The following is a 144,179-nucleotide window of genomic DNA, read 5'->3' as shown; positions in this document are numbered from 1 at the left end:
CTGACTGGTTTCAGGGTTGGAGATCCCTATTTCAAAGTAAAGGAATCAGAGAATAGGATTAATTCCTTGACTTTACTGGACGTACCAAATGAACTTTCCAGATTGTACATCTCAGGAAATGGAGAGCCCTGAGACTGGCAAGAAATAGTAGAAGAACCTAGCAGCACCTACTGTTTATTTCTTTTTCTGTGGATCACAGGGGCTATGGGGAAGCAATGTGGACCGTCTTTACATTTTTTTAGGGCCAAGGCTGATGAAGCCACAACTGTCTTCCCATTAATTCTTAGCGTACTCAGCCATCTCCCTTGACTCTGCACAACTCAAGCTCTTTAAATAACACTTAACAGGATAAACATTTTCCTCCCTGTGGTAGAGTGTGGTGAGGAATAATAGTAATTTACAATACTCGAATCCAAGCAATTAACCGTAGCATTTCATTAAAATGCAAGTATTCTATGAGTGGGAACTCTGGGACCATGGGTAGGTTTTGTGGACTTGCACATGCTCCTGTCTTAGGAGGAGAAAGAGCATTTCCTTTTGCTCTATACCCTCAGTCTGGTACACAGAACAGCCTGGACTAGACCTGACTGCATTTAGCAGCCTGGGTTAGACAGGACTCTGAGCATTTAGCTTTGGATATTTAGAGGTGTCAGGCAAAGTTTACACTTAGATGGACAGCTGATCTTTTTTTGTTTTCAATTATGTGCAAGAGTTTCTGAAAAGGAAATGTATATTGTTCTTTCAGAAGACTCTGTTTTATTTCCAAATCTTCAGCTTCCTTGCTGAAGTTAAATCCACATATGCATGTATGTCTGCACATGCACACTAGTGTTGTATGCACACACACACACACACACACACACACACACACACACACATACTCACACACTCACACCAGAACTGTTGGGCCTGGAGAATGTCATTAATAATATAACCAAGTCTGGGCGCTTTTTAAAAGTCTATTTCTTGCTTATAAATAAATGGTAATTTGTTTAAAAGCATCATTACACACAGTGTTCAGTCAGATCCCATGCATTCGATTATTTTAAATAAATGGACCATAAATGGAACAAGTTCTTTCTAATTTACAAATGATAGGAAACATTTTTCAAGAAAAAAAAAAGGAAAAAGTGTAAAATTTGTTCTTAACTACATCTCATTAATGTGGAACTGTTCAATGACCTGTAAAGATTAAAGAATTAGTGAATTGGTAGAATTATCAGAATGAAAAATCTGTATAATTTTGGTTTCAATTTAAAAATCTACTAAACAGTCTAGCGACTTTGGTCTTGGATATTACTTTTTAATATCTGCTCCTATAAATGTGGTGGCATCAGGGGTTACAAATGAATGGAATGGGGAACAACAAATAGTGTGTTTAAATTCCCAGCACAACAGAGGAGCTAAGTGGGAAGGAGGGATCCTGGGGGTGGAGAGATGGTTATTTTTTCTCTAATAAAACAACTGAAGACATTTAATTAAGTGACCACTCTGCTAAGTAGAGCAAAAATTAATATACATAAATGCATTTACGTCCAGGAAATGGTGCAGAATTAAGAAGTCAGAGTCAAATGGAGAACCAGAGACAGAGCTATTTAACCAGAATTGCCAGAACATCTTAAAATTTTTCCAGTGGCCATACACAGAAGAAAGGCCTGCAGGAAGGCAGCGGGGAAAGTATGACCCATTAAACATGGTTCTAAAAATATGACTATCCTACTGATGAGGGTATTCTCACATGACAAAGGACCATATAATGGATAGCTTTCTATCTCTATAACAAAATATCTGAGGAAATCAGCTTAAAGGAAGAAAAGTTTATTTTGTGTCATCATTGTAAGGTATTCAAGTCCATTATCACACAACCTCATTTCTGTGGGCTTTTGGTGAGTGAGAAGATCATAGCAGGGAAGACATGGGGGAACAAAACTGTTCACATCATGGCATTCAAGAAGCAAAGGCAGGGAGAATGAAAGGTCCAGAATCACATACACTTCCTAAGAATGATGCCTTCGAGTACCCATTTCCTTCAAGTTAATCCCACTTCCTGTGTTTCTATCTCTTCCCAATAGCTCATCAAATTATGAACCCACCAGTTGATTTCATTTCTCTTTTAGACTGGATCAATCTTGTGTAGCCTAGAGTGGCCTTGAACTCACAGAGATCTGTCTGCCTCTGCCTCCCAAGTGCTGGGATTAATGCTGTGTACCACTACCTGGCCTCTATGGCTAACTAGTGGCTAGCTCTGCACGCTGATCTTCAGGCAAGCTTTATTTGTTAAAGCACAAACAAGATATCACCAGAGAGAGGAGAGACAGAGAGGAGAGGGAGAGAGAGAGAGAGAAGAGAGAGAGAGGGAGAGAGAGGGAAAGAGGGAGAGAGAGAGAGAAAATGTACTTGCCATATACGTGTGGAATGTGTAGAGGTATGTCTGTGTGGAATGATGGAGGCCAGAAATTGATCTCAGTGTCTTCCTCCACCTCTTCTCTACTTTGTTTTTGAGACATGTTTTCTCATTGAACATTGAACTTACTGATTTATCCAGGCTGTGTAATAGCTGCACTCCTATCATGTCCTCCTGCCATGTCCTCCTGTCTCTACCTGATAGCACTGGGACTATAGCACATGTTATCATGCCTGGCTTTTACAGGGGTGTTGGGATCCAAATTCAAATCCTTATGCTTTGCACTTCACTGACTGAACTACTTTCAGAGTTCTGGAAGCAGAGTTGTCTAATTTAAAATTCTAGACACACTTGGTTATAGTTGAAACTTTTCTACCTGTCTAGAAGGAAAATCCCTCTCTTTGCATGGTCTCTAGACAACTTGCCTATGCAAGGATGATGGGCTTGCCTGGGACTAGATGTAAGACTCTAGGCCATACTATAGAGCAAATCTGCCTTGTGTAAGGACATGGAAGAATACAGGACCTTTTTAGCTTGAGGGTGACTCTAGGAATTCTTCTAACACATGGCTGTCACGTGGGGCAGACCAGCAAAGCCAGGGATCATAGTTCCATTTTTCTATGGTAAATTCCCATGAATATCATCAGGGACTACACTAGGCTTTAGAGATAATATTGGGTATCAACTAGACATAATTTAGAATCATCTAGGAGATAAGCCTCTGATCATACCTACTCTGCCTTACAGTCTTGTTGTTGTACTTTCCACAGACTGTGCTCAAACTGCTAACTCTTTGCCTCCAGATAATCCTTTTGGTAATTCCTCTTCACTCTTACAACCCTTGGCTCTGGTTAAGAGGGTTATCTATTCCCTCAACATACTCATTAGGTCTTAAAGGAACAATTCTCTAGATTTTGTCTTTTATGGTGCCATGAAATCAAGTTAGTTAATGGCACATACCATGAGAAGATCCACAGGTCTTGGTCTCCATGGAGATGGACTTCCATGGGTAATACTGACTGTCAGCTTTATGAAATTTAGAATCACCTGTGAGATGCTCCTCTGGGCATGTCTGTGAGAGCTTTTCTACAGAGCTTTTCCTGTAGTTAGAAACTCACTCCAAATGCATGTGGTATCATTCCGTAGACTGGGGTCCTGGACTGAATAACAAGGAGAATGTGAGTTGAGTACCCGCTTTCATCTTTCTCTGCTTCCTGACTGCAGATGCAACGTGATCAGGTGTCTCTTGGTGCTACCTCCATTCCTTCCCTAGTGCAATAGACTGTATCCTTAAGGCATAAGCCAAAATAAACCTTCCCTCCCTCAAACAGCTTCTTGTTGGGTATTTTCTCACACCAAAGAGAAAAGAGACTAATAAGGCCTCAAATATAAATAGAACAAACTAAGTTTTCCTCTTTTTTTTCTTCTGTTTAAAACTGTAACAAATTGTTTGATTGAAGTGTTTTAATATGTAAATGATATTACTATATCTAAAAATAAAGTATGGTCCAAACAAACAAGCAAACAAACAAACAAAGCAGAAACTGAAAACCCTGATTAGTGAGTGTGCTGTGTATACTTAAGGGATCAGAAGAGATTCATGGGAGTGTATTCTGGGATTGTTCTGTAAGCTTCCAGGTCTCAGGGTATTTGGGTGCAAAGTTTTTCTTAAGAGAAACCAAAATCAGTCTCCTCAGTACTGGAGTGTAAGAAGCAGAATCAACTGTGAGGCCTGAGTAATGAGACCGTGAGACACTAATGTCAGTGCTACCCAGATATTCAAAGTTCAGAGTCAAGAGCAACCTGTTGTCTCTTCTGCCAACCTTGGCCTCTATGTACTAGTTCTTCGTTCATCTTCAAAAGGTGAGAGAGAATAGATTGTGGGGGGATGCTTCCCTACACTCACAGTCTAGATCTGCTTCTCTGTGACAGCTGCAGGGGATACTGGAGACCTTTGCAGCAAAGTGTCTTTCTGCAGACAACCCTCACCCCCAGGATTCTGAGCAGGAGTGGCCCACATTTTGTTTCTGGAAATGTAGAAACTTGGTGCTCAAGATTACAGAAGTTATTTGCATCCATCATTCCAGTCAGGTTGCATCAGAGCAGCAGAGGCCACTAAGGTAATATTGTCTAGGACCAAAGGGCCAAGAGTGTTCACGGAGAAACAAGTGGCAAAAGGAAGTCCTCCATGGTCACTCTCTTTTCAACATGTTTAGTGACAGAAAACTGAAGAAATCACAAAGCAGAAAGGCTGAGAGTCTTGGCTGGCAAAACTTTTATTTGGATGGGCTGTTTGGAAGTGGGGAGACGCTTTCCAGTTGGGCATCAGGTATGTTTAGAAGTTTTGTCCCACATCAGAAAAGTCAAAAGTCAAAAGCCTTTCAAAGGAGGCTGGATTGTGCAATCAGGAGTGGAGTTTTGTCTAGAATAAGGTGTTGGTAGGGACTTCTTGTGAGCAAACAGTTACACTGGTTTTTATGGGAAGGGAGAATAGACATAGAAGTCAATTTTCTACCACATGGGAGTTTTCTGTCACTTCCTGGCCCTTTTTGCAAGCAACTGCTCCTTTCTTTAATATTTGTGCAAGCTTTTTGAACTTGTGGAAGGTGACAGCAGCCCTCTGTCTCCCTGCCACATTCCATAGAAAGGGCCTGCTTCTTAACTGATTATTCCCTTGATGAGGCCAGGTGGTGCTGTAAGAATTTAAGTAGGTCATCATTTAAAGCATGTGCAAATTCTTGTAAATGAATGTGGCTTAAAAGATATTTGATGGCTTGGACTCTATCAATAAAAGGATTCCATTTTTATTATTTATGGGGTATGTGGTTCATACACACAAGTGAGTGTTTATGTACATGTGAAGGCCAGTATAGTATTCTGTCACTCTCCACGCTATTCCCTTGAGACAGAATCTCTCACTGAATCTGGAAGTAGGCTGGTAGACAGAAATCTGCCTGAGCCCCTGGGGGTTATACATATACATGTCCATGTCCAGATTATTTTACAAAGGTCTGGGGATGTGAAGTTATGTACTCATGCTTGCAAGTGGTCTTACCAATTGGGCCATTTCCCAAACCCCAAGAAAGACAATTTTTAAGACAGACATGGAGACACTAAGGAAATGGAGAATAACTCCCTCTACCTGACTGAGTCTTTCCACGTAGCCACTCTGTGACTGGTTAGGAACTCACTAAGTAGGTCAGACTGATCTTACACTCAGAAATATTCCTGCCTCTGCCCCTGAGTGCTGGGATTAAAGGCCAAGAAATTACATAAAATACTATAGGAAGCAGCAAGCACAAGGGTTGAAAGACTAAGTATTGGAGTCAGGTTGAAGTCAACACTTGACTTCAGATTTCTTATTTCCCTTGATGGTCTTTGGAAATTTATTTTAACATTTCTAAGTTTTGTTTTCCTATTTTGAGCAGTAGAGATCATAATCATATTAACTTCTCAATGTTGCTAGGAATAGCAATATCACTGCTATGAAATGAGTTTAGCTTGCCTTGGAGGTGGTGACAGTTACCATTGGGCAGAGAGATACTTGAGCATCCAAGATACAAAGGTAATGGTGAGTCCACACATTACTAAATTAAAGTGGGAGCATGGGGGACTGGTGCAGTTGCCTACTATGTAATTTGGTTCCAGGAGTGGGGAGAGCTGATAAAGTTTACTGAAGCATAAGTGAAGCTGGGGACATCAAAAGGCTGTGTGGTCATAACTGGCTGGGAAATTTGAGTGGCTCCCAGTGGACATTGGGGCCATTTGGGTGGTTCAGGAGCCAAAGCAATCGATGGGTGATTGCAATGACAAAGAGGCATAGCAGGTAATCTGAACTCTTGTGTGCCAAAACTTTTGCATGAAGATTGTAGAACAACTTTATCAGTGTCTGTGAGGATCTGGAAGACTACCCAGCTCAGACTTGCCCTGGCCTCACAGACTTGTGAAATGGAAGGAAGGCAAAACTGAATTCTAAAGGTGCAGGGAACAGTTTTCATACCTCCTTCCAAAAACAAAAGCGGTTCTTTGGAGGAACTCTCACAATGGATACACAATATGTTAGGAATGGTCCATAATTATGCCCAGTAGATCCAAGTGCTTGGAATGGGTTGGCCTGGAGGATGGCATGGATGAAGGTCACAGCAGAGGAGTTGTAGACAAATATATTATTTCCCTCCAAGTGTGCAAGGACTTTCGGCATCCTTTGATATCAGTTGGCAGTCTTTCTGCAATAATTGATGTACTCTGCCCTCTAATCAGGGACCAGAGTCTAATGCCAATTGTTTCTTTTACTTTTTAATGGATTCGAACTCTATACCCAAGCCTAGAAAATCAAAGCACTTCTGGAAGATATTTATTAGCGGCCAAATTATAAAAACACACAGCAAACCTTTAGTTTGCATTATAAGTGTTAATATATGCAGAGCCCCGTGAATAGCTCGTCTTTCTGCCTCTCTTGTATCTTAAATTTTTCATTACAAATTTCTAGGGCTTCAAAGTAGACTCTCACAGCCGGCGCCTTTTTTCTCCCTTGCATGACAAAGAGCTGTCAAAAACGGTTCCTGGGCCTGTGAGTTTCTTCTCCTTTTTTCTCTCATCTAAATGTCAAACAACTTAGCTTAAATAAAGCCCAGCATTCTTCGTCTGGTGCTCCGCAAAAGAAAAACACCACCACAGAAGGCATCTACAAAGGCCCTAATTAATGTTTCTCATTGATTTGGTTTTAGTGTGATGTATTTTATGAAAAAAATATGAATCCAGAGGCACTCTCATTAAAATCATTAGCGGGTCCACACTAGCTGCAAACAGCCTGGTGCATGGTAGGGCTTCACAACCCAGACTTACATAAACATGCAGACGCCGAGCTTCCATGCACACTGTGCGTGCACATCGCATACTTTGCAGATCACGCTCAACACACCTGTGCACACACATGGGCTCCTGTGCAGGGGGGGGGGCGCAGAAAACCTCCCACATACACGAATCACTGATATACACATAAGCACAAGGATGATTATTTGCATATTCTACATGTAAGCATATCAACATGTATGGATCTGATATTCCATGGTTTTGCAGGCATACATATCTGCTTTCTCCTACAGTCACTGGATAAACTCCAGTCCTTATCCTCAACCATAGGGCAGGTGTAGCTGGAGGCAGCTGGAGGTAGTTCTATAGCTGCCTGGTCACCAGGGTACCTTCTGGGACATTGCACTTCATTGTCCCCCTCATTCTGCCAAACACCAGCCACTGGGCATTACTGCCCTCTGCTCATAGTTTTAGGGACTTTGAGCAGGGGAAGGTTAGCCTGTGCTGCCTCACACTTATAAGAGAATGACTTGTTTTCCATCTGTTAGAGAGGGAGGAGAAAGGACTGTCTCAAGTCTCTTACCCATGGGGTAAAGAGATCTAGAAATACAAAAGCCATTGGTTTTCTACATCAGCACATGACTCCTTTTTCTCAAGGAGGTTCTCATGCTACAGGCCAAGGCTGTCAGGACATGTGGGGGACATGCCACTGTCCCCTTTTCTGCTGAGCCCCTTTGGATGGGTGGATTGTTTCGAGGAACACTTTATCCTGGTTGGTCTTTTGGCTCATCATCATGAGGATGGAAATGGAGAGAAGAATTACAAATCTTGACAGGGCAGTGAGAAGAATAGCATGACCTGGGACTACTGAAGGTGACAGATATGCTCTCTGGATGGCAGCTGCTATTGGAGGTGGTGTGAGAGTGGGAAAGAGCCTCTTTGTCACATGTACATCATATCCTGCTTCCGTTTGTCAGCTCCTGCCTTATCTGCCTACTTCTGGGTCATTTTAAGCACCTCTGTCATTTTCCAGGGTGGCAGTCTTGATTTGACTGACATGCAGAGGGACACGGAGGATGGTGCTCTAACCTCAGCTTCCCCTTGTCTGCTCTCACTGTAAACTCCATACAGCCGCCCTTGCCATTGGGCTGTCAGCAGGAGCCTGTAGCCCACAGTAATTATACTTGGCAGGGCAAAGGTTTCTTGAGGTGGAAGCAGGAACATGAGGGAATGGATCACCTATTTCCCAGGCAACTGAAACTTTAGGGTTCAGCACCAGGGATCGGGGCCATAGCCCCTAATACTGAAAAATGAACTTACTTTCTTTCAGAGGCATTGTGTTCCTTGATATACATGTGTTTATTTCAGAACTTCGCTGGGAGTCAGTGCTGGGTTTATATATTCTGAGAGAGCATATGACAAGGTTTTGTCTTTTTCCCATTGATCTACAGAACTTGTAATGGGTAGTAGGGAGTTGTTCTGAAAGTCCTTTGGAATAAAGAGAAATTCAACTTTTCACCTCCCAGGGGTTTTTCTTAGTCCCACGGGAAATAGAGGATTTCCTTTTAAGAGCCTTCTGCCTTCCTCCACCTGGGGTTCTGGAGAGATCCTAGTGCTCCCCTCTACCTTCTTTACAAAGATGATGTTTGCCTGAGTGCAGAAACTTTCCCATACTCCTGTGGAAAGGGCCTCTGGGTTCAAGTTCAGAGCTCACTGCAAATGCTCTTCTGAGCCTGGTTAGACCTTAGCCATGCCTCTCTTTGACTTCCCTAACACACAGAAGACTGGGGACCCATGGTGTTTTAAATTTGGAAGGAAGAAGTCAGTCTGTACTGCCTTAATCTTACCAAATTTGGAGAGTGTGGCTATTCATAGGCCATTAAAATAAAACTGATGTAGTGTTTTCCGCTTGGTACATGGTCAGAGCACACCATTCTTAAGAACCCTAGAAGAGCGCAGGAGTGAGGGGATTTTCAAACTCACAGCATCTGCAGACACGACACTCAGTGGTGACCTATGGAGGAAAACAAGTAGCGGTTACTTTAAGCCTGGGAGAGAGGGTAGGCAGGGGGAGTTATGCGCCAAAGCTCTCCGAGTAATTAAAGTGCAGTCTTCATGTCTTGCCATTTGTCAGAACAAAGTAAATATTGGAATCTTAGTGCTTGCATCCTCTCGGCTAAATATCCTTCTGTGGCTATTGCTCAAATATTGAAAATCCTCATCGAAGTTCTAGTGTGAAACTGTCACTGAAGTAATTGATGTGGAGACATAACCTGCTGCCTCCCTGAACTCATGCATCTACTATCACAGCTCATATCAATTTTGCTTTGGTCCCCATTAGCAATGTTGTCAAGAAAAATTCACAGAAAAATAATGACATTGCAAGCCAAGAAATTTAGATCCGGATATGAGCCATAAATCTGTATTAATTTAATAGTTAAAGTGCGTTAATGCTTTGTAATATTTTTTCTTTATAGAGAACACAATAGTGAGGTCATCTGTAATAAAGATGTTAGTTCTGAAACACCTGCTAGTTTGTTTTGCCTCTTGGGGCAAGAGGACATTAATGGATGAAATATGGCCTGGAGCTCCTTAAAATGCTGTTTTCTGGCAACCTCTATGCAGGGCTATAAAACACTCACCCTGAGTGATAAAGAGTCTGGAGAAGGGATATATGCTCTCCATCATGCCTGATCTGACGTTCGCTTTGTTAACCTATCACTCATCTGCTGACACCCACTGAGCAGCATGGGAAGGCCAGGGGCAGCCCTAGGGCTTAGTGAATAGAGTGGTCTGCCATTCTGGACCAGAGTCTGGGGCTTGACTCCAAGGACAGTGCCCATTCTGGAATGTATATCTACTTTTTCTCCTGGCATTGTGGTTCAGGAAAAAGGCCCCCTGCCTATCGCTGTATTTGTGGGCAAGTTTCAACACATGCACAAAACAAAACAGTCAAACCTGTCATTTCTATAAATAATTACTTTTCCATATTGGGGAAAACATCTTTTGCTTCAATTTCATTTATTCTTTCCACAATAAAAGCCCTAAGTCCCATATAGAGTCTTCATATTCCTTTTCAATGTTTAATTTTTTCTTTTGATTGGAATCAGAAATATCCGACGACCCATATAGATTGCATCAATCTCAGGTGGGAAACTTCTGCAAACTCCATGGGATTTATAAAATTAGAGGTCTACAATTGACTTTGGGAATCCAAGGGTCTTACATCCTCTTCACTAAATAGCCTTCCATGGTTATTGCTTGAATAATTGAAAATACCTGTATAAATTCTGGTAAAAATTGTCATCGGTGCTAGCAGTACATCCAAGCAATGACCCAAGATGCAATGACTCATACACATGACCGAGGGTTCAGGTTGGTGGAGCTGAAGGAAAGGCAAAGCTGTCCAGATGGCAAGTGTCAATAGATTCTCAGAGGGTTTGATCCATAGAGTAGCTCCTTAGGAAATGCGAGGTAGCAGGGCAGAGGTAGAGGAAGTATATACAAGGACTTCCAGATGGAAAACAAGCCATTCTCTTTTAAGTGTGAGGCAAGCACAGGCTAACCTTCCCCTGCTCAAAGTCCCTAAAACTGAGAGCAGAGGGTAGTAATGCACAGTGGCTGGTGTCCTGGCAGAATGAGGGGGACAATGAAGTGCAATGTCCTAGAAGGTACCGATAGCTTGAGGTACCGTGGTGACCAGACAGCTATAGAACTGCCTCCAGCTGCCTCCAGCTATACCTGCTCTATGGTTGAGAATAAGGACTGGAGTTTATCCAGTGATTGTAGGAGAAAGCAGATACAGATGCCTTTGGAACACCCCAGCTGCTCAGGAATGACACAGGCCATATGTGTCGTCACAGTCCCTCTCAGTGGAAGAAAGACTGGACCTTGCCACAAGGCCAACTCACTGGATAGCAAAGCTTAGCACTCTTCACTTCAGATTTCAGTTCTACTATCCGTTTAGTTGGTGAATACTCCTAAATGAGTCTCAGCAGAGACATCTGGAACACAGGCTTTCTTTTCAGCTTAGCCGCCACATATTATTCAGTGACTTGCCAAGTCATCAGCTATGATCTAGTTAATCTTGAGAATGATACTTTGAGCCCATCCCTATTGTCGTTCTGCTTTTTTCAGTGGAGAGCTTAAAGGAGAAGGTTAATGAAGTTGTCTGTGATCACAGGCTAAATCAGTGGCAAAGTCAGGGCTATGTTCTGGGATCCCCTGCTCCCCAAACAAGGGCTAGATGCACTTGTTTTGGCAAAACAACATCAGCACCTTATGTTCAATAGTTAAAATTAGGATAAATAGATATCTTTGGAGGCCTAGGTTTATAAATAGAGGCGTTATGTAGTCTCTAATCTATAACCAGGCTTGGATGATGGAGGCAAAGGCAATCTCCCACAGTGCCCTATGGCTTTAGTCAGATCGCAGCTGAACAATGTGTTTTGTTGGATAAAATAGTACTGGTGACAGACTGTCAGTACTGACAGTTCTCTCCCAGAATTCATAGGTCATTATGTCAGACAGATTTCCATTTCCTTGTCTGTCTCCCATCCCCCAGTACTATACTCCTATGCACACCAGCTTCGAGGAAGAGTGGAGGGCCAGAAGACCTGAAGCAGAGATATTACTTTTCTGTAGTCTTTTGACTGCAACCTCTGGTAGCAGCTGATGACATATTCACTTTTTTTTTTTTTTTTTTGGTTTTTACGAGACAGGGTTTCTCTGTATTGTTTTGGAGGCTATCGGTCCAGCCCAGCCTCAAACTCACAGAGATCCGCCTGCCTCCGCCTCCCGAGTGCTGGGATTAAAGACGTGCGCCACCACCGCCCGGCTTGACATATTCACTTCTAAGTCACATCTCTGCTGTCAGGCTGAGGAAGGTGGTATATTGTGATGTGACCTTTCCTCGCCATTTTGTCAAAAGCCAAGGAATCACGGGCACACTTCAGTATCTAGGGGATCTACCATGATCCAAGCAACCAAATGAAGACTGATGCTTGGTGTTCTGCTGAACTGCGGGGATAGTACTATGAAAACAAACACTTAAGGATCACCACTGTGTACCAAGTACTGAGCTGTTAGCTTGGACTGAATCTTAAGCCAATGATGTGATTTTACCAAGCCTGATTCATGATCAGGAATGTGAAGTTCAGAGAGGTTTGTCACACATCCATGATTGCTCATAGCAAGCTGAAAGCAGAATTTTTTGAATTTGGGTTGACCCTCAAGCACAAAGATTTACATCTACTGTGTAGGGAAATTTGCAATGAGCAAAAAAGATGCCTGGATGAAGGTGGTGTTAAACTCTCTACTGTTTGAGCACAATCTTGGAGTTAATCTGATTTTAGCTTTCCATTGTTTCCTTCTTGAGCTGTTTCACAGTGTAAGTTGTATATAAGTGAGGGCCATGCAAAACAATTCTTGTCTATAGAAATGCAAATTAATTCTGTCCAGTCCAAGCTTAATTGACTCTCTCCTATTCCCTCAGCAAAAACAAAAACAAAATACCAGTTTTGCATCCATCTATAAATTCATGTTAGAATCCTTGATTTCCCCTTTGAGCAGGTTATAGCATCATTTCCAATTCTTTCGTTAACAGATGTTCATTTTATGCTTTGAATTCACTTAAATATCTGAGTCAAAATTTTGCCTTTTCTTAGAAAGTTGCCTTTTGCCTTTCAACAACCATGTAGCCAAAAACCAGGCTGGCTACCAGCATGGCCATTTTAGGTGCAGTCTCAAGCAGAAATGTAGGTAGACCCACACAACTGGGATGTTGAGATGAGTAGGCCTTTGCCTCCATCATCCAAGCCTGGTTATTGATTAAAGGGACCACGTACCCCTGCTATTTATAAACCTAGGGCTCCAAAGAGGGTGTTTGTTTTTACTGCTTTTAATTATTGAACATGAGATGCCAGTGTTGTTTTGCCAACAGCAGCACAATAGGTCCCTAATGAAACTCACTGAGCTACTAATAATTAAACCAGCAAGCAGAAGTAACCAGAGCTGTGAGATATCAATTAACATTCTTCAATAGTCACCCTTTTGTTTTGATTGTTTTATGGAAAGCTGATTTTGATGTTATTTCTTTAAACGCATCACAAAGAATGTCCACCTCTGAGGAAACTATTGTAAGGTTTGAACTCCAAAGTTGCCTAGTTCCTGGTTCATATCATTGTCTTGCTAATAGCATCTAGATGACTCTGGGTGTCTCAGAGTACTTTCCTGAGCCTGAATCCTTAAATGTGTAAGGAGAAAGATTTGGGAGAATTATCCCGAGGAGAAAAATAGGAATGAGAGACTAGGAATAAATTCAAGAACTAAACATAGACTCAACACCAGATTCAATGTATCTTCGTTTTATTTGATCTCCCTCTTTGCCTCCACTTCCTACCTTATACTCAGCAAACTTGTCATGTCCTTAAAGATGTCTGCAATATTTCAAACTGTGTGCCCATATCTTCATCTTTGCATCAAAACCTGGACTACAGCACTGCTAAAGTGTTGTATCTAGACATCATGGCATGGTACCAGAGAGTAATGGGGGTTTGGCTCAGTGGTAGTCAATTCAGAAAGAGTATCAAGCCTATCAGGGTTGCTACTGGGAGCTAAAGAAATTTAGTTAGTTTCCCTTCTCAGTTGACTCCCTTAAGTTCGTGACAGAGAGGGTTCAGGGTCTCTGAAGTGATGAAGATTTGTATTTTAGATCTGTTTCTCACTACACAGCAACAAGACACAGTGATTTCTCTAGGCTTCCACTTCCCCCATTGTAGGAAATTGGCTTAGCCACAGTAGAGAGTCCTTGTATCTCTTATCAAGTTGATGTAGAAACAGCAGAAGGACCTTGATCCTTAAAAGTGATACTGATGCTAAGGGTTTTCAAGTACTTAATTAAGAATTTTTATGCATTTTTCTCATTTAGCATTGATCTAGGATGTTCTGTTACTTCCCTGTGTGTCTACTGCTGACCACTCCCAGCTCTGAGTCTATCATACAGCCTCACTTCTCAGACCTAATTTCTTCTGAACACTTTGCTTGCTTCATTAAAACATTATGAAGTCAAACAACTGAGATACTAGACGGCCAGCCTTCAGCTCCCAACTCAAATAGCTACAACACACGTAGTATATAATTCTAAAGAACTAGTGTCTTTATGGGTTACCATAAGCAGGAATTGGGGCTTTAAGAGGATATTATTAAAATATTTGTATTATTACCTTAATAATGAGAAAATCATAACAATAACTATGAAGATATCTCAAGTATAGCAAAAGTACATCAATTTTTGGATCATAGATTTTGGTCTGTAATAAGATACATGGGGTCTCTTTTGTTTTATGCGTCTAGTTTAGCACATCATAACTAGTAACTTCATCTTAGTTTTAGGATTTTTATTGCTTCATATTTAGAGATGATTCAACTAAGGTTGGTAAATTTGTTGACTTAGAGAAAGTCATCCAGTCTTTTCTGTCATGGTAGATCTGTTCTCTGGGTGTGCTGGAAACTTCACACCAAACAGTTTTCATAGCTCCACATATAGGTTGACTCCTCTTCTCCATATTACTGCATTTCCTACAGCTCAAGATGAGGATTGGGGAATGAAGAACTTAGAGCCAGCCATCTTTGATTCTAACCTAATTATTAAAAATTTATGACAGGTGAATTCAAGGGGATAAGAATGAAACATGAAAGACCAACTCAGAATCTGTTGATAAAATTCAACTAAAAAATTATGAACTGACTCAAAACTCCAGGTACAATGAGAAGAAGGGCAATTTCATGATCCTTATCTGAATAATCAATGGTGCTGGACTAATAAATAAATGTGAAAATGAATAGAGGAGGTATGTACTATGACTGAGTCCCATATATTTGCCTTTATGATAGAGTAGACTGTGAGTATCAATTCATTAATGTGTGGAACACAGAAGAATGCTGCTCAAATTGGCTCTTCTTTTTCTTCTCCAAGGATTCTATTCCTTGGCATGTATTTGAGAGTTATGTGTGATACCTCTGCTTCTGAACCACCCATCCACAACCATTTTTCTTTCCATAGGTTTTCTACAGCTCCTCTAGAGTCTACTGGTACCACCATACCATTCTTTCCCTTGTTGATCAGATGTCTATCTTAAATGGAACACTTGGTTCCTGCATGGGTGAAGAAGACTAGGCAACACTTCCCTGCCTGTCACAGATCCTTGATTCTGCATATCAGACCCACACACTGCTATGGGGGTTATTTCATATTTTTACAAGAATTCTACTTGATATAAAAGAAATCAATGAGAACAATTATAAAGTGTCAAAATTCACAGGACTGACCATATAGCCACCAAATGGGGTTGGTTCTTCTGTTTCAACATCATTGATTTGTCCCTGTTTCCTGTTCATTTCTGACCCAAGTATAACCGTATAAAAATGAAAGTCCTTCATGGAGTATCCCTTCATGGGCACATCTGACTTGTTCACCTGCTCTGTGAAGGTGCCTTCTTCTTGTTTAAACCCTTTCAGTGTGAGTAACTATTCCTTAGCTTCAACTAAAACTCTTCCCTTTCCCCCAGCAGATGACACTTGACACACAGTGAGCCTAAACGGCATTTCTTCTCTATATTAACTCTTTAGATTAAGACCCAGGGAGTTTAATCAGGACAATCCAAGATGGACTCTGTCAACTTGAAGTTGAAAATAAAAAAAAAACTTGTTACAATTATTTAGTAGGTTTATATGGCCTTGGAGTCAGATCATTTTCAAAAGAATGGCATTGGTGCCCAGAGGAAAATGTCTAGAGCCATGTTAATTAGGGAAAACAATTTCTTAAATGAAAAAGTCTGTACTCACCCCTAAGAGAACATGAGTTGTACTGTGCCAGGCAATGTAAGCAGACCCTCTTGTCTTTTGTTTACAAAATGTCATTGGGGATCCTTGCATGTATGAACTAAAACTCTTTCTATGTACCATGATTTCATATGGTACACAAATGAATCACTTAAGCTGTGATGTCTTCTTTTTTAAGTGAAATAAATGAGGTATAAGAGGTAAACTGTCTTATCCAAGATACACACACCTAGCAAGTGGCACGGGTAAGAAGTAGAAATAGTCACTCTGCCCTCTGGAACACTACACTGATTCTACAAGTCTCTTTATAATGAGCCTCCCACTTTAAGAACATTCAGTTTCTATATAGATGCTTTAAAATGTTGATTCCACATGTCATACCAAACCACATTTCTTTTTCTTTTTTTCTTTTTTTTTTTTTTTTTTTTTTTTTGGTTTTTCAAGACAGGGTTTCTCTGTATTGTTTTGGAGGCTGTCCTTGAACTCACTCTGTAGACCAGGCTACAGAGATCTGCCTGCCTCTATCTCCCAAGTGCTGGGATTAAAGGCGTGTGCCACCAACACCCGGCTCCAAACCACATTTCTTAGCAATCCTCCGCACCTACACCCTCCCTGTTGTTTGTGGAAGAGAAGACACTTAAAATGTTGATTGTTCTTGTAAGAAATTGTTGTGTGACACTATTCCTGGGGAGATGTGAATGAATGACTACTCACTCCAGGTAGGGAACTGATGACAGACCAAAATACCAATTCTACCAAAATCCATTGATAAACCAATGTATTTTATCAGGACTACTTACAGGAATATGGATAAAGGTTTATTTACAGAAGCAGAAATGACTCAAAGTAGATGCATTACCAGAAGCCCACCCCAGCATTGGTGAAAGCTAAGAAAACTAGAAACCTGGAGCACACTACAATCTGCAAACAAGTCAATAGGTTGGATGGTGTCCTTTCCAGGTAGTTCAGTTGAGCTGAGCCTCTTCCATGCAGCTTGACTGGTCTCTACTTCTTCTAGATGGCTTGATTGTTGTCTTAGTTACTTTACTATTGCCATGAAGAGACACCATGATCAAGGCAACTTAAAAAAGACAGTATTTAATTGGGGGGTTTGCTTATAGCATCAGAAGGTGAGTCCATGACTGTCATGGTAGGGAGTATTGCAGCAGACAGGCAGACATGGCTCTGGAGCAGTAACTGAGAGCTTATATTGTATCAGCAAGTTGGAGGCAGAGCGAGTGAGCTGATGCTTTTTAAATCTCAAATCTCACACCTAGTAACACATACCTTCTCACAAGGTCATATGTCCTAATCTTTCCCAAACAACTCCACCAACTGTGTACCCAGCATTCAAATATATGAGTCAATGGGAGCCATTCTCAGTCAAACCAGCACAGCTGGTTTGAGTCTCCTCTAGGTAGTTCATCTTGTCTGAGCTTGTCTCTCGGCAGTTCTTACTACTTATATGCTTGTTCATGGAGGGAAGCTAGTGAATCTGGTCAGTTTCAGGAACTTCCCAAAGTTTTGATTTGCTTGTTTGCTAAGCTTAAAGAGCCTTCCTGCAGGGTGGAATGTTTCTCCTCGTTTTAGGACAGCCAGTGTCTTAAGAGCCTTTATGATGAAGATTGTATCTCAGAGGAAATTGTTACATAACAAAAATCTCAGTATTGTGGTGGGAGGGGTGAGAATGTGGCGTTGATTTTTTCTGTTTAATGGTGGAAGCACTGGCTTGAGGACCTCAATTCTGAATGCAGTATAAGGGGTCCGAAGCTTGCTTGGTAAACACATTAAGCATGAGGTCAGTGGAGTGTTTTAGAAGGAGGTTATGCTTGGCAGAGAAGCCAGCAATGTGGATGAAGTGACCATGAGAAAGATAGCCCTAGTCAGCTGTCAGTATTAACACCAACCAGCTCAGCATATCTGAGTTGGTGTGATGCCTGATTCCATTGTCAACTTGACTGGTGTTTGTAAAGAAATTTAAAGGAAAAGGAGAAACCCACCCTGAGAGATTGGGGCGATACCTCATCGGCTTTGGTCCTCCACTGAATAAAAAGGAGGGAAGACAAGGTCAGCACCAGCATTTGCTTTTCTCTGCTTTATGACTGTGGATGCAATGTTACCAGGTCCTTTACCTTCCCCCTGTCATACCTTACTCACCATGATGGACTATACAGTGGTTCTAATTGTCCTTCTGAACCCTTATGGCAAACATCTATCTCCAAAAATATTTACATCACTATTTATAACCGTAGCAAAATTACAGTTATGAAATAGCAATGAAAATATTTTTATGATTGTGCATCACCACAACCTGAAGAACTGTATTAAAGGGTCAGTTGCAGGATTAGGGAGGTTGAGATCCACTGCATTATACCCTTACATTGTGAACCATATAAGCCTATCCGTTTTTAAAACTAAGATTATTTTTATTTTTGTTTGTGTCTTTACTTGTTTTCATGTGTATGTGTGTGCCTGCATCAGTTTATGAGTGTGTGATGCCAGAAACCAGAGGGAGGAGGGTATTAGTATAGCAGGTCCTGGGAATCAAACCACTATCTAGTGTTCTTAGCCATTACGCAATTTCTGGAGCCTGGATGCTTTTCTTTCTTTAAGTGCTTTTATCCAGTATGGTGTAGAAACAACTATAAAAATTTAACTACCGCCACTGGCTGAAGGCCACTATCTGAAAAACTATCCGAGGGTCTGAGGCCCACAGTCTTGCACCGTTGGACAAATGTTGAGGACCCCAGTCTTGGTTTAAACATATTCTGCTCCGGTTCAACCAAAGCTTTGGTATGGGCTTTGCCGTTGGGAGCTGGGAAGAGAGGTTTTCAAGTCACCACCGGGTTGCCCACCAGCCATTTTTCTGCACATAGCTCTGAGCTTTCTCGGGAAATCAGCTAACAGCTTTTGCTTGGGCTGCTAATGTAATAGCGCTTATTTCAGGGATCTTTGTGAAGCCGAAGAAAGCATCAGGGTTTCATTGTAAATCCATTATGTCTTCTTCGGTTAGAAATTATCCCTGACAAGCAGTCCCACAGCAAAGAAAAGTCGGTATTTCCTTTCTCTTTTTTTCCCCCTCTCAGAATAAAAAGGAGGATTGGCCTCTTCTTCTATTATTTTTTTATTATGACTGTCCTCCTTTTGGTTGTGACATTCGATGTATTATTTAGCGTAAGTGCTTGATTAAGGACAAACCAGTGGGGGCGGAGTAGGAAGAGGAAGGGAGAAATCACAGGCGCTCAGGGGTTCCTCCCATTCCTAACTCAGCAGCTGGGATGAAAATCAAGTGGCAGGACCCTTTGGGGATCCTAACTTGTTACCCTGGGCACAGGAGAGCACATTCTGGATGAGGCACCTTCTGGCCGTTTCTGGGTCAGCAGAACCTTGGTTGCTTTATTTCTCATATCAGAACCCTTGTGCCTTTATTAAATATTAATTTGCTGTCAATAATTAAATGCTGATTATTTGATCTCTAATGGGGTCAGGATTCCCACAGTCCCATATTAATGTAATAATGCAAAAGTAAAAATTGCCTTTCACATGGAAAAAATGTACTTATTATTCTTTCTTTGTTCAGAGTAAAATGGTTTGTCTTAAATTAAAAATTAAAAGCAGGATTTTCTTTAATCTTCGAATTAAATTAGTGCTAATTAGTTCTATTTTCTGTACAACATTCACATGCTAAAATCTCGGCCATTCCTTCAGTGTGTTAATGGTGCCCTTTGGCTGTAATCAAGATTGTCTTACATTAAAAATGATACAGTTAACTCAATTATATTAAGATTCATTGTTCTCAAATCACAGGGTTATGACTAGAAGCTGTTGGAGCTGTTGGGAGGGCTGAGATTGCCAGGGTGCAGAAAGAAGTCAGTCATCATTTCCATTTTAAAATCCCAGTTGCTACAGCAAGGTTCACAAAGCTCCCAGTGCTCCAGGTTCCTTGTGGGTAAGTGGTAGGCACCGGGATTGGGTGCAGATTCCCTGGCAACATGGCAATAACCATCTCTATCTCTGAAAGAGGAGGGAAAAAGAGACCCTAAGGGAGTCTGCCTTCTGTGTTGTCACCACATGTAAGGGCGTCTTTCTCCACTTTATCTTCATTCTTTCAGGATGCAGAGCTTGGGTTCTGGGTCAGGCAGCATCCACAGCAGCAGTGATAACAGAATCTGTTGTGAAAACTGGGAAGTTCTGGACACTGCTTAAGCAGTAGGCCTGTAGAGTTGGTGTGCTAGCCTCATTCCACACTTGGCCAAGGCTCCAAGGGTTGAATGGTTGTCCCAACAGTACACTGATATGGGACATCATTAGCATTTTTATACAGATGTGATGGATTTCAGATCTCTTACCTTCATCTGGTAATATGTTTTACTGCAGCAGTTCAAGAAGTATTTTGGTTTTTGTAATCACAAAGATGCTGTCGGTGTCTATGTGTACCTTTTTTTCCTAAGAATTATTTTCTTTAAAAACAATTCTTATTGTTTTCTTATTATTTTATGTGTATGGATGTTTTGCCTGCATACATGCATGTGCACCACATGCATGCCAGGTGCCTGTGAGGTTCAGAATAGGGTCTTGGATCCCTTGTAACTGGAGTTATAGATGGTTGTGAGCTACCATATGGGTGCTGGGAATTGAACCTGGCTCCTCTGAAAGAGTAATCAGTAGTCTTAATTGTGAGTGCTGAGATAGCCTGATGTGTATATTTTGATAGAGAAATGAAAGAGAATAATTCTAGAACTTTCTAGGAGGAAGTATAGGGACTGACAAGCCTGTGACTGAACAATGTTCCTTCTCTTCTAACAGGGACATCATCTTTGTGTGAAGTTGTTTGGGAAGGAGGTAGATGGTTTCCCTTCTGAAAGCTCTACATGGTCTTTCTGATGTGGTACCCACTAGACTATCCTAGCAGGACCTGCAGAGGACTCTTGCTGCCACTTCAGAGGCTGCCACATAACCCAGGCTCAACCTGTAGCCTCACCTTAGTTACTAGGCTACTCTATACATAAGGACCTATGGGTGCTGCTGTTTATATGCAGTGAACCGCAGTTTCCTGGCCACACAGTATAGTCTAGGATCAACAGTAGCTCTGATCTTGGAGAGCGAGCAAATTCTCCAGATGTTGACCCTGGATTTATTTAGGCTCCTGAAACCAGTGATTAAGTTCCATGCATAACTCAATCTGGTTCAGTTCTCAAATGACTATGTGAGGTAAGGCCTGCTCATTTCATAAGTAAGAAACTACTGTGAGAGAAGAAACAAACACCTTATAGTTCACCTTACTTCAAATTCTCTTTTCTGTTGCAATGCCAGGTACCTCATCCTGGCAACTGGATATGTATTCTAGTTAGCATGTAGAGTAAACAAAAGTCTAAGATGGAACCTGTGTGTCTTGCCTGGGGTTCTGTTTCCAACTAGAGGTGTTGACCTTGGACAGCATTTTCTCAATTAATTATGCCTTGGGTCTGAGAGAGAAAGTGGACGAGAAGACAGACTATAAAAGCTAGAGATGGATATATAACAGGGGGAGAAACAGAGACAAAGAGACACAGAGAGAAAGACACAGACACAGACATAGGCACACACACTCACATACACACATGACAGAGAGAGATAGAGAAAGAGAAAGAGAGAGGATATTCTGCTAGATAACAAATAAGAGAATGAATAAAGAGAAGAGCCTCTAATTTCCTTATATCACAATAAGCAGCAGTATGAATGTACATTAAATGCTCATTTAAGTAGATTTCTGAATATTTCTTACATAAACCACTTCCATGGTATGCAAGTTTTGATTTTCAGATAAGTAGCTCCACAATGCAATGAACTATGCTTTCACACAATCTGAAAAGGGAATTTTTTTTCTGTTTAACTTTCCAGATGTATTATTGTCATCCCGTTTGCTGCCAATTCAATAGCAATGTATATTTATGGCAATTCGCTGCAAATTTTCATAAAAGTAAGATTTTCTATTCTTGTGTTTGTAAGATGGTAAGATTTTTGTTATTGTTGTCCATCTTTCAAAGCAGGTAGAATTGGTGCAAAAAGATCTGGGCCTAACAGAGTGAGAGGAGAGCAGGGCTGAGCTCTGAGGTGGCCTCCTGGGTTGCAAGAAGTGAGGATGTGAATGGAATCAGTCACTATTTCTCAGAGGACCAGAGGCTACCTCAGTCCAGCAAGCCAGCTCAGTGGTGGTCATGACAGCTTTGACACACGAGGTCTGGCTGGCTGGAGTCCTGGTTGGAGGTCTGGGTAGCTCTTTTCAATGTGACATATCACATTTTTGTCACAGTTGCCACAGTGGTGCTCCAGGCTCTCATCTGTCACCACACTCTTTTTTTCTCTTCCATCCAAGCTTTCATTTACCTGCGCTTCAAAGCAGAAGCTCACTTCCTGTTAGAACAGGCTCAGAAACTCGTCACCGACTGTCCTATTTTCAAATCCTAAATTATTTACGAAATATTTTAATGGCTGAAAAATATTAAAGAAAAAGTCTGCTTCTAGAAACTAGAACGTGGCATCCTTGGTTTTGAGTAGCATTAATTTTGTGGACTGTGGCTATGGCCAAACTGAAGGGGATCATCAAAGTCTGCCCTGCCATGTCCCCTTGAGGTAGTGGCATGATACCTTAGAGGAGAGCACTAAGGCACTTTGGCGCGTCTTCATTTAGAATGCTCGTGAAGTTTGATCTGAAGTCACACGTGGCTTCCACATACAGGAAGCTGCTATGTTTTAGGGCTTCTTTTAGTTCAAAGCCAGGAGTCAGAAGGGACCAGAAATATCCACCAATCTAAAAAGAAGTCACAGCACGGGTAGGTGGCTCTGCAGTACCTTCTAGTGCAAAGGCACAAATGTGCGTGAACATCCCTCCCTGGGGCACGCCGAAGCTGTGTTCTTACTGCTTGAGTTTTGTTGTTGTTTCTGTAAAGAAATAACCAAGGGTTCTGGTGGCTCATAGAGCTTCAGGTGCAAATTCTGCCAGCCTCATTCAGTAATGACCTCCTTGTAGGTAGAATCCAGAAGTGATAAGGGCATCATATTGCAATAAACAAGTAGTATGGCATACAGGCTTGTGTTTGTCTGATCTTCCCCCCTCTGCTCATAAAATCAGTAGGATTGAATCATAAGGACTTAACCTACTGATCTTATCTATCCCTAATCACCCCCCCCCACAAAGGCCCACTATTTTAGTCCCATTTAGCTATATTTCTGTCATATCTAGATGGTGTCACCTGCCCTAAGTCTCTTGGGCTGTTGCATCAAGTCATGCAAAGCTCCACCTACTAGACCTGCATGTTACACTTTGTGGAGAAAGTTCTGATCAATGCAGATGGATGGTGAGGCAGTCAAAGGGATTATTTTCAACCTTCTCCTTTGATGGCTATCTGGTCATGAAATGCTTTCACCATTCAAAAGTAGGAACACAAAAATAAACAAAGGGATCTAGCACATATAAGTAAAACAAACTATAAGCTCATAGCACTAGATAGTAGTAGATAGAAAGCAGAAATGGAAGCAAACGTTTCACTCTTTGTGTTTTAGGTTCTTCATAAAATACAATATGATAAAACACAAGTCAGAAAGGCTAACACGGCTGTTCGAAAGGAGGAAAACTAAAGGGGAATTAGATAGGGCAAAGAACGTGGGAAGGGACATGGCAAAGTATCTATTGTATTAGGAGCTTAAAAAAACAAAATAAACACAGAAAATTTAATGAGTGATTTAGAAAACAAGTTGGAGTTTCCTCTGAAGTATGAAATACGAAGAGATTAAAACGATACATCTCAAATTGGTAGGTATGGATGGCAAAGAATAAAATCTGAAGAATAGATGTTTGAGGTTTCTGTATAGAGACAAAGTTGTATGCAGGGGATAGGGAGCTGAAGAGAAATACAGGCAAAATTAAATTTGGACATGGTAAATGTGTTTGCCTCGTTCCATAGTCAGCTAAGCTGTCATTTACTCCAGGACAACATAATTCTCAGATACTTATTTGTATGAATCCTAATCAATGGTCTTCAATTATTCTTTACCTGTCAGCCATCTAACACAATCTGTGCAAAATATCATTACATTCTTTAACTTATCCTTAAGATTTTTCATCAAAACTAATAATAGTTTCAAAAGATAAGGCAAATATTTTCTTTTTAGAAGTCAGCGTACAAAGAACTAAATATCTAGCTAGCATGGAGTAAACTTTTGTCTTACATATGCAATCTACAGGGTTTTGAAAAATGCAGGAAGTTGTATAATCACCTCCTCCGTAAAGATGTAGAGACTTTCATTACCCCAGGTAGGCCCATCAGGCACTTTGTAGTCAACTTCTCTTTCTAGTTCATCTTCTGGCAACTGTTGATATGCTTTCTCTTTTTATAGTGCATCTTTTCCAGAATGGCATATAAATAGATGATTGTAGCAAATATTTGTTAGGGCCTGGCTTCTTCTACTCTGCACAAAGCATTTGAAACTACCTGTCTTGTTACATGCCTGAAGAATTCATTCTTTTTATTGATAAGTAGTATTGCATTACATGATTATATCATAACTTCTATTCATGTTTTGAGGACTCTTACTCCCTAGCTTTGACAATCAAAAAATTGTATGGAGTGTAGGTCTTTATATGAACAAGTTTTCTTTTGTTTGGATAAATACTAAGGAGAGAAGTAGATGGGCATCTTGGGGAATGGCAGCCCAGACCTTGGGCTGGAGAAGTTTAGGGTAGGGGTGGGAAATACCAACCATACCTTGTAGCAGGTAGGATCTGAGGGATGTTGGCAGAACCTGGGAGCCAGGTCTTCTTTGATATGTTAATAGGCACCTCAGTTAACCATTTGTTCCAGGTTTGAGGCCTAAGGGTTTCTATATCAGCTCTCCCCTTTACTCTTTAAAATGCACCCTGTGGAATAGAAAAATCCCTGGATTTTGCAGCTCACTCTAATTTAGGACTACATAATAAACATGTTCTTTACTATAACTTTGGTCTTATCTACTTCCTTGTTTTCTGTGTTCATCCTACTTCACCCCAGAATTATACTCTAATATTAATATAGCCCCATACTTGGAAGTCTTTAATTTATTCCCTTATCATTTTTTAAAAGAATTATATAATTATTAACTTGAAAATTAATTTTAAAATTATCTTACAAAGTAACAGGTTTGTATGTGCTGTTCTTATACATATCTCATTTTCCCTTTTTTCCTCTCCCATGATTCACCCTCCTCTCCCTGGCTCCTTTACCCTTACCACACCTTTTAATCCCAGAATTCCCCATCCACTATGTTTCATTGTTACCCCTCCGCTCAAGTCCCCAAGTGTTCAACGTGTCTCACGTAATTGTGCAATCATCATCTCAATCAAAGTATCAGAGGAATGCAAATTAAAACTACTTTGAGATACCATTTCACCACAATCAGAATGGCCACCATCAAGAAAGTAGACGACAAAAAAATGCCCTCTGTGATGAGTGTCACAGCTCTGGTGTAGGCCTGAATATTCAGCTTCCTCAGTGGTTGACTGTTGATTTGGTCCACAGCTTCCAGGTTTGGAGTGTCAGAACATCTTTAGAAGCAGCTAGTGTTACAGCTTCCAGGACTAGGCTGTCTGGGACTCTTGAGTATTAAAGCCCAGCAGCATTCTGCAGATTCTCTTCTTTAGTTCTTTGCAATCTCTTTCCATTGAGGCTCTCACCAGGCTTGACTCTGCTTAGCTTTTGAGATCAGATGAGGTCAGGTATATTCAAGGTGGTATGATTGTAGCCTTTACAGCCTCCAGTCTCATCTCTCCATCTCAGCCCATCCTCTGTCTTCTCACTCCTTATGTATTTTTCCTAGCTGTACTGCACAACTTTTCAGATACTTTGCCTTGTGATGGTCACTGTCCTGGTCACTGTCCCAGGGTTGCCCTTCCCGCTCCCACTGGTGCCATCAGTAGTGTTTCCTCTTGCTGCACCACTGCCATTTGCTACTGTTGCTGCTGCATGTAAGGCTCCTGCAGCTCTGAAGTTTCCACAAATGTCTCTGAAGTTGGCTGCCAACACTCTACTGATGCTGCTTCTCTCTTTGTATCAGCTCAGTCTCTTCTGCTGCTGATGGATGTTAAAGGTAGGCAAGAAAAGACAGCTCAAGATGAGCCTTTCATTAAGCCTAAGGTTGCTAGACTATGGAGGCAGCATAGGAGGGTGTCTTCTGGCAGGCAGGAAGATTATTTGCCTGCTTATGGAGCTGGGAAGGAGATATTTCCATCAATCACAGCAGACCATCATGCAAAAGAAGGGTTGTGTTTACACACAATCACTGCATTGTCTGCATCGTGCTAGTCACAGTCAGTAGTCTTTTGGTTACTAACAGGACAGATGCTCTGGTCTGGGTAGAGGAGACTGCAGATCATTTGGAGTTCTTCAAGGCTTGTGATGACAAGATGCCTGACAGGAACTATTTGACTCATAGCTGCAACTGAACTTCAGGGGAGGACTTGTGGTCTAAGTTTCAGCAGCAAGCATCTGCAATTGATATGACCCTTCCTCAAGGCATATGCAGAGTTTTAAATTGTATAAGAATAGTTTGACTTGCTGTTGATGGACAGTCTTTATTCAAAAGCCAGGGAGCTAGGGATAAGACAAAGGGCTGACAAAGATTCCTACCCTCAAAAATCTATGCTTATATATAGGAAAATAAACACCAGAAGGTGCATAATGACTTATTGTTACTATCAATAGTTACTTTAACCACATTAAGTAGCCCTTTATAATGTTCAACACTTGTTCAGCACCCCAAGGTGAGGTGAATTCTCATCATTTGTGTAGAATTTTAAAAGAGCCGATTAGGATGAGTAGGAAAAAACAAAACAACCCCCCAACTACTTTCCCATCACAGCAATAAAACTGAGAATCATGGGGTGAGAGATGGCTCAGTGAGTAGATAACTTGTTACATCAGCGTGAGAACCTGAGCTAGAACCCCCCAGAACTCACATGGGCATGTTAGCACACATGTGATGTACATGCTTCTGTAGTGAGATGGGAGGCACACAGAAGGGTCTCTGGAAACTCAGGCAAGCAACCCAGGAATGTGTTTTGTGAATGAGATACCCTGCCTAAAACAAGGTAGAAGTCAGACTGACAGTAGGTGTGTTCTCATAACTTCATGCATTCTGTGGCATGTACACACACACACACAGATATATATATATATATATATATATATATATATATATATATAGAGAGAGAGAGAGAGAGAGAGAGCAACAACTGAGGGCTATCAAAATTAAGGGGGAAGATTTAAAAAGCATTCAGAACAAAAAGACATCTGTTTTTATTTGCTTTCTATTGCTGTGATAAAGAACATTCTGGGAAGCCAAGATAGGAACTGAAGCAGAGGCCATGGAAGAATGAAGAAACAGTGCTTGCTGGCCTGCTTGCTCATAGCTTTCTCAGCTTGCTATTGTACAACCCATGTCTACTTTTCCAGGAATTGCATTGCCCATAGTAAGAAGAGCCCTTCAACATCTACTACTAATCAATATAATGCTGCACAGACTTGCCTACAAGCCAATCTGATGGAGGCAACTCGCATTTAGATCCTCTCTTCCCAGATATGTCTAAGTTTGTGTCAAGTTGACAAAAACCAACCAGCACAATATCAAAGGCAAATAAATGCTGTTTGAATATTAATACTTTCAATTGAAAAAATGAAGACTGTTTTCAAAACATGGAGGAAATTATGCATCAACATAACATTCTAGAAACATTTAAACTGCTATTCAAAATGAGGACAATATGCAAATACCCCGAGGGAAATTAAAGTATATTTTTTATCCTCACTTACTAATAGGCACTCTTAATGTTGGCTCTAATGAGGACCAGTATGGTAGTTTGAAGGAAAATGACCCCATAGGCTCATAGAGAATAGCACTATAAGGAGGTATGCCTTTGTTGGAGTAGGTACAGCCTTGTTGGAGGAAGAGTGTCACTGGAGGTAAGCTTTGAGGTCTCAAATACTCAAGCCAGGCCTACTGTGACAGTTTCTTCCTGTTATCTGTGGATCAAGATATAGAGCTCTCAGCTCCTTCTCCAGAACAATGTCTGCTTCTTATCGTGATGATAATGGACTAAACCTCTGAACTGGAAGCCAGTCTCATTAAATGTTTTTCTTTTTAAGAGTTGTTTTCATAGTGTCTCTTCACAACAAAGAAACCCTAACTAAGATATCTAGTAAGATGACTTAGTGAGCAAATGGTGCCTGATGATAAGACCACTAGCCTGAGTTCGATTCTGGGGACTCACTTGATAGAAGGAAAGAACTGATTTTCTCAAGTGGTTCTCTGATCTCCATTCATGTCTCATGCTATGACACACCCCAGCTATTCACAAAATAAGTAAATATTAAACACTGTTCACAATGAACAAATGAAGAATGAACTCTAGGAATAAGGAAATACAGATGAAAAGAAGTATGTAATAACGATAATTTCTTTTACTGAAAGACATCGAAATTTTAACCAAAAAGGAAAGGTGAGAATCAGAATAAATGGTATCTCATCATATCACCAAGGCAGGTACAGTGCTATTTTGGGCTGGGGGTCAACCCTAGCACAGTTATCTGAGCCTGGGCACCTTATAACTCCACTGGTGTCAAGGTTTTGACATCTCTAGTTATCTCTATGTTATGTCAAGTTTTCAGGATCTTTCAGTTAATTTTCTTAAGCCATGATGTCCTTAGCTTTATATTAGAAATGCATCTATCATTTCTATATTTGTATAATATTTATATGTATATAATTTATTTATGTTACTCATATTACTAGGGACTTGAAATACTGACATGAACAAATCGAGATTTCAGCTTTTCAACATGCAATTAAATTCTGTGTCATTTAGAAAAAATTATTTCAGAAATTATTTGGAGAATTAAAACACATGTGTTATAGAAGCCACACTAGGGATCTATTTTCTGCTAGTCCTCATCATGGAACCTTGGTCCACCAGATGACCAACTTTTCAGCTTCTTTCTGAGAAGACTGATGGGTTTTTGTATCATGGAGCTTTTGGTTGATTTGGCCATTTGACAGGAGAAAAGCAATATTTTGGCTTTTTCACACATTATTTTTCTTATGAGGTGGATATTTTCTTCAGATATAGGTGGACTGAATATTTTTCATGGAGATTACACAACATACCAAAAGCCATAATTAATAACTACAAATCATAAAATCTGAACTGGATAAGTGAAGAAACCTCCTGATTTAGGATGTGTGATAGCTTGAATGTAATTGGCCCCCATAATCTCATAGGGAGTGACACTATTAAGATGTGTGGCTTTGTAGGAGTGAGTATGACCCTGTGGGAGGAAGTATGTCACTGTGGGGATGAACTTTGAGGTTTCCTATGCTCAGGAAACTGCCCAGTGTCTCAGGAGACTTTCTGTTGCCTGAAAGATATAGGACTTTCAGCTACAGCTACAGCACTATATCTGCCTGCATGCTGCCATTTTCCCTGCCATGAGGATAATGGCCTGAACTTCTGGACTGTAATTCACCCCAATTAAATGTTTTTATTTATAAGAGTTGCTGTGACCATAGTGTGTCTTCACAGCAATAGAAACCCTAACTAAGACAGGATGTGAGTGGCTTTTGTCCTCACCTATGACTTATCTTGTGACCTGTAACTTTCTTTGAGATCTAGTTTACCAACATAGTCTTCCATTTGATTATGTTTCTTACAGGAAAAGCTTATTTTAAAAAATCACAGCTTTTTCTCTTCCATCTCCATTTTTCTAACCCAAGCGTCTTTGTGCTACTAAAGCATCCCATCAGTCTCCCTAGACAATACTGGCATTTTCCACCTCAGAATCATCTCTAGATCATCTACCATCCTACCTTAGAATCTTCTCTAGATCATTTACCATCCTCCTACCTCAGAGTCACTCTAGATAATCTACCATCCTACCTCAGAATCATCTCTAGATCATGGACCATCCTACCTCAGAATCATCTCTAAATCATTGAGCACCCTACCTCAGAATCATCTCTAGATCATGGACCATCTTACCTCAGAATCATCTCTACATTATCTACTATTCTACCTCAGAATCATCTCTAGATCATCTACCATGTTCCCTTAGAATCATCTCCATCTAAATGGAAAGTTAGGCTGGGATTTTGGACAGAAAAACTCAGAAACAGAGATCCCTGATAGTTTCAGGATACTGATAGACCTATCATGTTTTTCTTTGTACTTTAGCATTTTCCTCTAACATCTAAACTTATTTTAAGATCTTGACCCATCATTTTCATAGATATTCTCTGGATTCCTGTGGGCTGCATAATTTTTATCAACATGACTCAAGCTAGAGTTATCTGGGAAGAGGAAATGCCTCCATCAGACTATCTGCAGGCAAGTTTATGGGAGTATTTTCTTGACTAATGACTGATGTGCAAAGGTCCTGATTTATCTAAGAAGGCAAGTTGAGCAAATACTGGGGAACAAACCAGTAAACAGTAGTCTTTCATGGCTTCTGCTTCAATTTCTACGTCCAGGTTCCTGTCCTGACTTCCCTCAGTAATGCACTATAATGTAGAAGTGTAAGCCAAATAACCTTCCCTCTCCTTCCCCAGTTACTTTTGGACATGATATTGATCTCATCAATAAAAAACAAAATGATGCATCCCCAAAACCTGACTATCCTGACCACTACTGTCACCTTCCTTCAACTGAAGCTTCAGGAAGGAAGAACCTTTGGAACTAAGATTTCACGTCCTCTCTCTGATCTGCTCAGATCAACCAGCCATCGAGATCCAATCTCCATTCATTTCTTAAATTCAGTCTCTACCTGGGATGCTTTCCAGCATCCGAATGGTTTCTCCAGATCTTTCCTGCCATCCTATCTCCATCTTTACCCTTCCCTTGACTTCTCATCACTTCCCTGTGGTTGATGTCTAGTGCATCAACATCCCCCATAGTAAACTCATTGAACACATGCTGTGCCCAGGATCATAGACGGATATGAAGAGTGTAGAAAGGCGGCACAACACATCCATCATTTCTCCTTGGCAACTGCCACGTGGATCTACCATGAGACCTGTTCAGTTTGCCAAGTCTTGCTACCCAATGTCAGTTGCCTCTGGAACATGCTATCTACTTTTGCCTAAGTACTACTGTCAATGGGCTACAGCCTTTTAAAGTCAGAATTAGATAGTGACCTCGAGTTATAGTACTGATAGTTTTTAATGAAAAATTATTTTAATATTCTTTCATTTTCTGCTTTGAATATCTATTTCCTATAGAAAATGACTTTGTGTATATAGCATTTTAATATTGATACAGTTCTACTTATAATTATCGTTTTACATTATTCAAATATATTCTCACACATTGAGAATTTAATTCATGCATATAATGTGTTTTGATCAAGTCTACCCCCTTTCCCTCCTCTCTGACTCTCCCATCACTGTTTCCTCCCAATTTCCCATGCTATTTAAGTTCAGGTTGTGTTTCCAGTGTGTGTGTGGATGTGGATTTTTAATATTGTCAGAAAGTTGAGTTGAAAGTATGTTGTCTTAGCAGTGTATGTGTGTGTGTGTGTGTATGTACACACAAATATGTGTCTCCAATTTTCTAAATATGTGGGGCCTCAATTAAATGATTTAACTTTTCTGAGGCCTCCTCTTTTTTCTGAAAAGAGCAATGAATGCATCTTCTTATTGCTCTAGATTTAAAGGACAGTGTCTAGGAGAACATCAATCTTAGCATAGTTAGTGCTAAGTAAATGAGTGGTTGCAATTCCAGAGTTTTCTTGGATATTTGCCTCCTGTGTTTATGTTCTATGCAGTTCAATCATTATTTGGTGACTGTCTGTGTAAGGTAACGAAGATGAGTGACACTTTATCTCTAGTGTCAGTTACATGTCAATTTGGAAGGATGTAGATTAGGAGAGCTTAGCTAATTGCGGTGGCTTTAAGCTGTGCTAACTGGCTAGGCTGAGTTACGTTACCTAGGATTCTTTTTTCATGTAGGTTTACAATTAGGGTGGTCTACAGAGGACATCACTGTGCATAACCAGCATTTCATAACTTATATTCATTGGCATTTATCTTCTAGTCACCTATTCACATGTCAATCATTGCTCTATCTGGATTTTCCTTTGTTTTGTTTGACCTTTAGACCAATGGGTATGTTTTTCCCCTTGATAAAAGGTGTGTGGATCAGCAGGGACTCCACAAGATGAGAGGTCATAAGAACTGGGGAGGTTATGGGCTGACCTCATGAGTCCTAGCTCATTCTGTGCCTTCTGGTTGGTCTTTCACTCCCCTATGTTATATCACCTTCTGTTTCATATGGATTGTTCTGGAGTCTTCCAGTTCTGGTATCCCACATGCAGCCAGAAGCATTGGAGAGAATGCCTAGCCAGCTTATCAGGCTCCATGTCTACTGAACCTCCTTAGACTTACAGCTTAGGAGGAAGATTGGGGAAGGTTAATCAGAGAGGTACCAAGGACAGCCAAGAGCCTCCAGATCAATGTTCTGTCCACAGTGAGCTCATGTTCAAGCCTCACTGGAGACTCAGGAGTAAAAGGATATTAGTCATGAGCCTTCTGATATTTTATAACCTTAAGTTTTAACTTTATTTTAGTTGTAGATTGCTTTATTGGATTAAGGCAAGTGCTCTATATGATAGGTAAGTTATAAGGGATTGAATTGTGTCTTCTAAAACCATACTTTCAAGTCTAAATCTATAGAACCTGAAATTAGGTCTTATTTGGAAACAGAGTCCTGAATAGAGATTAGATGGGTTTGGATCAGAAAGGTCCAAGACATGAAAAAAAAACAACATATAGTAAAGACAACCATATGGAAGTCTCTGTAAGGTGACAATTTGAGGTTTACTGACAAACACCAAATACTGAAGAGGGCAGTGAGCAGATTTTTCCCTCAGAACCTTTGGGAGGAATCATCTCAGCAGTCATCTTTATTTGGAACTTTGGGATCCCATAACTGAAAGAGAATGATTTTCTAGTATTTTAAAGTCAGTGGACTATTGCTCTTTCTTGTAGCCAGCCTTGGAAACTAAAGCACAGGCCAAGTATGAGCCTACTCTCCTATAACCAACTGGCTCTCCTCTACTTCCTAAAAGCCAGAAGTCTGTGGAAAGTCTGCAGTTCCCCAGGAAGCTTGAAACTCCTATTTGACAGCCTTCTGTTCGAGGATGTGTGTGGTGGCACGTGTTTATGATCCCAGTTACTTAGGCAGGAGAATTATAGTGAGTTCAAAGTCAACCTTTGCTACACAGCAACTCTGAGGCAAAACAGATACATACCAACAGAAATTCACAAGTTTTCTGGTTATCAGCCCCCACTCTGAGGGCTACATCTGAGCCCATCACAGTAGCAGGACTAGGTAGGCCTGCCCATCCAGCCTATCCCTGCCCTACCAAGCAAGTCAAATCAAGTCTGTATTTCTATAAAGTGGGGCAGTGTTTTGGGCAGCCTTGGGTAGGCCTGAGAATCCCAGAGTTAATCAGCCCTCTGTAGACCCCAGCCCAGCTGTTCCCCAGGCCTGGTTAGCACCCCAAAGGCGTGATTATCTGATGGTTCTAACACAGCCAGCACCAGAGCCTTTTGCTTAATTAATCACAGAAATGTTCCTGCTTAACTTCAGACAACAAGATAATGAGCAGGCCTGTGAGTGGTTCAAAGACTACAGAAAAACAAGCTTTCCCTGAGGAAAGGGCCCATTGGAGCAAGGAGGTCAGGAAAGTCACTGTGTTCCACTGACGATGCCGGGTACATTTGGTTGTAACCCCTTTACTAGTCACATAATGACACTGTAAATGTGTGGATATAGGATTAACACATAGATCATTCAGGTTTTAGAGCTGGGAGATCTGAAGAGGCAGAAGGGACTCCTCAGGTTGGTCTGCTTTTTTATCAGTGAAGACAATGAAGTCCATGATAGTTTCATCATGTGCCAGAACCATGAGATTGGAGCATGACACAACCATACTGGTGCCTGGAATCTGTAGAAGTGAGAATGGAAGCTATTGGAAATAGAGGCTGCTTGAAGCTATAAAGAAAAAAAAGCCAGGAAAATCAGCAAGGGAGAGAAGAGATTAGAAGTTAAGGGATTTGGAAGACAGACTGGAGAAAAGAATATGTGGGAAGGTGTAGGTTATGAGATTCTAGGTACTGTAAGTATAATTAGATGGGAAATTTACTTTTAGGGAGCTTGAGACAGTTGTGAAATTTACTTTTAGGGAGCTTGAGACAGTTCAAGTGTTAAGAAGGATGCCAGAAAGGACTGGGTAAGTATTCCTGGAGTAAATGATGAGGTTGCAGAGAAGTGGAGAGGTGTCTTTGTGGGTTTTCTATTGCCATGGCAAAACTCCATGACCAAGGCAACATTTTAGGAAGTTTTCAATTGAATAGTTAGAGGGCCATAGTCCCATTGTGGTGGAGCAAAGGCAAGAGCTGAGAGCTCACATATTTATCCACAACCACCATAGAGAGAGAGAGAGAGAGAGAGAGAGAGAGAGAGAGAGAGAGAGAGAGAGAGAGAGAGAGAGAGGGAGAGAGGGAGAGGGAGGGAGGGAGGAGAGAGAATCACACTGGGAATCAGAAACAAATTTGGAAACATAAAAACAAGCAAAAATAAAGCCAATCCCTAGTGACACACATGTCCTCCAACAGACCATATCCCCTAACCCTTCCCAAATAGTTCCACAAACTTCAGATAAAGCATATAAATTATACAAGACTTTGGGGGCCATCCTCATTCAAACCACCATAGGGAAAACATTTCCTGTCTCAGTTTCAAGGCAGAGTGGCAATGACACTGAGGATATCAGTATATCTGAAGGAAGAGGTATGGTTGTATCAAGCCTCAGAGATACTTGGGCAATATTTGAATGGGGACATCCTAGAGAGATGGAAAGGCTGAGAAATTCAGATCAACTCGGGAAGAAGGCACATGAAGAGACCAAGTAGGTAAAGACAGTTGAGGAGGGCTTCACAAGGATTTTGTTTAGATGGGAGCAAAGACCACTAACAAGAACCACCACACATTATTTTAGAGCTGTAATGCATAAGGGTTTTGTTGTCACATGACCATCCTGTACATCATACATATACCTTAATGAGAGCCTGTAAGAGGCAGCAGAGATTCAGGATCAACTTGCTGAGTTCTACAGCAGCAACAGAGAGCTGCTCCCTACACCCACTCTCAGTGGTTCCCAAGGCAGAACACACAGACACTAACACACTGAGTCTGAGCCACACTGGCCCTTTCTAGTTCTGCAGTTTCTTCCTAACTGAAGTATTTCCTCTAGAAGGGGAGATGGGGCTCATGACTCTCCTGAGGTAAGCAAAGCACATGTCTGGAAAGTGGAAACTTACCAGACTCTTTAATACCCCTCCCCCTCCCAAGCATAAACAAACAACTGTGGGGATCAGTGGGAGTGGGTGAGGGTGGGTGGTGGCCAGCTATGAGCAGCTGAGTTGCAGGGAGGGGATTTCTCAGGTCTGTGGAACTGCCTGAGAGTTATACACACCACTCAAGGCATGTAGCTTCCTTCCATGAGCTGTTTTCCGTGTTTGGGAGGGATTTTCAGTGATGCAGCTGCCATGGAGTCATCCTTGCTCCTGTAAGTAGCCTTTCTCCCATACTGTAAGTAATCCACTAAAACCTCACTGATTCACAAAGGTGGACTTTGGTGCAGCTGTTACTAGGGTTTGTTGTTGGATCCAATTCTAGGATGAGGTAGGTGTGTGTGTGTGTCACGTGCGTGTGTGTGTGCGTGTTGTCTCCTCAGGAAATGTCTTTCACTTAACACCATTTTCTATAAGTTCCTTGATGTTTCTTCTCAGTGTCTGAGACCTGTCTGTCATGTTCCTGGGAGGGAAGATTAGTGGTCCATAAGGCCCAAGATGTCTACCTGCTTATAGAGGAGTATGTGAGAAGATATCTCCCATTTTGCATTAGACAGAATACTAAAATCATTATTTGTAGGTATCTGGTTACATAGTAGTTGGTTTTGAGGACATTATCACTAAACATCTACATCTTACTCAATAGCCTATAAAACCCAAGGACTAGAACAAAATAATTGATTTTAATTAATTATCAGAATATTGGGACATGAGTTATATCTCTGGCCCTTGAAGGGACTTGGTATCCTGATTTGCCTACATGGATACTAATGGATAACTATTTAAACCTCACTCCAGAAAATCCAACTCCTAAAATATTGTTATTTGTCTGGAGGTATTCTAATGAAGGATAAAGGCATCCCATTGCCCTCTGTTGCGTGAGTTGGTCCAAATACAGACAGGACTAAGTCAGAAGAACTTTAGGGAGTAAGTTAAGACCTGCCTAGAATGTGGATTAGGGCAGTGATCTTGGACATTGTCCACTCTTACCCCCTGGAGAGTGGGCTTTTCCTCTACTTTGACACAAACTCTCCATGGCTAGGGGTGTGGACCAGCTTGCCTAGCATGGTGAAGTCCTGGGTTCTATCACCAGTACCTCATAAACGAGGTGTCATGGTATACACCTATAATCCTAGCTGTGGGGAAGTGGAGGTGAGGAGATCAGAGGTTCAAGGACGTCCTTGACTACATAGCTGGTTTGAGGCCGGAACTGGGCTAAATGGGATCCTATAATGTTTTCAAACAATTACATTACTAAGTGTAATGACTATTTAAACGAGGAGCAAGGCGTTGTTCACCATTATGTGTCTAGTGCTCAGGGACTCAATAAGTAGATGCTGAGTGGATGCGGGAATGCAGACATCACAGTCAGGCTTTGCCAACATTGTACTGACAGCTGAAGCTCACTCTTTGCTACCATGGATCAGGAATAGACTCCACGATTCCTGCTGTCTGACCTACTGAGAGGCAGCAGCTGCGACACATAGTGATGACTATCCTAGGCTTCACTGAGAACATGAGTGGCAGTTCTCTTAGATAGATCAAAGTGTGATCCAAGATTGGAAGAAGAGGATGTGGATGTGTCTCTGTGGTTCCTCTGACCTCAAGACACTTTGAGATCTGGCAAACCTCTTCAGCAGAGACTTCTTAAAGCAACCCCCACCCCCAGGAGCTGGGTTGGCTGGCCAGCCTGCCCCGTGAACTTCTTCAGACACCTTCTTTGCCAGTGAGGAACAATGGAGCCCCTGTGCCTCCCACTCCCAGATGCCTTCCAAGGAAAACCTTGGGCATGGGTTTGCAGCTCTATGGGAGTGAGGAGAAAGAAAAGGATTCCCAGAGCAGGCATCAGTTACCTGATCCTGACCCCTCAGAAAAGGGATTTTGTTTTGTTTTGTTTTGCAGCCTGTCTTTCATTTCTGTCTAGGAATGTGGGAGAGAAGGAGCCAGGACTGGCTGCTAAAGGACTATACTCAGGCAGTGGGTTCAAGGGAAACCCAGGGAAAGGCCTGTGAAGTGATTCAAGGGAAACCCAGGGAAAGGCCTGTGAAGTGATTCAAGGGAAACCCAGGGAAAGGCCTGTGAAGTGATTCAAGGGAAACCCAGGGAAAGGCCTGTGAAGTGATTCAAGGGAAACCCAGGGAAAGGCCTGTGAAGAGATAATGGCTTTCTCACAGATGGTGAGGAAGCTGGACATAGCCTGAGCCTCTGTCACGGCTTTAACAGAGATATTTCTTCATGTATTCCTCTGCCTCTTCCACACTCAGAAGACATCTCATGGTTGTCTGAGAAAATACTGGACAACTTTGTCTCTCTGTGGACCCCTGCAAAGCAGCTTTCACTTAATCAAGGTTATGTATATATATTATTATTATATATGTACATATATAGTAATATATACATGATACAATATATAACAAAAATTTGTTGCTGTGAAGGATATGTAGGTGGCACATTTTTTAAAAATAATATTGATCAATAATATTGATCTTTACCAAAACCTCTCAGTTGTTGACCAGACAAATACATGCTTAGAAGTCCAGGTAGAATGACACCTGTAATGAAGATGGTCAAGTCACACCATATAACACTTTGTTATACTATGGTGGTTAGTTTTCATTGCCAACTAAGAATCTAAATTGAGTGATTGTCTAGATTAGGTTGAACTGTGGACATATCTGTGGGGGATAGTCTTGAATGCCTTAATTGATGTGGGGAGACCTAGTCCGCTGTAGGTAGCATCATTCCCTAGGCCTAGGATCCGGACAGATAGTTCTCAAAGTATAGGCATAAACCTGTTGTGAGTGAGGGATAATACAGGAGTTGTGGAGCTGAGCAAGGGACGATGTTTCACAACTAAACCAGGGCCAACTCGACTGTAAAGGGAGAACTGGTGGGCACAGAGCCTGTGAGTCTGTGGGAGCCTTTCCCTAAGTCCTGTAAGCAGCATGGACTGAGGAAGCTAATGGTACTGAGAGGACATGTGTGAGCAGCTGGACCTGAGAGCATCAGCCAAGCCACTAAGTCCTGCCAGGAAGGAAAGTGTGGAAACAGGAAACATCTCAGTACTGAAAGGGAGGATTACCATACAGACACGGGGTGTAGGCAGAGAGGGCCATTTCCAAATTCTAGAATTTGGCATGGGATCATTTTTAAAAATAAAGCACTAATTGATTTTTTAAAGACAAGTAAGTCTTCCTAGAGAAGTTCAAATGCTGTTCTGTGTGGAGGAGGATGTGTCTGTTTTCTATGTGTAGTTCATGTGAGGTTTTGCTGCAGAAAGGAAGATTGAAGATAGCAGGATGGAGACAGAGGATCTGGGATTCTCTGGAGGAAGAATACTACATGCAGATGAAACCTCAGATGTTCAAGGAACAGCAAAGATGCCAGTGCTGCTGAAACAGAATACCAGGGAGAAGTGGGGCCAGAGAGGCCTCAGGAGGTGTGATGAAGATAGACTTCGACTCTGCCAAAGCTGCTTGAGTGGCTGGGCATAGAGGTGACTGTGTAACAAGGCTTTCCCAGGACCATCTCTCCCCATCGCTACCCCATTTCAGCAGGAATGTAGATCAACAGCCATTGGAATGTATGATATACCAATATAGTTTCCAGACTCCTCAAGCTTTTAAGCCTGAATGCTTGCTTGATCTTGGTTCACATACTAAGTGATTCTGCATCTTTGATTCTGTCGTATATCCCAGGAGATTACACTGAAGATTGTGTGTGTGTGTGTGTGTGTGTGTGTGTATTATGTATGTGTGATAGTGTATCTATGAGATTGCACATGGGGCTCAGATGTGTGAGAGACTCTCCCTACTTTATCTTTTAAGACAGGGTCTATCACTGAACTGAGCACTCACTGACTGGCTAGAGTGATCAGTGTGATCTGGGTCTCCACATAGTTCTGTGTCTCCATGTTTCCCTGCCACAGTGCTAGGATTATAGCAGTGTGCCACCACTCTGGGGATCCAAATCCAGATCCATATGCCCATGTAGCAAGCCCTTTACTTACTGAGCTACCTTCTCATTCCTCAACTGAAGAGTCTTTAAGAACACTTGGAGGAACCCAGAAAGGGGAAAAATGAAAAGGACAAAAATTGTTTCGTGGCCTGTAGTAGGTTCAATGGCAATGCATTTACATGCCTTTTATTCCCCATAATGTTCCTTCAAGATAGGAACAATTAGCATGGTGAGTAGCCAAAGAAAGGAATCTCAGAAATGTAGGAACTTGCTGGTTATGCAGCATTAAATCAAAACCTAGTGTCTACACTCCACAAGGAAACTTCCATAGTTCAGAGAGTTAGTGTTTGCTTGTGAACTCTCAGCAAAGAAAGCTGAAATTCAAACCCACATGCAAATCTGAAGTCTTTGTGCCTTCCTAAAACACAGAATACATGTCTCCCTACATCAGCATCTTCTGGTAAAAAGGGAAGGCGTGCTATTAGAAACAAACCTGCTCTATTTTCATCCCCGAATCTATAATAAAATACTCAGAGTAACTTAGGGAGAACGGAGTGTGTATCATTTTACAGGGCTTGAGGCATTAAGGGAAGTCAAGGCAGAAACTGAAGCAGGGATTTGAAGAAGAAACAATGGAGGACCATTGCTTGCTGGCTTGCTCCAACTCATTCTTAGATTTCTTTTTTTGTCCAAGACAGAGTTTCCCTGTGTAGCTTTGGAGGCTGTCCTGGCTCTGTAGACCAGGCTGGCCTTGAATTCACAGAGATCTGCCTGCCTTGCTGCCTGAGTGCTGGGAATAAAGGTGTGCGCCAACATCACCCAGGCTATATAGCTTTCCTATGCAACATAGGACCACTTGCCCAGATTGGTGCTGCCCACAGTGAGTGGACACCTCATATATCAATGAAATATAAGGATAATCTCCCACAGACACGTTTCTCTTTTATAGGTTTCCCTCTCCAATATTTCTAGGCTGTGTCAAGTTGACAATGAAATCTAAGTAGCACAGACTCTTGTTTCTTTCTCCTTTTCCATATGAAGATACAACATACCCCCCTCCTCCAGAGCACAGAAAGAAGACACCATATCAGATGTGAAACAAATGATGGCTTATCTATCTTGACCCTTCCATTCCCCAAAAAGTATTAGGCATATATTTCTGTTCATACATTTTCCAGTCTCAAGCCTTTTGTTACAGTGGTAAAAATAGACAAGAGATACAAGTGACTTGGCCTCAGATCTTTTAAGTTCTCAGGAGATCAAAGGACCACTGAGCAATGAGTCACTCTTTGACTTTTCTTCAAAGTATCATGCCCGTTCTACATGAAGTCCTTCCTTTTCACCATGAGCATCTGGCTGTCCTGTGTGGCAACTTCCCATGTCTTCTGAGTCTGTCTCCCACATGCCTCTCTCTTACTATGTCTAGAGGTGCTCTCTGCATTTTAGCCTCACTATATGTGTCTGATGTTGTGAGTGTCTTTGAAAATAAGACCTTAATTGATATTAAAAAATTAAAACTTTGGGAGAAGGGTGGAGTTAATTTACCCAGGACAGCATATTCAAATATGAACACATAATTACTGTTTTAAAATAGGGTGTCAGGAAGCAAGATTGATTTGAAACTGACATCTGTTTACACACAGTGAGCTGTCATCAGATGCACAAGCAGGATCAGAAGAACTACATTCTGTCGCCATGATGGCCTAGCTTTGGCTTCCTTGCTTCTACAAGGAGAGAGCAAAATGCCTTCTAAACATGGACTGTGCCTCTCTCTCACTACTGCTAATGTTGATGTCCCTACTGTGGGTTTTGTGCTGTCCTAAGCATATGCAATGGAGCAGGAATTTGGGGGTCCACAAAACAGAATGGCAGAGATCAGATGAAGTTCTTACATGAGTTTTGGAAAGTAGTCTATCAACAGTCCATGACAAAGGCAGGGATAGTGGTATGAGAGGATGAGTAATCCCTTGTTTTTTGAGACTATGCCAGGAGTCCAAAATATAAACTATGAACTTTGGAATTATAAAGATTCTGAAGTCCATCTCTGTCACCTCTTATCCAACAAGTTACTTCAAACAGGAATGCCCTGTTTTTTGACATTGAGATATGATGTCATCTATAAAATTCACACTCAAGAACTCAAGGCAATTGTGTTTAGAACTACAAAACCAAAACAACAGCATAAAAGCAACCTCTTGTTTTAAGTAGTGTATTATAGGCTGCGCTCATAGTGGCCACATGTGTTCTATAGGCTGTGGGGTGGGCACGGGTTTATATCTCAAGTTCCTTTACATAAAGCTGAGATAATAACCACGCTTCCCTCAGAGAGAGCTCTTGGGTATGAATTCAGGGCACTAGGCCAAAGCCAGGGCAAGACAGAGGCATGGCAAATGGTGGCAATGGTTATTTTTAATGTTGGGCAAAGAGTCGTGACCCCATCCCTCTTGGGATTATATTAAGGAAGGAAGATTCAATTAGCAAATAACCTGCTGGATGCTGGTTAGCATCCCATACTATAAGTCCAGAGGAGAGGAGATCAGCTCTGTGGGAGAAAGAAGTCATGGCTCTCATCCATGCATTAAAGAAATGGAGCTCATGCTATTGGGAATCTGCTTGGAAGACACGTGTCTGTCATGTGCTTCCCTGTGCCCTCTGTGTGAGTCCTTGGGAGCTTTCCTGTCTTCCTTACTCACAGCATGTAACTCCTTCTGCATCAGCATTCAATCACCTCTAGTGCTTCTGTATTGAGATATCCTTACTATTTATTTACGTGTTATCTCTCCATGTTTATGTGTGCATGCTTGTGTGTATGAGCACAGGTGTGTACATGCCATAGTAGACATGTGGGGGTCAGAGACTGACCTCTGTGTCAGCTCTGGCTTTCCACTTTGAGACAGTCTCTCGTTTCCCTTTGCTTACACCAGGTAAGCTGTCCTACAAGATTCCAAGGATTCTCTTACTTCTGTTCCCATCTCACTGTAGCAGCGCTGGGATTACAAATGCTTAGTGTAGTACCAAGCTTTCACATGAGTTTTGAGGCTCTGAACTTAGATGCTCAGGTCTGTGCCCATGGCAGGCAGTACTTTATCCGTTGAGCTGCCTGCCCAGCACAATATAATTGATTCCCCCTTTTTGCTGATGCAGAGTCTCATGCAGCCCACGGTGGCTTTCAGCTGACTGTGGCCTTGAAGTCCTTTTCTTCCTGTCTCTACCTTTGAAAGGTTGTGATCACAGGTTTATACCCCACATAAGACTTAAAATCAATTTCCTTTAATTCTACAGTTATTTTCTTTTCTTAATATATATGTGTGTGTGTAATATTATAGATTACATATGTATATGATTTACATGCATACATTTTCACTTTCACTGGCCTTGAAGTCCTTTATCTTCCTGCCTGTACCTTTGAAGTGTCGGGATCGCAGGTCTTACTCCACACAGGACTTATAACCAATTTCCTTAATACAGATACTTTCTTAAGTGTGTGTGTGTGTGTGTGTGTGTATAATACTATATATTATATTCATATATGATTAACATGAATACATTTTGAAAAGCAACTTGTGTCTACCACGTATATTATTTAAAACAGCTTTTCTCATCCTTTTACCTAAGTCCCTTTTTAGGAGCAAACCTTACCTGTCTCTGAAAATCATAGCTGCACTGTTTGCTCTTGAATTGTTGGCTTTGTTCCTGTTCTTCACTTTTCTTCCACTGTGCAGAGGTGGAGTTTAGCTTTCTTCCTTTCTAAACCCCTCCACTATACATTTGTGTATTTGGTGTGTTCACTAACCTTCCAGTATAACATGCCATTACTATGGTTAGCTGAATATTAGGACATCCTTATATGATTATAAACCATGTCTAATTTTAAATTTTAAACTGAATTTCACATGCAAACCTGCACAGGAACCCAGACGTTTCATCAAATGCCAGTCTAGTTGTCTCTGTGAAGCCATTTTTTGTGAATGAAATTAACATTTTAATCAGTGGACTTTGAGTAAAATAGATTACCCATTGTGTGAGTGGATCTCATTCAATCAGCTGAAGGCCTCCACAGATGAAAGATACTGAGATCTTCCCCAGAGGGATTCTGCCTCTAGACCACCCTCAGACTTCAGCTGTCATACTCACTGATCTCTGGTACTCCAACCTGTTGGGTCAGCTCTGCATCTTTTGAACTTGCTAGTGTATGAGCTAAGTCTTTGAAACAACCTTTTTCCATAGGCATGTAGCTAGTTCTGTGTCTCCTGAAGCCAGCTAACAGACTTGGCAAATAGTATTCAAGCTGAGTCATCAAAAGTAACAAGTCCTGGTCTTTATCCTTCTGTACTCAACTTCCTTTTATCACAGCAAGTAGTAGTATTGTTTTATTGTGCTGCTGATGTTTGCTTAGTTTTCTATTTACTCCTGCCTAATTCAATCCTAATCTTAGCTCATTGGATCTCTCTCAACAGGCAGGTGCATGGTGCACTCTCTGGGTTTCCTCTTCCTAAAGTAGGCCTGTATTCAAGGAGGGTGAGCGCATGGACAATTCTGCAAACCCAGTCCTTGGGTTAATGCTGTGTTGTCTTGGTGTTTACATACTTCAAAAGTCATTAATAAAGAATCCTCATTTTCATTTAGCAATAACTTCCAAATTATGCAGTCACCCCTCACTATCAAAAACTTTCCAGTTAGTTCTAATCTAGATAGGTGTGCAAAAGCCATCTCTCCTCCCCTGTGGTGGTTCTCCTGTTCCTCCAGCAAAAGAAAAGTTCTTGAAATCAAACCATACTTTCTTATTGCATTTCTCAATCCTACTTAGCAGAAAGTACCAAACACAGGGGTGGGGAAGCGGGGAGAGAGAGGGATAGAGCTGAGGGAGGGAAGGAGAGAGGGAGGGAGGGGATGAGATATTGAAGTACATGGAATAGGAAGAGAAATGTGGTAAGATACTCTAGGAAGGAGGAAAGAGCAAATGGAGAAAATATGAAGCAATCTGGGAGGCGGAAGGACGTCGTTGATAGGTGAGAAACACTGAGGAAAGTGGTGTCTGTGTCAGGAAGGTTACTATGGACTCAGGGAGAAGCATTTTTGGGACTTCCTTGGGTTCTAATTGCAGAGGGTCTCGGGTGTCAGACTAGGAATTTTCTACAGACTTGGAGGCCCCAGTGGACTTATTTCCCCATCTGACGGCATGTGATATGTGTAGTTAGAGAAACTCCAGCTGGGCAGAATTTCACACTCCCCTGTTCTTGGCACAGAAGTAGGTGACCAGTGGAGGAAGCGCGGCAGAGAGAGCCTAGCAACTAAAAACAGGGAGTCTTGGAGAAGGTTTCCTGTGAATTTTAAAGCCCAGTCTAATCCAGAAGCAGAAGTGAGACAATTAGGACTCTGGCTGGTAGCCAGGGAGGGCTGCTGGGGTTCCATTCAGGCAGAGCAGACCCAGAGCTGTGGCTGGGATAACACCAAGTTCACATGATTACAGAAAGGCAATCATAGTACCTCTTGTATATGTAGGTGCTTTCTGGCACTCAATAGCACTAATATCTGCCTTGCCTTCTGGACATCTTTATGAGCATTTCCTGTAAGGACAGAGACGAATGGGCAACTGGAACCTCCCAGGCCCAAACTTTAGCTACTACCTGTGTGGTAGAAACTTTTGAGTTTTCTCCACATGCATGGATAAATAAAAATACATTCCAGAATCATTGCCGACAGTGCTCCAGAATGTTCATCAGCATCTTAGAAAAGACTTTGAAAAGAACATGTGATATCTAACAGGTACATATGTTTTCCAGACCCAAAGGGGTGCTGAGGAGATGGCTCTATGGGCAGGAGTGCTTGCAGTACATGCAGAAGGGACTGTGCTGAATTCCCAGCAACCATGTAGAAGTCAGGCAAGGATGCACGTGCTATAAACCCAGTGTTAGCAGGTGGAGACAGGGAAACCACAGGCACTTACTGGCCAGCTTCATGTTCCCAGGGAGGCCCTGTTTCAAGGGAATAAGACAGAGAGTGATAGAAGACAGTTGATTTTCTTCTCTGGTCTCCACACATATACGCACCTGCATATGCACATACATGTATATGCATACCCACTTTTATTTTATTTTTTATTATTATTTATTACCTTTTATAAAATTTGAAACAAACTTGCTTCATATGTCAATCCCAGCACAATTCATAATACGCTTATCATATCGTGACATTCCACATGGTTGTTAAAATCTGAACTTACATCCACAGTATATTATCAGTAAACTGAATTGTCACTGTGGCATTGTTCAAAACATGGGGTGGATGTAAAATTAAAGGGAAAAACGACATCAACATGTGATAGTGTAAGTGAATCCCACTAACAACAGAGACCAAAGGGCACACACTGTGGTTCCACTCACGTAAAGGGGAGCGAAGTGATTTTAGGATCTTTAAGTTGTTCAGGAACAATAGCTAGACAGTGTCCTGAGAGACCACCTGTAGAATGCTGCTAATGTTCAAGGTTTTTATTTTAGCCAATAATTCACATCGGTGTGCTTATTTTGCAGTGATACATTAAATAAAAGGCACGGACAAACTAAGAGTGGAAAGATAGATTGTGCCTTTCAAAGAGCAAGTACTAGAAAGCTACTCAGCATGCCAGACTTATCATCAGACCAACTAGACTTCAACTTAAGTAATCTCTCTTGACAGTTACAAGTTACATCTATAATTACATGGCTACCCATCTTACTTTTGTATACATTTCTCCTCTACATCTCTTTTCTATACAGCCCCATCTTCCTTGCCTCTACACAGTCACCAATCTCCATGCAGCCAGAGCTATACAACAGCTCTTTCACATAGCTCTCTCATACATTCACATACGCATACTTCTTCTATATCATTCATTCATTCATTGACTCACTCTCGCTCATTCATTCTCTCACTTCTCTCATTCATGCTTTTTTTTCTTTTCATCTCTCACATCTCTCTCTCCCACAGCAGCTTTCTCTTGCATACCTCTGCCTCCTCTGTCACAACCAAACTCTGGGCAATTACATTTTCAAGGCCCAAACATTCTCAAAACCCAAGTCACATGGTTTCTCTTAGGCTAGGAATGTCACAATGACTGCCGGTGGGCAACCATGGCCTTGCATATAGCTCTAAGTTGATGAGGGTTCCCAGACAGTAAACTATAGACTAAACCTTCAGGTTGGGGATTATGTGCAGAAAGGTTCATTGTTGCAGGGAGTTATGTCTAAAGTTGCTTCAAACTCTGACCCTGAATCAGCAATTAAACAGTACGTAGGAAAATGACCTTGTATGTTTGTCTCTAGGGAAAACCAGATATTGTCTTCAGGAGCAGAAGCCTATTTTGAATCTGCTTTGAAAACTAAAGTTAGTTGTCTGTGTAAAGGGCTGTTATTGTGACTGAGAATCCTATCAGTCTGAGTAATGTAAAATATCATAGTATTACTTCTTTTCGTCAAGATTATACAGATAGTAGAAACCATCCTTCTGTTCATCCATAGCTATAATTGTGCCCAATCGATAAGAATGTTTACACAAGATTAACATACAAGCAGTGAGGATACATCCAAAGTTGCTGTTAGGGAAGTAATGAGGTTCTTAGGGAAGAAATGAAGTGACTCATGAGAAAAATTACAAACAGAAGCAACTGGTCTCCAAAGCCAGGGACCCCACAGCCTTGCCAAGTGGGGCTCCCCACCAGGGAATCATGCATCTGATGGGTTGGCCTGCTGAACACTAATTGTCACCTGCGGTATACTCCCATGGCAGCTCTCAGCAATAGGTGAAGCAGTGCTTGGGGAAAAATGCATTCCTTTGAATTCTTATACCAGGAAAATGAGGGTTTCAAATCAATGCTAAAATGATGAAGTACATTAAATTGGGAGGAAATCGAATACTATATTAAAATTAAAACAGTAGTCTGGGTCTCCTGGTTATAGATTCCTGATTGGGTAAGAGCTAAAACCTTCAGGTCTGCAGCGTCCTGGGGAAAGTGACAGCCATGTGCTCTTCATTAACTTCTCAGGGGTTTTTGTACATATGCTGATCATGTTGCTAGCAGACCCGTTCTCACTTTTCCTTCCATCTCTTCCTCCCTCCCTCCCTTCCCCCTGCATAAAGTTTAATCAAATTCCCAGGAAAAAAAAACCACAGTGTAATTCAGAACCTTAAGTCAATGGTAAGATTCACTGCACAGTGTATAGTTGCCAATTTAGGTTTTCTAAGAGAAAGAACAGAAATTATTAAAGAATTGCCCAGCTTTGTTGAGACCCAGGCAATTAGTTCCTTGAATGCCTCAGAACCATTTAAAGCACCCATTCCTTATTTGCTGAATTAAAAAGCTTTGGCTATTATTTCTTGTTTAACAAACTTTGACCACACTCAGACTGGGGAGTTCCATACAAAAGATGTACAGGCCTGAGAAAAAAAATTTTTTAAAGAAACTGATTAAATTTTAACCAGCTGCTGGGCAGATAGTTTGCCTGAGGCACATTTGTCAGTTTCAAAGGGTCTTTTTATTAATTTTGCATTTTGTATTTTGTTAGTGGAAAGAGCTCTCTCTTTGGGGACTGCCAAAAGCTATAGGCTGCGAATCTCGAAGAAGCCCAAGGACGCGCCTGAGAATGCCAAGTAGATTTGGGTTCCCGAGCACTCCCCATTACATGGGCTTTCTTGGTCCTAAAATATATTAACTTTGGGGGTGAGTTATTTGAATTAGCTTCATGGAATCCCTGCTGACTTTGCTTTGGGTAATGTAAATCCTGATGTTTATCTGTGAGACAACATCTGACCTTGCTCTGTGAACTTGAACAGTTTATTTGACCTCCCTGAGACTCAGGGTTCTCTTACACGAACTAATAGAGCAAGGGCTGTCTTCAGGCTTTCTTCATCCTGGCTTATCTGTTTTAGGACTGCTTGGCAAATTCTGAACAGATAAGTTCCCATGTGTTATTCTTTCTTATGAGTGAGATATGGTAATCGGGTCAATTGCAAGACATACTGGTGATGGTGGTAATGGTTATATTGTTAACAGTTAAACTGACTGGTATGTGTGTATGCCGGGTTCCACATGCACTTCAAATGCGTATTTACTTATTTTCCGTGCATGCATGTGTGCCTGCTTGTGTGTATGTGTGCAGGAGTCCTTGGAGGTTGGAAGAAGCATTGGATCCCTGGAACTGGCATTAGAAGTGTCTGTGAGCCACCATGTGGGTGCTGGGAAACAAAACCTGGTCCTCTACAAGAGCAGCAAGTGCTGCTCTTAGCAACTGAGTCATCTCCAGCCTACTACATGCGTCTTAATATCCACTTTTCTCAGAGTAAACTTCTGATGCAGGGACCATTATCCTTGCCTTACTATAAATCAGGCTACTGAGAATGAAAGAGGCTAACAAATGTGACCAGAGTTAAACCAGAAGTAGCTAAGGCAGGGTTTGAAAACAAGTCTCCTTGACTCTGTTCACAGGTATATTTCTTTCCTCTGGCTACAAAATCAGCTCTTATTTATGGGCTGGAAATGTATCATTGCTTCACATGAATATTCCACAATTTCAGATCTGTCTTGGCCTAGTGAAAATATTGATACTGAACCCAACAGTGTCCTGGAAGAGACATACAGGCTTCTCTGGGCTCAGACAGCTCCAGGCTGGAGGGGCCGCCTGCAGGGAAGAGACAGGTTACAGAGAAGAGTCACAACTCAGGGGTTAAATGGAAAATACAAACCTCTTCTGTGATGCTGGGATTTCATAAGTTCCACTCAGGCATCTTCAAACAGCATTAAATACAAAGTGAAAAAGTCTTCCCTCAGGCTAGAATTTGTAGAAGATTTACCTGCAGGAGAATATGGCTAAATTTCTGCCTGAAGACAAAGAATCAGGGCATACATTTACAAAGCAGATGTGAGCAGGATATATATATATATATATATATATATATATATATATATATATGTATGTAATATATATGCATTTTCTGGCTGTATATTCCTTTTTGTATTGCAACATAAATATATCATTTCACTCTTGGAACTTTTTATGCTAAATCAATAACCCAACTGACTGACTTCTGCATTATTTAATGTCCTCACACATCGGGAGGGACAGGATGCCATCCTCTTCAATGTGATCTTTAGATACCTGTGGAGGGTTCTTTCACCTCACCTCCAAGGGAAATTCACCAGAGTATGTTGCTTGATCATGAGTGTGCTTTATTTTTCTGATGGTGTTGGGAGATGAATCCCAGAGTCTCACAAAGCTAAGTTCCATCACTGAAGTACACTCTATATGCATGTGTGTTAGTTTTGTTTGTGGGTTTGTTGTTCATCGGGTTTGAGTTCTTCAATTATTGGTTACTCTATTAGTTAAAAATAAGAGGGAGAACTAAATTGTACCTTTTGTTGCATCATACTTAGGTGGAGACTTGGGCAATGTCTCAAGAGGTTTATGTGGTTCTTCTGTGAAACAAACTCTCCTGACTTTTCGTCATCATACCCATAGTAATAGCAATATGGCACATCTTGGTGCTGGTTCGAGAACCCTAAAGAATGTCTATACCATGTTAGTACCATTAAAGAGAAACATACCCCCTTAGCTAACATTGAAAAGTAGGCTCATTTGACAAATATTTCTAGACTTAAAATAACTTAGAAAGACACAGGAATAAACTATTTTGGAGACTCACTTCAGCATTAGTTGTGCCACAGGGATGTAGGAATTTCACAACTGACTTTCAGGTACATCGTTTTAGATTGAGAATCATGAAGTTCTTGTGAATCCTTGAGTAGGCACTGCACAGCAGCCTTGAGGTATGAGACAATCAACAGGCTATACATGCATGATATTAAGGAGAAGTTATATACAACTGGTCTTTAGCACAGTGACCAGCATGTGAGTTGGCTATAAGCCAAGTGCACCAGAACTTCTCCATCGAGTCTGATAGAGTCTATTGATAGTGGTAGTCATTACCGAATGCCAACTTGTCAGTATCTAGAATCGCAGGAGACAAGTACCTGTGCATTGCTATGATGGATATCAAGACTAGGTTTATTGGGATTGAAAGACCTACTTCAGATGCAGGTGATAACATTTCCTGGGCTGAGACCCAGAACTTAATAAAAAGGACACTGTTAGCTAACTACCAATGTTGATCTTGCTTAGCTTCCTGATAGTAGATTCAATGTGTCCAGCTCCCTTAAGCTCCTAAGGCCATACCTTCTCTGTGTCTGTGGGATAAACCCCCAAACAAGCCATTTCTCCCTTAAGTTGCTTTTGTCAGACATTCTTGTCATAGTAAGAGAAGTAATCAATAGACTGATATTCATTGTCTCTGCTAATTATTCATTTATGATGGTTTATTTTCCCCTAATGGTTGATGATCTTTTATCAAAAACTTTCATTTGCATGATTTTAATTTTGGGGAATGGCTTGTGGTTTGAATTAAGGATGCTTTACATGTATTACTTCTGGGAACCCAGGACCTCTCTAAGCTTTAGTCTGACTTCTAGTTGACTGTATCTAAGATAAAGATCATGCCTCTGAGCTGGCCCTCAGTCACTAGGATGAGGTTACTATCAGTCTTTCCCAAGCAAATCTGGAAGTCTGGATTTGCTTACTTGTCACACTCATCCTTTTGAATTTACTTTTGAATGGGAGAATGGCTGCTTGGAAAGCGCCACCGTCTAAGAACCCAACAGTGCACTTGGGACTACATTTGCTCCAGCACAGCATGCATTGTGTCTGGAAGCAGACACCGTTTCTGGTTCTTTTTAGGAACAGGAAAAGAGAAAAGCTGCCCTGGCCAGAAGGGAATTTCTAGAGATGGTGGGGGAAAGCTCTGATTTTTTTAATCCTTCACTGATATATTAAATCCTGACCCCAGTTTCCCCCCCCCACTCCTCCCATTTCCTCCAACTCTCCTCTCCCCAAGATTCACGCCCATATTTCCCTTCAGAAGAGAGCAGACACCCCAAGGATATCAACTAAGAAGAGCATAACAAGTTACAATAAGACTAGGCACATCCCTTCACATCAAGGCTAAATGAGGCAACCTAGTAGGAAGAAAAAAGTCTCAAAAGCATGCAAAGGAGTCAGAGACAGAGATCCCACTCCCACTGTTAAGAATCCCACAAGAACATCAAGCTACACAATCATACCATATATGTAGAGGACCTCGCTCAGGCCCGCACAGGCTCTCTGGCTGTCAGATAGCTCAGATTTCATTCTAGAGGTTTATATAGGCCCATGTGTTCTTAGGCCTCCAATACACCATGTAATTCCCCTTGCTTCCAAACTGCAAGACAATTACCAAGGCTTCCTTGGAGGCATTGAGTCCAGAATGGCCACAGAAAAAGAATGATCAAAACCCATCATCCAAGTTTCCTGAGAGCTGTGGCCTAGTACCTGCTGTGACATTAGCTATGCTTGACACCCCTCTCTGCAGGCTGAGCTGTGGAGCAGGTGTGTTTTCAAGTAGTGATGACCATAGGTGTGAGTGACACAGGCAGACAAGTGTGAGACATGAAAAGTACAGGCTTCAGCAGTATGGCCAGGTGTATCAGGAGCACATCTGGCCAAAGAACCCCAGGGGATGCTCTCCTAATGCTAGAAATGGAGTTGAGTGTGCAGGACTCCCAGGGGCAGAGTAGAAACCCTGTGGAGATGAAACGCTGAGACAGTGAGACCCAAGGGGGGTGTGCCTGATTCTCCCACCCAAGTGGGCACTGAAATTGGAAGAAACTGAGACCTGGCTGAATGTCCGGGGATAGAAGCATGATATGCAGTTCTGGACAAGAGAGGTTTTCAACGCAGAGTGACCACTATGAGGTAAAACACTGGGGCCTACAGAGAAGGGTAACCAGTCTTCAGGCAGTGCTTGCTCCTGGAAACATCAGCCTTTGTTTGTACCAGGTGCTTTGGTCTAGGACAACAGCCCACCTTTAAATAGCAACCAACACCAAACAAGTCTCTTGGCTTTCAGCTCCATTGCATTCAGGATACTGAAGGAGAGCTTCCCAAGGCTGTAACTGGCTTTCACACCTTTTTGACATCTGCTATTTTCACTTTGTAACAAAAAGAAGATAAAGATGGCAAGCAAAAACGTCTGCTTTAGGATTCATGACATTGTTTGACTTTTGTTGAATTTGCTTTTTAACTTTCTTAAAAATTACAATTATTAGCACATTTTAGTAGTACAAATGAATATCTTTGGGGTGACTTATAAACATGAATACATCAGGCTGTGCTCACGTCTATACCCTCTCTTCTCTGCTTGTCCCCATTCTTCCCATCACCTCCCCTAATAACTCCAATTCTACATTCGGTTCATTATGTTGCATTTATTTTTGAGACACAATTTCATATAGCCCAGGCTACCCTCAGACTTTCTATGTTGTAAAGGGAAGCCTTCCCGCCAGCCTGATTCCAGAGCTGCATCAGTCCCAAATAAACACACAGGAGGCTATATTAATTATGAAGCTGTTGGCCTTGCTTGTTTCTTACTGGCTAGCTCTGACTTAAGTAATTACCCCATAATTGTTAATCTAAGTATTTCTCTTACCAGAGAGGTTTCCGGGCTTCCTACCCCATGGCATTACATCTTGACTTTCTGTGTTTCTCCTACCCAGAATCCTCCTGGACTCCTAGTCCCACCTATCTTGCTTCCCTATTGGCCAACAGTGCTTTATTGACATATACAATACTATGTACCACAGGCTGGCCTTGAACTTTTGAACCTTCCTTGTCCACCACCAAAGTGCTGAGATTACAGTTATGCATCTCCATACCTAGCTTTGTATTTCATACTTAGTGCTATATGAGAGAAAATTCTTATCTTTTTGTATATGTTTGATATCACTTGGTTTCTTTGAGTTTAGTTAAGTGATCTAATGTATCTATAGTAAATTAAACAACATACAATGAACATGCATATATACCCATATATAGTACATACATATGTACATACATATATACATGTGGTCATATCTACAGAATCTCATAGTTTTTGGTAATTGGAACATGAACATCTTTTATCAGTGAGGGATTCACGTGTGTGTATGTACTATTGTATATTCCAAATAGATCAACTTAAGGAAAAATATTTAATAAAAAGATGTATAGGTTACTGTTAGATATGGCACAATCAGGTAGGTTGCGGAGATGTCATCATCATTACCAGACAATGGGAAACACATATCCAGTACTGTCCTGCGTTTGTGGCTCAAGCTGAGGAGAATGGGACAGAGAGGCTGTTACCTTCTTAAGGTCGCATCTCACATTAGCATCAAAACAAGAGGCACAACCCAAGTCCTCCAACAGTATTTGCAGCTGTCACTGTCCACAATTCTAAGTGGCTCCTTAAGCTTGGACACTATAGGATAGCAAAGCCAAAGCCAAAAGCAAAGCCTGTCCTCATCAAACTAAGTGCCAGTAAACTAGAACAGTACAACAGTGTGCTTTAAGATGTCAAGCAATGCCTGTTCTCCTGCTGTCAATCTGGTCCTTTCCCTTTGTTCTGCCCTAGTTAGCAAAGGAAGCCATTCCTTAGCCCTGCTTTCATAAAGGGATGTGAGGGACCTCTGTTCACAAACATCTGTGTTCTTAGAAGACAGGTGAGGCTACCCATCTAGCAAAAGCCTAGGCGATGTGAAGAAAAGGCATCTCTCTCCCTCCTGCCCATCTCTAACTTGAAACGATAATCTTTGTTTTGGGATATGAAGGATGGGCATGAAACTATGTGAGTGCAAGTGACAATGACAGCTGGGGAAGTAACTCTAGACTGACTTCCCACAAAGATTCCTGCTGAGCTCAGAATTCCAGATAAGCCTGAGGGGTCTGGAAACAGAGGGCTAGCTTCTCTGGCAGAGTGTTGGGGAAGAAGAATGGCTGCAAAGATGGAGTAGCCGATTAATACGTCTGCAGAACAAGGCTGAGGATCATATCAGAGAGACTGAGGGACTCCTGTGGCACCAAAGTAAAAGGGCACTCAGTGACACCGGTGACCATGTATGAATAAGGATAGCAACCAGCCAGAAGAGCTTGCTGAGGACAAATAAACATGGAGATCTCCAAAGAGAGCTGGATCATAAGAAGACTTGCCCTTCTCAGCAGATTCCGCAGGCTGAAATTCCTGTTTCACTTAAGTAGGAAGAAGGTCTTGTACGAGCTCAGAGGAAAAACGATTGGTATTTGGATCTGTGAAATACCTGGGGCAAGCCTTGGAGGCAGGATGATAGGCTGCAGGGATAGGAAGTTGATAAAAATGTCACCAGTGGAGGGATGTTTGTTTGTGAAGAAATAAGCTTCCCAAGAAAAGCTCAAAAACAAAAGCAAAAGCAGGAAGGCAGAGGGATAAATGCCGGAGTCTCCTGGAGTGTTGGTGAGGACCTGGGCTCAAATGATGGTGGTGCTATTCAGATGTGGACAGGTGTGCAGAGCACATTGTCTGAGAGGCAGGTTCCCAAATGCTCCAGTTGTACCTGGCCTGGGGGTGAGGGTGGGGGTGGGGGGATGACCTGATGTCCCAGCTTCTACCCCATTCTGTGACTAAGCTAGAGAAAAGCCTGGTGTGGTAGTGCAGGCCTGTGACTCCAGCTCTTGGGAGACAGAGGCAGGAGGATCCTCAGGTCCACAGTGAGTCTGAGGCATCATAGACTACCTCAGAAAATTTTAAAATAAACTAAAAAGTAAAAGTTTGGGGACATTGATCAGAGAGTAGACTAATGAAGTCGCAAGGTAAAGGGCTTCAGAGGTTAACAAGCCAGGTTTCAAAGCGGTAATGTCTGGAAGCTCAGCTTTTCTGTCTAGCGGTGCACCTATGTTGGAGGGAAGGATTAGATAATAATAACCCTGTACCTGGGAACCAGTGTCCATATTGAGTAAGGTCTTGGCTGCAGCTGGACTTTCTCCATTCCTCTCTGAAGGAAGAAACGTTTTTGTTATCTCACTATCTATCGCCCTGCCTAATGACACACAGAGGGTGCTGAAGAATCTTTTCCTTTGACCTGCTCCGACTCAAAGAACAAGTAGTCCAGGCAAACAGATAGTGCAAACAGCACTGGTGAGAGTGCCTGGCTGTGAGACGCACAGATCAGAGCAAGTTTTCCATTAAACAGTGCAGTCTCTGTCTCTGGCTGTCGGGCAGCACAAAGATAATCCCAGGAATCAAGGCACTGGAAAGTGCATTTCTGACTGGAGCGATCATAGCAGCCTGACATCATACAGCTGCTACTTTCCATAATCAATGTTGGAGCGGAGTTTATTCACCTCCTGAGTCCCTCATGAGATCCAAAACCCGGAACCTGGACGGTAACATTTCCCCTAATTGATGTACGTTTGCTCAGGGAATTACATCCTGTTTGATTAATTTTGGGTTTGATTTTCCTCCTCCTGCTATGATTTCCATGGACGGAGTGGTTCTTTTGATGCGTTGCATGTGGTAGAGGGAGATGAATCTCAGGGCATGGATTTGGGTCCTAATGCTAGCCTCCTGGTTTGGGGAAAACTTTTCTATGGAAAGAGACCTTGATATGACTGCTCTACAGTGTCTCCAAGTAATTGTTCCACTTCCTTTTGGGAATGGAAGAATTGCACAGCGCCCCAGACACTGGACTAGAGCATTTATATACAGAATTGCATCACTATTATAAGACCTGTGATTAACAAAGAAGCAAAAACACACACTCAGTAAAAGTGAAGCTTTTAAAGCAATGCTGCTTTTCCTCCACCACTCTCAGACTAAGTAAACCAGAATAGGTCCATAGAGAGCTCTGGCTTTAAAAGGCGTGCATGCATACATGCGTGCATGCGTGCATGTATGCTTCCTCATGCATACACATGACATTCCTGTGCAATGGCACTCCTATGGAAGTCAGAGGACAACTTTTCAGAATCAGTTCTTTCTTCCATCCTGTGATCCTGGGGATCTAACACAGGTTTCCAGAACGATGGTAAGTGCCTGTATCTGCTGAGCCATTTCATTGGTCCTAAAAAGCAGTGTTTTAAGGCAATAAAATAACTGTTGCTCTTTCTCGCCACTCTTGGTCTTAGCTGTGTTTCCTTGCTGTGGTGTTCACTTATGTACATTTTTAGGTAAAACTGAAATCACGTATTCTTGAGTAAGTATTGCCTTAGAAATAGCCCTACCAGACTCTCAGGCTTCTCCATTTATTTATTTTGTTTTTAAAAAATATTTATGTTTTATGTGTATAGGTATTTTTCACTCATGTATGTTTGTGCACCACACGTGTGTCCAGTGCCTGTAAAGACCAGAAGAGAGCACTGGATCACCTGGGACTAGAGTTACAGATGATTGTGAGCTGCTATGTGGGTGATGGGAATTGAACCTGGGTCCTCTACAAGAGTAACTAGTGCTCTTAACTGCTAAGCCATCTTTCCGTCTCCAATAATTTCCATTTACTGAGCTCCCTTTGGGTATATAGGTCCTAGGAGACCCTGGAAAGTTCTTGGTTATGATGGCTTCAGGATATAGGATATGCCCCACAGTGAAACTCTCCTGCCATGTTGTTCTGTCAGAGTCTCAAATGGAAAGTCCTGTGTGACCTACTCCCTGGGTTCTTGAGCATCCCACCCCGTGTGATGCCATATTTTGTGTATCCGGGTGTCACTGAAAATTTCAGTCTCCTTTTGGCAAGTTCTCCCTTTTCCTGCAGTGTAGCAGACAGTCTTATGATTCCAGAGCTAAAACTTCAAATTGCTTAGCTTCTGCTTCTCCCATAACAACCAAAAGGGTCAACAGCTTCCTCAGGGGGCTGGCTAAGCAAACAGTACGATAATGAGGGAGTTGTGTCTACCTCCATGTCTGGTGATGTCACTGAAGAAATGCTGAATGCTCATTCCAGCTTTCCTAAAGGCTCAGGGACCCAGGGAACAAAGATCTTCTCCAACGACTGTGGTAACTTCTCCCACGAAGCAGATATTCTTATTGTGAGGATAGAGGGTAAAGAGAGAGTTGAGGAGTATTCTATGGAAATGCAGCACAGTGTGATTTCCAAGTCTCCTGATGAGATGACCAGGATGGTACTGCTGGGGCTGAGAAGCCAAGAGGGTCTTTAAATCTCCTGCATTTTCAAAGACTCCAGAATCCAGGTGTAGATAGTTTATCATTGTGTGGGAGAGAAGAGGACTGTGATGTGACAGAGAAGATGGCACTGATAATGCTATGCAAAGAAGAGCAGGAGTTGTACAATAACCACAGGGCTCCAAGGACTTCTTGGCTCATGCAGACAAGGTCTCTGATATTTACTCACCAAACCCTCAGAACTGTCTGATTTCCACAATCACTTCTCACTATTAGTACTTCAGACAGATCCATCTTGGTACTTGGGGATCCAAGTCTTCTACCTATGGTAGCACTTTGGAGCTGCCAGGCTTCCCTGGCTGTAGGCAGGCTTCTTAAGGTGGAACGTATCTCAAGTTAGCCAAGAACTGAGTAGCAGAGACTCAAGGGTGACTGAGAGTGGATGGCATTCATGCTTCATTCAGGGATAAGTGGAATTGAGTTTGCAGCCACTCCCATGTATCTGCAGAATAGTAGAGGCCACATGAAAGGATATTCAGGGAGACCCAACTTTATCCAGAACGAAGACTGGGGGTGATGCTGAAAGGGTGGAGAAGAGCAGGGAGCTGTCTGATTCTGTCTGCAGAGAGATATCTCTACAATCTGAGAAGCCAATATTAGGTGTGTTACCTGCCCAGAGTAGTTCCCATTTATGCTTCTTATCCCTGCTTGCTTCCACTCTGAAAGCTTCCTCCATTCATAAAATAAACTGATAGGCAACTGGCAGCAGTAGTTAAAGCCGTGTACAAATGAATAGATGAAAGAAGATAAGAATACAAAGGATTTGAGACAAAGATGTCAAGCTTCTATTTGGGGACTCTCAGGATGCCTGGAGGAAGACTTTCAGCATCTTTGTCACTCAGGTTAGTGGTTGGGGCTTATGTGCCATTTAACCAATGGGACTTGACTTTGGCTGATATGACCTCATGCAGATGATACCAAGTGGCACTGGTGATGAGCCCTGGAGATGAAGGTTCTGACTCACTGGCCTTCTATCTTTGTATACACTTAGACCTAAACAATTCCACTAGCCAGTACAAGGGATTGCCCTAATGCGCTTGGCATGTTGTCCTTTCTTTACATCTTTAAGTAGTTAACTAGAATAAGACAATATGGGATGGAGTTGCAAGTGGAAAATGAGAGAGAGAGATGAGGGATGGCATATGTGTAGAGCCATTGCCTCTATTGAGCTGAACTTAGGTTCTTCTCCTCAGAGCTCAGGTAATTTTCATTATTTATTTGCCCAAGACATTGAGGACAGTGAGAGATTCCATGAAGTAAGCATCATTTCACTTGGTGTAAATTGAAAGTTCCCAGGGGAGCAAACTTGAATGAAATTAGAAAGGTCAATTTTGGTTTTTTTTTTTTAGACAGAGCACGGGAAATAAAGCTGTAAATCATATCTCTGCAAGGCAGATATGAAGAACCATCATAGGACAACAAAAGAATCAAGGCCATCAATGCCTTCCATAATGTCCTTCTATCCAAGTAATCATTCCTCTTAATCAATTGACCAGACAGCCTATCTCTAAATACACATGTGAGGACCTACTATGGGTCAATCTCTAAGATGAATAGAAATGACACCCAAGTCCTGCCAGTGCTTAGGGACTGCCACTGCATCTTCCGCCCCAGAGGCAGGAGCCAAAGCACCCTAGTCTCCTGTTCCACCCATAGGTCCAGGTAAACCAGGGCCCATTTCCGGGCCACCTGCCTGTGATTGGGGACTGCCACTGCGACTTCCATGCCGACTGCAGGAGCTAAGGCACTATACCCAGGCATCCTAGTCTCCTGCTCAACCCACCTGACTAAGACTATCAGGGCCTGTCTCCAGGCCACACTCCTGTGCCTGGGGTCTACTACTGGGGCTCCTATCCTCCCAGTGGGATCCAAATCACCCCAGCATCCTAGTCCATTTCTCCACCCATGAGACCAGGAAGTGGAAAGCTACCATAACATTGGATTTGGCTACACCCACCAGAAGGGAACCCTGGTCCCACACCCACCAGGAGAGGAAGAGGAACCTTCTGGATTCCACTGAAAGAATGGATGGGAAGGAGACAATATAAAAACACAAGGTGCAACAGAAAAACCAATATGACACCACCAGAGTCCAGAGACTCTACACCACCAAGGCTGGAACACCCCAACACAAATGAACCAGAAGAGAATGAGATTAAAAACAACTTCATGAAAATGATAGAGGCCCTCAAAGAGGATATGAGAAAATCCCTTAAAGAGATGGAAAAAAGAACAATTCAAAAAATGCAAGAAGTGTAAGAAAAGACAAAGCAAAAATTGCTATAAACAATTCAAACAGTGCAAGGGCTGAAATCTGAAATAGAAACAATTAAAAAACACAGTCTGAAGGAATGCTGGAAATAGAAAAGCTGGGAAAACAGCCAGGTACTACAGATGCAAGCATAACCAACAGAATACAAGAGATGGAAGAGAGAATCTCAGGTGTTGAAGATACACTAGGAGAATTAGATTCATCGACCAAATAAAAATTTAAGTCCAGGAAATCTTTAACACAAAATATCCAGGAAATATGTGACTCTTTGAAAAGACCAAACTTAAGAATAATAGGTATAGAAGAAGGTGAAGAAACCTACCTCAAAGGGCCAGAAAACATATTCAACAAAGTAATAGAAGAAAACTTTCCCAACATAAAGAAAGACATGCCAATGAAGGTGCAAGAAGCTTACAGAACACCAAATAGAATGAACAAAAAAAAATCCCCAAGCCACATAATAATCAAGACTCCAAACATACAGAATAAAGAAAGAATATTAAGAGCAGCTAGGAAAAAGGGCCAAGCAACATATAAAGGTAAACCTATCAGAATTACACCTGACTTCTCCATGGAAACTATGAAAGCCAGAAGGTCCTGGATAGATATTCTACCAACATTAAGAGATCATGGATGCCATCCAAGACTACTTTACCTAGCAAAGATTTCAATCAATAATAATAATAATAATAATAATAATAATCTATAATGGAGAAAACAAGGTATTTCATGACAAAACCAGATTTAAACAATATATTCTCCCAGCCCTACAGAAAATTCTGGAAGGAAAACTCCAACCCAAGGAAGTTAACTACAGAAAAACATAGGCAATAGTTAAAACCAGTTAAAACCAGAAAAAACATAATCCCACTTTATCAACAGGCAACAGGCAAAAGAAAAAGTGGTGGATATCCACATACAAAACCACCAATAGCAACCATTCCAACAAGAATGAGCTATCAATGATCATTAGTTTCCCTCAATATTAATGGTCTTAACTCGCCCATAAAAAGACACAGGTTAACAGAATGGATTCGAAGACAGAATCCATCCTTCTGCTGCATATAAGAAACACACCTTAACTTCAAAGACAGATGTTATTTTAGAGTTAAGGGTTGGGAAAAGATTTTCCAATCAAATGGACCTAAGAAACAAGTGGGGGTAGCAATCCTAATATCTAACAAATTAGACTTTAAACTAAAATCAATCAAAAGAGATGAAGGAGGTGGTCACATCATACTCATCACAGGAGAAATCAACCAAGATGAAGTTTCAATTCTGAACATCTATGCCCCAAATACAAAGCTATCCACGTTTGTAAAAGAAACATTACTAAAACTCAAAGCACATATAACACCTCACACACTTGTAGTGGGAGACTTCAACACCCCACTCTCACCACTAGACTGAACCACAAGACAGAAACTTAACAAGGATACAAAGGACCTAATAGAAGTTATGACCCAATTGGGTTTAACAGACATCTACAGAACACTCCATCCAAGCACAAAAGAATATACCTTCTTGTCAGCTCCACACAGAACCTTCTCAAAAATCAACCACATACTTGGCAACATGTCAAACCTCAACAGGTACAAAAAATTGGAATAATTCCTTGTATCTTATCAGACCATTATGCCTTAAAGTTATAATTCAACAATCACAGAAACCCTGCAAGCTCATGGAAATTGAATGATACACAATTGCACCACTCCTGGGTCAAAGAAGAAATAAAAAACATTAAAGACTTCCTAGAATTCAATGAGAATGAAGACACAATATACCCAAACTTATGGGACACTTTGAAAGCAGTGTTAAGAGGAAAGTTCATAGCACTAAGTGCCCACATGAAGAAACTGGACAATAGTCACACTAGAAAGTTAACAGCACAACTGAAAGCTCTAGAACAAAAGGAAGCAAACTCACCCAGGAGGAGTAGATGCCAGGAAATAATTAAATTGAGAGCTGAAATCAATAAAGTAGAAATGAGGAGATCGATACAAAAATCAAAGTAACAAAGAGTTGGTTCTTCGAGAAAAATCCACAAGCTAGACAAACCTTTATCCAAACTCACCAAACCACAGAGTATGAACATGCAAATTTACAAAATCAGAAATGAAAAGGGAGACATAACAATGGACAGTGAGGAAATCCAGAGAATCATCAGGTCATATTTTGAAAAGCTGTACTCCACAAAATTTGAAAATTTAAGGGAAATGAACAATTTTCTGGATAAATATCATTTACCAAAATTAAATAAAAAGCAGATAAACAATGTAAATATTACTATAACACCTAAGGAAATAGAAGCAGCCATCAAAAGTCTCCCAACCAAAAAAAGCCCAGGGCCAGATGGTGTCAGTGCAGAATTTTACCAGAAATTCAAAGAACAGATTATACCAATTCTCCTCAAAGTATTCCATGCAATAGAAGCAGAATGGTCTTTGCCAAACTCTTTCTATGAGGCTTCAATAACCTTGATCTCCAAGCCACACAAAGACGCAACTAAGAAAAAGAATTTTAGACCACTATCCCTCATGAACATTGATGCAAAAATACTCAATAAAATACTGTCAAATTGGATCCAAGAGCACATCAGAAAACTCATTCACCATGATCAAGTAGGATTCATTCCAGGGATGCAGGGATGGTTCAACATTCGAAAATCCATTAATGTAATTCACCATATAAACAAGCTGAGAAACAAAAATCACATGATCATCTCACTAGATGCTGAAAAAGCCTTTAACAAAATCCAACACCCCTTCATGAGAAGGTCTTGGAGAGATCTGGGATAACAGGAATATACGTAAATATCATAAAAGCTATATACAGCAAACCAACAGCCAACATCAAACTGAATGGAGAGGAACTCAAGGCAATTCCTCTAAAATCAGGAACAAGGCAAGGCTGTCCCCTCTCCCCATACCTCTTCAATATTGAACTCGAAGTTCTAGCTAGACCAATAAGAAAACAAAAGGATCCAGGGGATACAAATTGGAAAGGAAGAGGTCAAACTTTCACTATTTGCAGATGATATGATAGTTTACACAAGTGACCAAAACAATTCTACCAGGGAACTCTTACAGCTGATAAACACCTTCAGCAAAATGGCAGGATACAAGATAAACTCAAGAAAATCAGTAGCCCTACTATATACAGACCATAACAGGGCCAAGAAAGAAATCAGAAAAAAAAATCACCCTTTACAACTGCCACAAACAACATAAAATACCTTGGGGGTAATGCTAACCAAACAAGTGAAAGACCTGTATCACAAGAACTTTGTGTCTTTAAAGAAAGAAATTAAAGAAGACACCAGAAAATGGAATGATCTCCCATGCTCTTGCATAGGTAGGATCAATGTAGTAAAAATGGCAATCCTGCCAAAAGCAATCGACAGACTCAATGCAATCCCCATCAAAATCCCAACAGAATTCTTCACAGACCTTGAAAGAACAATTCTCAACTTTATAAGGAAAAACAAAAAAACCCAGGATAGCAAAGACAACCCTGCTCAACAAAGCAATATCTGGAGGCATCGCCATTCCTGACTTCAAACTCTATTATAGAGCTATAGTTCTGAAAACAGTTTGGTATTGGCACAAAAATAGACAGGTAGACCAATGGAATAGAATTGAAAACCCTGAGATTAATCCACAAACCTATGAACACATGATTTTTAACAAAGAAGCTAAAACATCTTCAACAAATGGTGCTGGCATAACTGGGTATTGGCATGTAGAAGACTACAGATACATCCATGTCTATCGCCATGCATAAAACTTAAGTCTAAATGGATCAAAGACCTCAACATAAATCCAGCCACACGTAGCCTCTTAGAAGAGAAAGTGGGAGGTACCCTTGAACGAATTGTTACAGGAGATGGCTTCCTGAACATAACACCAGTAGCACAAACACTAAGATCGACACTTACTAAATGGGACCTCCTGAAACTGAGTAGCTTCTGTAAGGCAAAGGACGTAGTCAGCAAGACAAAAAAGCACCCCAAAGAATGGGAAAAGATATTCACTAACCCCACATCTGACAGAGGGCTGATCTCCAAAATTTACAAAGAACTCAAGAAGCAAGTCTCCAAACACCAAAGGATCCAATTAAAAAGTGGGGGACTGAACTAAATAGAGAATTCTCAATAGAGGATAAAATGGCTGAGAGACACTTAAGAAAGTGCTCAACATCCTTAGCCATTAGGGAAATGCAAATCAAAACAATCTGAGATATCATCTTACTCCTGTCAGAATGGCTAAAATCAAAAACACCAATGACAGTTTATGCTGGAGAGGATGTAGAGAAAGGGGAACACTCCTCCACTGCTGGTGGGAGTGCCAACTTGTATAGCCACTTTGGAAATCAGTATGGAGATTCCTTAGGAAAATGGAACTCAGTCTCCCACAAGATGCAGCAATTCCACTCTTAGGCATATACCCAAAAGATGCCCATTCATACAACAAAAATGTCTGTTCCTCTATGTTCATAGCAGCATTATATGTAATAGCTAGATCCTGGAAGCAACCTAGATGCCCCACAATTGAAGAGTGTGGTACATTTACACAATGGAGTACCATTCAGTGGAAAAAATAATGGAATGTTGAAATTTGCAGGCAAATGGATGGAACTAAAGGAAACCATCCTGAGTGAGGTAACCCAGTCACAAAAAGACAAATATGGTATATACTCACTCATATATGGATTTTAGACATGGATCAGGGGAGTGTCAGCCTACAATCCCAGTGTTAGTGAGTATGGGAAACAGGGTGGTTCCCAAGAGAGTTGCATGATGCCCCAGAGAAGTATAATGAGCCAAGATCTCCTGAGGAGATTGGGAACATAGGGGGAGGGGAGAAGGAACCAGGAAAAAGATAGGGGATAAGAGGAGGGGAGAAGAAGACATGGGAAGCAAGAAAGTTGAGTCGAGGTAAAAATAGAGGAGAGCAGGATGAGAGATACCATAATAGATCGAGTCATTATAGGCTTGAGGAGAGAGCTGACACTTGTGTGATGGGGGAAGTCCTATGTATATGTCAATAAAGCACTGTTGGCCAATAGGGAAGCAAGATAGGTGGGACTAGGAGTCCAGGAGGATTCTGGGTAGGAGAAACACAGGGAGTCACGATGTAGCCCACCAGAGAAATAAGATGTCCAGAACTTTGCTCCGGTAAGAGAAATACTTAGACTAACAATTATGGGATAAATACTTAAGTCAGAGCTAGCCAGTAAGAAACAAGCAAGGCCAACAGCTTCATAATTAATATAGCCTCTTGTGTGTTTATTTGGGACTGATGCAGCTCTGGAACCAGGCTGGCAGGAAGGCTTCTCTTTACACTTGTGAGATCTCCAGAGATCTACAAGGATAACACCAACTGGCAAACTAAGCAATACTGGAGAGACTGCATTAATAGCCCCTCCTTGATGATAGGGTTGATGACTACCTTATGCCATCCTAGAACCTTCATCCAGTGACTGATGGAAGCAGAGACAGATACCCACAGCTAAACACTGAACTGAACTCCTGGAACCCAGTGACAGAGATGGAGGAGTGATGAGCAAAGGGGTCAAGACTGTGCTGGTGAAACCCACAAAGACAGCTGACCAGACAACAGGGAGCTCTTGAACCCCAGACTAATGGCTGAGAGGCCAACAGGGGACTGATCCAGACTCCATGAATGTAGTGTCAGTGAGGAGGCCTCAGAAATCTCTGGGAACTTGGGTAGTAGATCAGTGTTAACCATGGTGTATGAATGAACTTTGGGAGCCCATTCCAAATAGAGGGATGCTCTCTCTCAACCTGGACACATGGGGAAGGGCCTAGGTCCTTACCTGGATAAAATGACAGACTCTGGAGATTCCCCCAAGGAAGGCCTCACCCACCCTGGGGAATGATATAGGGATTGTTTTGGGGGTGTTGGAGGGATGCTGGTGGAGGGACAAGGGAGGAGGGGTGGGAGAGGGAGCTGGGATTGACATGTGAAGCATTCGTGTTTCTAATTTAAATAAAAACATATATTGAGGAAAAAAAAGAAATGACACCCAAATACCAGCCCCTCTCATTAGCAAGATCACTTTCCACATGGAGATGAATAGATTATGATAGTATTTGTCTTCTCCAGACACAACCATGGCCAGCTCCTGGTCCAGTCCTCACTGGGTAGGCCAAATGGCATAAGACACAACCCTTCTAGTAAGCAGTGAAGGACATTAGGTGTGTACCCAGCAGTCTGTGCACTAGTGAGCTTGGGGCTTACTCCAGACCTCTGCTTAATCTTTAATTGAAGGTGGCTACAAACCTCTGCTCAGACACAGCTTAGACTAGTTCTGGTTTAAGATCTGCTGAGATGGTATGACCTAAAGGAAAATAAATGTGGGGACTTTGGAGTTTAGTGGTCCTTGTTAAAATCTTACCTCTGCCCCTTACTATCTGTCTGAACCAGTTACCATTTTCTGAAAAACAAAAAGGAATGGGGATATCAGTATACGACTTGAAAGTCATTACAAAGAATTGATGAGATGATTGGTTTTAAAGCCTTATAGACGTAAGAGATCCATCCATTGCTATTGTTAGTAGCAATCATGGGTGATGCCAGAATAATTCTGATTATTTGCCCCAGTGAATGAAGCCTGTTACCAGGTTCTTGCATTACCTGACTTCTTCCCATGTAGTCACATAAGTCTTCTGAGGCCAGAACTTGATGTCTTCTCCAAGCGGGCCAAACAGAACATTGGTACATCTCCTACACAGGCCCAGCACTGACCCACAACCAATGCTTAACTCGCTGAACATCCACAGACATTTTCTTCATGGTTCTTGGATAACCTATCAGAGTCTTAGCCTCACAGTTGATGTAGTTATCCTAAAATAGCCCTACTTGGCTCTTGATTTAGTCCCACTTTCACATTCCCATTGTCAACATCTTTCCTTCTCTATGGGTTTAGGACAAATGATTTCAGGAAGTGGTGCCAACCATCAGCCAGTGGAATCTTTCACTAGAATCCCCAAAACGTTGGAGATGCCAGAGCCATGGAACACCCTCTGAGAAAAGCTGCTAACAGGGAGTGGCACCAGCCTGAGAGGAGAAGTGTGTTTCAGTCAACAAAGCTGAAAGGAGTTGGAGATCTGAAGAGTGTTTTGATATCAGACATGGAGATGCAGAGTTTGGAGTTTGCACATCTGGTTTTCAGTCTTGGTTTGGTCCAGTATTTTCTCACTATGCTCCCTTTCTTAAGTTTTGGAATGGTAATGTATATCCTGTGCCATTATATATTATATATCATTGTCTATGTGATTTGCAAAGTTCATCACAGCAACAGCCCCACTTCTAGTCTATCACTTTCTGTCCTAATTTCATTTCCATTGTGGTAACAATCTCCTGGCCAAAACCAACAAAAACAAACAAAAAAAACCTTTGGAAATAAATAGTTGTCTAACAATCTCAGATTATAGTCTCATATTGTAGAGAGGTCCAGGCAGGACTACATATCTACAGTCAAAAATAGAGCAAGAATAAACATATGGATCCTTGTTTGCCTTCTCTCTTGGTGGTCACCTAGCATTCTCCACTCTTATACAGTCCAGAATCCAGTCTGTGAAATGTGTGGGTAGGGGGGTTGGTTCTTGACTCAATTAACAGTCATATAATCCCCTATAGACATGCCCTCAGCCCTCAGTAATCAACCTGATCCCTCATAAAGACCCTATCCCCAAATGATTCTAGGTTTTCTCAAGATGATAGTTTAAATTAATCAATACATCTTGTTTTACAGCCAGTTAGAAGGAGTTGTGGCAACTTGTTATTTGTGATATCTAAAACTGGTGTCAGCTTTTTGATGCTGAGGCTCAGATGTGAACTTGTTTTTATTTTTTAAGATTTGTTTATTTACTACATATACAGTGTTCTGCCTACATGCCAGAAGAGGGCACCAGACTGAATTGTAGATGATTGTGAGCCACCATGTGGTTGCTGGGAATTGAACTCAGGACCCCTGGAAGAGCAGTCAGTGTTCTTAACCTCTGAGCCATCTCTCCAGCCCCTCAGATGTGAACTTGTGAGACCTGAAACTTTCTTCAGGTAGTATCCAAAGTACTGTGAAATAGTGACCACTTGGTCTGAGGCAGAAAAGTCAGTCACAGAAGATGAAAATTGGATTTTGCCTTTGCTTTTCATAAAGAAATGTGATCCTTTGCCTTACCCAATTTGGTAAGTTCCATAGTTTTGCCTCATTAACTTTGTAGGCATATATCATGACCATATTTCAAGTGATTAGAATGATTAAGTCTTTTTGGTTATTTCAAGGAAGATTTTCTTTAACTTTATAAATATATGGCTTTTTCAGTAAATTAGAGGACTGGATATACTGCAATGTAAGGCTATTTTGAGTTAAAGGATCTTTAAACCACAGATCCTGGATCTTTATCCCTTATTTCAAGACCAGATGGCAAGCAGAAGGTTGAACTTGCCTCTGAAGTAACCCATAATGTCTGGTCCCAAATCAGAACCACCAAGTATAAATGAAAGATACTATTTTACCTCTCATATTTCTTTATATATATTAACTTGCATATGATATCAAAGCCCTCTGGAAAATCTTCCCTGGAAGGCATGTGTACAGTGCATAAATCTCTGAACAGCTTTGTTTTCTCCCTTCCGGAGAAATGCTGGAGTCCTTTGATAATGTCCTCTGTGGTCCTTCTCACCCTCATGCTTACTCTTGGACCAAGAAATATTATATATGATTTGGTCTCAACTGATAGCCATTACTTAATATCAGATCAATTTATCTCATTTTTGTTATTCATGATTGCTCTGCATCTCAGCACCTCTCTATTGAAGGAACATTTGGGATGTAAGTACTGACTGGGAACAACTTTCTTTTTCCACCACAGAAGATACATAGGAATGGTGTGGAGACTACATTCTCATCATCCTTTCATGTAGTAATCTACAGTTGCAGGCAATAGTCAGTTTGACCCTGGAGTCCCCACAAGTCTAATCACAAATCAAATCAGGACGGTTTCCCACAGAGAAATTAAAATTCAAGATATCCTCTCATAATGAATCAAAATTCCATGTCTTCCCATTTCCTCTGACTTATTCAGATTATAAAATATAACAATGCTTGATGGTGGCAAGAGGTCAAGTAAATGGCAGGGAAAGGGTGTTTACATTTGCATAAACTTTCTGAGTAATTTGGTAAAATGCATGGAACAACTTAAAAATGTTTATATCCTTTGAATTGGTGGTTCCATTTCTAAAAATAAATCCTAAGGACATAATAATGCAAATGTGAAGAGACTGAGCCACAATAATGTTCATCATGCTATTAAAATAGAAGAAAATTGGATAAATCTAAATTTCCAGCAGAAAGAGATTAGTGAAATAAATTTTGGTATAGCTGTACCACAGAAATTCTTTCTGGCTATTAAAACAGTTCATTATAGAGGAATATTTATTGGTAAGGAGGAATGATCATCAGATGATCATTACATTTTAAGGTAATTCAACAGATTCTTGCATAATATACACACTATGATTTGTGTATGTTTAAGTGTGTGTGTGCGTGTATGAGAGGGGGGAATCTTGAAGAGAAGTATACAAAATATTCATAATATTTGTCTTTAAAAGAGCATTATTTCTTGTGCTTTTATTTTTCTTATACACATTTCTAATCTCTTTGTGGAATTTGTATCAGTGTTGTAGAGGAAACAAGCCCTGTTTTAGTCTGCCAGATATAAGATAATCTGCCCATTCTTATCTGCCATTGGTTGTCGTGGGTATAAACTTTCTAATGTCTCACCCAACATGCCTACTTTAGCATCTGTAAGCAGAAGCTCCCAGAGGAACTCCTACAGTAAGGACACAGAGATGAAAGAGGATTCCAGAACTCTTGTCATGTAACTGGGGTCTGTTTCTCAGAGATGTCTCCTGAAATAATGAATTATCTGCTCAAGGTCTCTTTAGCTGGTGGTGTTCAAAGTGTGCTTTCCAAACTTAGGTGACAGGGAGATGCCTCAGGAGCTGTGGGGACCAAGCCAGAACTGAGTGGAGCCCTGACAATGTTGACTAGAGAGCTGCACCAAAAGTAGATACATCTGTGGGGACATATTGTTTCAATTGTGGACTGGCACAGTGTTCCTTAATGTCCATTAGTTCAAACTGTATTACTCATTATACTTTGGTTTGAAACAATGACACATCTAATTCAAGCTGACTTACAAGATCGGACTTCATTTGCTTTCATTATTATAAAGTCAGATGTAAAGCAAGGCTGTGGCATGTGTACATCAGGCCTTCAATTTGGTTTCTGTAAAATATTCTTGGCTCCACCTCCATTTGACAGCTTCTCTTTGATCCTGGCTTGCAGAATGATTGCTTTAGCAGTTAAGTATAAAGAGAAGACCTACCGTCACCTCAGATCCTAACTCATTCTCGTTAAACTACCCCAGAACCCTCTTGTGGGCAGAATGAGTTAGTATAGTTCCTGAATACCATGCAACATTTGGTTCAGACAAAATTGTGAAAAATGGTGGGGATAAAATTAACTAATTGAGGCCAATACAGGCCCAGTTTGTCCTCTTGCTTGTACTTTTAAATACAGTTGAGTTGGGACACAAGCAGAGGCTTACTTATTGCCTATGATTCTTTCTTTCTTGATCCAGCAGCTAAGCAGATACAATCACCTGACTTACAACATGGAAAGTATGTCTTACTCAGCCTTTTGTGGGAAAGTTTCCTGACCCTTGAAGTAGGCCTCACTCTTAGAGTTGAAGAAGTTTTTCTTATCCAAATTTTAAGCCACTCTAGTAAGGTGTGGTGGGACAAACTGCTCTTCTATATTTTAAAACCATTTAGAGAAGTTGTGGTCAGTCTCATCTAGAAGAATCCCAAGTCACCCTGTAATGCCTTTGCTCACCATTACCTAGAGCACTATATTCCAAAGATCTCTATGGCCACAAGCTGTGTGGTTAATTTATGCCTTAATAAGTCCAGTCCTGCTCCACTCTGTCCCACACATATCCCAGTGTGGGCCTTTTCTTCTCTGGGTTTTCTGCTACTCTGGGCTTCTCTGGTCAGTTGTTCTCAACCTATTGGTTACAGGCCCTTTGGGGGTCAAATAACCCTTTCACAGGCGTCACATCTCAGATATCCTGCATATAAGATATTTACATTATGATTCATAACAGTATCAAAATTACAGGCATGAAGTAGCAATGAAATAATTTTATGGTTGGGGGTCACCACAACACGAGGAACTGTATTAAAGGGTTGCTGCATTAGGAAGGTTGAGAACTACTGAGCTTGAGGCTCAGATTCTGGAATGTCCTTGCTAAAATCAAATACCTCTGGGGTCGTCCAGGCCTCCCCAAGACGGATGGTTGTGCAGATACTCCCTTCTACACATGCTCAGCTAAGCCTGCTGTATCCACCTCCACTTTGTACTCGTGTCATATAGGGTATCACTGTGCTTGCTTGATTTCTGGAGGTGACTGTAATGACAACCACTTGTTGTATGGAAAGCTAAGATATATATTAATGGATTATCTTTTAAGGTTCACAAATCTCTACAATGTCTTAATCATAGGCACCCACTTTGAAAGTGGAGACATTCAGACTTAGCTGGGTTCAATTACATTGTCGCGGCTTAGTACAGGGTGGAACAGAACGTTTGTACCCATATCTGACTAAATATACAGTGTCACAGATTTAAGCTCTGTACTACATTGCCTTGTCTGGTTTCTATCACAAAATCAACCATCTCCAGACATTCATCTGGATCCTGTTTATTCTCTTGTTATTCCCTCAAGGAACCTGGCAGACGAGGCTCAGCCAATCCACCCGCTGCTATTGAGTTCAATCTAACCTTGTCTTCCCAACCAAGTTCGAGGGATTTTCAGGCTAGAAGTTCATATCCCTAACTGGGACTGGCCTATGTCTCTGGAGGCTTTGATCTATGGACAACTCAATGAAAGAGCTATAGGCTTAAGGCAGCTAACAACAGGTCCTCAGGATGTTTGGCTCTTCACATCTCAGTACCATCTTTTCTCATCTTCCAGCAGGAGAGGCTCCCACAGTGGGTCCTTGGCAGGATTCCAGTATCCCTCACATGATGAGCTAACTCAGGCAATTTGGTGATAGAGTCTCTTTCCCTTGGATGTGTGGGTTATAGAAAACCTAGGCAAAGTAAGCTCAGATGTAGACAGAGTTTCTTTCCTGCCTAGTCCCACTGTCCTTCAGCCCCAAATAAGCACGCAGATTTAATATCATTTATAAACTGTTTGGCCAATGGCTTAGGCTTCTTACTGGCTAGTTCTCTCTTAATTATTAGCCTATAACTATTAATATATATTTCTACATGATCTTCTCTTACTAGAGAATGTCCAGCATCCTATCTTCCCAGTAGCTACATGGCATCTCTATGGCTTCCTCTCTCTGCATCTTTTCCCCAGAATTCTCCTCGTCTCATAGCCCTGCTTATATTTCCTGCCTGTATACTGGCCAATCAGTATTTTATTCATCAATCAATAAGAGAAACATATATACAGAAGGACATCTCCATCACTCAGAGACTAGAACTCTTTTACATTTCACAAAGGATAGGAAAGCAGGATTACATAGAGATAAAAAGAATGGGTACTGAGGTCAGATGCAGAAGCGAGTACCAGGCCTGACATTCTCTGGCTCCATAAACTGGCAGGAGATCTCCAATCTTGAGGTCTCCATGTCTATGTCTTCAGAAATAGAGGCAATGGCAGCAGCCACTTCACAGAGCTGTCGGAAGGCCTAATTGGGGTAGCAGGGTCTTTCACATCGTGCCAGATGCATATTAAGTGATTGTTAAACATCAGCTTTGATTTGTAACTGTGGCCTGGCCTGCCTTAGAGGGCTTTTTCCTCTTCCTAGGCATTGACTTTAGTTGAGGCTGTCCACACCTCACTTTTCATCCATGGTTGACCATGGGGTATAGTCCTGTACCACCCATTAGTGCCCCCTTGAATTTTCTGGCCTTGCCTTTGAGTTCAGCCTGGGATTCTGATGACACCAATTGCCCAATTGCCCAGCACGGCTTCCATTAGCTGTGAGCATTTGCCCTACCCTCCCACAAAAAGACCCTGCACCCAGGGAAGTGAATGTCAAAACACTAGACCTGTTGCAGAGCCCCCCTTCCCTCTTCACTTAAGAGTTCTCAGAGGTCAAAAGAAAATAGACTTAAATGTTTCCAAGTCAAGTGTACAGCCCTCACAGCATTCCACAATGGACCCACGGTGGGAGCTGTCCACACTTTCCCCAGCCGCTGGCCGCACAAATTGATCTAATATTGACTTCCCTGGGGTTTGTCTCAAGTCATTGTACTCCAGAACAGCAGAGTGCATCTTCCATTAGTTGGAATTAGTGGTTACAGCTCCTTGGATTTTTTTTTCTTCCAATGTGAAGAAAAGGGAGTTTCTCTGTGGAGAAGAGAATTGAGTGGAATACTCACTTTGAATCTTCCCCCGCCCTAGGGTTTGTAGGTTGTGATTGATGAAGTCAGTTTTCAATAAAGACCCTAACTGAACAGACAAATACCTAGAAATGAGTTCAAAGAAGGATGGAGGGAAGAAAGGCACATGCCATAAATCATTCATGCCCTACATGAGCAGAACAGAGCAACACCGCTGTTTTCTCAAAATTACCAGCTGTAGAGGCCATGAGCATGAGCTCCATGGGCTGGTGTTATAGGCAAATAGACAGAGGCATGCAGAAGAAAAGCAAGGGACATGTGAGTCTCCAACAACCAGACTGGAGTCTTGATGTCCACCACTCTGTCGCGTCCAGTGCTCTGGAGACTGCCCATATCGCTTACTGCTGGTACCTGGAGCTATTTCCCCTCTCAGTAGGACTAGGATATTCCTCTACTCAGGCTATTGAGAAGGTGGCTGAAAATGTGAATAGTAATGTGCCTGGAAGAACCTAGCATTGAATTTCATAGATTGACAGCAGGTATATTGATGGAGTGAACTTGTCCTTCTTGATGATGAATTGGGGTTCATACGATAATTTGAACTATTTTTGGTGCCTCTTCATGAAATTGTCATGGTTGGTTTTAAATGTTAGCTTACCACAACATAGAATCACTTGGGAGGATAGTCATAATAAGGAATTATCCATAAGATAAGATTGGCCAGTGAGTGTGTCTTTGAGAGGTTATGTTGTTTGTTAATTGAAGAGGAAAGATCCACTCTGAATACAGGAGGCACCACTTCATGGGCTGTACCCCGATCTGTGTAAGAGTGAAGGAAGCTACCCAAGGGAGTGAGCCGGCAGCACAGGTACACTTGTTTCTTTCTGCTCTTAAGTGGATGTGATGATCAGCTGTCTCAAGATCCTGCCTCTCCAACTTTTCTGCTTTTACACACTGTAAACTGGAATTGTAAGCTAAGTAAACATTTCCTTCCTTAAGCTGGTTTTGGTTAAGGTATTTTGTCACAGCAACAGAAACGAAATTAGCATATAAATGCACCTTCATTTTCCCTTATGGACCTTAGTTAGACACACGCAGGTGCTCAGAATGTGTCACTTGTTAGGATCTGCTGGACCATTGTGTCTGCTTCTTCCAGGTTTCACCATGTACCTGTGTGCTATGGCTTGTCACATCCTGAGTTGCACTGTGCATAATGGTGGCTAATGAGAGGAAGTGGAAGACACCGTGACACCTCAATCCCAGTTCCCTTCATAGTCCTGTAAAAGATGGGTATGCAGTTGATACTAATGTGGCTTGTATGCTTTAAAAAGGAGACTGGGAGCTTAGGAATCTTATGGACTCACTGATGCTCATGCAGTCATCAAATAGGAAAGTCTTCTACTAACCCTTGAGTTCCAAGGTGAATCTGTTACAAATGGATCCTAAGAGTGTGTGTTTGTAACAAAGATTTCTATGATATCCAACTCCTTAATGGATATAATTTCTGGACAACAAATCAAATGAAATATTCACTATCAAAACACAATGCATTAGTAAACAAGATGTTAATTAAAGTAGCAAACCCAACACAGAGATTTTTGCTTTGGGGTTCTATAAACAGTTTCATTTTATCTCACTTGTTTCAGAAATGGGTCCTTGAGTGATTTGGATCTAAAGTGTCCTCCATAGGACATGTGTTTGAACACTTGGTCCCCAGCTGCCCAGCTGGTGGCACTGCATTTTGGAAGGTTGTGGAGCCTTTATGGGGGAGCATTGCTGGAAGAAGTGGGTGTTATAGTCTAGATGCCTCTTGCCTGCTCTCTGCTTCCTGGCTGCCCATGTGAATGCCTTCCTCATGTGATTACTGTTATGCCTTCTCTGACATGAAAGATGATGCCCTTTCTTAAATGAAGAGCCAAACAACTCTTCCTATCCTAGGCGGCTTGTGTTGGGTGTTTTGTCATAGCAATGAGAAAAGTATCACAACCTGAGAAGAGGTTGGGGGAGGAAGGGAGGAGAAGGAGAGGGAAGAGGAAGAGAAGTTATTACTGTTACAATTCAATTAAAAAATGGAGAAGCCTCCAAGTGGAAAATGGCTTGTTTAGATGTCTACAGGCCATAAAGTTGTAATATATGTTCAACTCTAACCTACAAATTCTATCATTTTCTGTTACACCTGATTGCACCCAGCAGTGAGTATAAGATACTTTAGTAACTATTGTCTATGACATTATTTCATATCATTCAGTTCCTGCATTGTGCCAAACTCTGTTCTTGGAGAATGTAATTAAATATTCTAATATAATAAATATGCAGATTGTTTTAATCAACTAAAAAGACATGAGATGCTATTAGTGAAAAATGAGATAAATGATAATGAATTCTCTGCTTCTGTTTTATACTAGTCACTAGTTAACCCCACAGCCAAGTTTCCTCATAACTCTAGGTCTTAGTTTTCCACATCTCTGTACCAAAAGTAATATTAGAATGAATCTAGATCATGAGGTTCTAAGGAATATGAAGTAGGTTAACATATATGCAGTGCTTATGGTGATTAGTCAGTGAATGCTAGCTATAGCTATTCACACTCTATGATAACCTACATAAGGGCTAGCTAACAGTCTTCAATTCTTCCCTTAGCTCATACACTGGATTGTTGTGTGCCTTTTTCTGGGGAGGCATGAACTTTCTTCTTTACTCAAGGGGGAGGTACCAACTATAGGCAAAATGCCTATTCCAGCCAGCTTGGCTTGATGACCACATGAGGATACTGGGGTTACATACAGGGCATGACTGACTCAAAAGCAGGCTCCCCGCTATAAAACCCACTTCAGCATACCTAGAACTGGGTTTCAAGCAACTGTTTACTGTTGATATGATCTATGATAGGGGATTTGTCAGCTTAAAAAGTTTCATGGGGTTTCTGGGTCTTGGGAGTTTCCATCCTCCCTCTTAAAGGAAATGGCTATACAGCACAGGCACACTGCAACCATGTATTTTTCATGGAGGAAACTATCAGCCTGCACCTGTAGCTACACTCCATGAAATGGGCCCTTCATATTCTGAAATTGCTTATACACTGATTATGTCCTATCTTCTTGATCTCTTACATTTGAAGCCCCTCCCACTCTCAAAATAGTTCTGGATTATTCCTAAGCCATATTTCACCTTCCCCTTTCAGGTTGGATATTAGTCAAGGGTTTTTTCTGAGGGTGGTGGGTACTGGATCTTTGAGTACAGCTAGTCCCCTTATACATACATAGGCCATGGTCCATGTTTGTAAGGCAATGGGACAAGGGCCAGGATGGTTGGGGAGGGGAAAGTTTTATTTCCTTATATGGATTGCTTTTGGTTCCACACTGGAGTGTATAAGGATATGCAATTGAAGCTGCCATTATATTAAAAAAATCAAGACACTCAGTTATGAAACATAGAACATATAATTAACTTTATTGAGCAGAACAAAGCGTTTTATAAAAACTCACTTAGACTGAATTAATATAAGGATGTTTAGCATAATGTGTATAGTTCAAATTACCGCCTACTAATCATCAAGCAGTTGAATGGGAAAGTTGTTAGACTTTCAGTCTGCAAGCAGAGGAAGCCAAAGCCTGTTTTCACTCTCTAATGATCAGATAGGCACACACGCTTGTCTGACCAGGGGATGTGTGGGTCCGATTAGCTCCTGCTCTAAGACTTCACATCTTAGGTCGGTGGCATTGTTCTGCACACCACATTTTATGTCTGGCTTTCAGTGATTCCCAGTTGTCTTCCTGCCTCATGCAGCCACTGCCTTTCCATACTGAAGCTCTCACACACCCTGCTAGGAACAAGATTCCCCTCCCTACCCATATCTCCATGCTAATCCCAATCCCAAATGGTGTTTTAAAGGTTGTTATTGGATGACTCTGCCTTCCTGGGTGGACTCCACTGGTTCCACCTTTGCTTCTACTTGCAACATGCTTTCCTTTCTTTCTTTCTTTTTCTTTCTCTGACAGCCCATGGTCCAGGAATTCTATATGACTCTGTTTCCAGGAGCATCACCAAAGGTCTACTTTTTTTTTTTTTTTTTTTTTTTTTGGTTTTTACGAGACAGGGTTTCTCTGTATTGTTTTGGAGGCTGTCAGTCCAGCCCAGCCTCGAACTCACAGAGATCTGCCTGCCTCTGCCTCCCGAGTGCTGGGATTAAAGGCGTGTGCCACCACCGCCCGGCTAAAGGTCTACTTTTTTGATCTCCATTCCTACCATCTTCATGTAAAGCTTGCTGGACTCATCAAAGACACAAGAGATTAGAAGGCTACATTTATCCAATTTAAAGGCCTTTTTCACATCAGGGAGAAAGTAGTTAGGATCAGAAACATGTGGATCCTCTCAATTTGGACACTGAACCTCCCAGGGATCCTCAATATGCATATTGGTATAAAGCAAGTCAGAAACTTTAGCTTTTAGTGACAAAATACAGTTCAGATTGCCCTAAGAAACAAAGAGGAGTTTGTTCCTCCTGTAATGGGAAGGCCAAAGATAGACTTTGCTCATCTTCACCTAGGACCAAAGGACATCCTGAGAAGTGCTTTGTGTCTATATCACCTATCCACAATCTTCTGTGATGACTCCAGACTCAGGCAGGATTATTTCCAATGGATGGCTCTTATAAATACTCCATTGGCTCCAACTGGATCATGCACACCCATCTATGAACCACAGCCAGCCATTCAGTGTTATGATTAGCATAGTACAATCAGAGTTATTTCTAAGCCTAATTAGTCATTGAACTTGAATAAATTGAACTCCTATCCAGAGATGTAAAGATTCTGCAGGGACTTCTGCAACTGACCAAGGGAAAAGTATATTATCCTGACTTTTAAGAAGACAGTGGCAAACTATCCTTTTCCTACCCTCTGTTTTAAGCTGATTAGTAAATGTATCTGTTAGCTACTGCTGCATAACAAATATGAGAAAACACAGTGGCTTAAAATAAATGCAGTCCATGATTCTGTCTCTTTAGCAGTTAAAAGTGGACTCAGCTTCACTTCATCTTATCTAGACTTACTGTAAAGGTCACTAAAAACATGTACTTGCTCAGTTTGTGGCAGCATTAATTGAAATATTTAGGAGAACTGGGATTACTGAACCTTCCTCTACACATCCTGTTCACCTCCCTTGTAGCAAGTTAGCTTGTTCCCTTGATCACTTAAGGTCTCCAGAGAACATAGAAAGATGGTAAATGGCAGTGATCAAGTACTTCCAAAGCATGTGTTTATCTCCTAATTGTTAATATTCCATTGGCCCAGGCAAGGAATAGGGCTAAACTAAGCTTTAAAGGATGGAGGTACAGGCTGTTTCTTAGAAGGAAAATCACAAAAACAAAAGGTGCAAAGTACGTATTAGTATAATTTGAAAGCATTGGAAAAACAAAACAAAAACAACCTGTTTTGCAACCTAACAAGGTAAACTTGAATGGTTGTAGAAAAGATTGTTTTTGTATGTTTGGGAACTCTTACTATAGCAACTTTAAGAACCTCCCTTAATTGACTTCTACTTAATTGGGCTATTCTATAATTGAATTCTGAACCTTACCACACACCCAGTGTTCTTCAACCACACCCCCACCTTTTCTGAAATATCTATCACAGCTTGGTTACCCAAAGTGTGAAGGCCAATTAGTCTGGTCCAGGTCGCTGACCTAATTCAGTGTGAGTCTCCAATTCATGCATACAGTAGGAGACTTGTTAATTTATAACGTGCTCCACTTTAAAAGTTCCCATCCTAACTTGAACCAAATTTTATGTTTTTTTAAACTGAAGTCTTTGATGTATAGGCAAGAGCTTCACATCTTAAATAAATAACAGGTCAAATTCATATTTAGAGACATGAACCCCGAGCTGTGCAGTTTCATCACTTAGACCTACTTTATACTGGTTTCTGAATTAGGACGCCTCCCAAGGAGCCTGCAGGTTCCTCCTTTTGGTCACTCTAAGTGGCTCTGCATGGGTCTTCAGCATGCCCATTCACCTCTTAGCCTGGATCTGTGACTTAGCCATGTGAAAATTTATGACTGTTCTAAGTGTCCAAGATCCTTCCTGTCCCTGAACCCTTGTTCAATTAATCTGAACCAGATTAATTGGCCTTCACACTTGGGGTACCCAACCTGCAATAGAACCTTTTTGTCTGGAACTCTTTCCAAGGGCTCTATAGAGTTCCTTTCATCTGGAAATGTTGTTGTGTTCTCAAGACACAGGTTCCTATGTGAACTTCTTCAGTAATCCTTACTGTCTTAACACTGAACACAGGGAAAGTACCTGTGTGACTGTGACATTCTAAACTTAGCAACCAACACAACTATAGTTATCAAAGGACCATACTGTATCTGTCTCTTGTCTGAACTTCTATTCCCTCTGGGTTGTGAGCTTTTGGAGATGGAGGTCACTTGTAGATATTGTGATAAAGTTTGACACTGGAGACTTTCCAGGTATTTGTTGATTGAATTAAATCTCTTTGGGAATGAGTTTCTTTTAATTTTAGAGGACAGAGACAATATATGATTTAAAAATAATATGGTATCTGTTGCTAGATATTTGATTACACTCTGTAAATACATGCCATTTTGATTGGTTTAGTAGAAAGCTAAACAGCCAATAGCTAGCCAGGAGGCATAGGTGGAACTTCAGATCAAAAAGAGAACTCTGGGAAGAGTAAGGTAGAGTCACCAGCTGGACATGGAAGAAGGATGAGAGGTAAAAGCCATGCTACATTGCAGCACATAGATGAATAGAAATGGGTTAATTTAAGTTATAAGAGCTAGTTAGAAATAAGCCTAAGCTAAAGCAGAGATTTCACAATTAATAAGAAGTCTCTGTGTCATTATTTTGGAGTTGACTGGTGGGACAGAGAAAGACTCATTGCAGTTATCAATGGCTCACATGTATCAGACACTAATTAACTATTATACTATGTTATAGTCCATTTAACCTGCCTAAAATTTTTGAGGTGAGACTTAATATTTACATTTCAGTGTTAAATTTAAAAAATTATAGAAGTGTTACTTCTTGAGACAAATTTCTTAATTTTCAAGTATTTATTATTAATGCTTGAAGGATATTATTAACTCTGACTTGCAAACTAAAACCCAGAACAATTAACTTTGCCAAAGACAGGTATTTTTGTCAACTTATTACTAGATGCAAATATCAGAAGCCTCAAAAGTAAGATGAATTAAAAATATAGATGATTTTTCTTTTAACTTGTAACAATGCCTCAATTGACAACCCCATAAAACTAGATCACTCGATGGGCTAACCATTTTTCTGGAATCTCAGTTTTTCTACCTTTCTGTTCTAGCTTCCTGTCTGTCAAACTCATCTTCAGACTAGCTCATTTAACAGTAATTGAAGTTCCTAGCTCAAATTTATCCAGTACTTCCTCAGCAGAGAAGAAAAGATGGGTGTCATTTCCCTTTAATCAATAGGAGACCTTTTCCAGAAACCACATCCTAGATATCATTCATAACTAGTTGGTTATACTGGATCACACACTCCTTTTTAAGCCAATCAGTGAGGAATACCTGATGTTAAATCTCAAGATCTACCTGGGGGTAGAGGCAGAGTCACCAAAGAGAAGGATAGGTATGAGAAAACAAAAAAGCAAACAAAAATCAGTGTATTTCAGTTGAAGGCAGGGGCTTGGAAGAAGAGTTTTAGGTAAGAACTTTCCATTTGCTGAAAAATCAAGAAGTTTAACTACAGAAGTAGCATTTCTATAATTTTAAAAATTTAATGTATCCAGTTCTTTAAGAGTATGTGAGGCTTTTGACTAGGTTTTCTTTTAATCTATAGATAAATTTGGGGTGAATTGATAGTCTAACAATATTGATAGAAACATTTTTCCTGCTTATTAAGGAGTTTAATTTATTTCAGTGATGTTTTGGGAATTTTTGTATAGATTCTGTATGTACTTTGTGAAATTTAGTCTTAAATTGTGTTCCTTGATGATATTATACATAACACTATTGGTTTCTTTAATGGTAATTTCAATTAATTGTTGCTAAATATAGAAATGTCATTGATTTTTGTATTTGACTTTGGTCACTAAAGTAACTTATCAAATAATCTTGAAAGTTCCTTGGGATGTCAATATAACCATGGCTACTAAGAATATAGATAGTTTTATTTTGTCCTTTCTGATCTATATATTTTGTGCTTGTTTTTTTATTTTTTAAGATCTATTTTGTGTGTATCAGTGTTGTACTTACATGTATGTATGTGCACCACATGCATGCCTAGTGTTTGTGGAGATCCCAATCCCCACTCTGATACCCAGGGAGGGTAAGGCCCTCCATGGGGGGTCTCCAGAGTTTGTCATTTCATCCAGGGCAGGACCTAGGCCCTCCCCCTAGAATCCAGGCTGAAAGAGCATCTCTCATTGTGGGATGGGCACCCAAAGTTCATTTGTTTGACAGGAATAAAATAATACCCAAGGCTCCATAGATTGCCTAGGCCTCCTCACTGACACTCACATTCAGGGGTTCTGGATCAGTTCCATGCTGTCCTCCCAGCCATCAGTTTGGGGTCAAAGAGCTCCCCCTTGTTCAGGTCAGCAGTTTCTGTGGGTTAAACCAGCCAAGTCTTGACCCTCTTTGCTCATCAGTCCTCCTTTTCTGTCACTGGATTCCAGGAGTTCAGTTCAGTGTTTAGCTGTGGGTGTCTACCTCTGCTCCCATCAGCCACTGGATGAAGGTTCTTTTTCCCAGACTCTCTGGCAGAGGGATTGCATGCTGGCACTTCCATGATTCATGTCTAAAATCCATATATGAGTGAGTACATACCATGTTTCTCTTTTTGTGACTGGGTTACCTCACTCAGAATGATTTCTTCTAGTGCTGTCCATTTGCCTGCAAATTGCAAGATTCCATTGGTTTTTTTTCCGCTGAATAGTACTCCATTGTGTAAACATACCACATTTTCTCTACACTCTTCAGTTGAAGAGCATCTAGGTTGCTTCCAGGTTCTGGCTATTACAAATAATGCTGCTATGAATACAGTGGAACAGATGTCCATTTTGTATGAATGGGCATCTTTTGGGTATATGCCTAAGAGTGGAATGCTGGGTCTTGTGGTAGACTGAGTTCCATTTTCTTGAGGAATCTCCATACTGATTTCCAAAGTGGCTTAATTTCCAAGTTCTTGGAAAGTATGAGTCTATCTTCATTATATTTGTCTGCAGCTTAATTGCATTTTACTACGGGGTGTCCTTAGCATGGTTTCAAAGTCTTAGAATCTTGGAATGGAGTGTCCTATGGTCTGCCTTGCTTGTACTCAAAAAGAACCTGTGTTCTGCTCTTATCTATGGAATGCCCTATGTATAAATGTCAGTTCATTCAGGATGATTGATGTAATTATTCTTATTCTCTAAATCCTTACATATTTTTTTCTCCTCATGGCTTCATTTATCACAAAGGACACTGAAGTCCCACATGATAATCACAGGTTTGACTTATAATTTTTAAAAAAGATTTATTTAATTTTACTTTGTGTTTTGTCTGCATGTATGTTGTATATGGTGTACATGACTGGTGTCGGAGGAGATCATAAGATGGAATCAGATCCCCTAGAATTGGAGTTATAGTGGGCTCTGAGCTGCCATGTGGGTGTTAGGAGCCAAACCCAGGTCCTGTGTCAGGGCAGCTAGAGCTCTAACTGCTGAACCATCTCTCCAGGCTCTGGACTTACACTATGCATCATTTCAGTTCTTTCAGTTTTATTCTATTTTAAGAAATAATAGGTGAATTTGAAACTTTACTGGCTTTTAAAAACATACCAGTGCTTTTATTATTAAGTAAGTAGAATTCTTCTTTTTGTTTGGAAATATGGACTGTCTGAATTATAATTTTTTGATGTTAGTACAGCCAATCTGCTGCTTGTTTTCATATGGTATGCTTTTTCCAACATTTTATTTTCATTTTGTGATTCTTTATTTAATGTAGACATCATAGAATTCCTTCTTGATTTTTAAACCCAACATTAAAAATTCTGATTTTCAGAATTTTGTTCACTTATATTTTATACCTATTGACAGAGTGGGACTTTAACTCATCATCTCTACATGTTATTCCTGAAGGTGCCACTGCAGGTGTCATGTCGGGCACTAAAACCATCTTCAAAGAGGTGAGAATAATACTTGGTTCAGCCCCCAACTTAGACTTCCAGGCTGGGTCAAACTACTTAGACCAATGGTTCTCAACCTTCATGATGCTGTGACCCTTTAATACAGTTCCTCATATTATGGTGACCTCTAACCATAAAATTATTTTCATTGCTGCTTCATATATATAATTTTTGCTACTGTTATGAGCTGTAAGTACAAATATCTGATAGGCAGGATATATGATATGTGACCCCTATGTAAGGGTTATTCAGCCCCCAGGTTGAGAACTACTTTTCTAGAGTCTCATGTTAGGCTGTTTATTGCCAGCATTTTTAAACACAATACAATTTGGGAGTGGGAGGGGGGAGAGAAGCTTACTGGTGAAACCTAACCCTGATGCACAAGGAGACAATAATTTCATTAAAACATAACTCACAGTATATGTCTTCCCAGATGAGTTCTACAGAAGGCCTAAAGAAGGATGTGACCCAATTTCACTCTTACCGATGACATAGAGGTCATTTGGACTAATAGCCACTTTTCTACTGCTGGTAGTGCAAACTTGGGGGAGCCCCTGTCTATACAGGTAATATAAGGGTCATTTAGATTACTAGCCACGTCCAGTTCTGATTATGGATGCTTGATATGGCCTGGCCCAATAGATATCATAGATCCCCAGGCTACCAATCACCTCCAATCCCCATCTTCTGGATGGAAGAACAGGTTTTCTACATCTTTCCTATTGGAAAGAGAGTCCTGTATGCTTGACATTCCTGGTTTCCCTAGATATCTGAGGGCTCAAGAACCTTTGTGTGATGGGGGAATGTCTTCTGTATATATGAATAAAACACTGTTGGCCAATAGGGAAGCAAGATAGGTGGGACTGGGAGACAACGAGGATTCTGGGAAGTGTAGTAAGAAAGGAGTCGCCATGTGATCCTGGGAGGAGAGGACCATGTAGAAATACATATATTAGTAGTTAGGGGTTAATAATTTGTTTTTGTTTTATTTTGTTTTTCGAGACAAGGTTTCTCTGTGGCTTTGGAGGCTGTCCTGGAGCTAGCTCTTGTAGACCAGGCTGATCTGTAACTCACAGGGATCTGCCTGCCTCTGCCTCCCGAGTCCTGGGATTAAAGGCTTGCACCACTACTGCCTGCCTTTTTGGGGGGGGGTGCTTAATACTTAAGACAGAGCTAGCCTATAAGAAATTCTAGTCACTGGCGAACAGCTTATAATTAATATAGTGTCTCGTGTGTTATTTGGGGGCTCTGAGGCGGCTGCAGAACTAGGTGGGAATACCACAACAAAATGGCACCGCAACGTGATTTTTATGAACTTCCACATAAAAAGTTAACAAAAACTTAAGAAGGGATTTTAAAATAAAGGAACAAGAAAGTCAAGCACAGCTTCTTGGTAGCAGCATTTTTCTCAGATGAGCTCTATTTGCCAGGCGTTCTCCAAGGCAAGCAGACTCTTGTGGCTCCTTTAAGATCAGCTCCCTGATTTTCATAAGTGGCCAAAACTGTGGCTGTTAGTGAGCAGATAAGACGCATGTGGTTAGAAAAAGATAAAGATTTACAGTAAAGAAAAATACACATAGGCTTGGTAGAGAAGAAAAAATAAATAGAGTAGCTGGGTGTGGTAGGACACACCTTTAATCCCAGCACTCAGCAGGCAGAGGCAATCAAATCTCTGTGATTTCAAGGCGAGCCTGGTATACCGAATAAATTCCAGGACAGACAAAAATAAACAGAGTAACCCTGTAAAAATAAATAAATAAACAAGTAAATAAACAAACAGGTCACATAAAAATGGAAAATACACAGAGAGTCTGGACACTGTATATTATTGTGTTATCTTTAAAATTTTAATTGCTGGGGAAGGAACAACTGTTAAAAAACATTTAATTATAAATGCTGCTGAATTAACCCAACTTATGTATTTTAAAAATGTTTGACTTCAAAATTTAAGTCTAAGGATAGGTTACTTGGGAAAAGAATTTCTTGTTTTGTTTCCACAGAAAATAAAATGGTATGGATTCCTTCCAGACTAATATGATTTGATGAAGCAAGAACCCCTGAAACAGTGGCCTGGCTGATTCAATATCTAAAACAGCTGACATGATACATCCTTGCAGACTACAAAAACAAGGACTTGACCAGGTGTCTGTGTTTTGTCATGATCCCCATGGTATAAACAGTGCCCCCCAACCAGCAGGAAGTAGTTTGGAGACAACGATGCCCACATTCCCAAATATTGTTTATAAATGTTTGTTTTCATTTAAATTGGCTTGGCTATAAATAGTTAATGATAATAACCAATCTCTTTTTAAAGGTAAAAGGGAGATTATGGTATAGAAATGAATACTTTGTATTGGAATGTATTTTTATTTATTGATACAAATTTAAGGTCAATTTTGTGATATGTATATTTCTCCTCTTGTTTAGATATTGTGTTTGTATAGCTTATTTAAAAATGTAATGTATAATTAAGTACAGATTATAGATAGTTACCTATAATAATCCAAACTTAGGTTAGTTAGGTTTTCTAGATATATAGAGATATATTTAAATTGGATAGACATTCTTCAAACCTTTCAAAGACCTATAAAATATGACATTTAAAATGGTTTGGGGTTTTTCTTAACAGTTAGACACAACTGCTCCTGACAACACACCAATTGTGTCAGAAGGGAAGATGGACATCGAAGAAACTCATTATGGAGTTTGCTTCCAATATGGCAAGACTAGCCATTTGGGAAAGAAACTGCTCTTGTTTGGACTGTTTGACTGTTGCTGTATGAACTGGACATGCAGGACCCACAGTAAAGTAACTGCTGAAACAAGATGAACATTGCTACAGGGATCCTGCTTCATGGAAGAGTCCATCAGACATCCTATAGGACAGAGAAAAGTGACTAACAAACTGCCAATACAGGCAAACAGTTAAGTTTCCTACTTACTGAGGAGTCTGCCAAGCACACTATGGCCTATGGGTTGAAAATGAACATTGAAGAAGAACTTTGGGTGATTGACCAGTTGTTTCTGTCAGTTATAGAGTTTATATATTATCCTTCTGTGGTCTTTGATGGAGTTGAAGGCAGATAGTTATGGTTATAATTTTCCTTAGTTATGATAAAAGCTAAGTCACATATAAGACTTTGGACTTACAAAGACAGGATAAGAAAGTATTTTCTTTAAATCTTGCTAAATGTTATTGAACTAACAATGTAATTATAATTCTTGCTTAATAACTGTTTTGTTATATATAATTTGACAATGTTAAAGTTAAAACCTTTTTTATATTTAGACAGGAAAGAGGAGACGATAGGGAAAGTCTTCTGTACATGTCTTTCTGAACATAAATAAAACACTGTTGGCCAGTAGAGAAGCAAGACAGGCAGTACTAGGAAACAAAGAGGATTATGGGAAGTGCAGTAAGAAAGGAGTCTCCATAGGATCCCTGAAAGAGAGGATTCATGAGTCTGGTGTTCTCAGTAAGATAAGACCATGTAGAAATACATATAGTAATAGTTATGGGTTAATACTTAAGACAGAGCTAGCCTATAAGAAATCCTAGTCACCAACCAACAGATTGTAATTAATATAGTGTCTCTTGTGTTATTTGGGGGCTCTGAGGTGGTTGCAGAACTGGGCAGGATCACCGCAATATTTGTGATCCCAATAGATTCCTAGTTTGTATACAGGATGTTACCTATTGTTTTAAATGTTGCCTTACCTTTTGGGGTCATCACTTGACTTTGTAATGTTTCCTTTTATTTTCATGATTTAGTTATTGGGTATACTCAGGATTTACAATACTCATCTTTGAAACACACACCCATCTCAAGATTTTAGAAGTGTTTTGTAGCTACTGAATCCTACACCGTCATCCCTCTACTGTCTGCTGCTGGACTCTGTGCCATGGCTCTGTGTTGATTTCTACACATGCTTATATTCACAAGGCATTGAAGGTTTCTCATTTAGATATCCATCATTTTAAGGACACTAAAAAAACAGATATATTGAGAGAGAGAGAGAGAGAGAGAGAGAGAGAGAGAGAAATGCTATTTTAATGTATGTCTGTGTATTTGCTATTTCTTACGTTGTGAAGCTCTGTATTTTCACTAGTTATCATTTTTCATCTGCCCTAAGAAAATCTTCTTGTTGAAATGCTGGCAGTAATTTTTTCTAGGTTTAAAGAAAAAAATGCTTTTATTTTGCTTTCACTTTTGAAGGACAGTCTCCCTGGGCTGACAGGTTTTTTTGTTGTTGCTTTTTTCCTACTCTCAACATCTGAAAGATGTCTCTGGTTTGTGTACAATTGGACAAGAACTCAGTTGTCATTCCTGTCTCAGCCTCTCTGTCATTTTTTCCCCTCTGTCACTGGTTTGTAGCAATTTGATTGTGTTCTACTTTCATTTTCTTTGTGTTTCCTCTGCTTGCATCCAAATGAGTGGCTGCATATATAGACATTATTAACCAAATTTGGACATTTGATTAGATTTTATTGATTTATATCAAATTTGGGAAGTTCAGCTACTGCTTCTAATATTTTTATCCACCCATCTAGGCTTATAATTACATGTAAGCTCTGCCACTTGAACTTTACTCATAAGTCAATGAAACCATGTTTTGTTTTTTCCATTCTACCTTTTTTTACTAGTGATGCCTTTTGTAATGAAAATATCAAAATCTATCTCAATATACAGTACATTATTAATTATAGTTGTCATGGCATACAATGGTGCTGCAGAATTTCTTCTTCCTGGATAACTGAAAAGTTTCCTGTGATGAATATTTCTCCCAAATCTCTCCCCTTCTCTTCATCTCCCCATCTCTTCACTCTGGTAGTTACTTGTTTACTCTTTTATACTCCACATAAAGTAAGATCATGTGGTACTTATCTTTCTGTATCTGGCTTGTTTACCATCACAAAATGTTCCTCAGAGTCAACCATGTTGTACATGATTGTATTGCTTCCGAGGAGGGTATTTTGCAACAAAGCAGAGATTCTTCTTTTCAAAGCCTGAATGCTGTCACATTATACATGGCTGCTACATTATTTGTGCCCATGCATCCACTGCTGGACACCCATGTGGGGTCTGTGTGGGGGTGTGGTATATCAAGGCTGCACTGTGTGCATATATTTGCTCATCACATGCAGATGACTCTTCAACAAATGGTTTCTCATACCCTTTAGATAGAAGCCCAGTAATGAGATTGTTGTATCATGACAGTTCTATTTTTAACATTTTGAGAAATGTCTGTTCTGCTAACTGTGCTAATTTGCATTCCTAACCAGTGTATCAGGGCTCCCTTTCTCTGCCCACATCAACACTTGCTGTCTTTTGTTTTTGTGTAATGACTATCCCTAGCAGATATGGTTGGTGATGTCACCTGTAGATTTAAATTTGCATTTTCTGATGATTAGTACCATGTTTGTTTTTACCAGTCATCCTTATGTTGTGTTTTGAGAATAGTCATTCAAGTCCTTCTTGTCTTGAGTTGAGCCATGTCTTGCATACAGAGTTGTTTCACTTGTCACGTGTAGTGCATGCTGATCTTATCATGTGTGGTTTGTGCAGATTGTTTTTTCACTATAGTATTTCCTTTACTGTGGAGAAGTCTTGTAGAAATGACACCACCTGCTTCCTTTGTTACACTTTTAGATCATAAGACAAGAAAAAGAAACTTTGCCTAGATCCATCTCATCTGTGTTTATGTCCAGTAGTCTTATATTTTTAGGTCTTTTAATTCATGTTGAGCTTTGAATATGGGATGACATTGGGGTCTATTTTCATTTTTTTATGATAAATATGTCCAGTTTCTCCAGTATCATTTACTAGAGAGATTACCTGTCTCCTTATCTGTGTTCCAGACATTTTCTTTGAAAATCAATTGATCATAAATTTGTGGAGTTTATTTCTGAGCTCTCAATTCTGTTCCATTGATCTACATGGCAGTCTTTTATACCAGTACTGTGGTCTCTTAATTATAATTTAAATGTCTTGTATGTTCTTTTGCTAAGATTGCTTTGGGATATTTTGTGGCTTTGTACACCTAAGGACTAGTTTTTCAATTTCTATTTTGAAAAAAAGGCATTGGAATGTTGGTAAGAATTTGTGTGGGTCTGTAGATGACTTTTTTGTTGTTGTTGTTGTTGTTTTTCAAGACAGGGTTTCTCTGTATTATTTTGGAGGCTGTCCTAGAACTCTGGAACTCACTCTATAGACCAGGCTGGCCTCAAATTCACAGAGATCTGCCTGCCTCTGCCTCCCAAGTACTGGGATTAAAGGCGTGGGCCACCAACGCCTGGCTTGTAGATGACTTTTAGTAGCATGAATATTTAAAAATATTATTTCTCTCCATGAACATAGGTTATCTTTTTGTTTTGTTGTCTTCCATTTCTTTAATCAATTCTATAGTTGCCAGTAAAGATTGTCATATTTTGGTAAAGTTTATTACTTAGTTTTTTGTAGCAACTGCACATGAGATTTCTTACTTGGTTTCTTTTTCAGGTAGCTTACTAGTGTTTAGCAATGCTACTGATTTTTGAAGGGTGGTTTCATGTTTTACAATTTTACAGACTCTCCCTTTTAGCTCAGTGTTTTTATGGGGTCTTTGGGATTCTCTATATCCTTTTGTCTGTAAGCAGTCAATTTTCCCTATTTATTTCATTTTCGTTAACACAGAGTTTATTAAATGTATTTTTTAAAGATGAAGTTAAATTAATTTTGCATGTGCCGACGAGTGTGTGTCTGAGGTCATGCACATGCCAAAGACATGTGGAGGTCAGAGGACAGCTCTCAGGGGCTGGTGCTCTCCTTGTACCTCATCGGGGCATGGTCTCTCTTGTTTGTGTTCTGTGTGTACTCCAAGACAGCTGGTGCCTTCCCTGGTCATTGACATTAGGCATTACATACAATAACCACACAGTGCAACACTGAGCCACATCGCAGGCGCGGGCTCCATGTTGTTCATGAGATGATAACGTCATCTAATGACCCATCTCTCATAATGGACCCTGTCTGTAAACAACATGGGACCTCAGTTTGGAGGGTTCAGTCCTTGTCACCTTCCCAAAGAGTTTAACTTTCCTGGGGGAAAATGGTCATGAGTCAAGATGACAAGAGAAAGGTCAAGGTGGCCTGACTACTCTGTGGCTAGACTTCTGTGAGCTACTTCTGTTTAGTTTTGAATCTTACTCTCCTGATGAGGTGCTTGGAGCCCTGAGTCTACTGCCTCCTCTGTTCTTTTCCTCCTGAGAAGGAACAACAATCCCCAGCCCAAGGGCAGGTATTTGCCCATTAGCACTTAGAAGGTAGAGAGGTTTCTACCCAGTGTCCTCCATTGTTGCGGTATTTCATTTGTCCCTCCAGGTCCCACTGCCGTTTCAGCCGGATGCTATATTAATTATTTTTTTCTCAATATATGTTTTTATTTAAATTAGAAATATGAATGTTTCACATGTCAGTCCCAGCTCCCTCTCCCACCCCTCCTCCCTTGTCCCTCCACCAGTCCCCCAGCCCCCCACCCAATCCCACATCATTCCCCAGGGAGGATAAGACCCTCCTTGGGGGGAAATCTCTAAAGTCTGTCATTTCATCTAGGGCAGGATCTAGGCCCTTCCCCATGTGTCCAGGCTGAGAGAGCATCCCTCTGTTTGGAATGGGCTCCCAAAGCTCATTCATAAACCAGGGTGAACACTGATCTACTATCCAAGGCCCCATTGATTTCTGTGGCCTCCTCCCTGGCACTACATTCATGGAGTCTGGATCAGTCTCCTGTTGGCCTCTCAGCCATCAGTCTGGGATTCAAGAGCTCCCCTTTATCTGGTCAGCTGTCTTTGTGGGTTTCATCGTCATGGTCTTGACCCCTTTGCTCATCACTCCTTCATCTCTGTCACTAGGTTCCAGGAGTTCAGTTCAGTGTTCATCTGTGAGTATCTGTCTCTGCTTCCATCAATCCCTGAATGAAAGTTCTAGGATGGCATATAAGGTAGTCATCAACCCTATCATCAAGGAGGAGCTATTAGTGTAGTCTGTCCACTATTGTTTAGTTTGCCAGTTGGTGTTATCCTTGTGGATCTCTGGAGATCTCACTAGAGTCAGCTCACTCCTCAAGCCTATAATGACTCGATCTATTATTGTATCTCTCATCCTGCTCTCTCCTCTATTCTTACCTCGACTCAGGGCTGGAGAGATGGCTCAGCTGTTAAAGGCTAGGCTCACAACCAAAAATATTAAATGTATTTTTAAACAACTGTTAAGCACAATAGTATCTGTTGTTGTGCCTTTAAGATCACTGAATTTTTCAAGCTTTTATTCAGTATTTAATCTGAAGTTATTCCACTTGAATTACTTTGTTTTATACATTAATGTGTATTTTTGCCACTAAAGTTTTACTTAATATTACTTTTAATTTTCTTAACTTTTCCCTCTAATTATATTCTTGCTTTAATTTATATGTTTAGACATGTGAACTAGATCTATAATAACTGACTTAGGGTCATCATCTATTAATCATATCATCTCTTTTCCCCTTGGTCTGTGGGTTGTATTTTCATGTAATTTTGCATGCCTGGTTCTCTTCACCCTATATCAGACATGATGGCTTTATATTCTTGTGCAAGAGACCTGGTTGGATTTATTTTAAGAGTTGGAGTACTTTACAACATCTACTACTATAGAGCAGCAAGCTCTGATTAGCTCGATGCTTTTGAAGCTTTCTTTAAAGCTTTGTCACTGCTATGATAGAGAAGTCTTTCACTCTGGAGAGCACCTGTTATCCAGAATATGTGATGTGTGCTTTCAGCATAGTCTGCCTAATGCTTGCACTAACCTGGAAGGAGCCCACATTCTTGCAGTTGAGTTTAAGCTCAGACCTTTGTGATGCTTAGTGTGTTTTTAGCTGTTTTTCATCTGTGCTTTATGTAGCTTTTGCTCATGCTTTCATAGGTTCACCCAGAATTAAGTCAGAATGTCATGAACCTTCTGGAAGTCTCTAGAAGTTCTCTGTCTATGTAGCTCCTTCTTCCTAGCATTGCAAATTACACTCATTCTGTCTGACCTTATTCTCTGAATTATTTCCTTAAATGAGTAGATGAGCTACTGAGTGTGAGTCTGGATTTCCTTTGCACTGTGGCATAGAAACACCCCCTGGCACTAAAATAGTGCAAAAATAGGGATATTTTGCTTTCTTACTTTTTAAAGACTTACAGTTTCATGTTGCATATTGTTTGGTGTCTGTGAACTATGTTTACATATTTTTGTATAAGCTTCTTTAACATTGGTATTGAAGCAGGACTATGATTCTCCTCTCAGTCAATTATTATTTACTAAAGTATAGGTCTCCCTAATCTTCATATGTGATCATATTTCAGACTGTCTCTGTCAAGTCTGAGGAAGGATAGACCAAACTTTTAGGGACGTACAAATTTTTGAGATATTTCAGTCAGTAGTACTGTGGTTTGAACTCAGTTCTATTTTAGATCCTAACTGGCACCCATACTAAGTCAGAGGTTATAGCATTGTCCTTAATCGGAGGCAAATATATGCTAGTGATAGAAAAAATAATTACAGTTAAACATTACAGCACCATTATAAATCTGTGCAGGTTGAAATAGAAAAGGTCATTCCTTGCTTACCAATGACTATCAGTGTACATATTGTGACTGGATACACAATAGATTCTCAAGTCAGTGTTGCTTCTAAAACTAGTAAAATCACAAATGTGAAAGTTTGCCAAGTTTGCCTTCACCTTGCTTGAGGTTGATGGTGAAGGTAGGGACTGTAACTAGGATTCAGCATCTGGAGTCGCTGAGGGGTCCCTGTAAAACAGAACTCTTCCTACGTTTACAAGATGATGAATGATTCAAATAGGCCTTTGGTGAGTGCAGCTCAGATTAGGGAGCATTACGAAGCATGGTGGATTTAGGGATAGATTTTCAAAGTAACTCTATACAGCTCTAGTCTGCAATGACACTGAGCACAGCATTATCTATTCCTTTCTTGAATAGGTCTTCCAGACATACGCAAGCATCATGTCCCCAAAGCTGGTTTCTAGACCCATGGATGGAAGTATATATCACAAGAGGCTCTGCCTCTTCTTCCCTTTTCCCCTCTCCTCTCTCTCCTCCCTGGCCTGCCTTATTTAAACCCTTTGTACAAAAATCCAATCTCTAACTTGTTGCCTGCTTATCCTTGATCTATGTAACTACCTCATAGCAGGGCAGACTGACCAGTGCTACCCATCCTCCCAAGTTCTAATATACATATATGAGAGAGAGAGCCATTCAGCATAAAAACAAATACATATATATAATGTATATAAAATATAATGTATTAGCCAAAGGTTCTTACATATTTAATTAATTTCTAAAGTTAGTATACAAAGTAATGGGTTTCATGTTGACATTTTTGTACATATATGTCATTATACTTGAATTCTCTTAGCAAGGCAATGAAGACATCTTGACTCAGCCTCCTAGAGGACATCCAAGGGAGCTTCCAGAATTTCTGCCTCAGGAATTAAGGCTTAAGGAAGTTACTAAGTTTTGAGGGCATAGCTTCTTCATGATTTATGGCATCACCATCTGAGTCTCTAAGGGAGGCTAGTTCATCTTATTAGTGGCAAATCTGTTCCTAATGAGAGGGGCTTGCAGGATGATAGAGGGTCACATGCTCATTGGGCAGAAATATGATGTGAGGCTAGTTGGAAAATTGGAGCCAGCCCTAAATATTTCTTACTTTCAACTCTATCGTGGAGGAGGTAGCTTGCTTTAAAATATGTTGACTATATCCTCTAATTAAACACTAAAAACTACTTTTTAATATATATTCAAAATGATAAAATAATTGCTAAATTATGCAGATTTTTATGGTGGGCCTGAAACAAGACGATTTTTTTTTTAATTGGCACCTTGTGCTGATTCGAAGATGTTAATCACAGGGACCCTAATAGGCCTATCAGACTTCTCTAATGTACTCAAATAAAATGAGCAAAATCATTAAATGTCCAAATATTGATTTAAAGTGCTCTAGTTGGTAATGAAATTTGGCTCTATACTTGAGACAAGGCACACTAACTGTGCTTTCATTTCAAGGAATCAGCTGAAGTGTGAGAAAGGTAGAAATGAGAGGGAGAGGCACAAGGTGGGGGGCATTGTTGTGACACTAAGAGCCATTAAACACTGACCACATGACTAGAATGGGGTCATTGGTTTCAACAGATGGAAATAGTTAAGGAGTTTTCTAACCTGATAAGAAAAAAAGGAGTAAGTAATTTGCCATATGGTTTGTGTGAAGAAGGAGAGCCAGAGCCTTCTAAACAGAATGAGGACATGGAACATGACTAACTTCAGGCTCTAGGTCCCTGTGCTCAAAGGTCAGCATGACATGAAATTCAATATAAATGTTTTCACAGATGGGGAAACTCCATACCCAAACACTTGTGCATTAATCTCTAATAGATACCATAGCAAATACCATAGCAAAGACTGTAGCTTTGACATAAATATATATTTTCAGAGTTTAGGATGGAGGTATAGAGTCAAAGTGTCACTATGGCCATGCTTTTCTAGTGGAAAAGGCATCTCTTCCCTCTCTTCTAATGGGGGTTGCAGACTTCCTGGGTTTGTGGACACAATAGTCTGGGCATTTGCTTCTCCTTTCTGTGTATGTATCTTTTTCTCATCCATATATCTTATAAAGTAGTTATTACTGCCTTGATGGTCCACCTTCATAAGTCAGGATGAGCACGAGATCATTAGTGACATCTACAAAGGGCATTTCTCCCAACAAGGTAACAGGCACAAGTTCTGTGATTGGAATGCAGCCCGGTTTTCTAGATTCTGCCATTCAATCACTACACTGTGTTATTTCTTTCACGAACCTTGTTTATGTCTTTTAGGGGAGATGAAGATGAACCACAGATGCTTTATAAATGCTGAGGTCAGGCATAAGCTCAGGTCAGAGTCCAGGGTGAGATGGGTTGCATTTAAGATAAACAGGGATGACAAACAAGGGAGCATTTCTGGCAGAGGGAACAGTTGCTATTATGCCTGGGGACAAAGGGAGATGGTGATCTCCTGGGAAATGGAGCAAAGGGGGACATGTAGAATGAGGAGACACATACAGCAGGGCTTAAAGCCATATACAGTTTGGACAAACCTTGAGGATAAGTAGGAGCTGTATTTTTCATCTGAGACAAGGCATAGTTTGTATTTTAGGTGTAGGAGGGAAACGTACAGATAAGCAGGAAGTTGGATGGGAGCCTGGTAGTCTATGTAATCTGGAGTAGGATGGTGGCAATCAACTATGATTGCCAATGAAAACAACATAGAGCTTGCTATAGAACTTCAATCCTATTCTCATTACATTGCATTTAGATGTGATATGTTGAATATAAAAATGATGGGAAGGAGTCCAGATGCCCCTGACCACAGTCCTCTCTCAGACAGTGTTGTTTTTATTTGGAAGGTCACTTGACTTAGACTGACATCTGGTGCTGTTGAAGCTTGATCCCACTCTCTGTCTCATTGTCACAGGGCTTCAACCAATCAGTTAGGTCTTTGCTATTTCTTTGAAGTGCTCATGTGCTTTGAGGGTCCTAGCATGCTCCCCTGACCCTGCACCTAGCTTACCTATCTTTCTGTTCTAAGTTTTATATCAATGCCATGAATGCATCTTCTAGAGTTTGGGGAGGCATGCAGGTCAGCTGAGACTGGTCCACAGGTCCAATTCTCTTCACTTTGACTTTTCTATTACTATAAATCGTTGGAACACCGAGTGTAGGAAAAGGACAGAGAGCTTGGCAAATGTCGTAAGAACAATACTAAATAATGGAGTTGAAAAAAATTTAAGCACATCATTTATAGGAGAAGGGAGGGAAGAGCTGAGGGTAAGGAAGAGCATAGTAAACAGACTCTAGAGGTACAAATTACCTAGGGAAATAGTGAAAAGAAAGACTTGAACAAACAGAAGAAATGGAAAGAAAGATAGTTATGATGCAAAGAAATGTATCTGTATATTAAATAGACCCATTGTGCATTAGCAAATGTAGTCAATTTATCCTAGTTACCTCTTAAAAACTCTGCAATTAGACAAAGGATGGCTGATAAATGGATGGAAGACCAGTCCTCTGAAAGGATGATAAAAAAGCAAGCTAGCCTGACAGTATTCTGAAGAAGGAAAATGAAAAGCCCACCAAATTCCAATCATAATCTTTAAAAATTAAACCACTGCCATTAACAACAAAAATGCCCAACAGAGTATAAGGATGAATATAGAAGATTTATGATGTAATATGTACTACATATATGAAAGATGAGAAAGGCACCTTGAGTCTCAATAGGCTCAGCAGGTAAAGGTTCTTCAGTCCTCTCTGGGAATGGAGAGGTGGGTGGCCACAGGGGTAGACAAAGTAATGTTCATAACTTGGCAAAATATTCCAGCCAAGGCACAAATTTGAATGTGAAGAACTCCGAAATTAAAATGTAACAGAATAAAACAATGTGCAAAACTACAAAAAACCCTATTTACTATGAATTTTAAAATTAAGTAGCATATGTAATATGTGTTTTCATCAGACATTATTTTATAATAACAGCAATAATCATCCAATAATAATCAGGATCTGAAATACTAAATCAAATCAGCAAAGGGAACAGGTGGGAAAATCTCAGTTCCTATCTTAGATAGGAAGGAAACAAAATACTGAACATTGATGAAAAGTTTTCATTGAATTTAGGCAAACTGTAACTTGAAATAATTTCTAATGAAATAAAAATAATACAGTTATTTTAAACTAGTAAGAAAAAGGACAATACTGGAAACACAAGTACAGATCCCATAGCCACATTCTTTTTGAGAACATCAAGTCCCCTGCCCAGAAGGGACAGCAGCCAGCAGGTAGCACTGGACCCACATCCCAAGGTGAATCGTGAACACAACAGCTGCAGAGGCTCAACACCTCTATTAGTCTTGGAAACTTGAATTTGGAAAAACCCCTGAGCTCAAGTGAGTTGAAAGTCAGGGCCAGAGAGGCAGACAAAGAGACAGAAGGCCGTCTATAGACAAAGACGAGGCAAGCTGAGTCATAAGTGGCTGTTCCTCTGTCTATAAAGTAAAATTCCACATCTAGAGAAGGTAGATAGTTATCGTATTATTCAATCTAGAACAGTCTTTTTGAGCAAAAGACAAGAAACATAAAAACAAAGGATATAGTAACTCTGGTGGCATGAAGCTATTAAAATATCAGATATAAATGGGAGTTAAAAGTTACTAAGTAGGGGCTGGAGAGATGGCTCAGAGGTTAAGAGCACGACTGCTCTTCCACAGCTCCTGAATTCAATTCCTAGCAACCACATGGTGGCTTTCAACCATCTATAATGAGATCTTGTGCCCTCTTCTGGTGTGCAGACAAAACACTGTATACATAATAAAATAAATCTTTTTTAAAAAGTTACTAACTAAAAGCATAATAACCCTTTGAGGCACAGTTTTCAGACTGCTCCCCACTGACATGGTGTGAGATTAGCTATCTGGTCAAGGCTATCAAAGAAATGAATTTTGGAATTTACAATCAGCTATGAAAAAATAAGGGAGTGGGAGAGAAAAAAGAATATATATGCTGTTAAGTGCAAACCAAAACAATTGATGGTATTATTATTAATTAAATGTAGCTTCACTCAAAACTCATGGCATGAGGAAAAGGCTATTATTTTATACTGGTGAAAGTTATACTTTTGAACATCAAAGTGTGGTATGTTCAAATATTTTAAAAATCTGAAAAATATCTTGTGGGAAGGTAAACATAAAACTTGAGTCTACTCAAATGACAAGTGAAGACTATAAAGAATGTGCCTGTTTTTGTTAATGCATACTCTTGGGATTGGCAAAATAGATGGCTCAGGAAGGTAAGAGTGCCTGCTGCTCTTGAAGAGGGCCATGCAGGCAGCTCACAGTCATCTGTAACCCAAGCTCTAGGCTACCTAGTACCTTTACTGGCTTCACAGGCACCCACAAGCACATGAGCATTCACACAACACAAACAAATAAGCAAAATTTAAAAAAACAAAAGCATATTCTTTTATAAGCATTTATGTATTGTTAAGAAAAATAATTAAGCACCATCCATAGAATTCAGAGGAGACTGTGTCTGCCTTCAGTATCACCATGTGGTAACAACAATATGGTCTGTCCACTATAAGTGAATTCTAAGTATCTTACTGGAAAACTTTTTTATTACAGAGGCTATACTCTACAGTCAATTTTCAGTAAAGCAAAATTTATAAACCATTTAAAATGCATTATCCTATGAAAATGGAAAGCAATGTTAACAAAAATCTTAACTCATAGATTGGAGAAAGAGCAAAGACACTCAAAACGATTTAAAGAATAGCTGCAGAAGTTCCTTCCATGGGTGAGAGGGGGCGGGGTGGAGAGTGGAGTGAGGAAAGGATGGAGGGAGAGGGAGGAAGGAAGAGGGAGAGGGAGAGAGAGAAAGAGAGAGAGAGAGAGAGAGACATAAGAGAGAGAGAGAGAGAGAGAGAGAGAGAGAGAGAGAGAGAGAGAGAGAGAGAGAGAGAGAGAGAGAGAGAGCACGCAGTGGATGTAGTGGAAGGGATAGTGCCAGGTGTATAGTGCTGTCCTGACACTACAATGTGATACCCATTGTTGCCCCATGTCTGTCACTCTGGCCAAAAGCTGAGGTGGAAACTAGGTTGTTCTTTTGTTCTGCATCTCTGGACTCTCTTTGTTCCTCATTTGTTTCACAGTTGGGGTTGTGGAAAAGAAGCACTGTTTCAGAGGCCTAACAGGACCCTTCACAGTCTCAAAGAAGAAAGCATTCTGCCACAAGCCCCCTTCCCTTTAAGATCTCTCACACTGGATGGGAAGGGGATGACTGTGGCCACTACCTTCTGTGAGTCCCATTTTCTTGCCATCAACCTCTTTCTACCTGGTGCCCCATGAAGCCAGACCCAGGTCATGTCAAACAGGTGCTCCTTCATATCCTACCACCTACCAAATCCTACCAATTGTTTCCTCAAAGAGTTTCTCACAGATCAGTGTTTTTCTCCTTGTACCATTATTGCCATTCATGGGGACAGCAATCGTGGAGACTTCCTGATAAGACTACCTTTCCCCTACGCCCCGACCCATGCATAAGCCTAACAAAGCAGTTTAAAGACTACATATGGTTGTTTCTTCACTGCTGAATCCCATCTCACTGTGATTTTGACTTGCATTTCATGAATGAAAGTAAGCTGGTACTTTGCAAGACTTCATAAACCAGTTGGCCACCTGTATGTTGTTTTTGAATATGTTTATTTGAGTCCTTTGTCTTTTTAGGTGGGAACATTAGTTTTGTTGTATTGGTTTTTTTTTGTCTTTTACTTTAGGGTTATACCTACAGAATGGATAGATGGTGTGTGTGTGTGTTAGTGTGTGTGTGTGTGTGTGTATGTGTGTGTGTGATGCTCTTGGTAGGTTGCCTTTTCATTTTGTGCATTGTTTTGTTGCTGTGCAAAAGAGGAAAGAAAGAAAATGAGAGAGAGAGAGAGAGAGAGAGAGAGAGAGAGAAGAAAACAAACAGGAAAACAAATGAACAAAGAACAATAAGTGAATGTTGGCAAGGATTCTGAAGAATACTTGCATACTTTTGGTGAGAATGCAAAATGATGCAGCTGCTAAAGACGGCTGCAGGAAGTTCCTTAAAAACAGTGAGACTAGAATAACTCTGTGATTGGCCATTTCTGCCCCTGGTTACATATCCAGAAGAATTTAGAGGAGGGTCATGGACAGGCATTTACACCCCCATATTAGAATTATTATTCAACATACTGAAAAAGGCAGAACTAATATTTTTCAATACATGAATGAGTGAACAAAATGTCCTGGGTACATATGTCAATATGTTGGAGCTGCTATAACAAAACACTTTATGCTGGGTAACTTACAGGCAATGCAAATTTGTTACAGTTCTGAAAATTGGAATCGGAGGTCAAGGCACCAGCAGAGCTGATGTATGGGGAGAGCTCTGCTTAAAAGATGGTGGCTTCCTTCTGCATCTTCTCATGGTAAAAAGAAGAAATCCTCTTAACAGAGTTCTGTAATGAGATTCCCACCCCATTCTGCAGCCACCTCCGAGCCCCCAAATAAACACACATGACATTATATTAGTTATAAGCTGTTGGCTGGCAACTTGGACTTCTTATTCTTAACCCATAACTACTATTCTATGTATTTCCTCATGGCCTATCTTACCGGAGTAAAGGTTCTGGTCTCTTTCTCCCTTGGGATCTACACCATGTCTGCTCAGCATCTCTGCAGAGGAGAAGAGAGAGTGATTTCCTGCTTGTCCTCGCTTATTTACTGATTCTGCCCTGCTACTTCCTGCCTAGATCACATAGTGACTTCTCTTTACTACATTTCTCAGAATCCTCCTCGACTCCTAATTCCACCTACCTTGCTTCCCTATTGGCCAACCAATAAGACAAACATACAGACAGAACATTCCCCATCAGTGTTCTTTTTTTTTAAGTTTTGAAACCACATCTAACTATGTTGTCCAGGCTATATTTTTATTCATAACCTTCCAGCATCAACCTTTGGAGTGTGGGGTGCCATCATCCTCTGAGATTTTTTGATTAGACAGGTTAGTATTGCTATCTACAACCATAATGCTGTTAGATCTCCTGAACTAACTCATCTTGTACAACTGAAATGTTATGTACCTTAACTAGAACTCTTGGTTTTCCAGGAAACCGTTCTACCCTACTTTAAAAACAAATTTGACTATTATATGGCAGGGCATCTTAAACTTCTCTCACCTGTGATACCCTTTCCCCTGAGAAATTTTTTATGTGAACCTGAATATACAGGAAATAAAATGGGTATACAAATCAAACTTGTTCTGATAAAATTTCATTTTAAAACAATTCTCCAGCATACATATAATTTTACTATATTTAAAGACAAAGTTAAATTTTCATGCTAATAATATAGATGTGCTTGTTTATTTTTACATAAATAATTAAAACTTGGCTGAATGCTTGACACTGCAGGATGTCTACAGAGCATCTTCAACATTTTTCAGAGTTGGCCAATATTTTGACTTAGAATCTTTGATGCTAAGAATGCCATTTGGCATAAAAATGTTGGAGCAAGCATCAGAAACATAGTCAGGGTCATTTCAGAAATCATTGGAAATTCTGTCCTAATCCCAAAATCCATCTAATCATTTTTAAAAACATGCTAATTAACAAAATCAGAAATGAAAAAGGGGACATAAAAACAGACACTGGGAAAATCCAAAGAATCATCAGGTCATACTTTGAAAGCCTGTACTCCACTAAATTGCAAAATTTAAAGGAAATGGATGATTTTCTGGATAGATATCACTTACCAAAATTAAATCAAGAACAGATAAACAATTTAAACAGATCTATAACCCCTAAAGAAATAGAAGCAGCCACAAAAAGTCTTCCAACCAAAAAAAAAAATCCAGGGCCAGATGACTTCAGTGCAGAATTCTACAAAAATTCAAGGAAGAGCTAATACCAACACTCTTCAAATTGTTCCACATAATAGAAGCAGAAGGATCACTGCCAAACTCCTTTTGTGAGGCTACAATTACCTTAGAACCCAAACCACACAAAGACACAACCAAGATAGGGTCCAATCTCCCCCATGAACATTGATGCAAATATACTCAATAAAATACTGGCAAATCGAACCCAAGAACACATCAGAAAAATCATACACCATGATCAAGTAAGCTTCATCCCAGGGATGCAGGGATGGTTCAACATATGAAAATCCATCAACTATGTGACTATGTGAACAATCTGAAAAAGAAAAACCACATGATCGTCTCACTAAACCCTGAAAAAGCTTTTGACAAAAATCCAACACCCCTTCATGATAAAGATCTTGGAGAGATCTGGGATAATAGGAACATACCTAAACATAATAAAAGCAATATACAGCAAACCAACAGCCAACATCAAACGAAATGGACAGAAACTCAAGGCGATTCCTCTAAAATCAAGAACAAGACAAGGATGTCCACTCTCTCCATATCTCTTCAATATTGTACTTGAAGTTCTTGCTAGAGAAGTAAGACAACAAAAGGAGATGAAGGGGGTTACAAATTGGAAAGGAAGAAGTCAAATTTTCACTATTTGCAGATAATATGATAGTCTACGTAAGTGACCCAAAGAATTCTACAAGGGAACTCCTACAGTTAATAAACACCTTCAGCAAAGTGGCAGGATACAAAATTAACTAAAAAAAATTATCAGCCCTACTATATATAGACAATAAAGTGGATGAGAAAGAAATCAGAGAAACATCACCCTTTACAATAGCCACAAGCACCATAAAATGTATTGGGGTAACTCTAACCAAACAGGTGAAAGACATGTACCACAAGAACTTTCAATCTTTAAAGAAAGAAATTAAAGAAGATACCAGAAAATGGAAAGATTTCGCATGCTCTTAGATAGGTAGGATCAACATAGTAAAAATGGCAATCTTACCAAAAGCAATCTACAGACTCAATGCAATCCCCATCAAAATCCCAGCAGAATTTTTCACAGACCTTAAAAGAACAATTCTCAACTTTATAAGGAAAAACAAAAAAACCCAGGATAGCAAAGACAACCCTGCTCAACAAAGCAATATCTGGAGGCATCGCCATTCCTGACTTCAAGCTCTATTATAGAGCTATAGTCCTGAAAACAGTTTGGTATTGGCACAAAAATAGACAGGTAGACCAATGGAATCGAATTGAAAACCCTGAGATTAATCCACAAACCTATGAACACCTGATTTTTTAACAAAGAAGCTAAAACATCTTCAACAAATGGTGCTGGCATAACTGGGTATTGGCATGTAGAAGACTACAGATACATCCATGTCTATTGCCATGCATAAAACTTAAGTCTAAATGGATCAAAGACCTCAACATAAATCTAGCCACACTTAGCCTCTTAGAAGAGAAAGTGGGAAGTACCCTTGAATGAATTGGTACAGGAAACTGCTTCCTGATCATAACACCATTAACACAGGCACTGAGATCGACAATTAATAAATGGGACCTCCTGAAACTGAGAAGCTTCTGTAAGACAAAAGACACAGTCAACAAGACAAAATGACAGCCCACAGAATGGGAAATGATACTCACAAACCCCACATCTGATAGAGGGCTGATCTCCAAAATTTGCAAAGAACTCAAGAAGCAAGTCTCCAGAACACCAAAGGATCCAATTGAAAAGTGGGATACAGAACTAAACAGAGAATTCTCAATAGAGGAGTCTAAAATGGCTGAGAGACACTTAAGAAAGTTCTCAACATCCTTAGCCATTAGGGAAATGCAAATCAAAACAACTCTGAGACACCATCTCACTCCCATCAGAATGGCTAAAATAAAACACACTAATGACAGTTTACGCTGGAGAGGATGTAGAGAAAGGGGAACACTCCTCCACTTCTGGTAGGAATGCCAACTTGTACAGCCACTTTGGAGATCAGTATGGAGATTCTTCAGGAAAATGTAAATCAGTCTCCCACAAGATCCAGCAATTCTTTTTTTTTTTTTTTTTTTTTTTTTTTTTTTTTGGTTTTTCGAGACAGGGTTTCTCTGTACTGTTTTGGAGGCTGTATGTCCAGCCAGGCCCAGCCTCGAACTCACAGAGATCCGCCTGCCTCTGCCTCCCGAGTGCTGGTATTAAAGGTGTGCACCACCCTGCCAAGATCCAGCAATTCTACTCTTAGGCATATACCCAAAAGTTGTACACTCATATAATAAGGACATCTACTCAACTATGTTCATAGCAGCATTATTTGAAATAGTCAGAACCCAGAAGCAACCTAGATGCCCCTCAACTGAAGAGTGGATAGAGAACATGTGGTACATTTACACAATGTAATATGTACTACTCAGCAGGAAAAAAATGGAATCTTGAAATTTGCAGGCAAATGGATGGCACTAGAAGAAACCATCCTGAGTGAGGTAACCCAGTCACAAAAATACAAACATGGTATTTACTCATGCATGTATGGGTTTTAGGCATGGAGTAGGGGATTTCCAGCCTACAGTCCCACCGCCAGAGAGTTTGGGAAGCAGGGAGGACCCTAAGAGAGATATGCAAGGTAACCCGTAGAAGGGTTATGGGAGATCTTCTAATTGGATTGGCAGTTGGGGGGGTGGGGAGGGGAGAAGGAGGTGTGAGAAAGAGTGGGGGAAAGGAGGAGGGGAAAAGAGGAGGGGAGCAGGAAGGTTGAGCCAGGGTAAGAATAGAGGAGAGAAGGATGAGAGATATCATAATAGAAGGAGCCATTATAAGTTGGAGTAGAAACCTGGCACTAGTGAGATCTTCACAGATCTACAAGAATGATACCAACTGGCACTAAGGCTACTTTAAATGCCCTCCGATGATAATGAGATTGATGACTACCTTGTATGCCATCCTAGAACCCTCTTCCAGTGGCTGACAGAAGCAGAGGCAGACACCCACAGCTGAATTGAACTCCTGGAAGTTGCAAAGGGGAGTGATGAGCAAAGGAATCAAGAACAGGCTGGCGAAACCCACAGAGGCAGCTGACCTAAACAAGGGGGAACACATGGACCCCAGACTGATACCTGAGAGGCCAGCATGGGACTGACCCAGACATCCCCCCCCCAAAACCTGGGTGTCAGAGAAGAGGCTTGGTCAATCTATGGGATCTTGGAGAGTAAATCAGTATTCCTGGCATACAGATAGACTCTGGGAGCCCAATCCACACGGAAGGATGCTCTCTCAGCCTGGACACATGGGGGAGGACCTAGGCCCTGCCTGGGATGATATGGCAGACTCTGAAAATCCCTCATGGAAGCCCTTACCCTCCCTGGGGAGTGGAGGAGGGATGGAGTGGGGTGGGGGATTGGGAGGATTGGGGGGCCAGAGGAGGAGGGGAGGGAGAGGGAACTGAGAGTAACATGCATAAAAAGTTGAATAAAAAATGAAGTTCAGTAGAACAAGTCAAACACTAATTGGTGTGTGTGTGTGTGTGTGTGTGTGTGTGTGTGCGCTGCACATGCTCATGCATGTGTGATGTGCATATGTATATATATACAGAGGTTAATATCCTATGTCTTCCCCAATCACTCTGCATCTTATTTTTTGAGCCACTGAACCTGAGCTCGGGGATTTGGTAGCCCGGCTTGCCAGTGAGCCCCAGTGATCTTCAATCCTCACCTATCTAGCTCTGGGACTATAAGTGCTGCCACACCCAGCTCTTTACCTGGGTGCAAGGGTCTGAATTCAGATCTTCACATTTCTATGACAAGTGCTTTACTATGACATTTCCCTGCATTCTTAAACAGCAATTTTAAAGTCAGACATTCTGACAAAATACAACCAAAGATGTACTAGTCTCATCCACACTGAGGGAGGCAGTAGGAAAATAGGAAAAGTCTTTGCTTTTTGACACTAAACCATTTTGTTTCTGTAAGAGCAGAAAAGTTTGTGTGTTCAGTAAGATCGCTGGCGTTCACCACACACCTTGAATTCTGAGCTGGGGTGTGTTAACCCTCATTGGCGTTGTGTGGGTAATGTCATGCGCAGTACGAAGTGTTTCAAAGGGAGGCTGCAGTGACATCACAGGTGCTACGCCACTGAGCAGTGCCAAAAGCACCTTGGATTATAACACATTTGGTTTTTAAATGGATTTTTGTAAACTGGGTGTATTACTGTTGCCAAATTCTTCATGAAACTAGATTTAGTCACATGACTCCACATGGTGGGTACATCCCAGCTTAAAAAGTTGGAGAACTATGAAGTATTCTTCCTCCTGAGGCTATCATATTTTCTTAGCAGAATTTATTCCTGTTTCATATTGCATGTTTTTTGCTTTATAAAGGCTGAATAATATTCCATCACATATATACACACCTCACACACCATTTTCTTTATCCATTCATCTACTGGGACATTTGGGCATTTGTACCTCTTGGGCATGGAGTATAATGTCACTGTGAAGAAGAGGATACTAACATTTGTTCAAGCTCTTGCTTTTCTTGGGTACAAACCCCAGAGAAGAACCATGGGGTCAGGCAGAACTTTCTCTTCATCTTCCTGTAGACCTCACAGATTGTTCCCACAGCAATTTCACATTAGCGGTTTTTCATAACAGTTACAACTGGTTCATGAAATTCCTGAAAAGGTCACAGGCAGTACCACAAGCCAAGAGGGTTACGAGACCAGTGATCTGGGGTCCAATCCCATCATACATTGTGCTGTTGCACCCCTGTATGCCTTCCCAGGCCTGGCTCACCTGACACATTCTTTGCACACATTCCATGACTTCCCCTGTCACCCAGCCTAGGCAACTCTGTCTTCTCTGCCCTGTCTCTGCTCCTGCATTTGCCTCTCATGACTCATGATATAGTTCAGTTGTTTGTTTTTCTGTCTTTCACTCTCAATACACTGTGACCTTATTAGCCCAACCATACGCATTTTTGGCCTAGTGCCCAGAACAGATTAGGTCTTTAGTATATGCTTGCTGAATGGTTCCAACAGATTTGCCTACTGGTTCTGTCTGAGAGGAAAACTAAGCAGGCAGCCTCGCTCCTCAGACCCCACAGCAGGCCTGAGGCCATGTGTGATCTGCACTCTGAAATGGTAGCAGTTTATAAGGGCTAGGTTAAGGCAGGGTTGGATCTCAAGCCGTTTCTCTGCTTTTCTTCTGGAAATTTACTAGAGAATCAGCTAGGTTCCACAGTGGTCCAGAAGCACAGATTTCATAGAAGAATTAGAGTGTGGCTTCATCTTGAATAAGAATAAAATGGTTCCTAGATCTGAGGCCTGGTGAGGGTTCTCATCTTGGGAGTTTTGTCTGTTTGATCAGGTAGGAGATACTCGAAACTTACTCTAAAGATTCTTATCTATTAACATCAAGGTTGTGAAGATCTTCAGAGTATCTTTGAGCACTGGATGGGACTGGACACTGATCCTTGGAAGGGCCTACCTCCCAACTCTCTCTGCTGTTAATGGCTGTTCATAGCATCAGCAAGAAATAACACATTAGAGCTGGGGTTGGGAGCTTTCCCATTGGATAGACAGATTTCCTCCTCAGGGCATTTCATGGACCACTTACACATCCTGTACCTTGTCTTTAATTCTCATCTATGTTTGTGCATGTCACACCTGTTAGGGGTCAGCTGGCCTTCTAAGTGACTAAGCACGGCCAGGAGTAAGGGGACATTCCTGGGGTCCGGCTACTGCTAATAAACACTGCCCTGTTTCTGCTCCAACCCCAGATCTCACCTCCCTTCCATGTTCCCACCACGGTTTTACTCCCTTTATGTGTTTTGAAAAGTAAGAAACATTTCCTATCTCTATTCTTTCTTAGTGAGTGCATGGTTTTAATCAGCAGAGTCTAGGGTGTAAGTTGATCAATAACCTCATGAAGAGGAAAAAAAAAGGAAGAAAAGAAAAATGCTGAGTGCATCTAGATGGGACACCATCTTAGAAACACAGGATAGCTTTACACCTGTGTGAGAACAACACCCCCACCCCTGCCTCTGCCACCCACCCCTCCAGCCAGCTTGCAAAATGAAGTCACTTGTGAGTGAGAGTGCCTACTCAGTGCAGGCACCCTGGCTGGCCTTGAACATCCTTCTAACTCTTCACATCAATGTTTTGTCTGCTATGCCATTTCAACTTTGGCTTAGGGATTGCTAAGGGATTAATTACTTCCTGTCTGGGCCTCTTAAATTTTGTCTCCATTTCTGTTGAGTTTGATTCTCTAACAAGTCTGTCTGTGTGTCTGTGTGTCTGTGTGTCTGTCTGTCTGTCTGTCTGTCTGTCTGTCTCTCTCTCTCTCTCTCCCTCCCTCCCTGTCTTTCTCCAAATTTGATTAGGAAAACAACAACAGTATAGAAACGAAACTTCATTTCTTGAACAGGGACTACTGTGCATCACCAGCCTGGTTCATTGCTATTTCAGCCTAGTGCCAGTGTGCCAGATATTACCGCTGTGAACGGTGGGCTCTCTTTTCACGTTCGGCTTGGCTTCCTGTCACTCCACCTCCAGTAAACCCTGTGCTTTGTGGGCCATCCAGGTGCTAGATTAGCCAGTTTAGATTTCTTTATTACATTTAATTCTCAAAGTTAGATTCTGTTGTCCATATTTTACCACGTAGGAAAATATGACTCAGACATGCAAATTGCTCATCTTCATAGTGCCGGAAAATAGAAGCAGGACTTTGGGATAAGGTTTAACTTACTCGTATTTTAATACACATATACACATGCATACATTCACACACACACACACACTTACAGGCACTCACACATGTAGCCATCTATACACACTCATGTGCTTACACACATGTGAACACACACACATAAAATCACTGAATGAAGAAGCATGTGGAAACTACAATTTATTTTAATGGCTGTTGGTCCTTCTTGCCAATGGGTACTGTCAGAGGACAGCCCTACAAGGTAGAGTATTTATTATATGCATTACAATTCCATGTTTCTGAGTTTGCTTTACTGCAAGGCAGTACCAGAAAGCCAGCCTTGTTTTCTCTTGTCCTGTGGACCCCACAGAGTGACTGGCACTAAGTAAATACCCATTGATTGATGTGATTGGCACACTGGGACCTGAAACCACTGAGAAAGAAAGTATCCCCCTGTCCAGAGGTATTGACCTCTGTCCTCTTCCATTGCGAGTCAAGACCTGCCCCAGGCAGCTAACATTCTTCAAGCCGTTAATTATCATGACAAATGCCCACCCCTACCCTGCTGAGCCTTGCATCTGCTGATGGCATATTGTTGAATTAGAAAGCATAACTAATTAAAGGTGACCTCATACCAGTCTTCTGGGTCTCCTGCTTCAGGACTAACCGCAAAACTGGCCATTAGTACATTCTTTCTTCCCTTGTAGCACCCCCCTTTCGATTTCATGTGTGTGTGTGTGTGTGTGTGTGTGTGTGTGTGTGTGTGTGTGTTAATTTCAAATCCTTTCCCTGCATCAGCGAGCAGATGAAACCCTCAGCCAGCTTTCATCTTTCAGAAAAATGAATAGTGCAGAGAGAACATTATCAAATGAGCTGTTGAAGAAGTCAGTGAATATGTCATTGGGTGTGACTGCTTCCCGAATGAATTTAGATTTATCTCTGTTATCTTCCTACTTCTCCCTCAACCCCCCTTGCTGGGAGGCCCTGGGGCAGGCATGAGCCATGAATCCTGGCCCAAGGCTGTCTGTCTTGGCTGACAGGTCCAGCAGAGGCCTCTGAGCATATTTAGGAATTTGGTCTGTTAACATTATGAACAATGAGGGGCAGACTTGTTAAATGCCCCACACTTGCTGCCTGCAGTTCTGTTGTGGGTTTTATTTCTAGTAGCCACATGTGCCTTGGGGACATCAGTACACAGGATGGGGGCAGCCACACTCTTAATCCAAATGATCTTGTCCTGCCTAGAGCTGCTAAATGGTGACAGTACCACCAGTGACAGAAAACCTATCTTTTCTTTTGATATTGCTGTTACATTAAAATCAGGCACCTTCCCTGTTCATTCATCATTCATTCATTCACTCACTCACCCAGTCATTCATCCATTCACCAAATATTTACAGAACACTTACTCCTCGGAGGCAGATCTCTGTTAGCTGGAGGTCAGCCTAATCTACATAGCAAGTTCCAGGCCAGCCAGAGCTACACAGTGAAACCTTGTATTGAAATAAATATGCAACATCCTAAGTGAGGTAACCCAAAACCAGAAAGGCAAACACAGTATGTACTCACTCATAAGTGGATACTAGACATAAAGCAAAAGGTACCCAGCCTACATTCCATAATCCCAGAGAAGCTTGAACTCTCTTCCAAAAACAGATGGAAGCATATACAGAAATCTACAACTAACCAATGGGCCAAGCTCCTGGAGTACAATCAAAGTGAGGGAGGAGAAAAAATATGAGCAAAGGAGTCAAGACCATAATGGGGAAACCACAGAATCAGCTGACCCGAGCTAGTGAGAGATCACTGAATCCAGCCTGACAAATGGGGAATCTGCGTAAGACCGAACTAGACCCCCTTTGATATAGGTGACTGGGAAAATATATGAGGCCACTAGCAGTGGGTCCAAGACCTAACACTAATGTACAAGTTGACTTAGTGGAGCCCATGCTTTATATAGAGATACCACACCCAGCCTAGACATGGGTGCAGGGGTGGAGAGGTGCCTTGGTCCTGTCTCAGCTAGATGATGGGACAGACTTGCAGATGGGAGGGAGGAGTGGAGGGAGTGGGAGGAGAAGAGGGAAGGAGAACTGGGATTGGAATGTAAAAAAAAATTAATTAAAAAAGTAAAAAAATATGCAAACAAAAATATGGTAAGAACAATAAAAATATCCAACAAAGGTATTGGAAGGCAAAAGGATAAAAACAAGACAGAGACAACACAAGAAAATTAGAGCCTGAAATGAGAAATTCCTGCTTGGTGCCTCAGATACAGCAGAGGAAAGAAGTGGAAAACACCTAAGAAAAAAATCCTGGCAAACGCCACAACCGAAGGGCATACTTCCTAAACCACAGGGTGTATTGATATGGGAAATTTGGGGTATCTTTAAGAGTGAGTTTAGCTCTGGGGCTTAGGGTCCCCCAAAGTTCAATAGCCATCAAAGCCTTCCCAAGCCAGTCAGTGGGCTCTTCATATTCTTGTCTTGAGAATTTGAAGAATACAACTCATGGATCACAGAGGGGGGAGTTTTAGACCTATTTTATTATAGGGATCTTGGGAGAGAGAGTGTGTGTAAAAGTCTTGGAGTGGGCAGTCTCCAGCCACTAGTCTGGAGGCTTTTATACAGATTTACTATGAGGCATGGGGAGGCGGGTGAGCTGGTCAGTCCAGTTGTCCCCAACAGTTAGGTGTCCAGGGCTTTCTTGGTCTTAATCAGGTAAAAAAAAAAATTGAAGTATAGCTTCTGGGCAGGGGTGAGAGAGGACTGAGAACCTGGAGTCAGCTCTCTTCTGGCATTCCTGTTCTTCAGCAAGGCTTTTCTTAGAACTTCTGCTCTGGGGTCCCCGCCCTGCCTAGCCAGTTCCTATCTCCTGCTTTCAGCCACAGAATGTTCAAAAGTTACACCTGAATGCCCTCACTGCAGTTTCAGGGTGTAAAGATGGAAAATGGTCTAAAAGCTACAGCGTTTTCAGGATGGAGGGAACTGAAGCCACATACTGCATGGCAATCTGTGGCTGGTAGCCTGTGCTGCCATCAGTAAGAGGAGAGCCCTTGTTCACCTCCACCCCTGGGGCCTTTTGAGATAAAGTCACAGGAGTCAAATTCCTACAAAATGACTCCAGAAAAACAGAACATGAGATCTTGGCGATGTGTTTGGGAAACCAAGGTGATGAGGTGACACCAGGAAAATCCTGTGAGCTTCTTCTGTATTTATTTACCAACTATTAGGCACCTGAGTTGTGCTTCCTGGATGCTTCCCAGGCAATCTGCTGACCTTGTTACACAGCTTTGAATGTCCCGATGGAAATGGGAGCACAGAGAATCCAGTGTGGATGATGGACTCACAAATTGGGGAGGAAGTGGTCAGACATACTATTTCAGAGCCCTTTGCAATTTAACCAGGGCTTGGATATGGCCATTGTGAATGAACACATTGGAGAGGTAGGTGAGAAGGAGGCAGAGAAAGAGCAGGGAGACAAAGCCAGTAATGGACTTAAGAATCCAGCGATACTATTGAGAAAGAAAAAACAAGGATTTCGTTAGCATTCAGTAGTATAAGAGATAAAAAGGAATATCCAATTAACACACCATATAATTGCTTGCAGACATTCTTTTTTATTTAAAGATGAAATAGGAAGAGTTCTAATCAAAACTAGGGTCACAGCCTACATATTAAATGAAAGAAATTGATTGGGTTTTTATTATGCCCTGACTACTGCCAATGTGCCTGGATCACAGATTGCCATAAATTTATACTTATAAACTACTAATTGCCCAAGTCATAATGGTAACAATGGGATAATGAAATCACTCTGATCAAGCTGAAGCCAAATTCTGCTTGACAACATGGGGGCTTTTTGGGGGGGGCAGGAGGCAGGCAAGCAGGAAGTTCCCCTCCAACAAACACCAACGGGGAAATACAAAGACCTCTGAGGTCCCAAGTCCTGTGCTAAGGGTGGGGGGCTTCCTTTCCAATAAATCACTTAAGAAGGAGGGCGTTTACGTTTTTAATATAAGCACTTGTATCCTTTATTTGTCTTGAAAAACTAATGACTGACTTAATCACATTTGATTAAAGGAGATGTGTTGATGTAGTCATGTGTTTCTGATTGCATTAGGCTTGATTGAAAGTGGCAGGGAGAGTATGTAAGAGTCTAACTGGCCCCTATATCTTGTCACTGGAGCTTGGCAGGAACGATGTGGCAGAACCCTGAGGGAATCACTGTGGTGAACAATGTCATCTTTCAACTTGGGGGAGGGGATCTTGGACAGTAAACTGCAAAGTAAAATCAGGGCTCCTGTACCAGAGTTGATGAAGGACTCAAAATTGATTTGCACACACTTCCATTTTTAGAGGATTAGAAACAATAGTAAAATGGAAAAAGAGCAAGCACACACAAAAATATTCTCCTTCTAGAAATATGGATATTAAATGACAAGCTTGAAAGGTTTTTAAGCATTTTTCCCCATTAATGTGCACAAGAAACCAAGTGTTTACATTTAACAGTTAATAGGCAAATCCAGTTTTCAAAGTGAGTTTATTGAAAAATCTGTCTTTTTCTGATACAACAACAACAAAAGAGACTCTTAAGCTCCCTGTAACAGTGTATGAATGTAGACTGTATGTGGTGTAAGCTAGGGCATGAGACTGTGGACTCAACCAACACACCTGGGACATGACAGGATGGGGCACCACACAGATGCTTCTCAGCTTAGTCCTCTCTGAGAGTGATAACTCCCACCCAAGGTCATAACATCTCACCTGGATGAGTGAGGGGACTTCAAGTCTGACCATTATCTCTGTCCCATTAAGATATGTTTTCTAGTAAACACTAGAAAATGCTAGAAGTATTCAAGCTTGATAGAAACTTAGAATTTATTTATTTTATGTATGTATGTGTAAATGTGAGGTGCAGGGTGTACATGTATGTGTGTTAGTATGGAAGCCAGAGGACAACCTCCAGTATCATTCCTTAGGAACTGTCTGACTTGTTTTTTGAGACACTTTTGCTCGTTGGCCAGGAATTTACCAAGCAACCCAGGCTGTCTGGCCAGTGAGAGCAGTCTGTCTTCCTCCCCTGTGCTGCTACCATGTTGTGAACTGAGAACTCAAGTGTGCCACCACACCCTGTTCTTCTTCCTGGGTTCTGGGATTTGAACTCAAGATCTTCATGCTCCTGTGGCAAGCACTTTACCAACAGAGCTATGTCCTTAGCCTCAAGGTTTAGATTTCTAGGTCTTCCTTCCAGAGTCTTCCATTCATTGAGTCTGGGACAGGTATCAAGAATTTGCATTTTTTTTGGTTTTTCGAGACAGGGTTTCTCTGTGGCTTTAGTTCCTGATGGCAAGGATGTAAAGACTAAAGTTAGAGAACATCGTGCTGCAAGAGTCTTTCTCATTTGTTCATCAGACAGGGAGGGTTTCCCACACCTGTTCTAAACTCTTGGGTTTGTCTCACTTGCTTGTGGAGTCAGGTCTAAGTGTCCAGTCTTTTTATTTCTTATTGGAGCACAGAGATGTAGATGTGGGACAGACATGCCCAACAGAAAACCAAATCTCTCAGTCTGCCATCCCAAAGTTTGCCATTACTGAGCACTGAATGACTTACTGCATGAAATTTATATTTGCATTTTAAAAAGAAACACACATGATCCATAAGGAAATTGGACAGCGTAGGGATATATAAAGAGGACAAGAGTACGTTTTCTGGCCCAAACAAGCATCAGCAAATCTGTCCTGACCATGATGAGTGGGCAGCACTTGGTGAGAATTCTGTATGTTTCCCATATTTTATGTGAACTTTTCTGTGTGAAAAACATGCAATTTTCTATGAAAAATAAGTTGAAGAAATCATCTAAATTTCTTTTACATGTGTAGTTTTTATGCCTTTTCTGATGTAGCCAAGTTTTCAAAGTGAATTTTGAAGCTTGCAATTCTCCAAGTTGAACTTGTGTTCTGCATAACCGTTCTGCTCTCCCCTTCTGACCGTGAGCATTTGCATCAACAGTGAATCCAGGCTACCTCAACTGTCCTTTGGTGAGGTCCTGCCATCTCTCTGGGGCCGCTTTCTGAAAAGCTTTGGGGAATTTTCTCAGTTGACAAAAGACTCTATCTCTGTCTGTCTCTGAGTCCACAGGCTTGCTCACATTCCACAGGCCTGGTCACATTCACAGAGAGCAATTGAAATTTGGCTTCAACTCAGTTGTTTCCCAGCACTGTGACCAGTTAGGTTTACAGACGTCTAGGTTCCTGCTCTGTAGAACACTGATATCAATACTTCCTGGAAGGGCTGACCATGGGTTAACCAATGTGTGAACATGCCTGGCTCATAGGAAATTGTTCTGCTCAGCTTTCTGTTATTATAACAGAGACCATCATCTTACATGAAAAGGTTTCATATGGGTCACAGTTTCTAGGGTATGATTGGTTGACATCATTACCTGTGACAATACAGGGCAGCATAACTAGAATATATGGTTCAGTGAAACTGTTCCTGTCATACAGGAAGCAAAAGAATGGAAGAGAAATAGCATTGTTCCTTTGGGGTCAACAATATCATGATCTCACCCAGATCCTTCCCAAGGCCTCTGCTCTCTCCTAATAATGTCACTTGAGATTAAGTTTTCCCACAGGTACCAATCTAGTGACATTAAAAGCCCAGCCTATGGCAGAAGTGTTCACAGCCTCGTTCCCCTCTCTAGTCCATTCCCTCACCATATGATGGAGATGGTCCTTTCAGGACTCAACTTCACCTCATGAGGCCACATGCAGACAACTGTATTCTCAGTGTTTGGCAATCCTTTATGAAGTATTAATATCACAACTTGAATTTCATAACGTTGGGCAAAGCCTATGGAGGTGAGGAGCCTGCTTCTATTTTCTAACCTAAATACTGTTGCCTGGTGGCATACTCCTCATGCAGATTATGCCCTCAAGAAGTTGTTGGGCAGCCAGGCATAGTGGCTCACACCTCAAGTCCCAGCCCGAGAAGCCAAAATAAAAAGAAAAGAAATTGTTGGGTGGTTTTGAATAAGTGTGTCCTCTCTCAAACTTTCTACTCTCCTCCCACTCAGTCATGCTTCTGTGTGTACAGTGGAGATGTTGAACTTGATTCTTCCCCTCACTCATGCCTGTACTATGAGGATGTTGAAAACTCAGCTGACTTCCCCACCAACAACCTCCTCTTTTCTTTTTGGTCCTCTATGTTCTAATATCCTCTGACTATTCATGTTTACACAGGTGAAAGATGAGTTACCATTAAGGAAGTGGGGTTTGAAGCCCAGAAAGGGGATAGTGGTTACCAACAAAAGGAAATGGGGGAGGTGAAAATTAAGGGAGGGATGAGCAAACAGAACAACAAATAAACAAAACTGGAGGCTTGCCTATCAGCAGAAGGAGGCTCCAGGCAGCCCATCCACCGACAAGATAGACAGACACATTTCTGCATAGCTATTTTCACACTTACATACAATGAAGGCAAAGCCATAGTTAGCATTTTTAGTAGCTTCAAGCTAATTTAAACTTCATCGTTCTGTTTGACTAGCATTAAAATATCATATAGATTTTTCTCCAGCGGGTTTGTACATCACCACATAATTGGCACCCTCGATACCTGCTATTACTCTCTCCTGCACAATAGAGGTGGTCAGAAAGTTCAGGGGGAAAAAATCCCCCTTCTGCATCTATTTGATTTCACAGTACAGGATGAATGTGAGACAGGGATCTGATTTTAAATAAATTATTAGCACCATATAATTTCTTGTCATATAATCGAGGGTACATTTCATGTGGAGAAAAAGAGAGAAAATAATTTGCAAATAGGTTTCAGCATGAAAACATGTGAGAATAATACCTCAAACAGAACTTTTAGCGATGAAAAACTGCCCCATAAAATAGGAGTTTTCTTCCTTCACTCATTTCTTCTTTATGTTTTTAAGAGCAAAAATGGGGCATTTTAGTTACAGGCAACTCCTTTTTTATTCTAGTTACTATTGCTGTTCTTTGCATGTGGGAACTCTACTAAGTGTTCATTTCAGTGTCATTTTGCTTTTGGTGAATTGGCGATACTCAGACTGAAACAGATCCCATTTGCAGCTCTCTCATGTTTGGTCATTCTGCCTCTGGCTGACTGTTTTCCAAGACAGTCTGCCTTGACACTTTCTAGGGAAGCACCGCTGTTTTCCGTTTGGGGGCTGAGATATAGAATTAAATCCCAGCTCTACCATCTGCCTGCTGAGTGAGCATGGATAAGTCATTGATTCACTGGACCGCTTGTCTGCAAAGAAGTGATATAACAGCCCTGACCGTAGAGGAAGGATGACGTTGCAAAGAGCCAAGAACTTGGGAGTCTCGCAGTGTCTGGAATGCGGTGGTTGCTAAGTGAAGTCCAGCCTGATCCACATAATGACACCATCTGTTTTATGGCTCACAGATCTCTTTACCATCTGATCCTGAGTGGGAATCTGCCCCATAGTAACCTCTATCTTTGCTTGCCACTCTGCTCCTAGGAACCACACAGGCTGCCCTCCCACCTCCTCCCTGGGATGCGCATCCTCACACAAACCTCCACACATGCCTCTGTGTCTCCTCTCATGCCCACCCTAACAGATGGACGAGCACCCGAATAAAGCAACTTCGTTAGAGAGCAGTCATCAATCCCCAGCCATAAACCATATGCTGAAGTTCCTCATGTCCACATAAGATGGAAAAGTTTGGAGGAGGGGTCTGGAGACATGGGGATCTACAAGAATAAGCCTCCAGCTGCTCAAGTGTCTAGTTCTTTATCCTCATATCCCTCTCCTAAGTCTGTAGCAGCTTCATCCTCCAAGCACTTGCTGCTAATGAATTATGCAGCACACTTAAAAACAAACAAAGATATACAGTGGCATCTTTAACTGGATTCATATATACAGTTTTAACTAATGATAAATAAGTCATTCGTTCCTGTTAACTTAAGAAAGAGTTGTCTAGATGAAGCCATGGTAAGGAAAACATCCTCACAAATGACCCACCACCACAAGATGCTTGGACCTCACAGAGACCTTCATCCTGTATTTCTAGCGTGATTACTAGAGCACTTACCAGTGTCCCTTGATAAACCCAGCTCTCTTCATCCAGGCTCAGCTGGCTCTAACCCACAGGCTTCAAGGGGGCATTTTCTGAACTCCAAGCTCAAGCACATCACTTTTCAATTTGAAATTCTCTCTGTGCCCTGATACATCACAGAACACAGTGTCACCAATGATACCCTTCAAGGCGAGAGCTGGCTTCTCCCCCGACACCTTCCCACTTTGTTCACTGGATTTGCCTTGCTGTTCCCAGTTCTACTTTGCTTGTGCCACTCACCATAGGGGAAAACCCTTCCCCTCCTCTCCTTCTGGAGAGTTTCTGATCTTTATATTATAGGCCACATGCCCCCCTCTGTCATGACTTAAAAGCCACCTGTCCCCACCTGCATAGCATGCAGAATGGACAGCTGTAACCCACCATACCCTACAAACTTTCTTCTCCTGCTTGAATTTTGAGTTCTCTTGGGGTCTTTTTTTTGTTGTTGTTCATTTTTCCCCCATTCTGCAAGTTTGATTTTGGGCTGCTAGAGATGAGAGGGTCATGTAACAGATTGGAAAATGCATACCACATAGAGTGTCAGTGGTGGCGTTTATAGAGCATCTGTCCTGGTAGACAAAGAGAGACAGGAGTTAGCAGATGACTTGTTATTTTTTTTATTTTTTTATTTTTTTGGTTTTACGAGACAGGGTTTCTCTGTATTGTTTTGGAGGCTGTCGGTCCAGCCCGGACTCGAACTCCAGAGATCCGCCTGCTTCTGCCTCCAGAGTGCTGGGATTAAAGGCGTGTGCCACCACCGCCCAGTGGTGTTATTAAATGTCCTGGTGTGATCTGTGATAAGTCTGCTCAACATTCCCTTCTCCCTTGTGTTCAGATTTAACCTCCTTCCTTCTTCTTTGTACTCTAGTCTGACAGTCACCTTTGTCATTTAGCCCCAATTAATTATCCTTCTCTTTTCCCTTATCTTTTAATTACCCCCAAACATTTCTCCACTAACTTCCAGCTCCTTTGACTCCATCTCACTTCCTGATCCAACTCCCATTTTTCTTTCTGCTTCCCTCCCCTCCGCTTCCCCCCCCCTCTCTTCCCTCCCATCATGGCTTATTTTCCCAAGTCCAGTAGTATCCCTTTAGGAAATGCCACTGCCTTTTTGCTCTCTGCTTGGTCTCCAGTTGACTCCATTTCTTTGGCTGTGCCTGTTTCTGGTTCCCTTGACCCCATTTGACACTTATTTCCAACATACACAGCCTTGCTGAAATCCTATTATGTGGGCAGCTGTCACTCCAGAATGAAGGAGAAAACCTGACACAATATAGCTGGCACTACCTAAGATCCCCAGGTAAGTCCTCAAGGTCAAGTATGCAGTTCAATTTCTGGCCAAGTATCCGCCAGCTACTGAGGGTGGCGAAGCAACAGACACCTTAGAACTGAATTGCTTGTAAAAAAAAAAAACTTCTCTGAGAAAAGCCCAGTTTAAGCTTCTTGTCCTATGGTGTTTGGAATAAATTCTATAGAGTCATAATGTGACTTTTCTGGGGGATGTGTTGATTATATGATTGCAAACAATTTTGCTCATTTAACTGTTCATTAACATAAAAAGATGAAAAATTCTTAGAACATATTTTGCATAGATTTCGAACTTAAAGAATTTAATCAAAAGTAAATATAACCTTGGAAATTAAGCAATTAAATATTAGAGAATTAAAGACTACACTAGCATGATTAATAATTGTGGGTATTTGTTTCTTTCTCTTGTAAGGGAAGGTTCTTCGTGATTAAAACCTTGTAAGATCATTAGGACATAGGTAGAAGTAACTCAGTCCATAGCATGTAACAGAAGGGACAGACACAAAATACCTTGTCCTGTGTGTCTGTGTCTGAGAGATATTTGCAGAGAATGGGGACTGTAGGGCATCCCCAAGAGAAGGGAGGGAAAAACATCAGTCACCAGGAAGGAAAGGAACTTCCTAACTATTTGGGATGCACAATGACTTTAGCTGTAGACCCAGTGGCTCTGCTTCATATTCCTTGGAGCCTCTTAAAACTTTACTTGTCTAATACACGTTTGGTACCTCCAAGCCTAACCTATCACAGTACCTGGGCATAACATGTTCAAAAATGTTTTCTGAGTGAATATGATCTAACATATTTTGAATGTTTACTGTATATGTGTACACATTCACATAAAATTTCATTATAACCTTACAAGGTTAACACACTTATCATTTCCACTTAAGAGAAAGAAACTGAGACACAGAGTTTAAATAATGTATTCAAGACCACCTAGGTAGTCAAGGGTCTAGGAGGTGTTTGGACCTATAAAGATTGGTTTAAAGGCTCAGGCTACTGAGGAAATATAGGCACTGTATGAACAATGACAGAAAAGGAGGTGGACAGGACACTAGATGTTTTGGAGATGTGTGGTTCCTCTAGAGAGACTACCTTGCTCTATGCTAGGAAAAAAAAGCAGTTTGCTTTTCTTTACTCTTCTCAGTAACCTGATATACTAGGTAGCAGTATTCCTATGGAAAAAGCTGAGGGTCACAAAGATTGAGGACTTGAGACAAGTCACAAAGCTAGCAAACCACAGAGTTAGCTTCCACGTGCCTTTTTATGGACTACTACCCTCGTTCATTTCACCGTCTTAAGAATCATCCCAGCATAAAGTCTTTTCATCTGGACCCTGACTGAGATAGGCCAGTGGGGCAGGGGACAATACAACAGAGAATAAAGGAACATGACTGTACTGAACAAATGAGTTAGTTAAAGGAGATGCCTTGATACAGAGTCAAGGGCTCAGAGACTGGAGGGTGACTCCAGCAGGGTAGATGGGAAATGCTCACCTCAGGACTAAGTGTTACTTAGTCTAAGAGGTTCAGAGATGACAAACATGGCCTGTGTTGTACTCACAGAAGAGTTCAGCTTCCCTGAGAAGGTTCCTAGGCACATTTCCGTTCAGTGCATGTCACTTCCTGCTTCCAGCTGCTGTCATAGGAAGACCTTTTTTTTTTTTTTACTTTGATTCACATATGGCCACACTCCAGTTCAAAGTACACAATGACTTAGTTCAGGCAGCTAGACTCACATCCCTGGGCTTTTGAGCTTCGAGAGGAGCAGAGGAGAAAGAGAGTTGGAAAGTGCTCTGGCCCTGCTTCTTACAGCAAATTCCTGAGCTCCTTTAGCAAGATAACTTGTTGGTTCATGGCCCCTTGATAGAGGGTGGATCCTCTTTTTGCTATGCTGCTTATTGGCTGGCAAACATTGGTTCTCATAAGAAGATGGAAGAGAGCCAACAGTCTGCTGTGTGTTCATACCATAGACAACTTCCATGGAACTGGAGAACTGTCCACTAAATAGGAAGATGACAGAATTGTCAGCAGGCTACATTGTGTTCTGGTCCCATGATTCCTAACTAATGAGCACTTCAACTGTGATCTCCAGGTAGAGTCTTTGTTCCTTGTTCCTGGGATTCACTGTGTGCCTAGTCACTCACATGCTTTCTTCCAGTTCTAAGAAATTGCTTACTGGTGCCTAAGTCTCTAGCCCTTAACTCCCTCTACCTAACAAAAGACCTCACAGGGAATCTGACTCTTCAACATCTCTCCATTTTCAACTCTTTTAAGATGGACTGAGATCTTCTTTGAATTTCTGGTAGAATTCTGCACTGAAACCATCTAGCCCTGGACTTTTTTTGGTTGGAAGACTTTTGATGGCTGCTTCTATTTCATTAGGGGTTATAGGTCTATTTAAATTGTTTATCTGTTTTTTATTTAATTTTGGTAAGTGATGTCTATCCAGAAAATTGTCCATTTCCTTTAAATTTTCCAATTTTGTGGAGTACAGGTTTTCAAAGTATGATCTGATGATACTCTGGATTTCCCCAGGGTCTGTATGTCCCCTTTTTTATTTCTGATTCTCTTGATTTGCATTTTCTCTCTGTGTTTGTTCCCAGAAATTCAAAGAAGAGCTAATACCAATACTCTTCAAATTGTTCCACATAATAGAAGCAGAAGGATCACTGCCAAATTCTTTTTATGAGGGTACAATTACCTTAGTACCCAAACCACACAAAGACACAGCTAAGATAGGGAACTACAGACCAGTCTCTCTCATGAACTTTGATGCAAAAATACTCAATAAAATACAAGAAAATCGAATCCAAGAGTTCATCAGAAAAATCATACACCATGATCAAGTAGGCTTCATCCCAGGGATGCAGGGATGGTTCAACATATGAAAATCCATCAATGTAACCCACCATATAAAGAATCTGAAAAAGAAAAACCACATGATCATCTCACTAGATGCTGAAAAAGCCTTTAACAAAATTCAACACCCCTTCATGATAAAAATCTTGGAGATATCAGGGATAACAGGAGTATACCTAAACATAATAAAGACAGTATACAGCAAACCAACAACCAACATCAAACTACATGGAGAGAAACTCAAGGTGATTCCTCTAAAATCAGGAATAAGACAAGGTTGTCCACTCTCTCCATATCTCTTCCATATTGTACTTGAAGTTCTTGCTAGAGCAGTAAGACAACAAAAAGAGATCAAGGGGATACAAATGGGAAAGGAATAAGTCAAACTTTCACTATTTGCAGATAATATGATAGTCTACATAAGTGACCTGAAGAATTCTACCAGGGAAATCCTACAGTTAATGAACACCATCAATAAATTGGCAGGAAATAAGACTAACTAAAAAAAATCAGTAGCCTTACTATATATAGACAATAAATGTGTTGAGAAAGAAATCAGAGTAACATCACCCTTTACAATAGCCACAAACAACATAAAATATCTTGGGGTAACTCTAACCAAACAGATGAAAGTCCTGTATGACAAGAACTTTGAGTATTAAAGAAAGAAAGTAAAGAAGATACAAGAAAATGAAAAGATCTCCCATGCTCTTGATAGGTAGGATCAACATAGTAAAAATGGCAATCATACCAAAAACAATCTACAGATTCATTGCAATCCCTATCAAAACCCCAGCACAATTCTTCACAGACCTTGAAAGAACAATTCTCAAATTTATATGAAAAAACAAAAGACCCAGGATAGCAAAACAAACAAACAAAACCTGTACAATAAAGGTACTTCAGGAGGCATCACCTTCCCTGACTTCAGCCTCTACTATAGAGCTATACTAATGAAAACAGCTTGGTATTAGCACAAAAATAGACAGGTAGATCAATGGAATCCAATTGAAGACCCTGATATTAACCCACACACCTATGAATACCTGATCTTTGACAAAGAAGCCAAAACTATACAACAGAAAAAGCATCTTCAACAAATGGTGCTGGAATAACTGGATTCTAGCATGTAGAAGGCTGCAGACAGATCTGTATCTTTCACCATGGACAAAACTTAAGTCCAAATGGATCAAAGACCTCAACATCAATCCAGCCACACTGAACCTCTTAGAAGAGAAAGTGAGAAGTACCCTTGAATGAATTGGTACAGGAGACCACTTCCTGAACATAACACCAGTAGCACAGACAGTGAGATTGACAGTTAATAAATGGAGCCTCCTGAAACTGTGAAGCTTCCGTAAGACAAAGGACACAGTCAACAAGACAAAACGACAGCCCACAGAATAGTAAAAGATGTTTATTCACCAATCCCACATCTGACAGAGGGCTGATCTCCAAAATTTACAAAGGACTCAAGAAACTAGTCTCCAAAACACTAAATAATCCAATTAAAAAGTGGGGGTACAGAACTAAATAGAGAATTCTCAATAGAGGAGTCTACAATGGCTGAGAGACACTTAAGAAAGTACTCATCCTTAGCCATCAGGAAAATGCAAATCAAAACAACTCTGAGTTATCCTCTTACTCCTGTCAGAATGGGCAAAATCAAACACACTAATGACAGTTTATGCTGGAGAAGATGTGGAGAAAGGGGAACACTCCTCCACTGCTGGTGGGAGTACCAACTTGTACAGCCACTTTGGAAATCAGTATGGAGATTCCTCAGGAAAATGGAAATCAGTCTCCCACAAGATCCAGCAATTCCACTATTAGGCATATACCCAAAGATGCACGTTCATACAACAAGGACATCTGTTCCAGTATGTTTGTAACAGCATTATTTGTAATAGCCAGAACCTGAAAGTAACCTAGATGCCCCTTAACTGAAGAGTGGATAGAGAACATGTGGTACATTTACACAATGGAGTACTACTCAGTGGAAAAAAAAAACAATGGAATGTTGAAATTTGCAGGCAAATGGATGGCACTAGAAGAAACCATCCTGAGTGAAGTAACCCAGTCACAAAAATACAAACATGGTATGTGCTCACTCATGGATTTTAGACATGGAGCAGAGAATTGCCAGCCTACAATCCCACCGCCAGAAAGTCTGGGAGACAGGGAGGACCTGTTTGGTACCCCAGAGTAGGGGAATGGAACAGGTTCTCCTGAGCTGATTAGGAGCATGGGCGAGGGGAAGGGAAAGGTAGCTGGGAGAAAGAGATGAGGAGAAGAGGAGGGGAGAGGAGGACATGGGGGAGCAGGAAGATTGAGTCAGGGGAAGAATAGAGGAGAGCAGGATGGGAGATACCATATAGAGGGAGCCATTATAGATTTGAGGAGAGATCTCGCACTATTAAGATTTTCAGAGATCTACAAGGATGACACCAACTGGCAATCTAAGCAATAGTGGAAAGGCTACCTTAAATGCCCTCCCCCAATAATGAGATTGATGACTACCTTATATGCCACCCCAGTGTCTTCATCCAGTGGTTGATGGAAGCAGAGGCAGACACCCACAGCTAAACACTGAACAGAACTTCTGGAACACAGTTGCAGAGAAGGACATATGTTGAGCAAAGGGGTCAATACAGGAGTGGTGAAACCAGCTGAAACAGCTGACCTGAACAAGGGGGATCTCATGGACCCCAGATTGATGACTGAAAGGCTAGCATGGGACTGATCCAGACCCCTTGAGTGTGGGTAACTGTGAGAAGGCCTCGGCAATCTATGAGCCTCTGGTAGTAGATCAGTATTTATCCCTGGCGTACAAGTGGACTTTCAGAGCCTATTTCACATGGAAGAATGTTCTCTTAGCCTGGATACATGGGGGAGGGATTAGGCCCTGCCATGATGATATGACAGACTTTGGAGATCCCCCATGGAGGGCCTCACCTTCCCTGGGGAGCAGAGGGGGATGGGGTGGGGATTTAGTGGGGAACTGGGGAGGAGGGGAGGGAGAGGGAGCTGAGATTGACATTTGAAGAATACTTGCTTCTAATTTAAATTTAAAAAGCAAACATGGACTGAGGTCAAGCATGTGGCAACAGGGTGCTTTCTTTAAAAATCTTCCAAAGCAGGAGAAAGGGGCCTGGGTGAAAGATTTGCGCACCTCACAGTAGCTGTATGATACAATCTCTTCAAATTCCAAATTTGATGCCTATAAAATGCAGTTAGAAATAGTACCTACCATATAGGTTTCCTGAAGTTGGAGCAAGATAATGCATTTAGAATATACATGAGTTCAATGAACATCCCCTTTTGCTTGAGTATGTGTTATCCACCTCTTGATATTGATTGTGACTATGGGAACATGAGTAGTGTTCCCTCAATCTCTTCTTTTCCTCTATAATTTGCTATGGTGTTATAAGAACTATTACCCCTGCATTCAAAATAGTTCCTTGTAAGAAGGCATTAAGGGAACCATGCCTGTTCTTCTGTCTTCTGCCTTTTCCAAATGTTCAACTCGAAATGAGCTGCTCATGGGAGTGACCTGCTACATGCTTAGATGCGGTTCTATTCATTAATTTCCCAATTTATCCATATTTAGTATACATGTAATTTGTTTGTATGGTGGTGGAGATTAAACATAACATTTTGTGAATTCTGAGCCAGTGTATCTGTAAGCCTCATTTTTATTTTTCATTTTGAGACATCATCTTACTAAATTGTCCACTTTAGCCTTGAACTCACCCTGCAACCTAGACAGTTCTTGAGCTTTCCATCCACAGCTCAAGAGTAGCTTTTCATTCTCCAGAGTAGCTGAGGTTATAGGCCTAGACCATCCAGTCCCACTAGTGACTACTATTTATGATCATACTTTGTTTTATCTCTCAAATAGTCTTGTGGAGTGTTTTTCACTCAAATAATTAGAACTCTGCTCTTACAGGCTATTTATATACTCAGTGCCACAGGCCTAGCTTCATGTATCACTGCTGGTGACCCTGATTCAGTAGAAGACTTTCTGTTTAGATGGTTCTTTAAAGAGTTAATGACTCTTGCCTGTATTCCCTTATAGTCTATATACATTTATTTTTTCTAGTTATCTATGTACTGGGCTTATATAGCACTGCAGTATACGTTGCTATTTGTACGTTACTTTATAATTTTTTGCTTCTCATGATTATTTGCTTCTCAGAAAATAAATACATGGGCTGTGATAGCTGTAGGCTCTTGGCATGCTCAGTGAGATTGGAAGCACTATATAGCAGATAGCATCTCTCTCGACTTCAAGGTCTGGGTCTCTAGTGGGAAATATCTGGTATTAACAATGGCCCTGGGCTAGTTTGGGTTGTAGCCTAATCTTTGTTTCTGAATTTATGGTACATGGCTATATGATTTTACCTCTATGGATTTCAACATTTTCCTCTGTGATACTAAAATAATTATGTCTGCCTTGATTAACTCCCAGGGTAGTTGTGAAGATCCAAAGATATGTAATGTATTTCAAAAAATTATAAAGTAACGTACAAATGCATGATGTTCACATTATTAAATTTAATGCTAATCAAAGTAATTGGGTAGGAACCAACATGATAGCTAAGAAATGAGCCATTTTAAGTATTGGTCAGATGTTAGCACTACCCAGTTAACTCTTAAGTTTTACTTCGGGGAAATAATTTGGGAATATTGGATGCTACTGAGACAGAACTCAAATTTTTTTAGAAGAAATGTTTAAGTAGATGTTGAATAAGTGTAGTTGTGGACAGTACTCTCTCTACTGTGCTTTAGAAACAAAGAAATACAGGTACACTTACACAGATGCACACATACCTCCCCTCTCCTCTCTCTTCTTTCCCCTTTCTCCTCCCCTTCCATATATTTTTCATGAAGAAATACCACTCAGGTATGAAACAATGGGATTTTTCTAGCTATGTTTGAAAAGGAACTTTTTTCAGAGCTCTCAGCAAATGATGCATTAATTGCACGAAATGACATTGCACCATGCAGCAACACGATCATCAGAGAACCCTGGTTATCTGCACTCTACAGATGAAGACATTAGAAATGCACAACACTCTCTGGCCACACTGCTTGTAGACGAGAGAACTAGTATTCACACTGATGTGTGCATTCCCCAAATCCCCAGGCTCCCCACCAGGTGGCTTCTCAAATGTGCCTTCTTTGGACTGATTTCTATGTATCAGTCCCATAAAAGTCACAGGGCAGATTTGAAATAAAAACTCCTGGCCTCCACTCCTGAAAAGTCTGGGCTAGCAATTCAAGGCAGAGCCCTCCAAAATCTATGTGCTTAGTACAGCTATTGGTTTCATGCTATAGAACGCTGCTAAGTCCAATATGTCACCCCCACAAAAAAGGATCAAAAGTGACAGTAACTTCACCAAAGATTTTAAAAAGTGGGTGAGGGCATTTGAGAACACACACACACACACACACACACACACACACACGCACGCACTCCCACCTTTCTTTCTCACAAATACAGCTGTGTGTGCTATTTGGACATCCATATCTCATCCAAAGGTGGTGGTTTTTATTTCTTTGTGCATCCCATTCACAGTCTTCTGTAAAACCAATGCTAAATATTTGCTAAATAGGTGAATGAGATTCCTTCATTTCCTTGGCAAAGAGCTAAACATGCAAATAGGGGGGCCTCTGGTTCTATGTTCCCTAATTTCTGTGTGATTTTTTTAAATGGCTAAATCATGTTGTGATCCAGCAACATGTGGGTTCTTTTCATAGCTCTGTAAATTTTATCCCAAAATTATTAATAGAAGTTCGAGAGAAAACATTCCACAGTTCAATTCAGATTTGGATTCCTTAATCCCTTTGGCTCATTTCCTCCCAAATTCATGAGTTCAGGAGAAGCTTGTCAATTCTCTGAACGACACGACTGTGGAAAACCAATTTATGAATCCAATCAGAAGCAAGCAAAAGTGACTTCACTGGTTTGATGGATGTGCCTCAACGAATTGCTGCCTCCCTTGGAAGCTGGGGGCTTGGATGAAGTTTGGAGAGCGGACATAAGAGATCTATTTATGATGCGATATGGCTCCCGAGTGCATGGACCCAGAGGTGGGAAGGCAGCAGTCTGCATCCATTAGCATTGCCAACATCTGTCCTCCCTTCCAGCCACCTCCACCGAGGCCAGCTGACCATGATCTGTCACCAGACCTAGAGCTCAGATGTTACACTTGAACAGAGCATCTGTAACATCAGCATTAGAGCAAGCCTTACAGAGAAATGTAACTGGGGTTGGGAGGACATGTAGGATATAATTTGTAAGCCTCTGAATGATGGCTACCAGGTTGCTAAAGGATTCAGCATACCACAGGATCGAATTTCATGCTGTTAACATCATGCTAAAAGCAGCAGTACACTTAGGGTCCTAAGTTGGGCTGCTGTGTGCCTTCATTCATCTTACACACATTAAGCCTGTAGATTTCCCCATGCCTAGCCTTTACCATTCAGGAACAACCCGCATCGTGTTTGAATTATTGTGATAAAGTTGAAATCTGAACAGCTATAGCTAACAAATGGAGATGCTGAAGCTCAAAGAAGTTAAATAGTGCAGCCAGCCATTTAACAAGACCCTGCCTCTTTGAGAGTCTGGGATGATTTTTCACCCCATTGCTATCCTTCAGTCCTGCGTGACTGTGGAAACATTTCATGCTCACTTCCCTCTGTCCTTCAGGTTTGGCCCTTTGGCCTCTTGCCAACTCCCTGTCTCCCTTACTTCAACTTGGGTGCTCACATATACCCTTCAAGATTAGCCTTAGATCTTTGCTTTACAAATCTGCCTCAAGTCTGACTCCTGGAATTGCTATATGACAGAAAAGCCAAGGGAAAGACAGTGCCCTCTGATATCAATGAACAGTAAATTGAGACACAGTAGGTAGTGAGGTGACAGGATCTTTGGGGAGTATTACAGTCAAAGTTTCTAAGTAAAACGTAAAGAGTTCCAGACACGAATCAATTTCTGGGTTTTCAGAACAAGTGGCTTAGCTTCTCTGGCATTGTGACTCTGAAGGTACAAAATAAGGCGATTGTCTCTTTAAGACACCACATAGGTGATTTCAAGGATGTCAAACATGCACCATAAGGCACATTTGCTGGCTTTTAAAGAATCGTGAGCACTGATTTCCTTAGTTTGTGCTGTGAAAGAGATGGTTCAAGAAAACTCCTTAATGAGGACCTGTTCTGAGGAGCAAGAGTTGGGTCTTCTCTACCAGACTGCCTCAGAATTGAAATCCTAAGAGAAAGCTCCCCTTTTCCCCACTGAGCCCTCGACTTTGCCCAAAAGATGGAATTCACTGAGTTTTGGTCTAAACCATCTTCAGAGATTGTTCTAAAGCATATAACTCAACCTTCTTTCTGTGAGTTACCAAAGGCTCCAACCCAGACAGTCCCTCAGTTCCACAGTGTCCAGGAACTGGCTCTGCTCATTGGCTGGCATTTGTGCTGGCTTGCTTTAATGACTGAATTACCTGTTTAGGTTCCAAGCTGTGGAGCTGAGGAGGATTCCACATAATGAGACTCTCAGCCACGTCCAATGAGAAGAAAAAGGAAAGGGTGACCTGGGCTCCTCTCTACACCACAATGTACTTGTTATCTGAACTATTCCTAAAGCCCAAATGATGAGCCTATGGGCTGCTGAATGTTTCCCTTACTTTCAGAGACCCTATGTGACTTGCTCAAGACTACACAGATCTTGAATTTATACCAAGACTGTTTTCTCCTTTATCATGTTACCTCACGTGGGAAGGGAGAGTGGAGAGAGCAGTGCTGGGGAGACTTCATTAAGGGCAGAGCATGAGGCTGAGCGAGGTCTGCTCTGAAGGTCAGACTCAGCTCTTAGAGGTCTCCATGCATCTGTGCCTGCGTCTTTCTTTCTAAAAAACATTTGTCAGGTAAGGTCTGAACACCTAGTCTCCCCTACTTAAGAAAGGTCACCTCATAATTACCTTTGTGACACAATTCACTGGGATGCGAAGGATACTCTTCAATTGTTTCATAGTATATGACATATGCCTCATTAATCAGAAACACATCAACATGAGCCCGAGCACTAATAACACAAGATAGGTTAATGAATTGGCCTCGCTGGGGACCCAACAGCAGCCATGCACTCATTCTTCAAAGGTGCTCATTGTGCTTGGGCTTAAAGGATGGACAGTCACATAAGAGATGAAGGGAAAGGCTGGGCAAGAGGAAAGGGAGGAGGAAGAGACGAGAAGGAGGAGGAAGAAGAGGAGGAGGTGGGAAACTCTCTCGCAAGCTTTCTCTCAGGATATGGGAAGGAATGAGAAGGCATACAGACTCATGAACCTTGGGATAAGAAATGGAACCAAGGATCAGACTGGCCTGAGATACAGAGTACCATTCAACAAGAAAAAGGGAAGAAAAAGAGATGAGAAATTAAATCTAAGAGCAAAAGCATCAGACATAGTCATGGGCTTTTTGCTGCCTGGGCAGCATCCCTGGGTCAGGTTAGAGAGTGATATAGAGGTGAATAAGGAACTCTTGACTGAGGTTTTGATGACAAATCACATGATTTATGCCCTTGTTCATTCCTTTGCTGACTCTAATTCACCTACCCATTCAGCCAGTCAATCAATACTCATCATTGAGAATCTTGACCTTGGACTGAAGAATGTCAGGTAAATGTGCCACTTTGGTTATCTCCTACCAAACATACTTTTCTCCTTTTGGTTCTCAGTGTCAGTTGATTTGCTGGAAGTTATTATGAGATGGGACTCTTCCTGATCCAGAGCGTAACTTATGTGTAGGTAAAACCACCCTTCCCTCCAGATCAGAGAAATGTCACCAGTCTGGTGAAGGGCCTCAGAAGAAGGGGGGGTATGGCAGAGAGAGACGGAGCCCCAAGAGAAGATCTCCAAGGCTTAAATTTTAGCAGTCCAATATCTCTCTACTCCATAACTTAAAGCAGTATACATAGTTATATGCAGCATTTTGTTTGGATACATAAGTACAGAGTGGAATGATTATGGCATTCAACCAAATCTGTATTCCAGAAGTTAATACTGGAGTATCCTACTTGTTTTCTTTCTACTCTTTTGGTGTCCACAGGATGTATTTGCTTCTGGTAATCTTTTTAAGCCCTACTCTTTCCCAGTTTCCTCTTTCAAGGACTTGGGACTGCTACAAACCTACTTTCTCTGTCACTAGCTGAAGCACTTTAGTGTCCCTCCAGATCTCTCATTATGCCAACTCTTGGAAAATGGCAGCTTTCTTAAATAAGGGGTTCTCTGCTTGACTTTATGGTGTCATTCCCCACAGTCTCTTCAAATTCCCTACTTAGTTTAGAGAACAAACACATTTTGTCTCTTGTTCCTAGCTTTTTAACCTGAGGCAGATTTACATATGAAGGTACTGAGGCAAAGGGAGCATGGTCACTTACTCATGGCCCCATGATGGTTAAGAGGAAGACATAAATTGGGGGCTGTCTGTCTACAGCCTGCTTTCTCCTCCATGAAGTCTTACAGGATCAGACAGTATGATGACAATGAGACTCCCATCATGGTGATTCCTTCTCCAGTTGCTTATTGTACACACGACCCTTTATGTTGCTAGAAGGTGGCCTGAAATCAATCCTTACTGAGGACCAGGGCTTCTTAAGCTTTTTCAACTCATGAGCCGTTTTCACCTGAGAAGATTCCCTGCAGCCCTGGTATATAGGTCTATGACATAGGTCTGCGAATAAAGTACATAGTGATGAAAAACCATAAAGATAGCTGCCTTTGTTCTTTATATAGTTTTAGCATTAAAGACAAAGGCAGATTTAATTTGAGAGTGCTTCTTTATTTTTACACAAAGAACCATAGTTCAGCTGGATATTTGACACTGAAGGACATAGATTATCTTCCACATTCTCCAGAGTTGACTGATGTTTTGATTTCATAATCACCAACTTTACATCAACACATGGTTTGGAAACATGAAGTAAGTTTAGCACAATATCAGAAATTGTCCTAATCCCATGCCAAAATTCATTTAATGATATTTTAAAAACAAAAGCCAAGGTAGCAACTCAATAAGTTTTAAAATAAGTGTTTTAAAACATTTGAAAACAATACAATCCAAAGACATTTAAATTTGATGCTTCCACTGAGGAAAGATGATAGAATTATATCAGAAGTCTCTGTTTTCTCACATTAAACTATTTTGTTTCTATGGCAGCAGAAAACTTTGTATGTGGAGTAAAACACTGGGCAGCTTTCACTGGCATTGGAGGCTGTGAGGGCATGCTTGATACAGTGTGTGTGCACATGCATGAGTGCATGCATGTGTGTGTGTGTGTGTACATGTGTGCGCATGCGTGTGCATGTGTGTTCTAAACAGAGGTTGCATGATATAATACAGGCAAGCACTGTCCAAAACTCATTGGATTAAGTTCTGGTCATTGTATATCTAGGAATATTTTACTGCTTCAAATATTTTTTGCAACTCCAACTCTGTTGTGTGACCTCATAGTTGGGCATTACCTGCAGTTTTAGAAGCCGGTATCATTATGGTTAAGTGTGTACTCATTTCTTTCCTTTTTTTTCTGTTTTAGAGTACTGTGACATTCAGGTAATGGACTTGTTTTTCAATTAATATAACCAGCCCACTATACAACCATCAAGTGTGAATTCAGGGAAGAGCACACCTTCACTCCCTTACATGGTGGTGGCAGATTATAGAGTCCTCTTTAATACAATAAAATACTATTTCTGTTGAAGTCATATATTCCCTTAGTGCTAATTTTCACTCCAAAAGTAGCATTTAAAACACCAAACACAAACCCTGTGACTTTCAGCAGACTAGGCTATTTTATACAAATTAATAAAGTGAACTCCTATGCACAGCACTGAGGTTCATAGCCACAGGGCAACTGGGTGGCCTTGAGGGTGGCTCTGTTTTGTTCTGGGCTGTTCCACATCCCGGGAACATTCTAGAATCTGAAAGACTGTAAAAGTCTACCTTAAAGAGACTTGAATCAACATCAGCTTTTTTTTTTGCATACCTAAAAACAGTGCTGTTCATACAGTGTCCATTCTGTGCATTTGCCCCTTGTGAGTGATGCCAACCCATTTAATCTCTGAGAGACCCTGTCTTGCAGCTCTTTCCCTTCACCCAATTATGTCCTCCTGCACTGAGTTCTACATTCTTTCACTGTGGTGAAGGGTTTTCTGTCAGTTAGGTGTGAGTGAAAGACAGGAAAATAAAGTTCCTCCAAAAGTTCTCTCTATCACTAACATGAGTCCTGGGGACGCCCAGCTCATACCTGATGTTGTGCAGAGGTCTTGCTGAGTGCTAATCTTGAGTGAAAGGCTAAGTGTTTGCAAGTCTCAATTCTCCAGTCTTCTGTACAGAAATGCATAGACTCATGATAGGCAGAACAGGTTTAATGACCCAATTCTACTAATCGCCAACTACCCAATCTAAGAGGTATTTTCCTGAACCTCTGGGGTCCTCGATACATTTCTCTGTGAAAAAATGATCTTGGTGTTGAATGCACCAAAGGATGTCGTATCAAATGAGATAACGACTAGTAGATTCTTCCAAAAAATTTGTGATGGATTACTTTTAGCTCCCTTGTCTAATTTTTTTTCCCAAACAACACATCCACTATGATTTCTTTCCTCCCAGCATTCTTGACTCTGGAACATTCTTTCCTTTTGAAAACTGAAGGTAGACATGAGCTGCAGGTATGGATGGTGGAAGGCAATATTAAGAAGAACAATGACTTCTTGACACTATTTGATCATGTCAACTGCACTGCTTTTTAATACTAGGCACATTCAACCATGCCCTTCCTCATTTCTCCTTACTAAGCAGTGGGTACCCTGTGGGTGGGGCTCACAAGATTGCTTCAGCAGAGTGGTTAAATGCCAGGGAGACAATATAGAGATGGAGGAGAGTTCTGATAAGTACAACTAAATGCCCATGAAACAAGCCAAACAGGTCTGGTCAAGCCCCGGCACAGACATGCAAAACAAGTAATGAGCAGATGTCCAAGCAGGAATGGCTGCCCGAAGAGTAAAACGGCTCAGGAAACAGCCAGCCAAGATAAAAGCAGATCCAATTTTTGAGCTCCATGTGGTAATTCCACCTAGTCTTCAACTATTCATTTCTCTTGGGATTGGATGACTTGTTAGGGGTCTCTTCCCTCCTTCCTTAGCAAACATTAATTGCCTGTAGTTCTTCTTCGAGGGACAAACCCTTTTGAGAATGCCCTTATCCAGGCTGGTCTGCCAATTGGTATTGCCTGTCATCTTTTAGGTCTTGTTTAGGGAACCCTACTGTTGACATCTTCCAGATACTGCCTCCTCTTCACATACAGATGACACTATCTCATAGCAGACATCCTGCCCCGATCCTCTGGCTCTTACAATCTTTCTTCCCCTCTTCTGTGATATTCCCTAAGTTTTTGTGTAAAGGTTGTGTTATTTATATATCAATTGGGGCTGGACACCATACACTCAATTCTTCTCTGAATTTTGATCAGTTGTGACTTTATTTATCTCTGTTTTGCTGAAAAAAAAAGCATCTTTGGTGAGGGATGAGAGCTACATTTATCTGTGGGTATTAGGATAAGAATTCAGAATGAAGTTAGGAATTATACTGGTGTAGGAAAGTGGTGGTATTAAATTCTCCTTTGGGGTCCATCACTTTACCAACAATGGCTAGCTGGCTGGATTTTCATGAGCAGGCATGAATTACCTCCTATTGAGTGGACCTTAAGTCCAATTAGATGGTTGCTGGTTGGCCCCAAGATATAAATGCCACTACTATTGCACCTTTGGGGATATCTTGCCATATTGGTCCTTGTTTGTTCACATGCTCTATAGCTGATTAGTAAGACTACGGATTGCTTTCCTCTCCTGACAGCTTGCATATCACCTTCTGATACTATGAGAGCCAGTCCTCAGCGAGGAGGCTTCTGGGTCAGTTCTAGCTCATTTCCTACATATCTGAGTCTCCAATGTGTTATGTCTTTAGCAAAGGGCTTTATACTAAAGTTCTTCCATGCAACAAAGGGCAGTGGCAATGGCCTATATTATTTTGCGAATCTTCCTGACAGACAACTTGAAGAGAGGTGTCCCATATCTGGCACTGGGGATTTTGTTACATGGTCTATTTTGTATTTCTAACATGGTCTTATGCTGTGCTGGAAGAAAACATTGAGGCTTAGGAACAGTTAATTGTCTGCAGAACCATTTGCCACAGGTGCAGGATAAACCTGAGCTTAACCAGGGGCTAGGTTTAGAGCTCTGGACCTGCAACATTCCTGTTCTCTGCAGTTGATGAAGTCAAACAGTCAGTTTTATAGAATGTTTACTATATCTGTGGCTTTTTTTCTGGGAATTTCAGGTCCCAGGAAGCCAGACATGACTAGTTCTGTGGCTAATGCATAGGCAATTTCACTCCAGTCTTGGTGCTGTTCACCTATTATCATCTCTCTTGTTTGATACTAGTTGATCAGGTGCTCAAACTACTCAAATCACTTTTTCATGGCCACATCCTGGGTCTTAAGACCTTTGGCACGTATTCCCTCTTTTTCCCTTGGTCTGAGTCTGATCATTTGCAAAAATCAGTGTCAGGCTGCTGCCTACTTGGTAAGGTCTGATTGACAGTCAGCCTTATGGACTCACCTGACAGGCTAGGACACATGTTACCAACTTAACTCAGGGCACAGAGTGCACAGTCAGCGTCCGCCAGGCCAATCCACTGATTTCTCCATACATGGTCAAGCATGAAGAATACCCATGATAAGAAACTGAAGTATTTTAGATAGGTTGTGAAAACCTACAGGAGGCCTTCATGTTAATTCCTTGACCTTTTGCAATGCTTGGAATGGCTAGAATAATTTCTATTCTGCCTTGGGGACAGGATACTGATGACAAGATACTTGGCTCTGGGCCTGGGGAGCTGTAGAGGGAACTCGCTGGTCCGTGGGGAAAAACTGATGTGTCCAGGTCCTTGTCAAACTGTGATCGTTTGGACTGGAAATGATGGAAGTGTGAACGAAGTGTTTTTGGAGCCCACAAGAAAAGTAAACACGAGCTAGAGGGGATGCCCCTGCTTCTCTGTTTGCACACTATGCTGTCTTTGTGTGACAGCAAGTCCCCTCTGGAGTGTATATGTCAGCAGGTTCCCCCAAGTACTTGAAAGGCATTAGACAAGAGTTTTTACAAAACATATTATAGATTAGGCAAGGATTCCTGTCTACTTACTTATTCATCCATTAGCTTGTTAAATATTAATTAAAACCCTATTCTGTGTTAGAGAAGAGCTGAGATACTCAGAGGATAGTAGAGAATGAAGAAATGGAGGCTGGTGCCTTGGGAGCTTCTCTTCTGCTCAAGGGAGCTCTGTTCTGGTTGGACAGAGATGTTAACCTGCCAGTTTTAGGAGCAGTGAGGGCATCTGCCATTGTTACTCACTCAGGATTCTAGAGATAATGTCCCAGGTTGGGTATCTAACGGTACTCAAGTCCTCTGGTGCTTTACTTACAAAGATAGAGGAATCTAAGTTCACATGATCACTTTGCCTTTTAGTAGCCACGTGACACAGAAAAGTCACATAATAAAACTTAGAAGATTAGGCTGCAGGAAAGGGCTGCTACTGTGAATCCCATGGGAGTTTATGGCTCAAATAAAATATCAGAGATCCTTGTTCTGATAGGAAAAATAGCATATGATGGTCAGTATTATGATCAGATTTTATCTCTGAGGCATAAAAATCCATGTAAAATCCAAGCTTTTGTGATAGTCCTCTGAGCACCAGTAGATTAGTGCTTATATAGTTTCTAATGAAGAATGTTGCTTTTGAGTTAACAAGTGCCCTTTATGTCATATAAGATGTATGCCCCAAAACTCAAAAGACAGGGGTTTACATATTCCCAAACACATATATGTTTCAAAACCCATACTTCCTTTCTAGATTTCCTTTATGCCATATGTTCATGTCTTTGAAGTTCTCCAAATCCTAAGTGTGAGAAATATGGCCACAGATCATTTCTTGGTGCCCTCAATTCCCTCAAGGACCAGGTCAGATGCTAGAATTTGAAAGTCCTTCTTAACATACTTTATTTAACAAAATATACTTAGAGAATATTGTTCTAGCGATACATAATGAATGCTTCATTAAATATTTTGCATCTTTGGCACTAAATATTTTCATTGAAAAATTTTTATAAAATATATCCTGATTATGTTTTTCCTCTACTCCAACTCTTCCTAGATCTTCCCCTCCCTCCCAACTCTGCATTCTTCTTCTCCTTCTCCTCCTCCTCTGTCTGTCTGTCTCTGTCTGTCTGTCTGTCTCTCTCTCTCCTTAGAAAACAAACAAAAGCAAAAGAAAGGGATATCAGTTATGGTATTGGTAGGTGACTCAGTCAGTCCTTGGTGTCTTTTCTCAGAGAGAGGTAGAAACAAATATTCTCATTTTATTGTCTCTCTCTACCCTCTTGACCGCTTATTGACCAAATACACCCAGAAGCCAGGAGGCAAGGGAGTCCCCTGACAAAGTTCAGCAGCTTCTCAGAACATAGAATGCAGTTCAGGAAAGTAGAGAGGGAATCTAGGGGCTATGCAGAGTGCTCATGGATGAGCTGAACATTCCCAGCTTTTCTACAGCAGCTTTTATAGAGAAGGATGTTTGTTTATTTGTCACTAAAGCCCCAAACTCAAGATCTTTTGACAAATAGGAAGTATTTGATAACACTCCTAAAAAAATGGATATAGGGATGATCAAAAATAGATGGGCAATTCAATGACCAAATAAATGAATGAAAAATGATGGGTCAATGGTTTTCCCTGCTGGAGTTTTCCAAATAAGCCTCTCTGAGACTCGCCTATAAACATTGCATAATTAAAATATCCAGTGTGCTTCTAAAGGCCTTGGTCCCTGGTGCAGTTTCTGCAGTCAGCATGGATGCCTGTGTACCAGATGAAATTGCTTCCTTCATCGAAGAGATGAAGCACCTCCCACCTCCTGTTCCAAAGGCCTCAAATTCTGAATTAGGAGAGACATGAATTAATGAGTTCTTCGCATAACAAGAAAACCCTCTTTTAATAACTGTGAGTTAAACAGAGTTCGGATCCCTGCTGATCTTATTGGCAAAATTAAATAAAAGTGACATTCTGCTGGCCCAAGCAAATTAGCAGCCAGCCCATGTAAAGGCTCAGTTAACCCGAGACATTGTGTGATGTATTACCCATTGTTTGACGTACTTTCATAAGAGCAAGACAAGTGCCCATCCTTTAGACTCTGGTAATGTGCCTCATTGTTAAATTCAATAGGAAAAGCGATTCATACTGTGGTATGATTGAAAAGAAAATTGAATCCTTTTGATGTTATAAATGTGTCTATTACTGCGTGTGCACACAAATTTTCCATGGAAATTATGGTGAAAGTGGCGATTCTCCTGGAAAAATGCATTAGTGTTGACACGTTCAATTTTATCTGCATCAGAATATAAATACCCTTTAACCATGGTCAAATTGTGCGGAATGTATAGACTGCATCTGCATAAGTCACTTGTCTGTCCATCTATCTGGGGAGGGAGAGACACATACCATATTGAACTCTGAGAGCTATCCTTGTTCACCATTTGCCATCTCAAAAATATATATTACTAAAAGCACTGCTGCAGGATTTGTGAGAGGGTTCTTTTAATTTAAAAAACAGTTTCATAAATCAGGGGTCTGTAATTTGGCATCCTGGGTACACAAAGCAAGTTAGAAAACTCAAGAGGCCTAGTAAGCACCACTGAAATGTCATGCTAACACCGGGCCCCAGGCATTACTGGTCCTGCAATGGCCAAGTGTTTTCAGGACCTGCAGGTAATGCTAAGAAGCTTATTGTTTAGCTGTGCTCTGTGACTTCAACTGAAGATGGTAAATTTCCTGTCACCCACTGCTTTCTTCCCACTCTATCCTTCCTCTTTCCCTCACAGTCCAGGTCCTTCTTGGATGTAATCTCTGTGGTCTTCAGTCTTCCCTCTTCCAAACCTAGGAGCAGGACTTTATGTTTGATATGGTCAGGCACATTGTTTTCTGTTTTGTTCCATCCTTACATCAATCAGGTTCTTTTCAGTTGTATATGGTAGAAAAGTCAACACAAATTGTTTAGAGAAAAGTGATAATCACTGATTAGCTCTCTCCATTTCCCAGATACAAACTGCTGGGCATATCCAGCAGAAACATCACTCACAAAACCTGGACCTTCTCTGGTTCTTTGCTCTGGCTCTTAGATCGGTTCATCCCATCTACAAAGACTTCTCTGGAGAAGAGGTGTATGTGTCCTGTGTTCAGATCCTTCTTACTTCAGGTTGGGAAGCATACAAAACCGCCAATGTATTTTTGAGTATTATTCCTTGATTGACCTTAGGAGCATAACATTCTATCTCTTTATCTGCCAGTTTCTGCTACTACCCAGTCAACTCTTCCATTCTTCCCTTCCAAGACTCCATCCCAGGCATCCATGAAACATGTCATACAATCTGGACAATGTCATATTTTCTAACACCTTAGAATTACTGGTGGTGCTGTGTGTACCCTGTATCCATCACAAAGTGGCTAGAGGCATCACATGCTCTGATTTGTTCCCCTGGGATCGCAGCCATTCATAGAGACAACTCAGTCCATGCCATATGGATCAAGGGTAGGAGAGCAATGGTTGCTCTAACATATGCTCCTATAATAAAGAGAAGTGTTAACATGAATGGGAGGGGTTAGGTGGCATATCTGCTGTGGTGTGTTTATGCAGGCAGCTCCCACTGCCTGAAATACCTCTCCTTCCTTATCAGTGGTGATCCTTATTTCCCCTTCAAGACCAATTCTATAACTTGTTTTTATGGATACTCCCAATCCCCTTTTTGACTTCTGAATTCACTGAGCCCTGGATCACATCACTGCTATAAACTGGTCCAGTTCCTACCTCACTTCCAGCAAAGAATTACTTACTGTTCATCCCTTAAGCACTGTCAGAAATTCCATTAAGGCCTTAGAGAGCAAGACATTGTCTAGGTTGTGTGGTATGCTGCATAGATGCCTGGGGTAGAGATGGGAAGAAAGGGATGGGAGAGTTGGCAGAGAATAACAGAAACTTGCAAACAAAGTGGCAGAATGCTAAGGTCTTCTAAGAGGAATTTGGAAGATCCAGACAGAGGTCATGTTTGAGTGTGGTGAATTCAGTCCATTTCATGAGGAAACTTGGGAACTGAGAGAGATACTAGAGAGGAGAATAGAGTTCAGTGCTAAAGTGTACAGATGAGCTTCTGAGAGTGTGAAGAACATGATATAGGGTAAGGACACAAGGTAAACAGGACACAGGGCCAGGGGTCCCAAGTACCCAGGAGGTCATGCATGTGAAGACCAAGAGGCCTCTGTCTCCCATGGGATCTCGGACTGAGAGCCACCTGCCTGACCTTGATGGTTGAACATTAGCCAGGATATTCCCAGACAATGCTTCCTAAGCCAAAGCTTCCGGGAGCAGGGCCAGCTTTCTTATACACCCTATAGCCACCCTCTATCTGTTTTCACTTTCCTTGCCTTCTAGCCTGTGCAACAGCCTACATAGTTTGGCTTCCTTTGACTCACCTGCCACTTTTGATCATGGTCATCCTTTCTGCTTCCAGATAGAATTTACCTATCTTTCCCTGTTATCACTTCTTTATCTGTTCCTTCTATGTCCTGCCCTTCGTTACCCACTGACTAACTCTCTCTGCCTTTTGAGGCTTTCAGTAGCCTACAGTCCCAACTTAGAGCTAGCTAGTCCAAGGCCACATATTGGTACTTTCATCTTTCCCTTTTATCACTAGCATCATCCAAGTAGTCCCTGATATGTCGCCTCTCAAGGAGTGAATTGCAGATAAGCCTAGGTGGATAGATGGGTACGTTAGTAATGGTCTGAAGCTACAAGTAGACAGTATCTATGGAGCTAGTAATATGGGGTCAGACATAGATCTGAATTCTAGATATACTGTTGCTTAAATTGCAAAAGGGAGTTGTTGTTAAACAACTATTCATTCAACTAATGTCAACTGAGCTTCTGCTATCCACAGTGGCCTAGGTCTTCTCATATCAATGTTTAATCAATACAATGTACCATGGGCTTGCTTATAGGCCAATCTGATGGAGACATTTTTCTCACTAGAGGTTCTCTTTTCTTAGATGACCCTAGCTTGTGACAAATAGACAAAAATATAATCATTTCAAAAGTGAACAATGGTTGCATCCCTTACTATCCATTTCTCACTGGACTTTTTTTAAATTTTCTCAGAGTTCCATCTGTCAAATGAGATTATTTATTCCATGCTGCACTGTGACATGGGATGTAAACTGTCAAGCATAGAACATTTCCTAAGCAGTCACTGGTCCCTTCTCTAAGCCTGTTGTAGGAATGTGAGCTTACTTTGCTACATACTGGCAGGTGGCTCTTTTCTAAATCATTATTCAATTGCATCATTGTACTCCTAGAGTAATCAGTCTTCTGGGATTTGACTGTCCTGTGTTACCTTTGTTGCATGTCTCCTACAGCAGCTGAGTTAGAATTTCTTTTTACAGACCATAGGCCAGGGACACACTCAGTATCCTCGTATTTGCTTGCTGTCACTATTCTTCACTGAGAATAAACAGAGCGTTTTCCTCTTGCCCATCTTGGTTCTATCCTATCTCCTCCAACCTTTCCCACCTGTATACTTGGCTGAACCATCTAGAACATGTTACAAAATTTCAGCAGAATCATGACATGTGCTTGTCCCAGTTTCCCTAACCCATTTTCTCTAGGCCCTGTGTAAATATTCAACCTTTGCAGTTCTGTGTGCAGTGTGGGGCAGGGGCCCTTCCAAGGGGAAACACCGATAATTCAACCAACAAACAAGTCCTCCTTTGTGGTATTTCTCTACTCCCCGCCTCCCTTCTCTCCCTCCACAGGGTAGTCCCTCCCGCATTCCTGAATGTACCATGTGAACATTGCCTTGTAAATTGTTCAGAATCCAAGTCTGGGTGGGATATTTACCCAAAGCGAATTATGGCTGGATGTATTCCTATGTCAACATGTGCCACGCTCATTTCTTATAAAGTAGTTCATTATTCTGTGGGGCATAAATAGTATTACCAGATTGATATGATTAAAGCTAGTGAGTCATTAATTAGCATCTAATTAAAAGAGATGAGATACATACCCATGTACAGTAGCTAATGTAATGTTTTCCCTGAAAAAGAAATGATTAAGTGTACAGCAATTGTGTTTTCAAAGAAACCACACCAAGCCACGCATGCACTTCTCTGGGAATGCAAAGACCCACATCTGCCTTGGGGCATTAGAAAATTGAATTTGGTCCCTCCCAAAGATGTGAGTGCCAGCATAGCATTTCTATTCAAAAGAAACCCGCTTGAGCTTTGTGTGATTTCCAAAAAAATATCAACAGGGAAACCATCAAGACAGCTTCCTGGGGCATGAGCTCGGGCTTTAATTTGGCATCTCTTGCACAGCCATCTACTGTGATATCAATTCACAGCGCCAATCCTCACATTCCTTACCTAACTCAATTTCACATGGCCCACATCCCTAGTTTATAAATAAGAAAGCCAAACCTCAGACAGGACTTACTGCCAGCCTGATATAGAATTACTGTCAAAAACATCAGGGCACACTCCAGCCTCCTGGGCCATCCAAAGCTTCTGCGACCCAGCTATGGCATCTCTAGGCAGCCTTACCCACTGAATTCCTTACCCTCTTGTTTTCTGAGTGCCCCTCCTAATCTTGATCCCTCTATGTCCAACCTTAATGTCAGCATGGAAGAGGATCTTAATTTCCTCCCCATAGAGTTAACTAAACTGCAATCATGACTCTGGGAAGTCTGAGAGATATATACAATAGATAAGAACAAACTGGGCCATACTCAAATTCCTCTATGCAGACATTTCTGTCACAGTACCCCATCCATATGGACACAGTGCCTATTTTAACAGCAAGATAAGTTTTGTTATTTTCATTTTTCTTAGGTTTAATATCTGATCGTTAAAGTCTCACAGGACAATGGCAACACACAAAAATAATGATTTCTGAAAAAACAAAGGTGAAATGAGAAGTGTGCAGATCAAATGTCAAGGGAAAATTTTATGTTCTATTGGCATGTTTTTACATCACTTATGTACTCATGTATAGCTTATGGAATAATAAAAATAACACGTTCATTCCCTTTAGAGGAATCTAGAATATTTATAGGGAGGATAAATAAAAAATAGAACAAAATGACACTTGCTTATAGATAACCTGTTACTAATATTTGGTAGTTTTCTTCTACCCCATCTTCATTCAATTACTATTTAGAGTTCATGACATTGGGTGAGAATTATGAGTTCTTACTATGTTTAGCATTTGCACATATGTGTATCCCATACTTTCAACTGTTTCTGTCAATACCAACTTTAATTATGGAATTACACGGCAGTGGAGGGATGAGCTAGTCTTTCCCTGTGGTCAGACATGTATGGTTTTAATGTGTTTTGTGTATACATATTGCTGAAAAAGACATCTGTTCTTTATTGGCAAGTTTAAATTTGTATCGCTTGTCATGTCTGATCTATTCATTTGTTCTCATCCTGTTATGTTTATTATATTTGATCATTCCTTTCTGTTTCTTTTGGACCATCTTCTCTTTCATTAATTTTTCTCTATGGTCATTTTGAAGTATACTTGGTGTTTTTAGCTCTACTAAATATTTCCTTTTAAACTTAGTACTTAACAGTGAAGTATTGAGATTTGTAATCTTATTTCTCCAGTACCATGCAGAATGGCTAACCCAGCTGTGGAATCTGTCTACTGAGTCCTCTAGCTTAGTTTTACAGTTTTTGTTTCTTCACTTCCAGTTTGCCTCCTTTCACAGAGTCCATTTCTTTAAGGATATTTATCATCTCAGTTTCTGGTGGATTTTAAAAGATATTCTTTATTGAGTAAGGGAATTGACTTAGTTAAGGTAACTATTCATGATGAAACACCATAACCAAAGGGACTTGGGGAGAAAAGTTTTATTTCACTCACAGTTTCAGATAAGGGTTCATCATTAAAAGCAGTGAGGAGAGGAACTCTAGCAGGGCAGGAACCTGGAGGCAGGAGCTGATGCAGAGACCATGGAAGAGTCCTGCCTATTGACTTGGCACCCATAGCTTACTCAGCCTGCTTTCTTGTAGAACCCAGGACTACCAACCCAGGGATGGCACCACCCATGATGGACTGGACCCTCCCAC

Source organism: Mesocricetus auratus, unplaced genomic scaffold, assembly GCF_017639785.1.
Source record: "Mesocricetus auratus isolate SY011 unplaced genomic scaffold, BCM_Maur_2.0 Super-Scaffold_4256, whole genome shotgun sequence".
Taxonomy (NCBI): domain Eukaryota; kingdom Metazoa; phylum Chordata; class Mammalia; order Rodentia; family Cricetidae; genus Mesocricetus; species Mesocricetus auratus.
Note: the sequence above shows the minus strand (reverse complement) of the source record.